This window comes from Hetaerina americana, unplaced genomic scaffold (assembly GCF_022747635.1).
Source record: "Hetaerina americana unplaced genomic scaffold, ioHetAmer1.1.p SCAF_24, whole genome shotgun sequence".
Classification (NCBI taxonomy): domain Eukaryota; kingdom Metazoa; phylum Arthropoda; class Insecta; order Odonata; family Calopterygidae; genus Hetaerina; species Hetaerina americana.
The window spans coordinates 6,492,422-6,613,967 of record NW_027286808.1 but is presented as its reverse complement, the minus strand read 5'-3'; the positions used below and the strand labels follow the sequence as shown (position 1 = coordinate 6,613,967).

Genomic DNA, 121,546 nt, shown 5'->3' with positions numbered 1-121,546 from the left:
ATGCAATGTTCAGGAATAATCATTATGGTAGCAGTAATTAGGTGAGATGACCTACAGCTGGTCATTTGTGCACACAGGGAGTGGTGGGTAATTTATTAGAGGCATGATTTTTGGAGAATGGTGGATATAAATCTAGCATGATCATTAACCTACATTTTATTGTGAGGTACCAAGGGTTCCACAGTTTACTGGTTCATCTGTAAGATGGCATACTTCAGTTGAAGTCCTTGTCTCATGTCACCCATGGTAAAGGGATTGGGATTACCTCAGCTAAATTCTGCTACTGCTGGGACTTGAACCCAGGCCTTTGACATGGGAAGCCATTGCATCAGCCACTGTAGCAACCCAATCCACAGAAAAAATTATTTCCTGGGAACAAAGCCCTCAGTCAGACACCAAAGGAGCATGCTCTTTTTCCATTGTAAACTTCTGGGAAAATAATATGAAGCCCAGACAGCTGAAACTTTTCAGCAGATGAGAGTATTGCACTTACTTCTCTTCAATCAGGAAATTAATAATTCAATCTGATCTTCATGCTCAAAAATCCAACTCTCAAATTCTGGAATTTCCAATGAAGGAAACAGAAAAATCTTGAAAAAGATATTTTTATTTGGCTTGAGAATATTCTTTTAGAAGAAGGGAAGGGTTAAGTGTTGGTAAAAAAAAAGGCTTCAGAGAATATCCTCATTAATAAAAATAAATTGCATTTTCTAATGGTAAAGAGAGAAAAATCCAGCACTGAAAAACTCATTAAGGGTTTTTTACCCAATAAAAGGAGGGGAATAATGAGATTGATGTTATTTACAAGAAAAGTTGATGAATTCGAGTTAAGTTCATGAATTAATTGAATGTATCTCATCACCGGCGAGGGACTAACTTTCCCCGTAAAACACCACACCAATCTCATTATTATCTTATGCAGTGGTTTAAAAAACCCTTTACTTGATCCAATGTTTGACCCCAGATTTTCTTGCAGTAGGAAAATTCTTTCAAAGTGCCAGAGGACGACGCCTCGATAGCACAACTGACTTAATGCACTCGGCATGACAGCGAGGAATCCTAGCTAACGCAAATGAGTTTTTCACTTTGAATTTGTTGCATTGTAACTCAGAGTTCCTCTTTTTTCCTGGTACCTAGTACGGATTAAGTAGTTATGTGTGCACAGATAAGATAGAAACCATGAATATTTAGTTATATGAGCGGCTCAGCTGAAAGGGAGAATGGGATTTGATTCAAAGGTACCTATTTTATTCTACTTATTCTAGTGGTCCCCCTTCAGGAACTCTCATTTAATGGTTTTAAAATTTAGGACGTGTCTTTATTGTATTTGCACTCCCGCTGTTTATTACGAAGGGTTTAATGGTTGTTGTACGACGTAATATCATCTTAAACATACGAAACTAAAATGAGAAATTTTTATCTCTAGGGAAAGGCCAATAGAAGTATGTGAAACACACGGATTTCAGAAGTTATTCTTTAGAGGAATGATGAAAGAAGACAATTTGCTTGACCACATTTTCAGCGTAATATTTTCAGGTAAAGTGTGATGCAAGATTTCTAATTTTACCTTAAGGCGTTGCGCGGTGAAGAAACCTATAACGTAAGAAAAATAATTTATTTGGAAAAGCAAAGTGTCTTCTTTCATCATGAAGGTTTTCCCCATTTTCCGCCTGACTCCGTGTTATTTGCTTGAATGGAATGCTTGAAAATGGCTTGAAATGAAGTCCCAACGGAGAGTGACTATATGAAGATCATTTGCAGCCAATTATCGCTTGACATTAACCTCTAGGCATGAAAGGAAATTTATCTTCCATGATCTGAAATCCACCTCGACTCTAAAACGATAATAATTTTCAACTGCTTTTTTCGGGCCTGGAACAATTAAAAATCCATTCACGTATAGAAATAATTTCGTTTAAAGCTCAGATTTAAATTTTTTGTTCTGTGATTTGGTCAGTGATTCAAATTAAAATGTAATCAATAATAATGCCACCTTTATGTACCTCCATTAACCAATCCACAAAACAATCGAAAATCGGGAGACGCTGCATTCGCCAGTTGTTTACAATCAGTGTTCGGTGAAATCTTCTGAGCACTTCAGGCAACGGGGAATATTGTGTCTACTCAAAAAGGATCCTTTGCAGCATTAATAAACTGCCTTCAATTATTTCTTATCTGTACTCTCGAGTTGTCTTTATGAGTTCATTTCAATGGATGTCAATGAAATCGAAAAGTTACTCTCCTGAGAAATTCATGATTTCTTCGCCGAAAAAGCAAAACCGAAGGATGTCCTCTCATCACGGTTCACCATATTCGTCTGGCTATATGCAAGACGAATATGATTTCGACGATGATAATAACGATGAGGACTACGAAGATGATCGGGATCATGAAGAACGTGACGAAAGTGATGAAGGTATGCATGGAGGCGGCTGACCAATAAGGTATTTGTCATTACAGGTAAACATTATTCTGTGTAAAATATTCTCTTCCTTTTTAGATACCGAAGAAGCGAGCGAAACGGATATGGGAAAATCGGAGGAGTACACGGAAATCAAAGACCAGTAAGTGTTTTTCCAGTCTGTGATTTACCTCGTTTGAATGTATTGAATGCAACGTTTTTTTTTTTAAATTTTAGAATGTACCAGGACAAGTTAGCCACCCTGAAAAAGCAGTTGCAACAGCTTAAAGATGGGACGCATACAGAGTACAACAGGAAACTGAAGAAACTGGATATTGCGTGCAAAGAAAGGTTAGTTTGAATAATAGTTACAATATGCACTAAAAACATTGCATTAGAATATTGAACCTGTCAATGAACCAATGATTTTTCAGGTTGCGGCTTAATGCTATTTGGAAAGAATACGAAATAGAATGCGTTGAAAGGGATTATGTTAACGAGAAGAAAGCGGCGGCAAAGGAATTTGAAGAGAAGAAAATTGAACTGCGAGAAAATCTTATATCAGATCTAGAAGAAAAGCGGAAAATAATTGAAGCTGAGCGGCATACGATGGAACTCACAGGAGATTCAATGGAGGTATGGCTGCTCATCCATCATTGGTGCCTAATTTATTTTTAATCTTATGGATCTAATTGTTTGATTGAGATAGTATGTTATGAATAGTACATATAAAATTGCTCTAATATCCAATAAAATGTATAGGATTCCCCAGACCTTGGCAGGCATTGTATGTATTGTACAAATATTTAAATACCCAATTGATCAAATTAATAACTCAATCATAATAACATGTCATCAAATAATTCACTGTATGAATAACTATTATTTGGGAAATTTGAACCATTTCACAGTATTATCTTTATACAGGAGTAGTATTCCTTTATTGGAAATGGAATAATCTTTTAATCTGTTGCACTGTGGTCTTGGACCTATGAATAGTAAACCTCTAATGAAGAGATATCATAAAAAACACTTAAGAATTTGAATTATATCAGTGTTAAGTGCTCAGAAAATTAATCTAGTCATAATAAAAGCTGATTGAGGAAAGCGACAGACTTCAAAATTTATGTTGACATATAAGGGGAGAGTGATTGACTACTGGTTTTAAGAGGTTGAAAGTATAAAACCATACTTTCAGGGTATGGCCTGTTCCATTCCTCATAGAATATGTGGTTCTCCAGAAAATCATATTGTTTAAGTTTAGCAAGAGAAGCCCAGAGGCATCACCCTCGGTTAGGATTCTTCCCCTCTCGCTAGCCCTTCAAAATAAAAACTACATGATTTGCCCTCAAATCCACCATGGTACCTTATTATTATATGCCTATGCCTAGTTACTAGTATGATGCTGTATTATTAGGCACCAGCACTCAAGGAGTGGTGCATACACTTAATCCATAAAACAAAAGTTTGCAATCCAGGGAAGTATTTTATCTATCCAAATGCATCAAACCAATCCCCTGTGATTGAGAAGCAAATATTTTTCTAAGCATAATATGGGTGGGGCAAAAAGTCATTTTCAGGGCTCATCTCTTATTGTGGCATGTCTTGGACAATTGGATTTCATTTCTCTTTGATGAAATTCTATTACTTTGTTCACTTTACTACCCCTGTAATAGAGAGGTGCGACTAAACACCAACCCTCCATGCCAGCATGTTTAGTAAGTGGAGGAATATAGAAAATGATGGAGGAAAAGGTAGACTTTAAAGAGGAATTCATAAACAATCCATTGAGGAAGTGACAACCATATTCTGAAATGGGAAGTTGTAAGCCAAACCATATTGAGGTTTGTGAAAAGCAAAGTGAAAATAGCCACCAGTTTAAATGAAATAAGCTTATTAAGTTATTCATTACTTATTGACTTAACCAGTGTTTTCTCATGCATCATTTAAATTCTGTTTCAAGTTCTTTTCTAGCATATTCTCATAGAAATAAATGACTGGATGTAATAACCTGATTTACCTTTGCAGAGCCCTTTGCTATTATCATTTTATCATTGTGCTAGTTTAAAATATTAGTTTTAATCAGAAAATAAAATAGTATACCTGATTTATCAGTATTTGAAAATGCCCTATCCAAAATTTGAAATTGGTGAAGAGCATTTTGTGGGCCCTCCTCATTGTCTTTCCATATCTGCAGAGCATTCTAGGAATAATGGTAGGGTTCCATTTTAATTTATCCATAAAATTCGATTCTTCACAAAATTTTATTTTGCAGGTTTTCCCTTTTCTGAATTCAATTTTGGAGAATACAGGTGTGTGCATCCATATTAGGGAGTTTTCTTTACCACCGAACAGTATTTCGAGAAAATAAACTTTAGAGATGGGTAAGAAAAGGAGAGGAAAACATTCCTTTTAACATGGCAGTGTTGGAATATCTATAGTCACTGACACATCCATTATTATTCAAATGACATCAACAGATGATGGCCCTCCCTTTTCAACATCCCACCAATGACCAATTCCCAAAGGACACCCTTTGAGTGCGTTGATGCCGGCTTTTCCTCAAGTACCTTGATTTCCCCATTAATTGTGTCAGCTCTCGACACCTTATTTATCTTCAATTCTTTCATTTCTCTATCAAATTTACTTCTTAGGACATAAGTGTAGCTCAATCATCTTTGTCCACCTTGCCCACATCTTTCATTGTATGAATTTTCAATGGTTTTGACCCTTGATATAGTTCTTCATTATACTCCTTCCATATACAGGGTTCGTCCGGAAAATAAGTGTACTGAGCTCAGGAAAAAAAATTTATTACACTTTTACATATCTTAAGCTAATATTCCTCAAAATAGGACCCTTGTGAGTCGATACACTTGTTCCAGCGGCGTTCCCATTCCTGGAACGCTCCCGCGAAGGCATCATCGGGAACCTCTCGAAGACTCGTCGTCGACCTCTTCTCTGCCCTCCACGAACATCTTGTGCCACCGAAAGATCATGTTTCTGGACATGGCTGACTCCCCGTAAGCCTGGTTAATCAATCACACCGACAGTTTCGGTAGACGATTTCCCAAGCTTTACCGCAAATTTGATGGAATAACGTTGCTTCGGCATCGCGTTCCATGACGTGGGTCGAGCGTGGAGGTTCGCGTTAACAGAGCTCCTCACTACACCACAGCTCAGAGCCAACTGCCTTTTTCAGCGTCGCTTGCCAACATACCCCCCTCCAATCACAGCCCGTCAGAGCGGTGCTGGGCACGCCTGGAGCGGCGTGCCCAGCCCAGGAGTCAGTACACTTATTTTCCGGACGAACCCTGTATCTCTACAGTTTCTGTATTTGGTTTCTCTCACTCCAAATTGACTTTCACTAACTTATGTGTGTATGCTCTTTTATTGTTTCTCGTTTTCATGTTATTGTGAGTTTCTTCATAGCAGTTTTCAATCCACTCCTTTGATTCTCAAATGACTTGGTTTCTGTAATATTTGTGTAGTGTCTTCTCACCTTGGTTTTTTTGGTTAATTTGTTTTCTTCTTTCTTCGATAAACTCCCATTTTCTCATTTAATCGAGGTTGTTAGGTTTTCCATACTCTTGTAAGCAAGTTGCTCTGCTACTACTTCTTCAATCGCCTTCTTCAGATCAAAATGAATCTTTCCCTTAATATATTTTTTTGCTTTAGGGTTTTTTGTATTTTATTACATTTTTTACCCTCTTTATCTTTTTATATTGCTTTCAATGCCAGGTAGGTTGTGGTCACTGTTTATATTTGGCCATGGTAGCACTTGTACTGTTTCAACCGATTCTTGAACATTTCTTTGACCAATATAAATTTGATTGGCTTTCAGGATCTGTCCCCAGGAATCTTACATGTATCATATTCACCTATTTCGTTCAAAGATTGTTTGCCACTAGCATGTTCGTCTTAACTCTGATAATTCCAAGAAACTGTGGGAGAAGCCTCTACAGTAACTTTTAACGGAGTCATCCACTAAATGTGCAATTCAGAGTGTAAAATTCATTCTCTTTGACCAGGATTTGAACCTGATTGATTCAAATGATTTTTACACCCTGAAATTGTTGCATTAACTCTTCTAGTTTCTCTCCTTTGGTATTTCATTTCCCTACCCTGAACTGCCCAATGCTGCTTCTGCCTTTGCACTCTACACAGAATTTCAATCACCCATTATGATTATGATGTTCTTTTCCTCTTTCTTTTTACTTTCTTGCATATACTTTATAAATTTCTTCTTCTGTGTGGCTGGTCATTGACATGTACACTGCACTATCCCTGTATTGATGGGATCTCCTTTTACCTCAACCATGAGGATCATCTCATTAAATTTCCAACATGCTTTTATACTTCTTCCCTATTCCTTTTTCAGTGTGAGGCCACTCTTGTCATCTTCTGAATATCTTCTAGATGTATGACTCTAGTTTTAATTGCTTCAGAAGTCATCTGCCCCAGCCTATTTAGTTTTTATAACACCTGATATGAATATCTTTATCTGTAGCTCAACCCTAGCCATCTCTATCTTCACATTTTCCTGTTCCAATTGATGTTTCCATCTCAGTAATCTCCACCCAGAGATCCGAGAAGGGGACTATTTTACCTCTGGAATATTTCACCGGGAGGAATTCCATCATATTATACTCTATGTAAGTTTGGATTGTCTAGGGAATCTTTTGTGGTGGTTTCCCATTGTCTTCCACATCATGGTGCCTCATATGGAATGAGTATAAAGTAGCTAGATGGTATATTTATTTTATCTGTAGTGCCAAAACTCCATTATTAGACCATATATTGTATTCTGTGAAAAATTATATGAAATGCAATGTCTTTTGATTTGGTATTGTTCTTATTTGATATCTTGTAGGTTAATTTTCTTGTTGTATTTTAGAGGAGCTGAGTAATTATATTTTTTTTCCAGGGCATCATAGAAATTGGCTCTAGCATGGGAGTAAAATAATTTTCTGGTTTCTATTCACAATAATTTAATATGGCTATTACAGTTATATCTTGTTATTTTCTTCTGTGGATTTGGAAGGAAAGGTGAAGCCCCCAATAACTTTCATTACCTGGAAGATATGAGGGGGGACCCAAAAGTAATTGGAATTGGGCTGCGGTGGGGGGAAGCCTTTGTTCGGCCGGTTGTACGTCAGGCTCATGCCTCCTGCCACAGTATGCGCAGCGCCATCGCTGTGACTGGATCAGTCCGTCCATGAGAGCTGTTTCAGAGAAACAACTTTTTTCATTTCAGCGAAAAACTTGATGGTTGATTATCAAGAGCAATGCACTGCAGTGCAATTTTGTTTCCTGTTGGGGAAATCAGCCGCGGAAACTGTTGTAATGCTCAAGACTGCTTTTGGGGAAGCTACCCTAAGCAAAACCAGAGTCTACGAGTGGTTTATACGTTTTAAAATAGGTGAAATGTCAATTGAAGACCAACCCTGTTCAGGCCACCCTTCAACATCAACAACTGACGAAAACATCAACAAAATCAATGCCCTCATTCGTGGAGACCATTGCAGAACCATTGATCAACTCTGTGAGATGTCTGGAGTGTCATGGAGTTCAATTCAGAGGATTCTATCTGAAAATTTGATTATGAAAAGGTTTGCAGTCAAATTTGTCCCTCACCATCTCACTAACGAGCAAAGGGAGCGTCGAGTTCAGCCATGTTTTGAGCTTCAAAATCAGCTCGAAGAGGACCCTGATTTTTTTCCAAGTTGATTAATGGTGATGAATCGTGGTGCTATGGATACAATCCTGAAACAAAACAGCAATCAATCCAATGGAAGACAGCTGGCTCTCCTCATCCAAAAAAAGCTCGCCAAGTGAAATCAAAAATCAAGACAATGCTCATTTGTTTCTTCGGTTGCAGAGGTATTGTGCACTTTTAGTCCGTTCCCCCGGGTCAGGCTGTCAACCAGAAGTTTTACCTGGAGGTTTTGAAGAGATTGAGGGAGAGTATCCGGAAGAAAAGAGCAGATCTTTGGCACACAGGCGACTGGTTCTTCCATCATGACAATGCGCCAGCTCAAACCGCCCCATCCATGATGCAGTTTTAAACAAAAAAAACGGCATGGCGTCAATTTTCCACCCCCCTACTCACCGGATTTAGCTCCCTGTGACTTCTTTTTGTTCCCCAGACTCATAAAGGACATGAAAGGAAAGCGTTTTGACACTGTGGATGAGGTAAAACAAAAATCGCTAGAAGGCCTAAAGGGCATCCCGATAAATGAATTTCAGAAATGTTTCGAACAATGGAAGCATCGTTTGAGGAAGTGCATTGTGGTCAATGGGGAATACTTTGAAGGCGAACAAAATTTAATGAAAATATATTGAGAACTAAATAATCGATAACAACATTCCTGTTATTTTTGGGTCCCCCCCATATTTTGCATGGTGTTGGTCACCTTCTTTTGCGGTCCTTTAATATCATTCCAGTCTTGGGGCAGGGAAAGTGACATCTAACCTAAACACCAAAAAGGAATGAATCGGACTGAAGTTTAGTCATGAAAGCCATCTTTAATGTGTGCCAAGTTGGAAACAGGCTTGATTATTATAATACTGAAAAGTTGAAGTTTTTGGTGATTCAATGACAAAAATATTTTATTAATCCAGCATGAACTTCAGAAGATATTAGATAGTACAAATATGTTGGATTTGGCCTTCTGGCCATTTGCATTTAAACTGGAGGATCTGAGCTCTTATTTAGTTTGTTATTTCAACGTACCTGACATTTATTTATTTTCTGCTAATCACTGCTTTTTCTTTTTCCTGCTGGCATATTGTACACAATGAGACTTTAAGTATGATAATTGATGTCTGAAGAGGCCCTGTTTTCACCATTAATAGCAGGTATAACAGTCTTCCTTTATAATTGTGTTCATCTGTGAGTTTCCCCATTTGATTCCAGGGTAATTTTCTGTGCTGTTGCTTTACTAAGGAATATAATCTTGATATTCATCTTGGTGGTTTGTAATTTAAAATACACTCGTTGAGTCAGCTTTGTGTTTATTTTAAAAGTCAATTTTTGTGTCTTAAACCCATATTAATGCTAACCTTCCAGCTCTGGGGGTATCTAAGAACTCTTTGATGTAGAAATTTCCTGTGTGATTTTTGGTGTAGGAGACTCCTTAGGACCTTCTAGACCTAGAAAATCACACAGGAAATTGTACCTTATAAGAACCTAATCTATTCATTTTTTATTTTATTGCATTTGCTGAGTGTTACTGGGAGCTAGAATTAAAATGTCTTAATTACTTAATTATTACAGCTAACTTGTTTCAGTGAAGTGTCAATGGACCCTCTCTGAATAGTTGTAAAAATCCAAAAGTCACGAGAATGATAGAAGTGATTTACCATGAATTTTGGTTTACCTCTTTGCTACTATCTCTATGTACTTATTTTTCTTTAGTATGTGTCTTTGATTGAAATTTTACTGTTATTTTTGTGTGACATGGTAGGTTAACAGGTATTTAAGATTGAATTTGTGAATTTTTTATTCAAGTTGTACCTTCTGTGGACTTGCATGCATGCAATTGTGGAAGAGAAGAGTTTTGATATTACTGTTTTGTTTAGAATATATCTATGAAAGTTTTTCTTGACTCTCCAGGCTCCTGGAAGTATTTTATGAGCCATGCAGTGATGATTCCATGTGTAATTTCTATCAAACACTGTGGATGGCATGGTTTTAATTCTTTTTAGTGTTATTATTGTTATGGTTGTTGTTGAGTGTTTTTAATGGTGAGAAGGAGGCTAAGCCATCAAAGCACCAAAAAGTTCATTGTGTTTGTGTGGAATATTCAAGTTAACATACAATACTTTTTGATTGTTGCTTCCTTGTAACAGTCCGTTTTAGTTCTTTACCGCATGAATTTTAATTTTTGTAAATAACAATATCTTTGGCAAATTATTTCAGACTTAGTGAATATTGGAACATGAAAGATTTACCTATGAATTAGTTTAAGAATCATAAAGAAATGACAAAGTAATTTAACTTTGTTTTACCATTGTCAGACTTTGTGTCCAGAGGAATTTTCACCTTAATTTTGCACCCCCAATTTTTATACCTCCAAATTTAATACATGCCAAATTCTTGTTTGGCCTAGTTGCAAAATCCTTTTACCTCCTCCTTTGCATTTTCTATGGGTTTTTCGGTGTATCTAGATTCCCTGCAGCAATTTTGTATTGTATTTTCTCTAATGCCCAGTCATAGTAAGGTATGCAGTATGGACAAGATCTTAAAAAGCTTACTCTTACTTCACAGCCATAACCTTCCCAATGACCATAGATATAATATTTAAGTTTGGATTCATACAAATTAGTCATTATTCCCAATCAGTCAAAACTCTCTTTGCTGATATGGCCAGAACAATGTTATATCAATAAAGTCCCTTAAAGATTTTGCCCAGTTGCAGCGACATTTTAAGTGGGATTGCCTAAAATGAGACTATGTTACCTTTGCTTTGTATTTGTATAAAGTAAAGAGTTCTGATCTACTGTGTAGTCCCACTGGTCACTATAGTTATAAATGTGATATTGTGTCATGCACAGCACAACAACTGGAGCTGGTGACAATAAATGAATTAGTGGACACTATGTGATCTGTTGTAGGCTTGTTTGCTTTTTAGTAGCTCATTATCTATTTTATGTATATATCTGCCCAATTATTCCAATATGACCCACCAACCTTGTTACTCAATTCCCCCAAGACCAAATAGGATTCACTCTTTTTGAGCCAACCAATAATAAACTTTGTCCCAGCTCAATTGACCACATTTATTCATTGCCTATTCTTGTACTTTTACATCAAGATGAAGATAATTTAGAAAATAAGATTTTTAATTCTCCTGAATTGAAAGTTTACTGAAAATACATGGATTTGTGTTGTTCATTTTCCTCTCTGTTAGCAGCAATTCCTGAACTGGTTTTAAAACATATAATTTTGATGCAAGATAATATACTTATCCCCTGATATTGATGATGATTACTCTCAAATTGGAGGAGCAAAGGCATCAGCAGTAGAAAATAGTTTTCCGCTATCTCTGAAGATCTTTTTCAGTGAATTAATGAGGATTAATTGATTGATTGATGAAATACATTGTAGTGTTCCCCTCAACATTCTCTTGAAAGAGGCCGATAGACAAACACATTGTGCAACATTCACGCCATTCTTTTTCTGTTCGTTTCTCTGTTTCTGATGGAACAACCAAATTCAACTGCATTATAGATGTAATAATTTTTGAACTGTTATTTGATACCTTTCATGACCGAGGCTGTATGCTTAGTTCTGCCTTTGCAGGAACAGGTCACTTAAAAATTCTGTGTCTATCATGCACCTGCATCTCATGTGTAAGCACATAATGTTTAGTCTAATCTCAGTATTGCTAATGGCCAGTCTTGTGTTTGCATTTATGTAGGTGAAACCAGTGATGACACGTAAGCTGAGGCGGCGTCCAAATGATCCCATACCAGTGCCTGAAAAAAGAAGGAAAGCTCCTCCTGCACAGCTGAATTACCTTTTGGATGAAAAGGAAATTGAAGGAGACTTGAAAATCATTAGTCGGGGAAAATTACCCTCATTTGGTGGTGTTGGCCAGGGAGGTGGCAATACAGGATCTCTTTCCAGTGGAGGGATAGGAAGTGTGGGATCCCTAAGAAGGCCAGGTTTGTCAAAGCTTAAATAAAATAATTAATTTTTTCCCCGTATAACTTCACAAATTTTAATAATTTTTAACTTGTCAACTGAAATTAGTCTTTGATGTAATATTCTGTATAAAATTGCATCTTTAGTCATCAAAGCTATTATATTTAACATTCAGAAAATATGGTTTGTAAAATGAAGGAAGGACTTTCTTCTTTTTGACAGGGGCCCTAAATTCTTGTGATAACTCAATTGCAGATACTAGGATTGAAGATGGAAAGTTGCTGTATGAAAGAAGATGGTGAGTTTATTTTATTGCTTTACACCCCTGAAGGGTGTTTGCAGTTTTTACATGACCTCCGTACCTGCAGCAGGACTCGAGAATGCAGCCATTGGGTTAGGGACATGGGTGAACTTTCTTCCTATTTTATCCAGCCTGATGATAGTTTTGATTTTTGGAATCCATCACTCACAGTAAATATTCTTGAAAAACTGCCACTATCACCAAAATAAGGTATAAGTATCTAAGTGTAAAAAGAGAAAACTCTCCTCCTCCTGACATATTTTAAGTCAACTTAGGAATATTTTTAGAATAGGAAAAGGATTTCAGTCGTGGAACTTATTTATTTATTGACTTCATAGATGACTGAGGAATGAGATGATCCAGTTAAGTTTAAGTATAGCTTCAGTTTAATTAAAAATAGCAATTTTCCACAAAAATGGAATTTTTGTGGAAAATTGCTATTTTTAATTAATCATGATATTCCACCATATCACGCCTGAAACGTCTCTTTTTATAGCTTCAGTGTAATTTTGAAAGCATACTTGGATCGCTACATGTTATACTCACGTTGCTACCTCAACAAATTCAGTGATTTGAAGTTAGACTTTGTGAAAATTCATGCTCACGAAATGGGTACACTTTGTATATTTCGATAATAAAATGTACTATCATACTATGCATCAAAACTGGTAGTGCCATGATAAATTTTAAGTGTGGATATGTACTATGTTTACTCATTCAGTGATGCATCCCCAACATATAATGTTGTGGGTTTAGTGAAGAGGTTTACTAATAGCATAGAAAATGCTAGATGCAACCTCACCTTTTTTCTGAGCATAATGTCTGTTTTACAATAATGTATGGATATTTGCCATGGAATATTTTAATGGAATTTATCGGAATTAAACTCTAAATTTCCTAATTTAAGATTTAAAAAAATGCTCAACAATTCTTCTTAATTCATGATGAATTTCATGCTAATCTATTCAGATAAAATGTAATAACTTGCACCTTTGTTATACAACTTAGCGTGTCATGCCTGATGACAGCTCTAAAAATTGTTGCTTAAATAGCTATGAATTATTACTCATAAGTATGGATCCCTTCCCTATAACAGCAAAGATTGTATGCTTTCATTAGGTTCATAGGTAAACTTTCAGTGAATGCAATGTGATGTAAGGACAGCTAAAAAGGGGGGAGTGTGGTGCTCCATAGTGCTCCACCCCAGTGATCGTATTCTCTGACCTTATTTCCCTTTGTTTGACCAGTAGTTGGTGTCAAGAGCAAAAAACTAGGTACCTGCACCTTAGGTATGAATGCTAGGTACTAGTACTTGATAAGTATAATAGTTTCAGGTTTAACTTTGTGGAATTCCTTCATTATGAGGGTAAAAAGAAACTTAACACTTCCACAATAAAGATTTAATATTTCACAACCATGGTTTCGGTGCTACGCATCATCACCAGGTAACATACATCAACATTTTTTCACCTTATATAGTCTGGCTCTGGGAGTAAGGGAGAGGAGAGGGGGTAAGTTGATTTTAGGTTCAGTAGCCTATTAACTCAACTTACCCCCTTTCCCTTACTCCCCCTACCTTAACCCCTCTGCTTTCCCTTACTCCCCTCATGGAGCCAGACTATATAAGTTGAAAAAATGTTGATGTATGTTACCTGGTGATGATGCGTAGCATCGACTATTGCCATCGGTACTATTTTCAATTAATCATGCATTCTTTTATAATTCCTTTTAATAAATACCATTTTTTCATGCTCTCAAATAAAGGTTTCACCGTGGACAACCAGTTTATGTGGAAGCAAAAGACGTATCTCGTTTTGCAGCTATAATATCTGCAATTGGTACCGAAGCTGTACGTACATTGATTTTTTTACTCCTGTTTGAGCTATTCATATATTTTATTAAATTATTGAAAACCAAAGTAGTAGGCTAGTTTGACCTGTAGTCCAAATGAATGGTCAATTGTCAATACAAAAGCGCATGGTTTTAGTGTTGTTCTTCTATAAATGTTAATGCATAGTATAGAATTTGTTCATAAATAAGTTATTTGTATTTATCCGTATTACTTTTTCAGATATGGGTCAAAAAAACATCTGATGGCAGCAAAGTTAGGATATATGTATCACAGTTGAGCCGTGGAAAATTTTCCATAAAACGGAGGGCATCATAGTTATTTAAATATGTCTAATTTGTTATATTTTGCATTTTTGTATAATATGAGTAAATTGTTTTTTTATATAGTCATGCCTTTTTATTGCTCTTACCTATTTACTTTCCAGACGTTCATTATAGTTGCCTCACAATATGTGGATGTTGGGTCTCAATTTTAACCAGGGATTATATGTTTTTTTTTCATTTTACATGCTTTAGAATCACCATTGGCAGGGATATTCATGGTGCGTTTCAGAAAACTGGTAAATAATAAATCGAGGAATACCTAATTGAAAAATTTTAAATTTGCTAGTGGTTCAAAATACAAGCATATTAGCACTACCCTCCTCTGTTGGTACCATTTCATTCCTAACATCTTTGCTATTGCAAAAATAAAGGTTTCTTTAAATCCTCCATTTTAAATTCTGCCACCTGTGATTTCCGACAGTTTTGCGCCGAGTTTTTCTGTTCCTGCTATTTAACTACTCTTTCTTTGATCAAAGTTTGTTCACTTTAAAAATGTTTAAGACTAAAAATATTTAGTCGTTGAGAATACATGGGTTTATCGTTGATAGAACATTGTTCAATGGCCTTGACCAGAATATCACTGACATATTAAAAAAATAATTTGTAACATAAGCTGTAACACATCAATCAATAAAATTGGGTAAAATTTGCAAAGGCATTGAGTTGTGTAATTAGGAATTCACTGTCACACAGAATCGGATTAGTGATAAAATTCTTCTACTCACATGTCTAATTTTAGTAGTTTCATTAATTAAGCTTTGTCATACTTCGGTGAAAAATAGCCTGTGATCTTTAAGTGAACTATGGCACATCGCGGATACTACGCAATTTTCTTAGCTATTTTACCATATGTTTGTTTGTTGGTCAATTCCTCTTCACTATAATGCATTTCTCTTAATTGTACACATAAGTATAACCATCATATGACATTTTTATAGGCTGCTGACCAAGTGAATACATTATTGTTACTATCCTAGCAAGTTCGTTCGCAAGTTGCAATCATCGGAAAATAGAAAAAGCGAAACTGAGAGTAAGCATTCTTTGACTGTGGCATACTCAAGGGACCACTCTTCCTTGGAACGTCTTTTGAAGGTAGCAATGTGAATGAACACCTTTCAACATAATGATCAACTACCATATCACGACAGCAAATTTTAGAATGGGTATTCCATGAAAATAATTCGAGGGTTGAGAAAACGCACTATTATTAACTCTATGGTCACCATGACTATGTACTGCTGCGATTGAATCTCTCACCAATAAATAATTAACTAAAAGACTTTTGCAGTGGTATCTCATGTCAATTTGTAGAATGATCCATGTACGCGTGAAATTGCAAACTTGACTCCACGCACAAGTGGGAGTATGAGAATTTTTAATGCAGCCAATAGGTGGGGGTGAAGTTTTACTTCACTATGCGCGATTCCATAAGAATATCTTGATGCCGTTAGAAAATGGGCTACTATTTTATTAGTCATTTGTTTTTCGTGCAGTTGTAATCTTGCAATCTTGTAGTGTTAGTCATACTACTTGTTATTTATTTCTCAGGATATATCTTTTTCACTGCAAAGAGCAAGTTTTAAATCATTATTGATTTATTTATCGACAAAAGTTACTTCATGAAAACACGAATAGCCTTCCATGCTAAAATTATCAGACTTCGGCAACGTTATATTATGATGGCGCCTTCATTTGACTAAAATTTGAGTTTTGCCGCCAACGGTTTGGGTGTGAGCGTGAGGTTGATGGTAACTGATTTCTTTGAAGTCATTTAACTTTGAAAGAGCGGTACGTTTTACGCACTGATAACTACCATTCTCCGAACCTTTTTCTTGTACGTTGCTCAATGTTGTTGCGCTAATATTAATTCATCAAACACAAGGATGTAAGGATTCATGTTATTAGGTTAAAATTATGAATGTTTAACTAATTGATTGAACTTCATCGTAGATTGAAATCAGCCCGAGAGAAAATGGATACCTTCAAAACTCCAAAAGCTAAACGGCCTCGAAAATCCCAGTTCACCCCTACTAAGGAGGGTGCTACACCTGTGAAAATTCCTGCTTCGCCGTTTATGGAAAAACTTGGTTGGGGAACTGGTAATTATAAATAATGTTAATTGACATCCGGAATGTTAGTGCCCCAGTGTTTCTAAACTTACAGTTTAGTGCTATCGTCTTTGAATTTTTCTTAGTGACCTGTGTTATTTTCTATTTATTGGTGTTCTTAATTTATCATCCATATAGTTTTATCTCATATCAAAGATTGCCATGTAAACTTATATGAGTTGCCCACTACGTAATCGTTTCATATGTAAGTGTACATAAGCTCTATTACCTTTTCAGCGGTTTCAGTCTACCGTATGGAACGATCACCTAAAGTAGGTTGCATCCGATCCCCCTGGGCAATAAAACGAGTTATCCATAGAAATTCGACGTCGAGGAAGTCAAGGGCTTCGTCTGGTAATGAGATATCAGGTCGTCTTTGTAAAGAAGCTGAGATTCTTAAATCTCTCGATCATCCGAATATAGTAGGGTTCCGTGCATTTACGAAATCAGTAGACGGTCGTTTTACATTGGCAATGGAAGACGGACAACGTTCACTCCTAAGTCTAATAGAGGAGAGGTTGGAAAAAGTGGAAACTAGTTTGCTGCCGGTGGGGTAAGCATTTAGAAGTCGAGGTGTCCAATGAAAAATTGCGTGAGACCATACTGTGCCTGCTGGATAGGAATTGATCGATAAAAAATGTTTTGTTTGCTTCTAGGTCCCATGACGACTCAGGCAATACCGGACAATTAGTACCAGATATGCCATTTCCAGCATGGGCTGTGCTACGTGTAGCTTCAGGGTTGGCCTCTGCTTTGCGCTACCTCCATGAAGAAGCATTGCTCATGCACGGTGACATGAAAAGTGACAACGTTCTAATAAAAGGAGATTTTGATGTAGTTAAGCTGTGTGACTTTGGTGTAAGTAAACTAACGAGTAATCGGATTAGCAACTTTTTGTTGTGTGATGATTTTCTGACGTTAAATTTCTCTCTTTAGGTAAGCTTGAAAGTTGATAAAAATGGGGAGGCTTTGGATGGAGAACAGTACATTGGAACGAGGCACTGGTTGCCTCCAGAGGTGATTTCTTTGGAAGATGAGGAGATAGAGTGGGAAGAAGGCGATGAACCGCTTCCAAAAGTCAATACACAGGCTGACATGTACTCCTATGCCCTTACTGCGTGGGAGATGCTGTCTCTGAAATTTCCTCACTGTCCCACCACTGAAGATGAGGAAGAGGAAAATGCGTCCAATAGCTTTGAAGAAAACCTTCTGTTAGGTGGGTACTTGTTTGTGAAACAGGCCCTTAATGACTCATCACTAAACTGCAGTCTTTGTTCTGTTAGTTATGCATAAGTATAGGTTTTCTGACTAGTGTACAGTATAGCTGCATGTTATATGTTTATAGCTGTGTAATAGTTCACTAAAATCAATGCCCCTCATCTTAAGTGATAATTTTTGTGTATTATTATTAGTTAATCAAATGCCAAATTAGAACTGCAGTGAATGCATTAACCTATTTATTTGTTAGAAAGTCATGGGTAAGAGTCTTTGATTTTACTAATGGTAATATTTTATAAGTTATGATGATGATTATTTAGTACATTATACAAAAATGTGGAGCTTTGTGATCAAGTCAGTCAAGGACTTGACTACTGATCTGGGGGCCATTTTTTGGGGGATGACTCTGGAGACCCTCATGCTCGCCCAAGCTACTTTTTGTGTGAAATATATTCTTGGAAATTCTCAGGTGGCACCGGGAAAGGAGCTGCCCCCAATACCCTGATGTTTGACTTTCACAATTTAGGGGGTAAGGGTGGTATTGTCGGATATCACAAAAGCCTGTGCCACTAGATGTTGAATATATCACAGTTTAGGACAAATTCTTACTAGTGGCCTTCGTCAGTCATCACTTATGGTGAATATCACCTTTGAACGATTATTAACTGTGTAGATATGAATGGAAAAGTCATCAATACCTAAAAAAAGATTCTTTGTCATTGTTCATTCTGATCTTCAGCAAGGGCATACTGAAATGTGACAACTGCTAGTGCAGCATTTAGTATTATTGAAGCTCTACCCTTGTCTATAAAACCGAACTGCAGGCTGATTATGCTGGGTTGCTTGTATTTTAAAATGCAAATTAGCTCATTTTCCATTTCTTCCTAAGAGTTGGTATATTAATTGCAAATGAAGGGTCTGCTTAGGGAGTATATTATGATATAGTACCCATAATTGCAATTGGTCTTTTACATTTTGGCTGGTCCTCTCCAATTGCAGTCAAAAGGTGGTTAAATTAACGAGCAGTGAATTAGACCTGATGTTACTAGAGGCATATGTCCTCATAGCCCAGAAAGATGTGGTAAGAGGCCTTAAAAGTTAAAGCGTTCATTGTATGTGCCTAATCATCACTCAGTACATGTTTTAATAAATTCCTTATTACTTTGAGAATATAGATGTTGGATTCAATTATTTTTCGTTTAGATAACTGATTTGTGCAACTCTTTTCTATTTAATGAAAGACATATATTGTGGAAATTCATGCATTCAGATTGGAAGGGGGTTGGAGGTCCTTTCCTTTTGCCACCTGTTTTTTTTTCAGAAATTACTCATATCCAGGGAATCGAATTGTTAATATTTAGCTGGTAGGTCATTGAAGAACCCTTTGAACACTTGGTTCTAGGATAAATATCCAAATGGCTTACTAATTAAGCTAACGCCACCATGACATGCTAGGTATTCCTAATAATGGGGCTGTTGAAATCATTTTGATTTTTATTGTCATTAGCCAGTCGGAAATGATTTGTTTGACGTTTCCAATTCACACTTGTTAACAATTTGGTCAGGTGAAGTTCATGGGGGCACTTATCAATCTCTTGGGCTTGTATTTTTGTGTTGCCAGTTGTTAAAGTAACAAGCCATGCTATGTTTTACCTCTTTTATAAAAAATGACTCCGTAAATTATAGTAATAGAAAGATGTTTGCTGAAATCTTTTCTTTTGTGCTCAAAATTGTGGGTTACAACTTAAAATGAAAAGCTTTTAAAAGGTTAGAGTTAACAGAATGTACCTAGAGTCATGGATGATATTTTACTGAGAGCATATATGTACCATAACAAGAGGGAAAATATAGTGCATGTGTAGTATCAAAATTATGAACACAGGTTAGCGCACATCTAGTATCTGATGCATCGTTAGGCTCTTGGAATGTATCACTACTAATGATAAGATAAATTCCTTTTATTCGACAACCCTCCTACCAGCGTCCTGCATATTTTTGACTCTATATCATTTTTCCTATATATTTCAGTTTCTTGATTTGTAGCATGCTAATACCTTTGAATTTTCCTAACATATTCCCCGCATAGATCCCTACATAATTGATTTCCATTTTTTTTAATCATGGAAGTGTGGTATTATGAATTACTCTTATGAATGAGTTTACAAATTATTGGCTTCATAATTAAATTTGTCTATATCTTGGAGTAAAATCAATTTATATTTCAAAATTAAGGTTTTTGGTCATGCATATTGGCTATTTAGTTGTAACTCATTAAGCCCTTCAAATTTTAGACTTATTTGCCAGATTATGACTTTGCTTCAAGATTTTGTCATTGATATACTCATTTTGATTGACCTTTGAGTTTTGCCTTTTTATACTTAAGTAAATGTATTCTTATCTTTGGTATTATAAGGTAATAAATTGTCTTACGAAATTTACTTCAAATCCTTGAGTATGTATACTTAACATCTGAAGCTATATAATTTTTATGATCAGTATGATAGATAAGATTATGTAAGTAGTGAGTAAAGGAATATTACATTGTAATTAAAAGTACAAAATTGTCCCGTAACAACACATTGCTTGCATAGGTACACATATATGGAAGCAAACTGATCCATCTTCTTGACTGGATGCATTGCATTTTACTGTGCCATTTTTAATTGTTTATTCTTGAAGAAATATTTGAGATTATTTCTTCATTTTAATTTAGTTTGTGCTTTGGTTCACTCGCAGGTACCAGGCCTCCCTTTCCAGAAGCATGCCTGAAAGATCCGTCCTACGTACCTGTTATTGAGTTAATTCATTGCTGCAGTGATGAAGATCCAGATAAACGACCAACTTCAGAGCAAGCGGTGGAATGGCTCAAATTAATTGAGGCCAGGTAATATTTATTTCTCTGTATTTTCACGGGAAAATCTGTCATTTATGCATCATAGTATGTTAACATTAAAATAGCTGGAAGCGCAAACTTCTCTACTTTGTTTAGAGAATTAAATAAGTTAGTAAGTAATGTAGTTGATGGCCATATTATAGTATGCATTGTGACCTGCATAGGTAGCCTTTTGGTTGCCCCTATAAACTAATGATTGCCCTTTCCTACTAGTTAACATAATTCAATAGGAAAGGTCTATCTGTGATGTTTGTGATATATATTCTGTTGAAAATAGGAAAGGGTTATGTTAAAAAACATCACGTGGTTGCATAAAGTGCTGCATTTTATTGATTAAATTGCAGGCCAAAGTATTGGCCAAGGAATTATAAAAGGTATTTTTTTACCTTTGGGTTTTTTTGTTGGTATTAATGATTTTTGGCTTGGGGGACCTTTGATAGGAGCCTTAGGACCCTTAATCCATTGTACTCACCCATGCTAAAACCTGCATGCTATCATGGAACAAGAAGACCACAGTAAAAGCATGGGGGTCACCCATTCAACCTCCATCCGGCTCCAATATTGCTCAACTTTGGAGATATAACAGGAATGAATGTGTCAATGACCCTCCACGTTTTGTTAGTGTACTGACAATGAGTGATTCAAAGCTGAATCTTAGGTTGACTTCTGTAAAATTCATTGTGACAGCAAGAATTTCGCAGCACTGGTAATGTATCTGTATTGCACCTTACAAAAAGGAATCTGACAGAATTCAAGAGCCGGGACTTGTTGAAAATTTGCAGCTGAGGTTATAATCTTAAAGAAGGTAAGAAAATGGCCTCATTAAAAAGCAGCAAATGTGATCATTTGAATAAAAAATTGAAAGTAAACTGTTTCGGACTCCACTTCATGAAAGTGTTAAGTATGAAAGTTATGATCAAGCCGGAAAATGTTCTGAAGAAAGTTAGCGTCAAAAGAGTCAAACTTTCAGAAGGAAACATCAGACTTTGTTGTCAAGGCTATAAAACTAAATTACAGCCCTTGTATCATGTAGAAGGCCTAGGTGTGGGAAGTGGTATTGCTAGTATATGCACAAATTGCTGGTGGAAGCGTAATTGCTGTAGGCAAGTTAAGGTAAGACAGAATGGACATAAATGCTTGGACACAAGGAATTGATATCAGTGAAAGGGGGAAATGCAGGTTAGAATTGGAAGAGGAAGTAGCCTTGACAGCAACAGGTCATAAATGGGTGTAAAGATGGTTTGGTTACAAGGTCCGTAGGAAGTAGTAGTGGGAGGAAAGTAACGTTTTACCTTATTTCATGAAGGATTGTTTTCCGAAAGAATAGTCGGGCTAGAAGGAATGGATCGATAAATAATTGTTCATTGCAGAGGTTGACATTAATCTGTCATTATTCCAGTTATTCTCCTGTGTCTGCTTTTAAACCATGTCTCTTGGGAACATATGGAACATTTTGAGTATAAATTCACTCGAGTGGTTACATTCCAACAGTTCTCTTGCTAAAAGAAGTGGGTTTTGCCACTTTTAAAACTCTGTAAGTGTTTGTGATGTTGTACCTATCTTAATGATCAATCTGGTCTACTCCACCTTCACCTGATTGCAGTCAAAAGCTCATGAATTTGAATGTATTAAATTATGTACTATTATATCATAACCCGCGGATATGTGAGGTATTTGGGACATATATTTTTTAATGTTAGCTTTTGCTGTTGGCATATCAAACAATCTAGCTACAGTTGCTGTCTATAGAAGTGACTATCTTTTGGCCATTCTTATGTACTAACCATTGTGTTGACTTTGGCCTCACACAAGAGAATATTTATAAATGCTTTGTGCCGGTTTATTCATGTTTTTAAATCTATGCATAGTTACAGATGTAAATCAGTGGCACATTATCGTATCTTCCCAAGTTTTCTCTTAGACACTTCTATTTCTCTGTTACTGTTTAAAGAATCCAATGCAAAATAATGGGGCCTATAAAATATTAACATTTTTAAGTTAAGCATACCAGAAAAATATGCAATGATAAATATGAAGACAGTATAAAAAAAATGTAGGCATCATACCGTTGTGGATCCCTGGATTCGTTTATAACTCTGTTTGCAAATATTTTATTTATCAGTCTGTCCTCTTATTTTAGAGTTTTGCTTATTAAGACATCTGTTACATGACTTTAGTTTTCTGTCTCTAATCAGTGTAGTTCTTTCTGTATTTCGGCTTTCTCTCTTTCCATACATAAATTTCTTGAACATACTCAGAAATGTGTCACCCACTTGGGAACACAGTAAAAGGTAAAATCATGTAGAAAATTTTAATTTTCATGGAATATGAAAACTGTGCAGTATTTTTCCCTTTGTCCGTTCCGGTACCATGTATTTATTTAGGTAATTGTATGGCACCAAATCCAAATGCGATCAATCTAGGTCTCTGTATATTATCATTCAGTTTTATGACCAAATTTTGTCTATGTACATATGCTGTAATGAGAGGGTATTTTATGCATTGTCACACTGCTGATTATACTATTCTTTGTCTTGTTTGTATTTTCAAAAAATGGAGTCAGATGAATAGAGTAAGCTTTGTAAGAAATTTATGATTAATTTCATCGATTTATTTTTCATTCTTTCCAAAACATAGCTTGAGTGTGGAAATATTGAAAACTTGACCAAGAAAGAAATCATGAAATTGATTTTCATTTGAGCATATTGCTACAATTTTGTGTGCAGTAATTGGGTACATGCAGTGTTGCATCCTCATGTTGTTTGAACTTAAGCACCAGTACAGTATTGTTTACAGTTCCGCATGAAGCATATGCCAGTATTCTTATTTATTTATTAGGTTGCTGAATAAACATTATTAATATCTGCTTGGGAAATTTTTAACATTTCTTTCAAGTGGACACATTAATCGTTGCGGTGCAAATAAATTTTATTTGCGAGGAAAGGCTTTGACATTAAAGTTTAGGTAAATATCTTCCTTCAGCTTCTTTAAGTTCATCATCCCGTTGAAGTCGAAATATTTCCTGTACGCTTGATACCTGTAGGAAAAAGTCAGTTGGCATTAAAACTTGAGTCATAACGTTTAGTTGACATCCAATTGGTCTTTCCTCTGTATTCTGTAGAACTCTCCTTTCTTAATTTAATTTCTGATATGCATAAATAAGAGACAACAAAGAGAGAGAATTCATACTGAATGCATGTGTGTTTACAAATTTAGAAAAAACGATTTGCAGTAGACAACCCAAAAGTTGTTCTAATAAGTGAGGATAGAGTCCACTTAATGCTAAGCCCTATGGCACAAGGCATTATCACATTCAGGGTAGGTGCTGTAATTACTTTCCTTCCACCTCCTATGGTTTCAAAGGAAGGGATGGTACCTTTATGTATCACCCGTTAAAATTGTAATGTGTGGAAAAGTTCAAATGGGCAGAAAGGAAAATAAATGAGGAAGCCTTGGGCATAATGGGTGAGGAGAGGGGGGGCTGTTATGTTGTGAGAGGGACAAACATGGAGGAGGCAGCAGGAAAGTCGGTTGTAGAGCATTTTGATTACTGGTAGGTTGTTGAAGACTGAGGTGGAAGGGGAGGATGTGGCACATGATCTCTGTGGAATTCCATTTTGTAAGGGGAAATAATCACTATTCAGGGATTAAAATATGACATTTAAGTCCCTTTAGCAGGCATGATGCAGCAAACTTCTATGTGGTAAGAGTTTTGCCATTTTCTTGCCCAGATAATCAGTGATGGATTAAAAAGGCATAATTATACGGAGTAAATTACCTAGTCTTTTTACAACTTGATAACATAATATGATGATTGCATGTGCAGGTTTTTCAAGCAGGCTGTGTGTAATAGAAATTTAAATTCACTCACCCCTTTTTCAATGCTGGTCAAATTTTGTTCTTTTGCAATTATTTTGCTAGTTTTCTGCATTGCCGTGACTGATGCTCGAAGGTTATGGTTTGCCCATATTACTGCTGAGATTCCAATTTCTCGAAAAAGACTTGTTGGTGTGGTGTAGTATTTAGTTGGTACAATGATCACTGGACCCTGTCAGAAAAGAGTTTTAATCAATCAGTTTTAGTTATTCATAGTATCGCGGAGAATGGCTGAATGGTCAAAAACAATAATAATGAGAAGTGCTGCAAAGGCTGTCTACTTTGGAAATGTTTAGATTTCCATTTAGAGGGAGGAAAGGTTCATGGACTAGCTATGTTTAAAAATCATGGCATCTTCCTGGAATGTAATCAGTTTAGCCAATGGGCAGAGTTAGCATTGCCTTGATATGGTGTTTAAAGTTCAATGAAATTCTTTGTACATTGCTGGTTTCAGATCCACAAGCATCTGCTTGCATCATGTGCTATGTTCTGGTTGGGATATCTACCTGGTGTTAATAATGTTAAAATCAGGTATTCAGACTCAATCCTGTAAACTGATGGTTGGGCATGGATAAATCCAACTTATTTGATGAAAGCAGCATAAACATAGGCTAGACCTTGTGTAAAACTCACCTTTTCTCCCCATTCCTTCATGAAAGCTTCAATTTCTGATGAATTTGTTTGCTTGCTATGCACAAGTATTGCATCTGCACCAGCTTTATAATAAGCTTCTGCTCTTAGCAGAGCCTCTTCTAATCCTCTGCCAGCTATGAAAGCTTCAAGTCTTGCCACAATGCAGAACTCATCATCTCTCTGATAATCTTTGCAGGCCTTAATGACAAAAGAATTCCATGGCATTGAATTAAAATGTGGGATACACCAATTACTTATCTGATTCCCAATGTTTGGAATGTAATAAAAACTACTTTTTTTAACCCAGCATGTAATGGAATGCTTTTGATTTGACGTGATAAGGAGGATATGATAGATTTGCTTTGCCCTTGTTCTTTTCATGCTTAAATAAGATGCACTAAGACAAGGAGTATTAGTTAAGGTAATACAAATTTAGGTATCTGCTTGATTGAATGAGATAGGACCAATAAATTTTTACCTTGATTTTCATGGCAAATTCTTCCATATTTGCCAGAGGTTGCTTTCTGCCATCAAGGAGGGAGTTAGTTTTTGGGAAGCATTTGTCTTCGATGCAGCACCCTTATTGTGGTAATGGTATTATTAATGTTAGCCACCTATTCATAGGATCATTGAGTGCAATTCTATGTCACCTGGAACTACTTTTCCATTAACTTTAGCTCACCTGCTATACCACGGTCTTCTAACTTTCGTACAAGCCTTCTAGCATTGTTGAAGTTTCCATACCCTGTATCAGCATCAAGGAGAATAGGGATGGTGGACGCATCAGCCATGAACTCAGCCACCTCCAGAACCTAAAGTATTTGCAATAATACTTGCATATTTGTAATTTATGAGAAATCTTTGGACCCAAGAGGTTTTGTTCCTGAAAACAGCAATCAAGCATTTTCCTTTTTGATCATGCAAGAGAAATCGAATAGCTCCTTTCAGTCTTACCTGAGTCCATGAGGCTTCATTGCTGTCTCTCACACCAAGTTGAGCTGAGATGCTTAAACCACTAGCCCATATCCCATGGAAACCTTGAATGGTCATTGATTAATTCGAGTAGTTAGCAAATCCAATTTGAATTTAATTTTAAAGACAGCAAAACTAAGATGAAATAAATAATGAAAATTAGCCAACATTGCACACTGCTAGTTCAAAGTAAATGTAATGTTAGTATCGATAATTATCCAATGGGTTTAATTCAAAAACTTACATAAGTGAGAAAACTCACATATTTCCATCGTATTACTTTGTATTCAATTACTAAGTGCGTTTATGTTCTATTTAAATAAAAAAAGTGGATTTTAGTTGCTGAAATTTTTTATTTTCATTGATACTTTTATATGATTGAGAAATAAATATCTCCTGCATTTATTTTTACCTATTGGGAGTTCTACTAGAGTCTCTTCATGTAAAGATAGGGTAAAAGTAGTTTTTTGTGCATTAAATTGGAAAATTCATCATGAACCAAATTTTCTGCTGTGAGTTAATTTGTTGCACAAATGTTAGTTTTATCTCTTTGATTCTTCTCCCGTTAAACCATCTGTATAAGGAGACTTAAGCAAATTTTCATGGGAAAACATTATTTTCATTTGTTTATGTTGGTTCTGAATCATTAAATTTTGGGTTAGCATTAGTAAGGATTGTACTGCGATGTTTGCCAGGATCTTACCCCTAAATGAAAAGAGCAAAATTTAATCTAGATTTGAACTTGCAGTCTTTGGGTTAATCGTTTTGGTTTCTAGCTGCCAGCGTATTTACTTCAAATTTAATTTTGCTATAGTCAGCAATTATGTTTGCAAATTTTGTCTTTGATTTTTAATGGCCATAATATTGATAAATACCTGCTTCCTCCACAATCCGTGCACTGAGTCCTGAATGGGCTTCCATCAAAAAAGACAAGGAATTCCTTTCCTTTAGCATGGTTTTTAGAATGGTTGTTTTTCGAAGATTTCCAGTTTCTTTGCTGCAATGATTTTTGCTATTTGAATGTGCATTTCTTGCATTAATTATTGTTTCCTTGCAATTATTGTTTGTTTTTTTACTCCAATGGAGTGCAGCTGCACAGAATGACTTGGCTTTTCCTGAATATGTAATTTAAAAAAAAGTAATTTAATATTATCCATTAATATGAGAATATTTTTCGTGCTTTTGAAATTTGGAAACATCACTGTAATATAGTCAGCAATAAAACTGATATTTAAACTGAAGTGATTAAATCACTTTATCAAGGGCCTGCATGGTACATGGAAAGGCCCAGAAGAACCCAGCCTGACCTAAAGATGGCGGTAGTTGTTTGAAAAACATCACTATAATAAAGTACGCAGGCTATAAAGCATAGTTTCAAGTTTGAAGATGCCGTTGTTTAGTATTTGTTTGGTAGCTATCAATAGTGAACGTTTTCAGTGAATTTGTGAAAAAGGAAAAAATTGGTCATCTTTATGTGGTTCAATAATTTTATATGAAAGGCTTCAGCCTAACCAATATAAAAGCTGAACTGGATTCTACTCTGGGTGAGTCTGCTCCTTCATTTACAACAGTAACATATTGGTTAGCAGAGTTCAAACGAGGCTGTATGAGCTTTCAAGATGAGTGTCGCTTTGGTTGACCAAATTAGGAGACAACTCAAGAAACGGTGAAGAAAATCCATGAAGTGATACTGGATGATCATCAACTAAATATGCACCAACTAGCAGACATAGTAGGCATTTCAAAGAGTGCGGGACATGGCATATTAATTGAATATTTGGACATGAGAAAGCTGTGTGCAAGATGGGTGCCTATACGTTGATATTTAATTGAGCAATCCCATTTTATGCACTATGGCAGTTGATTACAAATGTTTTGTTAAGTTTCTTCTAAAATTAGTTTTCCCTTATCCTTGAGTTAGGGGCCCTCGGCCATAATTGCCCACAAGTTCAGAGGGAACAAATTTATCCACCTGGTACCGAGGGACAGGAACCACCTGGCCAAGCCTTAATGCACCATATAATTATCAATGCTCTACCTTAGCCACTCATACTTTATATTCCTAGGGCGAAGGAATATTTATATAGATTAGAGACCTTGATTATAGAACCTCATTTACTACTAGTGCTCTAAGCCGTTTAGATCTGTGCTAAGGGGTTCAGAAACCCAAAGTTGAGAACCCCAGTTATTAGAGAGTAGAAGTCGCTCATTTATGGATAATGTGTACTTGTATTTTCAATTTTAACAAGCTCACCTTGAATTTCATATGGCGCCCACAAGTAGCTTGTTAACTTGGAATAAGGCTGCATAATTAGCCTGGAATTATTTAAAAAAATGTACTCATTAATCCTTCATTTTCTTAATGTTTAATTATGATGTCAAATATATATACACATGTATGTTATGCAGCAACAACTCTTCAACTTTACATTACTACTATCAACAGACTTAATTGCATTGGGTTTAAGAGAATGCTTACTTTAATTACCGTCCCCTCCAGTAAAGCTTGTTCAATACCATAATTATTTATGAAGAAGGCTTTCAATTTCCAGAATAGACATAATTTTTGTAGTTTTCAATCATTCAAAAGATAGATCATATAAAAAATGCTGTATGAAGTTGTTAGAAGAAGAGAGAAGTCATCAAGTAAAATGAAATAATTAAGTAGGAATGGGAATTTGAGTTATCTGTGCCGCAACTATCAAATTACTAGCATCATGAAAGTTAATGTTGTTTGTAATATCTTCAATCATTTTGGAGTAAATTACTCTGTTACATGTTTAAAACTGCAAATTTTCTTCTTATGAAGCTCACCACTCCATAAAATGTGTTAATTTGAATGGATATGTAATTGCTTGTTTGTATTTTGAATAATATTATACTTAAGATGTAGATATATAATTCCCCTTGTTGATCAGTTATTTAGGTTAAACTTTTGAAACCATTTTACTGTTTTATTGTGTTTTTAACAGTAAATTAACAGTAATTTTTCAATTTCAGTGGAGCAATGAAAAAGACTGTGGAGGAACAGGAAAATGTGATGCCAAATGCAAATGGGGTCCAAACCTCAGAATCACCAGCACCTTCTTAGGTATGTTCAACTTATTTTACATTTAGAAATTGTTTCATAAATGCCCTTCTGCACCACATCCACTTCAGAATTATAATGTACTATGAATATAATAATAAAAGTAATAGCTATGGTATTGACTTTGTAGGCAAAAAATAAGTTTTGCAAAAAGAAGCTTCAATCAGTTTAATGAACCTTCATAACTCCAGAGCGAAATGTGGATGCATTAAGTGAAGGTCAATGCGTTTGCATCTCTTTTCCACCACTTATGAATAAAGGAGCACTACAGCACATTCAATATTATAGCTCTATTGAATATTATACCTCTCTAGAAGTCATTGGGGGAGGGAGATTTTTAGAAAAAAAGGTTGTGAGACAACTCAGGTGGTCTAAGTAAGGCATTTTGTCCATCATTTGATCATATCCATAAGGCATTTTGTCTATCATTTCATCTTATCAATAATATACATGGCTTTTTTCATATAGCAGTATGTTGTAAAATAACAATTGTCATCCCTTTGCCCTGCCCTACAACCTACTTTCCTGAAACAAGACCACCTTAATCTCAATCGATCTTTTTCAGAATAGGGAGTTATGGAGGTGGATGTGTTGCGCCCTCTCTCTCTTTCTGGAACACCAACTTTACTTCTTAAAATTAAGTGCATTAATGGGGACACCCACTCTCCCTAAAACCCATTTTACTGTGATATGTCTCCTGGTAGTAGTTTTCATGGGAGACGATCGACAGCTGAGGTCATTTGCACCATTAGGGCCTTTATGCTGCTGAGAAGATCTTGAAATGGAAAAAGTTGGTTGAAGGGAAATCTCCGGGTTTATTTAGGTCCTTTTCGCCTTGAGGATATTGGAAGTTCAGCGTTTTTCGTGATGAGTTTATAGCTAATAGGGAAATAATTTTATTCCATTGAAGAATGGTGGGATAAAAAGATTCTGCCGATTGAGTGTTTGGGGATTCGTCATACTCCCAGTTGTTTGTCGTTGTGTGGTACAATTGGCAGTAAATACCTTAGTTTAGTTATCTATAAGATGTACTAGATCTATTTATCATTTTCTTAGGGACAAAAACTATATCACTCATCAGACTGGATGATAACTCAGTGAGGTGCAAACTCTTGGATGTGACCGTAATGTATCAGTCATTACGGTCTGTGAATTTTTTTGTGCATTACTATTCTTTCACAGTATTATTCCTAGCTCTATACATTAACTAGTGCTGACTTGAATAAGTTTGGGTTAAAGGGGAATAATTGAGAGCCTAAGGTTCTAGACGAAATAGTGTGCATTTGTGATTTTTTTCAGCATGGTATTAAAAAATTGTTTCTTTCCTTGATTTATTAAAAATGAGAATGACTCATGAATTTCATTTGAGATTAAATACCCTAGAGAGAAAGGCATCTTTGAAATTCATATTGGGCAATGGTGCACTATACATGAAGGTGGAAGTATGGTTTAGAAAGTAAGAAGGGAAAGTTAGTGCAAACAATCAAAGATGAATCAGGAAAATATTAATTGAACCGTAAAAGATTCAAGAGAATATGGAGAAGAGCAATATGGTAAGCTGATTCAGTTAGCAAATTTAGGTCTAGAAATAGAATACAATGTAGATAGGGATAGCATTGTCTGAGGCATACTTGATGGTGAGATAGGAAGTTCATTAGGGAATTAAAACCAATTGAGACCATGGGATAGGAAACATTCCCACAGAACTACTTAGAGGTTTAAGATAGAGCGGATGGAAGATCTTTTATATGTTATTGGGTAGCATTTATGAAAGAGAAATTTCATGAAATCAGAGTGAGTTCCTATTCCAAAAATGGGAAAGGCAGCCATACGTGAGGACTAAACAGCATTAGGTTTGATTTTATGTCTTGATGGAGTGGTACTCAGGACCATCAATAAAAGGATGGAGGGGCAAATGCATGCCATAACAAAAATAATTTCACAAATTGAAAGGAACATAAGGTATAATCATGATAAACTTGTTTCATGGATTTTAAGAAAGCATTTAATAGAGTAGTTTGGGTAGACTGAATGGAATGAATGAAAACTCTTTTAATTTTCAAAATTTGAGATTGGAAAAATTATTTTTTAAAACTAAAATCAGCCTTTGGACTATTTAAAAAAACCCTATAATTATGGAGTAATATGTTTGACCAACAAATGAGTGAGTAATTTAAGTAAACCAATTTCTTTCCTTTTGAAAATCTATGGATAGTAATTTTGTACTTAAAAGTTGCTACCCAAGATTATCAAGTAAGCCATTGTTTCATAAACTGTGTTTTATACCATGAACTTTATCGCGGATAGATCAAGTTTTGAAGAGGAATTATACTATTTTTTCACAATACATCGGAAAATATTTTTTTGCTTTAAAAAAGATCTTTTCGTGTGTTAGCGGGTTGATGAAACGTTGGAATTACAAAACCTGCCGCCCTGTCCTAAACCTTTCATGTTTCTAATACTGGACAGCCATTGTTTCTACCACAAAGCGAAATTTGAATGCACATTTTTGTTAACCTTGAACGCATCCACCTTATGTAGATAATAGAATGAAGTGATATATAATATTCCCGGAAGATGGTTATGAAAAAGCGTTAGGCTCCGATGCCAGGGATATTATCTCGCGGTTGCTCACCTTGTGAAGCATCGCATCGGAGGCATTCCCTAAAATTACCCAGGTCGAGATTCGAACATTAAAATATGCGGTCAGTGTTTTAGCACTGATCGCGTAATTGAATGCGCAGTTCGACTGACTAATTAAAAGTGCATAGAATATTTGTGACGTTCATTCTTGGCGTTTAACTTATTAAGAAGTACCTTCGCTTATGAAAGCTTTTCAGAATTTCCTCCGCCTGAACCGGTTGAACCAATCTTCCTTACTTCTTAGTCAGTCGAACCCGGCTTTTACGCTGCTGAGAAGATCTTGAAATGGAAAAAGTCGTTTGAAGGGAAATCTCCGGGGTTATCTAGCTCCTTGTCGCCTTGGGGTTATCGGAAGATTCAGCGTTTTTCGTGAGGAGTTCATAACTAATAGAGAAATAATTTTATACCATTAAAGAATGAAGTGATAAAAAGATTCTGCAGGTTACATGTTTTGGGATTCGTTATACCCCCTGGTGCGTTTGTCGTTGCGTGGTACAATTGCCAGCAAATATCTTAAGTGAGTTATCTCTAAGATATACCAGATCTATTCGTCGTTTTCTTCGGGAATAAAACTCTAGAACTCATCGTCCTTTTTCTTCCGAGCATCATGGAACGTTTTGCGATCACTTGAGTTCGCCTTCGTGGGCGAAATTGGGAACATTAGTCACTTAAATCTTATCGAAACTTTGAAATAAGCAGTGGATTACATTAAAACTGGAAGACCCAATATTTTTCATTGAATCAAGTGCGTTCAACTTTCCCGGCTACGTTCGAAAAATATGTCTGCGATTGCTTTTGTGTGCGGCTGATTCGTGTGCAAGAAGCTTTTTTCGTTCCACGAAGAATGGCAAGTAAATACGTTACACTATATCCAGTTGTTGAATTGTTCATTTTGCTGACTCAAATTTATGATGATAAGTTCGTTAACGATAAATGTGAGTTGAACGGCGGAACATTAATTGCTGACAGCTATTACATTTTAATTGGTTAGCCTTGAAAATTCCTTGGAGGGCTCCTTGTTCGGTGCATTAGAGTTTAAACTACATAACTGAATCCCAGTATAAATATTTCTGCCCTAAAAAAATGGAAACTGGCAAGATGTTATCACAAATTATGCGGTTGCGACTTCCTATTCCGAGAAAGTCACAGTTCCGAGATGTTTGTCACAAGATAAGTACTATCTTTAGTTTGGACCACCTCTCTATAGTCAACTCCAGTAACTGTTGCGGAGCCAGGACTTCCGATCCCCTTCACTGAATATATTTTCACAGCATTTATTTTGAATTATTATTTTTTTCTGTGACAGCACCGTGTGCCCACATTTTTGTCATTTTTTACATTCAAGTTTTTAAAGTTAAAAGCTGTAAGTACTTATTATTTAGGAGTTCCTTTGCTCGATTTATCATCCATCCTATATTTATTAGTTTGTGAACGTGAAAAAATATGTGAAATAATGGAAGCCGGATTCAAAAGTTCCAGCTCCATTTGCAAGTATCAATATGAAGTAAATATAGCAAAGAGCATTTTCAATCATATTTTGTGTGAAAAATACACGTTTTCGTGTTTTTGTCATTGTTTGTCTAATAATTATGTGCTAATGAAGTATAAGGGAAATTTTGATTCATAATTCGTCGAAACGAACTTATGATTTGCAGGTCTGGTTTGAATCCTTGATACGTCTTTTATTAACTTTACGCGTTCGGGAACTAAGGTGAACCTGATGTGTATATAATAGCAACAATGATGTTGTGCTGTTATGTTCCGAAAGTCATTATCGATATTTTTCTCTTATTAGTTTGAAAAAATTGGTCAGCAACTCAGAATATTGGGAAACAACTCGGGAAGAAATATATTCCAAGGCCCGCGAGGCGAAAGGTATTTCTCAAATTTGACGGAAACAAATACAAGATGCCCCATTTGAGAATTTTTATCTGCTCTCTTTGAGCCCATACGGAAGGGCTATATGTACATTGAAGGTGCCGAGTTAAATGCCTACATGACGAGCCCAACATTAAGTAAAGATACCAGATAAATTTAATGGAATTCATGGTTTGCCTTAACAGAAAACCTGCTTTCAGATGATGGATTTCAGGTTTTTCGCGAATATGTGGTTAAATTGCAGATGGTGTTTCTGTCCGGAGAAAAATACTTGCTAATGTTCGTTACCGTATGCTCTGTGTTAATAACACTCGTAGTTAATTTTCCACGGTTCATGTACGAACTTATTTCCTTCACCATTCCCATTATATTTTCGGTTGTAGTTATTTGGCAGCAGATAATATACTTGGTCTTAATAATTAATATATATATATATATATATATATATATATATATATATATATATATATATATATATATACAAGAGTACAGAATATATACTCACCTGTGGTATTTTCCTCTTCGGATGTATTTCTCTTCATGTGATTGCACATCTTACATGTCTACTCAGTGATGAAATGGTGCATATTTGGACAATTTCAGTACTATTAAAATATTGATGTCTGCACTCATATTTTTCATTTTAACAGTCTCCTCCTTGGTACCTCTGGCTTTATCAAGTCGTTAGTTTGTGTAAAAATGTGGTTAGTTGATCCGAATGATCTTTATCTGCCGATATATGCTGTGTATCCGGACAGTCAGATTTAGACCGTCATGCAGGTTTGATAATAAATGTGGGTATCAAGTAAAAAAAAATTGAATCACCGCTGTAAAAAACTGAACAGCGGGCGTGATTACGCTGTCTCGTAATTACGCTTTTGCGATTCATGCAAAACATAAGTTAGTGGTATCGGCTTGCGTCACGTCTTTATTTTCGCTTTGAAATTATTTATCACCTCATCATTTTAGACCTCCCATTTTCAGAAAAGAACGAACTTATGTAGTTTTAATATGTGCACACCATCCTTTGTATGATTCTTCATGGAATGGTAGCTATTCTATTAAAATTATTTGTTTCCTATAGTCTTTAGAAGAAGCGGCACTATTTTCATTCTAACGAAACAAACAAGATGAAAACCACTAATAAACAATTCAAAACAATAAGGTTTATCATTCTATGAAATGCAATTGGGTGGGATTCTTTCCTCCGTATTGGTGTGTATTTTACCATTAAGCTCTTTGCCCACGTGAACTCGTTTGCTTAACGTGAACGTTTACGTAAATTAAATCGTTAATTTCACAATGCCATTTCTACCATGAATCGCATGGAATATTGATCATTACTTCCCATGTGTAGGTTTATGAAAGACACAAGGAAATTTCCAGCGGTATTTGCTTTTGCAGTATTTTGGTATTGTTCAATATAGTAAAAAACACCTCCGATGTTGTCATCACTTCTGAACTTCCAGTATTTTTCTGCATCTTTGATGTTACTGGTTTTGTAATCATGATTTATCCGGAAGGTTATTTGTACCTCGTTTAATTTAAAGTGCCTTCTTCCGTGTAACTAATGTTTTGCGACAAATATTAATTGAAAGATTTTACTGAATCGTGTTTGAAGAATAAACTACCGCATTATTTCTGTGTAGAAAATAATGTTTTAGTGTTTGTTTTAAATACTTAAGAAACAAAATTTTAATTTTAAATTATTTTTTATATAAATAGATTGTTATTATTTATTCAGGTTCGCTCGTTTTGCAATTAAACTTGGAAATGAAAAATTCAGGCACCAGTATCGGTACAATCGGTTGAAATGATTCCAAATGCTGGCCAGTGGAACCTTGTTCAGTTATATATAGTGTCCAAATAACGATGTTTCTTCCCAAGACTTCCTAAAAAAATCATCTTCGTGTAATTTTACGCATATCCAACCATTACTGATATTTAATATTGGCCCCTTAGTTATTACCACTCTTGAATTAAAAAAAACGAATCATTATTCTTAATTTGACACTTTTACCCTTGCATTTTAGTATTTAAGTAACGCATCATCAGCATTAATGATGTAATATTCACTATTTATTAAGACGCCGCCGTCAATTTTTTCATTTCTTTCTCATCAATCTGTTGAATATCCATCGCCATATCGAAGGATTTTATATCGGATTCTGAATGAACGCCTGCCTGTTGATGCGTTTCACCACCCGGATTAGAGGGAGGATGCGAATGCGATCTGATGATCACCCCCGTTATAAAGGTAATGTCCCAGTCTCTATTTTACGGTGACTGCTGACCGTTGAGTGGTGGTCATGCCGTGTAGCCCCGGGTAGAGCGGCATTCCATGAAATATAAGTTTCAGGCTGTAGCTTCGCTCGTGACAAATAGCATCTATCGGTGATTTTTGTCCTCGCTGGTGTACGGTGAGCACCAACCAACGCGTTGCAACCGGAAGGCCGATCCTTGTGCAATCTTTGTGATGTTGATTTTCAGGGATAAGAAAGACCCATTTAAATGTATTCGCAGGTAATTAATGTAAATGGAATCCAAGGATTTAGTTAGAAAGACCGGACTAATCAAAACATTTTTATTTTTAGCATTTCATTTTTTTATAATTGTGTTAAAGCACAGAAAGTAAAAATCTTCAAATTTAGGCGCTGTATAATTATTTTAGGTAGTCATCATAGTTTATTTTCGTCTTGCTCGGGGTATATGACGAATCGATGTCCAGGTAGCGGCGGTAATCGAGTACGTTAAGTGGTTCTCAATCACCTTTGCCTTAAGTTTTCGTTGACCACAGTGATTTCTATTGTTGCTAGCCAATAATTGAGGAGCCATTAAGCCATGCTAGTAATTTCTCTTCATGAAATTTCATTTTACAGGAAATACTCCTTTTACACGTCATGAAGGACACAGATTGTGAATCTGACAAACATTTTGGTGAAAAATCTCGAATAGACCGATTTTTACTTTTAAAACCAACTTATGAATAGGATGTCTTCGGAAGAATGGCGTAGTATATACAGTATAGAACAGAAACTTCAAATAATCTTTGAAACAAACAAGCTCGTTGGCTTCGCAGGTATTTTGAGTTCAAGTGCCAATTTTCCTCGTACTAAAGGGTTTTTTTTGGATTATAAAATAACATTTTTAAATGTGTTTTTGCGTTTCGACACGACATTAAACTTTTTATAGTAATTTGTTTTCTGCTTCACAAGATTTCTTTAGTCAAAGACATGCAGGAAAAAATAGAGCATTTTTCACACTACTTATACCGTGCTATGGCAAGCTTTGCGAATTATTGACGTGTGCTTGTCCATATATTTTGATGTGCAATCGATTGCAAGAATAAAAGAAAAACATGCTCGGCTCTCATTTAGGAAGTTGTGTAGTCAAATAGGTAATATATTACAACACACTAAGCTCTGCAACTCATCTTCAGGCTCACGGGAACAGCAAGACGAATTTCGTAGGCACATGGAGTGCAGTATAGGTCCCAAGGTGATAAATGCTTTTCACTATTGTAGTACCAGTTAGTGCCAATGCGAGGATGCCTTCAGGGTTTGTCATTCATTTTGAAATTCTCATGATTTCTCCATAACTTCGCCCTCCCCAACATCGAGTTCTATGTTGTAATCATCTCCTTTATTGTTGGCGTGCACGTAATCAAATGCACTAATTATGACATCCATCATTAAAAAAACATGGTGCAAATGCCCAAGCCAGTTTTTAAGACTGAATAGTTCTGTGCACTTGATTTTTTGTGGTGCTTATTTTATTGGGACCGCAGTAAAATATATAATCAGTCCCAAAATAATGGCAGCAATAATTAATACGATGATGATGATGATTTTTTTCTGCAAGAAAGTGAAAAAAACGTCACATTTTTACTTTGTATTGCGTGTGGTTTTGTGCTTGATTGGTCATTGTTTCAAAAGTTTGGGATAATGGGAATCATTCGATTCGCCTTAATTACAAGGTATATTCGAAAAGTAAAGGCAGTTTGCTCATAAAAAAATATATTCTTAAGAAGAAGTTTTATTGGCAGGTTTCAGTTTCCTACAAACCTATCTCACTTTTCTACATAATTATGATTCACTTTTAAGTACTTTTCAAGCTGCACCTGCATACTTAATCCCCCAGCAAAGAAGTTCGACGCTTGGGAATGGAACCGGTTGACAATGGCTGTCTTGAGTTCCTTCTTGTCTTCAAAACGTTGTCCCAGAGTTTCAAGTGCAACAACGGGAAATGGTCGCTAGGTGCACGGTCAGGACTGTGCGGTGGGTGATTAAAAAGATCAAAAGCGATCCAAAAACGCTTGTCCTCTAAACATTCCTTACTCCTTGGGTTGATCGGTAAGCATTTTCGATACCCACCTGGCACACAATTTGTGATACCCGAGCTTTTCCGTAACAGTCGTGTAAATAGTGATGAGTCCAACAAGAAGAAATTCATCAGCCAGGGCACTAATGGTCGATTAGATCGCAGTTGTTCGTCCACTTGTTGGACGATTTCATCTGTCTGGATAGTGGCTCTGCCACTCCGCTCTACATCATGCACATTAGTCCGGCAATTTTTAAAGTCTTAACACCATTGTTTAACATTACCTTCACTCATTACTGCAGGTCCATAAGATAAGCATAACTCTCGATGAATTTAGGCAGCTTATGATCCTTCTGCACACAAAATTGGAATAATGACACGCTCTTCGCAACTGGTGGAAGCAACGATTTTCGCGGACATTTTTTCTACAGTCACCGACTTGGAAAAATACTACTGGATCAAAACAATAACTCCAGTGGCTACAGAAACAATCAATGGATGGCGCTTTGTGCGGACAACTTTTTTCTGACCCGCCAATATTTAGACGTGAGAAAATGGCCCTTACTTTTCGAATATGCCTCGTATTTTATTCGTGGTTTAGTGAAATTCGTGATTCAGGGTTGCTGAATCGCGACCACCCACTACCAAATGTCAGAAGGGGACCACATTTGGGAATGGCTCACCCAAAAAGGCAGCAATTCCATGAAAAAAATAACCCAAATTGTACATATGTACGTCGTGTGTCGCAGAAATTTGTCCACGCCCAAGATAGGATTCGATTCTAGGCCCCCGATATGGTGACCAGATTTTGATAGCTAATAATTTACCCGGTCAAACAAAATGATACATCTGCTCACGATCCTATAATACGAAGCTGAAGGCGTATCACTCGGAACTGAATTAATGGTTATTGAATTGGAAAATCTTACCTTCCTGACACCACTTTTCAGTTGTTTCGCTTGATAGATCTTTCTCTTGCCTTTCTCAGCATGCTCTGCGCTTTTGCCGACGTGGAACATTATGCTATCCACTTTTTCTCCCTTTTTATATTCCACCGAAGACGAGGATATTTCGTGTAAAAAAAGGAAGATCAATGTTTAGTGACATCGCAAGGGAAAAAACAGGTCAGCAAAAACAAAAGAGCAATAAGAGGGCCTCATGGAGACAGCAAGTTTGAACCAATCTCAAATTCAATTAATTAAATATTTTAAATGCTCCCAAGTCCCATTTTTATGGGAACTCACTCAGAATCTTCTCAAAGTTTAATGTGAAATTTAAAGTAAATTAAAAAGTTAAATTTTAATTGTGGTCTTTACATGCTTACTAAATGATCATTAATTTTAGTCATATTGTGCTTAGAACAAGCAAAATACCCCTATAAGCAAGTATTGATATCCTCAATCGTTTAAATATACGTATGATTCGGTACGCAGACCATTAGTAAAACATTTTACTCGCTTTGATCGTTCGAATTGTGAAGGTGTTTTCTATATTAATTTCTGTCGCAATACTTAACTTTCCTTGCTGCCTCAAATATTTTTTAGCTGCGAGTAATTTTTCGTCTAAATTATCTTTCCAAGTAAATACTCGATAGTCACGAGTCGACCCTCTGACTAAACATTATTAACAGTTTAAAGAGTTAACAACCAGGTCGACGAGTCAGCATTTTATCTGTGACCCAGTAATTCAGCGTATCCATCTAATTATTTGGCCAATAGAGAACAAAACAACTTGCAAGAGGATAGCTGACACCCATTGACCCTTTGGAAAGATTAAAAATGTTTACGAAGTTGCGGTCTTTGCCAAAATGGTCATTTGTCGGGGTGGTAACGTTCGTGTTTGCCTAATCGATTAGTCAGAGGTTGAGCGCTCACATGAAAGAGTTTGTATTGCTAATACTTGTTCATTTTATAAAAGCTTAGCAGTGGGCATTGTGGGAAGTATAGGGTTGCTAAGCGAAAGATCCCTTGTTCATTCCTTTAGATTCATCTGACACTCGCAGCCGAACCTAAGCGGTATGATTTTCTAAAAGAACTCTCTTGAAGTATAGAGAAATAAACTGATCCCCGCACCCGTCTTTCGGGTTGATAGCTGTGGGAATGTACTGGATTGAATGTATCGGGGCCGTCGTATTTTTCATTTAATGCCTTTCTAAGGCAGGTAGAACAGGTGGATTTTGATTAATTTCTCATGAGATCCCGACCGTGATTTACGCTGCTAATGAGACTAGATCGAAATCACGAAAATTGTCATTGTTGTTTTATTGGATCAATCATGGCTAAGCCATTCTTAGTATTCTTATTTCGTACATTTATACGTATTAACTGGTATATGTATATGCTGCGGGCATGTGAGAGCCTTTTAATCTCTTCGTCTTAAAGTATTTAGTTTTTTACAAGAATTCTCCCAATACGTAAAAAATCATCCTTTTTTCAATTATTTCGATGTTCATCCTCGCTATACAATCATCCTTCCGTGCTCCATCCCTAACTCTACTCCTTTCGTTTCGGACTCAAGTAACTGTTATTTTTATTCTCCCTGTTACCTTACTGAATTTCTCGAGGCCGCGACCTGCTGATATGGTGCATCATTGTTTTATTGAATGGTTCATCTTACACTGCCAAAGGATCGATGGTCGAACCGCTCATTTCCGCAATAGGGTTTCAGTTGAACGTATAGTATGTTTAAAAAGTGAGTTCTCTATGGAACCAATGTTTCTTGATCGTGTGGCTGTTGAGAATCTTTGATATGTGTACCACTTGGAGTTCATTCCAACTTACTTGACTTTCCACTAGTATGGCCATTTCCAGGAACATGTCTCTCAGTTCTCGAATCGACTTCTCGATTCGAAGTATTTCCTCGTGCCTCGCTTCGACATCTGCCAGGGCCTGCCTCGCTTCCTGAGTTTTCAATATGACCTGTTGAATGATACAAATGCGTATATGAAATAATGTAGCTGCTCCGTTGTGGAAATCGGGGTTAAGTCTTGCATTGCCAATTTATTCGGAAATGTGGGAGAATGCCAAATTTTTTGGGAAGTCTGGAATAATTATTAATGAGAATTGCCGACGGTCTTTTCAGTTTTGAGATCACTGAGTATTTTCCGTTGGCCATCGAGTGTGCAAGCACTGGCTGAAGCTATAGCAGGGCCGGCATGTCAATAAAAGTGGTGCATGAAGTGATAAGGGACGATCCAAGAAGAAATCTTAATCGGATACCAAGCACTCGGAAGATAAGTCGGGAAAGAGCCTTCTTGGGAATCCGTAATTTCCACTTGAAAAAAAAACTGTTTGTAACATTTCTAATAAGAATTATAGAATGAGTGACCATTCTTTTTACCCCAAAGTGTGATAAGAGTTGAGTCTTCACGGATGTTCCACCAGATCCCATTCATCTCCCCATTCTGGCACCTGATGTGGTGGAAGGCTTTCAAATAAATGTGGATTCGCAGTGACTCTGGAATGTGTATTTCGCTGTGTTTGCTATGATTTACGCATTGAAACCACCGCTTCACCTGAGTTTCCTAGGTAATTTACGCCGACAATTGGGAACTTTGCCGACTGAGAATATGATCTTATTCTATTTATGTACGTGTTTATTCGAACGTTTTGCGAATTCCACGTGGAAACAATAGCCCTTCTTGGAGTGAAGGCAGTCTTAAGTCCTAGTCCACCCACACCGTTAGACGTAATCTGCTAATCAGTAAAGGTTTAATTGAAAGTGCCACGCGACATTTCGATCGGCACTTAAAAAATAATAATAACTGTTAGAGTGGCACAGAAAGTAGTCGGACGCTTCACGAACATAAAATTTGATAATGAAAAGGGCATCAAAATTCTGTGGCAGACCAGGAATCATTGTCTCTCTAATCGCGTTATTACTCTGTGAAAATAACTTGGGCATAAATTAAGACGTTTGACCCTCATGACTGTACAATCCATGGCTGCACGAATCAAGTTGCCTCCTTGACATGCACTCACAAACTGCATGTATATGTCAAAAGTTTCGTGAACATCGATTTTGACCGAATTGTTGTTGTATATCTATTTTTCTAGGTAAGCATCATTAATGAATAAAGCCACTCGTGCATGTTTCTTGTAATTGTTCCTATCAAAGTCTGATTAATTTTCACACTTTCGACTTGTGATTAATTTGTACTCGGTACGAATATTCTATTCCTTTTTAAATTAATTTCTTAGGAAGTGGGGTTTGCTTGACATCTAGACGTTGTTGCCATTTACTTCGAAACCGAATCCTTGAACCAATTCGAAGGTGTCTCTCCAGCTTAATTCTTGTGTTCATACTACGGTAGGAGAGATCATGTCCTTAAAATTAGAGAAGTCAAGTGTAGAACAGATAGATGTATGATGTAATTTTCCACGAACGATAAGGGATCGAAAAAACATCGTCCGACCGCGGCATGGTCATATTATGGTCAAAATTAGTCCGGTATGTTTTCACCCCCTGCCACACACCCTAGCGGTTGCTTGCAGGGTACTACCGTATTTTGCGTAACTTCTTAGTTTTTAAGCGATTTAATTTTCTTTCGTTAGCCAAAACTGAGTGCAATTTCTTTTACTTACGTTATCTGTGAATATATTTACATCCCCTTTTTCCATGATATCTTCCAGCTCGTCTTCCGTCGGTTCGTGGCTCACTGGAAAGGAGATTTCAGACTCGGAGTGAGATTGTTAATTTCCAGTAAAAGGTTTTTGGCACTTGAATGACATATTATAATGTACTAATCAACCATAAATGGGTAAAGTGAAGGTAATTCGGCAATCAATCCAACTTCGTGAGTATCCCATATACTAACATCATATTCTAAATGAGGCCTAACCATCGAAAGATAACATTTCTCTTTGACCTTTTCATCACATATACCCAGTACTCTTTCTGGTAAATCCTAATTTTTTGTTAGCTTGTCCACACAATCCCCGAATGTTTCACCCAGGAGAGGTCGTTAGTGAGGGTAGCGCTTAGGTATATAATTGAGTCTACATATTCCATTTCGGTGCTCCCGATGCAATAAGCATTCTGGAGGGAGAAGCTTATTTTCCAAAAATTCATCACTACGCATTTTTTTAAGTTAAATTCTAATTTCCAAGTGTCTCACCGGCGTTGTATTATAGCATGTAGGTCATCTGGTAAAACTGCTGTGTCCTCAGGATTACGGATATCACGGTAAACCACTGCATTGTCGGCAAATAAACGTATCGTACAGAAGACTACGGAATCTTCTTTGAGCGGCTAATATTTGACATTCTTTTGAGTAGGTTTTCTTCGAGTTAGGGAGGACACTTCAATCAGTTATGGATTAATTATTACTTCTCAAACTGGCATTGTTCAAATGGGATCTTCTTTATATTGCGTTGTTGGTAAGTTCCCTTCAATTAAGGGTTATGTTTTTATATTAACTTGAATCCGTTAGTAGTAATGGATATGTTGCATTCATTTGGTTGGCATTAATCGTGCGCATTCTATAAACCACATTGAATGCTAAAAATATTAGTTTTAATGTAATATTTCGTTATAATTACTGCTTTTCCTTTTAATAAACGATATGTTATCATTATCTTGAGGATTTCGCCGCGGTAAAGAGTGCCACGAGGTTAGCTTGAGCGTTTATCCCCTTTCCTCGTGACTCACCCGGATTCGTCATATAAATCTGAAAACATTGACTTTTTCCTCCATAGGAAAGATTAGACTACCGGATTTCGAAATCTTGTCCCCGTTATCTGTTAGAACGGCCTTTTTGATTATTGATTTTGATGGTTTGTTCTCGATTCCCAGTGAATTTCAATGATAATCGTGTGAATACTTAGCTGTATGTAAAAATATCTGCCATAATCAAATTGTGGCGAATGTGTTTTTGTGATCAATTTTACTAAACATTCGTTTAAAGGAAACAAGTATGTCATTTTAAATGATATAACTGATATTTTGTCTACATTTAGATGCTATTCTCTTTTGGATCAAAAGATTTTTTTGCACTTATAAGGGTTGATGACTGCGTAATAGCACTAGCCGTTTAAAAATCTGACGAAATGTGGAATGCTGCGGAATGGCCTAACTGCTGTGTTTGTATAAACATCAGCACAGATAAAATCGAGAACAAAGATATTCAACAACACCATACCGCGGAAATCTTTGCACATTGGAACTTATTTTTGTGAAAGATCCATCACCGAGTCTTGTTTCTTAGTCACTGGTTAACTTAAAAGTAGTTTTGATTCTTTTTATTTACCATAGCTTCAATTACAACGGTTGTGAAAAATGCAAATAATGTGGTTTAGTAAGCTTTATGTTACTCTTGCTACGATTTTTAGGGGGCATGGAAATTGATTCATAGCCCAGAGAAACGGCTTCCAATTTTATCTTGTCTTCTGACGTGTAACCTTAATGACCGTATTGTCTTCTATCCAGAAAGGTCAAGATGCCCGTTAATGGACGCTACTGCTCAATTTAAAATCCCTCGGGAAACAATTGTGAATATAATTTAGAAGACAGCAAAGTACATCTCCGAATTATAGATTATTATCACAGATTTTCTGTCAACGGAAGGCAATGGAAACTACAATGATTTGAAAAGCGACTTTCGGAAGCAGGATACAGAGCTTGAAGAGCCCTTTTAGCTTCTAGATGCATTCAATTGAAAACTTGGTATCCGTGAGTTATTCTGATTTTTTTAATATTTCGTGAGTTACATTGATCTCATCACGCACACCACTCTTAATTAGAATTTCCTGAACCCTTCCCATTATGTGACTGAAAATCTCTAATCTTCGGATTTTTCGATATCATTGTTTACTCTCCATCGTTTTTCTACGAGACAATGTTAATCCTTATGTTATCCAAAATGGTCATTGCCGGACCATGATACTTAGCGAGATATTTAAAACCATATGTTCTACTTAATCGGCCCCAAACGATCACTGCCTTAGAAAGTACAAGAGGTACTGCTTTCTTCTATGTATTAAACTCTTTGTTGGGGTCTCAGTGACTGTATAAGATGAAAATAATTTTAATCGATTTTTAGCTCTTTTACGATAGCAATCAATAATTTGAAGCCTATCATGTTATGGCTGTACCAATTTTGTGTATCAAATGTACAACCCTTCGAGCCCTCGAGAAGTTCGGGAAAGAGGGAATTTGCTAACTGCATGGCGTCTTTCAGCCCAGAATAAAAAATATATCAATATCCCTTCATCAGACGCAGCACTCAACGTTGTACCCACCAATTCTTATCTGCCTTCTCAGCCACTCCTTGTGCCTCTCCATGTACTCCACTCGGATGTTGGCGAAGTCGTTGAGCGCCTCCGAGAATTGCCTGGCGAGCATGGCATATTGGGTCCTTCGTATTCTGAATTCGGCCTCCGTCCACATGTCTGACAGATTGGAGGTCTTCGTGCCCCCTCTCTGGGTGACCTCCTGTTCATCGATGATTTTTGTCATCCCTGAAACGCTTAGAATATCGATAGATTGTTCATGGTTTGAAAGAGAAAGGAAAGGTGGATTAAATTCAAACGGTGGTATTGGTACATACTTTGAAGTGTTTTGCGCACTCCCGTCGAAATCGACTTGATCGATGCCATTCGGTCGTCCAGCTCCATTTGTATGGCTGTGGGAGACGCGGACCGCATTAATATCCGTGGTCATCCTTTGTCACAGAAAATTTCACAACAGAAGACCCAAAAAAAGGCCAGTTCACACGAGAAGGTCTCGGGTAATAAGTAAAAAAACGGAATGTTTTTTTAATTTTAGTTAGGTGTGCAATATATGCCATAGAATGAATTCATAAAGAGATGCAATCATTTTGGTTTCTTACATAGCTTGCAAAAAGAAAAAGGGTAAAAACAGTAATTTTATAATATGCCATTTCTTTAATTGGCATGGCTGAATATATTTTGCGAGGCATGTTCAAAATTCGGAATTCTCGCCATGAAAAGAGGGCATCATGATCCACCCTGTCGCAATGCATTTAGTTCCTTGGAGGCATGCTTATTTCGGGGTGATCCCGTCTGTGCAGGGAACTCGTGAACCCATCCAATAATCGGACCGTCAGTTGTTTTGGCACTTACATGGCTCGGTCCTGGGTGATAATAAGATTTTACTGTGCAACTTCCTGATTTCGTCTGTGTGTTTCTCCATGCATTCGATCTTCTCCCGCGTGTCTTCAACCTGATGGGAAAAGAGGCCATCCAAATTGTTTGAAAAATATATCAATAGCCCAAAAAAATCGTAAATACGTTTAAGGAGTCCAGTAACTACATCACGCAATATTTACCTTAGCGTTTCTCAGTAAATCTAAATATACGCGAAAACTGTAATTTTGCAACTTGGTAGCACATGCAATCACACGCTAATTGATACTTTCGCAGAGGTTTCCCCTGGTTCTCCCAATGAAGTATGGCAGTTCATGTTGGATAGTTGGCGAATAATGAAGATGTTAAAAAATAAAGTGGAATTATACAGACAACTAAGAATATTCCTTTCCACTAATCTTAACTAAGTCTCCAAGAATCCAGCAGTAAAAATGAAGTTTTCGGTTGACTGAAAGTATTTAAAGAAATATGAATCTAATATCCGTGTTGCTATTTTTTTCAAATTTTGCCCCAAATATGGAGGATTTTTAAGATAAATTTTGTGATGTGCTGGATTTGCCCGAAAGACATACCTCTTGGAAGAATTCGACCATGAAGCTGTCCTCGACCGCCGTGAGGGTATTTCTCCTATCCATATACACCACAATGCTGCCCCTCCTCGGCGAAGTGTCCTCCTCCTCTGTGTCATTTTGGTTGTCCTGGCTGCTGCTGTGTTGGCTGGATTTCTGAAGAAGATGCTAGGGATCATCGTCAATATTGTAAAATTATCTAGTATGACAAATGCATTAAGGTATCAAATAAGAACGCGTACTTCGGTTGCCTTCACACCGACCCTTGATTTCTTCGACCTCTTGGCAAATGAAAAAATGCTTCAGCCATTAATATGCCACATGTATGTATTATTATCTGATATGTATGTGGAATGACAGCGGCGTTTCGACTGGGTACACCATATTATTTAACATTCAATTGTATTCATTTTGTTGTTTCTATAGTATTTATTGCCATTCATGACCTAAAAGTGATTCATTTTATTTTTAAATACTTTCAAATGTTGCTCTGTTGCTTCATAAACGGTTGCCAAAAACCTATGCCTAGTGATTCGGGAAATTCATCGTTTAAGCGTTGAAGTGAAAAATATCGTATTCCTCGAATTGGAAAACTGAGACGTCAACATTATTAATGCGTTGGGATTTTTCCTCTCTTGTTTATTAAATATCGCTTAATAGGAAGCTAAACCAGAATGTCCTGTGAAGACGGCCAGAGGTATATTGTTCGGTGGTAGCCAGTTGGAAGGCCTTGACGTGATTTCTCTTCAAAACGTTCTTCTCAGTATGAGACCTAAACTATGTGACTGCATATAAGTGGTAGTTACGGTGAGACTAAGGAAATGTTCAAAATAATTATGGCTAACAATTGTTAGCACTACATAGGAATTTTTATTTCTTCCCGTAGCTATAATAAAGGCTAATTACCGAGCATTTGTTGGTTTAAATGAAAGCAGTAGGCTACGATCAGTGGTCTTCTGTTGATTGCTTATTTGTTAGTGTGTTCTGTGTATTGGTGCCGAGCGCTGAGTTAAACTGTCACGAAACTATTAGGTCCTGCGATGTATCTAGTTGTTGTTGGTATTCCACCGGTTAATGTAGATTTCGTGGGACGCAACACACAAACAGCACAAGGAAACATTTTATTACCTCTCCTAACAAAGCACAACCAGACATCCGACTCTACAATAAACCCTTCTTCAATTCCTCATACTTCATTCCTCATTCATTCAGTCCAATATGCCTATCCTATTCCTAACCCTTCCTCGCTTGCCTAACGTTTTCCCCTCTATCACAGTCATCAACACCCCATTGCCAATCAAAATGCTTCGCATCCATTTTTCCTCTCCCCTTTGGATTTCTTCTTACAATCCTCTCTCCTCCCCTACGTAATCATTTGTTTTTATTACTGTCCACTTCACCTATACCATCCACTTCCACAACCACGTTTCCAAAGCTTCCAATCTACGCCTTGCTTCAGTGACCTGGTATCCGCGCCATGCCAAACCACGCTCCATATCAAATTTTTGATGAGTATTTTTCTTTACTTAACTCCACGTCCCTGTCATCAATTCGCTTCTCGTGAAAGCTTCTTTGTTTAATTTAAGTATTCTTGTATCGAGATATGTCTAGTTTCTGAATTACTATTTTAATATTTAATTTAACTTTCCTTTTTCTCGAAAATAATTTAATCTTTGTTTTGTTTACATTGGTCCACATCCTATACCTATCGCACGGAATTGCCAATGGGCTTAGTAATGCTTTTGTATCCCTTTGGGTGACTGGCTACTCAAGCTTGATCATCCGTAAACCCAACTGATTTTATGGGTTCTCCACCGACTTTCGTTCCTATATCCAGTTCTTCTCATGCCTCGTTAACTATTTCCTCCACATATACGTAGGTGATCAATAAATTGCAAAATAACGACCGCATTTGAAGAAGAAGAAAATGCTTTTCCATCAGGACCATGCGCCTACTTACATTTCGGCGGTCGCTATGGCTAAAATTCACCAGTTCTTGGAATTTGTTGACCACTCACCGTATTCACCATGTATGCGACCCACCCCCAGCGACTTTTTCATGCTCCCTAACCTTAAGTTTCGCTTGGGGGACAGATTCAAATCGGACGAGGTTATCGCATACGTAAACGCCAACTTTGCGGAGAAAGTCAGCCACCATTTGGAAGGGATAAAAAGTTAAGTTGAAAAGTGTATCAATTTAAAAGGAGAATATGTTGAACACATTTGCGGAAAAACATTCGTTTATGTGTTAGATCGGAAGCACCTAAGGCTCGCAATTGTGACACATGTACCGGATTCGGTATGGCAATTTCGAAACTTAAGCCCGTTCCCATAAGGTAAAATCCTTCAATGGGATGTCGGAAAGGGACATTATGGCATGCTGTTTGACCAACGCAACAATTCACAATTCAGTTGTCTCTTCTTGGCTGTATTTGATATTATTGTAATGCTGTGAGTGTAAGGATGCGTGGATGCATCCTGATCCTTAATATGACTCCCCGCCAGACAAGCAACCCTGCCCCTAATACTCATACCTTACGTTTGAGTCATTCAGGACCGACGGCAAAATCGCAGAATCCTCCCTGAGCCCACCCCCGCCCGGCACAGCTTTATCGCTTGCCTTTCCGATGGAATGGGCGCGAGAGCCAGCCTAGATAGGGCCTTATTCCTCCCGTCCATACCCTGGGCAGATCCTTTCGTAGGACTCAGATTCTCCCTGACCCTTCCGTAGGGCGCACATCCTATCCGAAGCAGATCCCATCGCCGGGCGTCTGATTCCCGGTCCTCCCTCGGCTGCGTAGCGGGTATTCCCACGGCGGTCCCCGTGTTGAAGCACCGAATGAAGTACCCCTCCGAGCAAGTGAGAGCCCGAGGGCATCGGCCATAATGTGTTTGTGGGACATGAGCGCGGCGTCTGCCTTTAAGGTAATTAACTTCCCTGTTGGACTGAACCACGAGGTTTCATTCCAAAGCGCCAACCGCTTCCTGAATTGTCGCATTAGGATTTTAAGGCGCAGCACTACAACAATATTTTATCTATTTTATAAGCTACGTTGCTTCAACGTTTACAGTTGTAGGAGTGAAAGTATTATCAGTGTTGGACGAGTAAACGCAGGTGTTTATCGACCTATGGGTCTAATAGCAGAACCTGGACGTTCCATTGCCCTTTATGTTCTATATGTGTGATGATGTCGCCCTTACCTCTTTCAGCTCAACGAGACGGTCACGCATCTTGCACGGAACTTATTGACTCTCTCTTTCAGGCATTGGGCTGACTGCAGACGTTCTTCCTGCTGTCTTCCTGCAACCTCGGAAACCAAAATGAATCGTCCCCATCGGTTTATCCAGTCTTATCAGCGGCGACTGATATCAGTTCACTGATTATCGCCTTATTCCTTGAAAGTCTTTTGTAACCAGACATGTCACAAATGTATTTCATGTGCAGATGGTCTTTCTTCGTATTCTTCAACTTCTATGTATTATTATCAAAAGTTTGATGTTTTATGGTGTGGGAGTTCCTTTTTAAGCGGTTATTTCCAAACAAATATTTAGTATATATTTTTTCATTTTGTGCTTCATGTATCCTTAGTAAAAAATCTTTTGATATATTTGTTTTTACTGTGGTTCAATATGTATATTTGACTTTGCACCTGAGGCGAATAAAGTATTAGAGGTTTTAACAATTCTTGTGTGCTTAATTATCGGTTGGTTACGAATACGGGAAACGTTTATTATGTATTAATTTTGCTGCTACACCTATTCTCCTCTCTTTCATACTTCTTTGACGAATTTCAGGACGCAGGGTGGTTGGTCACGTTTAAAATAGCTTATGCGTCTTCATAATATGTATATAGTCGAATATTCTTGAACACGCAACGGTATATCGATTCCGTGCTATTCCTTGCCTAATTCTGCTAGGGATTACCGTGCAGTTACCCACTCGTGACAGCATATTTTGCGCAGTCATAGCTATACAGGTATATATATATACAGTATAGTGCGATATGGGCGCTTACTTTCAGCTATATCCTTTCGATGTTTAATCCTTTCTACCATTAACTTTGCAGAAACCGGTGACAGGACTTCTAAATTTTTTCCTGCCCTCAAATATTCAAGTGTTTTCTAACTCATTTGCATATGAATTTTTCTCATTTTGTATATGTATGGCAAGCATAGCTGACTTATTGGAACAGGCTGGATACAAACTCTTTTAATAGTGTTTTCTAAATTAATTTGTTTTTTTTAATTCTGAAAATTGAAATTCATGAGTATATCGCATGTTGAGGAGTGAGCACGCGGCAGTCCAAGCAAAGTTTACGCCGAGCTTAATTATTCATTTTTCTGATGGATTCGCACCTCCCGTCCTCTCTTCCACTCCCTCGCTTGATAATAGAGAAAGGGTAGGTTCACCGTCTGCAGGAATAGTTGTATGACCTATACCTATGACTCCCCGGTAAGGCTAACCTATCAGAACTCTCGCATGTAATGAGAGGAGAGACGTTGAATGTAAAGGGAAGAAAAATACATATTTATCCCCATTCTCTTACGTGCAAATTTTACTGGACGACAAAGATGACTAAATATTAGAACTAGACCAACAAATGAAACGTTTCTCATCCCAAAGCAACGGTCGTGACCTTATGATCGGCGGAGATTTTCAAATCCCATCTGTTAATTGGAGCACTCACAGTTTTAAATCAGGGTTAAGAGAAAGATACATGCCAGTCTATTACATTATTTGACGTCGAACTCCATACATCAACTTGTCACTTTATTTAAGGGCGATAATATTCTTGATTTTCTTATCAACGAGCCCACCCGAAAAACTCGTAACTATAGAAGCTATTCAAGGAATTAGTGACAGCAGAACAGTAAATGCAATAAGCAGGAGTAAAAATAAGTGTTCACTGAATGTGGTCAGAAATAAGATACCCTAAAGGAAAATGTACTAGTTAAAAAACCATTTAGAATTCAAATGCTATGATGGTGAAGTCATGCCAAGATGAAAAATATAGGGAACGATATCGCAGCGACTAATGGAATGAGATTACATGATTATAAGATATCTATGACGAATTCCAAGAAGGAATTCCGGAAAGCGTATACATCGGATTCTCACGAAGTTGGGTTGATTGCCGTATTGGATCGCGTGCAGCGTAGCGGAGGTGGTTTAGTGCAACCTAATTGTGATGACAGACTTAGTAGTGTATTCAAAGTATTAGAGCAGCTAGTCTGGGAATCACTCACGGATTAAAGGTTAAATAACAGATTAAATCTCTTCATATAATAGGACGACATCTCTTTGGCGGTGATGTTGAAAATGTATTATTACCCCCATCGTACTACGGTAGGAGAGATCATGTTAATAAAATAAGAGATTAAGTGTAGAACAGATAGATTTAAGATGAAATTTCTTCCACGAACGATAAGGGATCAGAATAACATCCCGACCGCGTTAGGGTCATATTCGGGTAAAATTAGTCATAATGGTTCCAGGCTTAAATAGGTGGAATTCCTTCATGATAAGGGTAGAGGCGACACGAAACAAATATTTGCTCTTCTGTATGAGACGGTTTGGGGTGTTGCGCGGCCGTGGTTTCGGCGAGGGGTATTGGATCTTTTTGTGTGGAATGGCGGGGTTTTTTTCTCTGCCCTTATTAAAATGTCTGGTATGTATTCACCCCCTGCCCTAGCGGTGGTTTGCAGGGCACTAAAATAAAATTGAATTTTTTTACGATGGAATAGGGCGTTTGCTAATAAATATCAACCCTAACAAGTCCATGTGGCGCATGCAACTCTTCGAAGAACATACAAAGGATACTGAAACGTTTTAATTTTTTATTTAACTATGTACAAATATATACTAACTTATTCATAACTTAACATTGGAATGAAATCATAATTAATAAAATACACAAATTACAGAATAATACATTGAAACACAAAACCGTGCATAATTTTAGTTTTATTGTCTTTTAACGGATGAAGCATTCCAGCCCAAGAGTTGGTAAAACTTCATTAAAAGAAAGGATTAAATTAAAAAGGAAATAAAAGTCAAACTCCAGAAAATTGAGAATGCAGCCATCTCCACCTGAATGGCGTGAGATCATATTGTTATCAACAAATAGTTCAATATTCGTAGTAGGATTAAAAATAGTAGTAGTAGTATTTAGGGGAGGCGATTGGCTGCTGAGGTCATTTGCGCCATAGGGGATGGACAGGAAAGGATGAAGAGTAAAGAGAAGCCCGGCGTCGGCATTAGCCTACTACTAGGATTAAAAATAATTACAACCTCTTGGTTAAAAAGGAACTAAAATAAATGGGCATAGAATATTATTTACCAGTTTCCACACATGAATGTACAACTATTTCAGCCGCAAATTTACTCAGGGTTCTAGTCATTTTACAGATCCATCGAACTATGTATGTTTGTTCACTCCAAGTCCAATATAATGGTCTCATACTATCTATTCTCTGGTATTTTTTTAATCGCCCTAGTGTAGTATTGCCCAGTAATTGTTTGAACATTGGAAAGGTAATCTATCAACAGATTCCCTTTGGCAACCCAGAAAACTGAAGCCATCACCTTTCCAGCCTACTGTTTTGCTTTTTTAGTGGTCGTGAATCAACATGGTTCCACTGACTTGACTGCTGCTTTGACTCTGAGGTATGGTAATGGACCTGACTTCATCTGTTGTGACAAAACGAACTCTGCTTTGGAATAGCTTCAATTGCTAAAATCAGGTATGAAAGAAAACAATTGAAATAGTTGGTTCACAAGCAAAGTGAATCCCAATCCTATCTTTTAACCTCAATTCCATTCTTTTGCATGATTTAATCCCACAAGCACTACTAAGAAGAGCGATTTAATGTTTTAAGGTAAAGTTATCCTATCAAGTAAAACATTATCAAAGGTATTTCACACAGGAGGAACAGTGAATCACTTATAGCTGAACTGTAAATATTTTATCCAAGTCTAACAAATGTAAGCATACCTTAAATGCTCTCCTAAATGATTAGAATGAAGTACTTGCCCATTAACTATTTTGAGCTTTGTCGAAAAAAAGCTTCAATGATCATTCAAAAGTTAAACCAAGGTAAAATGAATTGAAAGCCGTAAGCCTTTATCGATTCAACAATTTTGTTAAAAGTAACATTGTGGATGTACATAGTATTAATTAAAAGGCACCAAGGGAAAGGTGACATAGAAGGAAAAAAGCTTAGTCGAGCCACCATGGATGCATAAGCACCACTATACTACAGACGTAACCATTTGCGAGCCAGAGAAAACAAAATATTTCCATATTTTCTGAGTTGGACTAACTTTCTTGGCTAAAAAATTTTCTACTGTTATGACAGGTCGGAATGAGTTGACTAATTAAGTAAAAGCGAGATATCTAAATGTACAATCAATGAGGAATACAGAGATAGTAACAGGAAATCCAAGAAATTGAACAGATATATTAGATGTTGCCATAAATAGAAAATACATCTAGAAGAAATAGTGGTATATTTAATGTTCAAAACAAATTACGATAAGACATTAGGAAGAATTATAATTACATTCTTCGTCAGACCAAAATTTACTGAAATATAACATTGGTGAAAGTCCTAATGAGTGCTTATTAATGCTTGAACAAATAACCGCAGACGTAACAAACCCACTAAAATGTTGAATAATTTATTATAATTTTCTGAATACCATGGAATCCTCTAGTTTCAATTATGGAGCATGAAAATCTCTTAAGAACTGCTTTTTTTCAGGTCTTATTTCCCAGTTAATCCGGTTCCCAAGATATAGTCAAGTGTATCAAATCAGTAAGACTGGTGACTGACCATTTTGAGAGAATGGGAGAGGGGCAATTACCAAAAAGATCAATGATTAAAGTAAAATATGCTAAGGGAAGATGTAAGAAGATAAGGATTGATGACACAATAGAAGATTTAAGACAATAAGAGTACAATTATAAAAGAGGATAGCAAGTAATGAAAGAGAATGGACGCAGATGCTAAATATGTATGAGAAATTTTCTAAAATAATAAAAAATTAGCTGAAGAAAATAGTGAGCTTAGCCAGAAAGGTTAACTCTGGAGGAGTGATTTAGTCCAAAATAAAATCATCTATCAACTAATTTTATTTGTGTAAAAAAACAGACTTCATTTGCTGCTTTTTTTATTTTTTGTTAACAAATCTGAGTTCAAGCATTGATAGAAAATGAGTTATTTGAGGTAACTGATCTGTGTATTCTATTTATAGACTAAAAAGGTGATTGAAAATCCTTAGAAAGCCAATTCCCTCTCCCTTCAAAGACAAGAGGTGTACACCTGTATGTCTTACCAAGGGATCCTTGACCAATTGCTTGGTTACAAAGCTAATTTACAGAATTACAATGAAATGACTTATTCATTAGATTAACAAATGCATCTAAAAGTAAAACAATAAGAAAAAATTATAAGACCTTAGTCTCATTTGTAGAGTACATATGGAGCTAAGTTTAAATGCCTATAATACAAAGGCAGAAGTCATTATCATGTAATTTTACCCCATTCCCTAACTCAGCCACAGACCACAAGCTAATTACACTAAATTTTTATTTCAGCCTTTCTGTTCATCATATTGATCTCATTTTTGTATCTTTGAGTGGTAAGTCTGCAACTTCTGATTTGTAAATCATTATTATACCTTGAATACTGGTTATGATCATTAGGTATGCCAAAGTTTTCATGTGGAGCTGTAACTGGACTACTTGAAGATGAAATTACTTATCTCAGAAAATTTTCCAGAGAAATAACTCAAATGGCATGAAGGATTATCTAAGGCAAACAAAAGTTTTTTTTATGCACAATTTTTTTAAGTATCAGTACAATTTTTTCTTACACAATACATAATATCCAAGTTGGTTGAATCAAACTAAAAAATGAGGTTTTTAGTTCATGTTAAAACAATCTCAAGGCAAGCATATTAGGCATAAATTATGCCTACCACCAAAAAACAAATCTGACTAGAACACAAAGGCTACATGCAAGTGCTAACCTTGCCTAGTAACCCCATAAATCACATCAGTAATGTGTCTGAAAGTAATGCAATTCTGAAAAGTGACTGAAAATCGACTCATCCACCCAAGTGAGTTCTGCCATGGTCTCAGACTCTAATTGCGTGGTCTTCAAACTACCATCTCATGAGTATCTCCTCAAAACATTTCTATACATTTTTAAAAATCATTTTTTAGCAGTAGTAGTATTTAGGGGAAGCAACCGAAAGCTAAGGTCATTTTCACCATAGGGATGAACAGGAAAGGATATAGGGTGGAGAGAAACCCAGCATCGGCATTCGCCTACTCTTAATGAAAGGCGCTAAGGGATCCGCAGCTTAACATCCCATCCGATGGACAGTGTACTCACTCTAAGTGCCCTCCTAAAAGCGCCTTAAGTAGGGATCAAGATACCTCTGAAAAATATTCGACAACGCTGGGATTTGTACCCGGACCCTCTGAATCATTTGGTCAATATTAATTTTCACCTGGGGGTAACTGAATGGAGCATATTTGTCATTGGGTGTACATATTGGGCTTTTAGTTGTCACTTAATGAATTATATTAATAAAGTTAGACATATTCTGCAGCACTTGATGTGGCAAAGAAAATTCTGTAGTAAAGGAATACCACTGAATCAAGATTTTATATGCAGAATAGATGCTGTACCTAGAAAACACAAGAGGAATGTAATGCCATGGCTAGTGTATACATTCATGTGATCATCACGCCAGGAATCTGTTGCTGAAGCACCTTAATAGTTTACTGTTGCCCTTCAATATTAAGATTAAAGCAAGTTCTACCTACTTCTCTCGCCAATCTCAAAGTGATGGTTAAGATTAGTAAGACATCATTAGCCAAACCTTTATCACCGGTCAGGTCATTTACCATCTGAATACATTTTTCAGTCATAACTAGCCAATGTTGTAAGGATCATAAATCTTCTGAAACACCATCATTCTATTAACCATTTTCTTCTTTAGCAAAGAATTACCCGCATCAACTTAATTACCATTATGTAACTTGAAAAACAAGGCATGATGATAATCTTTTATAGTGCTTTATACAATCACTGTAAGTGTGTATCAACACTGATTTGTTCTTTCTTCAACCACAATTTGAAAATTTTTCAGGCCTCACTTTTTCTAAAACCTTTGACTACCATTTTTTATGGATCTCTGTTAACTTCCACCATGTTCCCCATGTCAGAGACACGGCTGAAATAACTTCCAAATGTAAAGCTACCATCTAAATACAAGTATGCTATCTATTTAAATTGGCTCTCAATCTAATTTGCTCTAAAGCTTACCCTGTGAGTTACCACGGTTTCGGGAAGCAAGGGATGTTGAGTCAGCAGCAAGTCAGGTGATTAACTACACTTGGGAAGTTCACGATATATTTCCTACGGCTATGGTGTTGAATAGGGTGAGGGAATAATGATTCCAAGAAACTGCGAGAGATGCCGCGACAGTGAACTCTAGCGGAGTCGTCCACTAAATGTGCATTACAATGCAAAAATTACAGAGTATAAAAATTATTTGCCTTGACCAAGATTCAAACACGGATACCTCGATTTCCAGCCAAATGCGCAGCAAGTTAAGCTACCGAGGCGTCCTCTTACACCCCAAAATTTAGGGTACTAAAGCACAAAGGCGACAAGGGGTGTTCGAACCACAGACTCACTTTAAGTGCTCTCCACAAAGCACCTCAAGTAGGAATATCACCGAAAAAGATGACGCCTCCAGGATGCGAGCCTGGGTCTTCTGATTGGGAATCCAATACACTAGCCACCAATCCGATCCCCAGTAGTCAGTCTTTCTCCCTAACGTTTACTCCAATTTTCTCCATACATTTCAAAAGCTTCCAATCTATGCTTAGCTTCTTATCTCGAAGCCCTGAGGTTTTGAATCCAGTTAACACTGCGCTTGAGTTTTTTTTCAAAATAAAATGAAGTCAGCACATTTAAATATAACATTTAATGGACCTAAAAAGTTCCAAGGCTCGAAAATTTGGATCCACACAAAATTTCATATACAATATAAAAAATTACATGAGAATTCACAGGAACCACTGCTTTCATTCCCTTCTCCATGACATTACAAATTCACTCCTACCATCTCGATTCAAACACAAACCTGCTTCGGGTTAAGACATTAAAAACTGAAATAATGAAGTGAAAAGGTCTTTTTAAGGATAAGAATGAAAGCAAAAGTTATCACATAAAAATAATACTGCAAAGTATAATAATCTAGCTCTATTGACAAACCGAAATAAAAACATAATGCCTACAGCGCATTCAATAGATAAAATATTTAATGCAACATCGAAATATTATATAATGGGTAATGAGCTACAGTATTTCAATTCTAAAGAAGCCCGTAAAATTACCAGGCTTTTGTCGTCTAAATAGGAGTGACATTTCGTTTTCTACCATTACAAAATGCACTTACAGCAAACGTTTTCTGTTATGAATTTATCACACTATCGTCAAAGCGATATGCTCAAAAATCAAATATATTATTGTCACGATGAGTATAAAATTACTTGTTCCTGTCTCGGAAGCTTTGAACTCAAATCATAAATAAAGGCCTTATGAAATATTATACAGTGGAATGTGACCAAATTGCAAGACAGGTTTAATAGGCAACTAGACTATACTAACATGTTTTTATCCTGCAAATAAAATGCAACCCCCATAATCTTAATACTAAATAATTGTTCAATGAATATAAACATTTACCCTACAGCCTACAGAAGGTTTAACTCGCAAGTGAAAGTTAAAAAGAAGGATACTATTTCTCGTCTTCCATTTAAGCGGAAAATATTACACAAACACCATCAGTGAAATTTCCCACTATTCTTAGCGTCTTTTTTTCTTGTCTTGCTTCCTTCGATGATATATGTGAGGTCTCCTGGGTGTTGTATGGGGACTACTGTGATCAGAAACATCATCTTCGCTCTGTTCTCCGTCCTGGAAAAATAAGAAACTGGTTAGTAAACACAAATAAATGAAAAGCTTATCGCGGTTGAACATACTACATACCTTGCTGGTGTTATCACCAGCCTGCTCTGGTACAATTACAACAGCAGCAATACATATTAGTTGGAATAAGGCACCCAAATATAAACCGCAACGAAGGACGGTGTCGAATAAACTTTCTGTCATTATTTCAAAATCATTCTGCAATTGCACGTACATTGGAACTAGTAATTACGTTTCAATCTTGCTTTAAAACAGGCCAAAACAATTTATACACATTTAAAAAGCTGATACCATTCACAGTATTTTTTCTAAACAATATGCACACAAGGTTAAAAAACACTTATGCTTTCTACAGCCTCAGTTCGTCAGTTGTTTCACGAAGAAACAAAAATAACCGATTTCAAAATGAAAACAAGTTATTGAAACCGTAAAGGCGCAAGATGACTTGAAGGGAGTTGTCGTCAATTCTCCGATATTTTGGCATCTAATATATATATATTTTTAAATTGGTGCAATTTCCTTTAATTTTGAGAAATTTAGCTAGAATAATTTTTGGCCGAACAAGTTTCACATATAGTTGGATTCAAAGTTAAATCCAATGCTTGGTTAAAGAGAATTTCGGTGTGTTCATCTTCCGAGCCTCTTCTGGGCTTAGTAATCCTTTTCTGTAATGTGTCAACGTTATGACATTCGGGAGGGCGTCAGTTGAAAAGAGCGTTAAAATAATTTTAATGCTCATCAAAGCTTTTAATAATGAAGCTGGTGGTGAGGTTTGTAATGCTGAGTAGTGTACTGGTAGGATATTTTATAATCAGCAAATATGTCATGTATGGAAACGAAGAAAATGTAAATCTCATCGATAAAAGACATCAGGAAACCTCTAATTCACCTGCAGCAGATAGTGAAAATGCGGAAGAAGGTCGACACTACCACATAAACATAGAAAATAATCTACACTTGTACACGAGTCCAAAGATTAAACAGTGAGTTGTAAATTTTTATGTATTCAACGAACGTGCTATTTGTAGCGGAAAAGTTGTGATTGATTTTTCTTTGTTTTGGAGGTTGAAAGAAATAGCTGTTGCTGTCGTCGCTTGCGGGGATAGACTTGACGAAACTCTAGTAATGCTAAAGTCTGCGTTGATATTTTCTCAAGTACACTTAAGAATAATTGTCATTGCAGATGACAATTTGATTCCTAGTTTCAGAGAAAAGGTAATTTTATTTTTTCACTTACTTTTAACAGTCGTTTACATTTATTCTAAGACTATCTCACTACATTACAGCTTAAAGAATGGACATATATATTGCCGGACAGATTTGTTTTTGAAGTGCATCCGATCAAATTTCCATTACAAGGCAATACAGAAGAGTGGAGAAAACTTTTTAAGCCATGTGCTGCGCAGAGACTGTTTCTTCCTGTAAGTAAATATATTTTAATTTATCAATACTATTTTACACTTCCATGTTATTAGGTACTGTCATCAGTCTTACCATTTTGAATAATGTATACTGAAATGTAAACTTTTTGAGTTTTGTGAATGTATTATTAAGTGGTTTCAAAGTTTTAATATACCATTCAAAAGGTAAGTTTGAGAACACCAATGGCGATAATTTTATGTACCCTAACTTAAAGTGCACTTTTAATTTGGCATAAAACTAATTTTGCTGGAAAATTTCAGCAAAAATACTTATCTTATTCTCTGCCCATTCGAAGTAGTGGTGGTTAATCCTTTTATACTTATTCAGAATAGGTTTTGAACAGTGTATCATTTTTGTTGTTCTGAAATAAATTTACTCATTAGTCAGAAAAGAGGTAAGTTCCTTGTAAAATTTTCTTAATTAATGTGAAATCCTGATACTTTCTTCGGATATTCAGTAATCTGAAATACATATTATTTTCATCTGAACTTACTTAATATTGTCATATAATACCATATTTTTCATGGAACCACTTCCCTCCCAGGACTACTTTTATTCCAACTTGGAATGTGGTATAGCCCATAAAACAAAGCAAACAAAAACTCATGACACTTCCTCATTATGGAAGTTACCAAATTCACTGGAAAGGATGGTTTGTGTGTTTGAACCCATTCTTGGGAAAGGTATCCTCGAGCCAATTTGAAAGTGCTGTTTAGCTTGATATGAGTTAGAGGTACTGACCATCAGGAGAATATGGCAGGTATAAGAATCCAGGATGTGAGAAGTGAATGAGTATGTGCTTCAGCAAGGGTTTTTCTAGTTGGCACCTATACCACTCACTTTCCCTGACACCTCCACAAGTCCCTTTTCCACCCCTTCCAAGCCCACTCTTCCCATTACCAATTGCATCTGAGTGCCGCGACCTTTAGTTTTCTATGGCTCCCTTATCATTATCATTGTTAATCTATTAATCAAAAGTACTTTTTATTGATCCAACATGTCACATGGGGTTTTGATTGTATTTCATGTATTATTTCCTTCTTCATCTTTTCATACTTTCTACCTGCTTTCATCCCTTCCAAAAAACTTTTTCTCTTCCATCCCCTTTTCCATTTACCTAACATTCTCCCATCTATGATTGCCTTTTACATTCATTCTCTCTAACTTTCTCCATTTCCATCAGCCATTTTTTTCTCCTTGAAATGCCATCTAGGAACTTTCTCTCTTCTACCATATTTAAAACCTTGGTCATTATTCTTCTTTTCGATTCCCCTTAATTTTCTCTAAATTTATAGAACCACAGGAATCACTATGACCGTTGCTTTAAAAGAGTCATTCACTAATGTGTACAGAAATGCAGCATATTTGCACCAGATATTTTACATGTCTACTCAAGTTCTCTTAAACTAAGCTAAAGCTTAAAGCTACCACGGCATCCTGTGACGCTGTGAATTTCTAGGGGCTTTAAAGTAACAAGGTGTAATAAACTTCTGTGGGTACAATGCCAAATAATAATCAGCCTCCTGCCTCAAAGAACAGTTTACAGATTCATGTAGCTCGACATTCCACATCAAAGTCATGACTATTCTTTTGTTTATGTATTTACTTATTGTACTTGCCATTAGTTCCCTTCTTCTTTCAAGTAATTCTTTGGCCAATGCAAATGCATTCCCCTAATACTACATCCCTCTTTCTCCAAAATATTTCCAAATAGATAAACTGTTAATCCCCTCCTACTTTAATGTTAAATTATCATTGCTATTTCTGTAATTTCTCACTCCTCTAGTCTTTCAGTAATTAACCTTCATTCCACACTCTTTACATTGACTCTGTAAAGCATTTAAAAACAATAGTAATTGGTCTAAAAGAACTCAAAACTTTGTTAATTCCACTCAAAAATATATGTAAATAAATATTTTAATGTGGAATAATCAAAGTTTTGAGTTCTTTTAGATCATGGAGCCTTTCCACTAAGTCACCTCTGAAGAAATTTCCCATAAAAATTTTAATTCCTTGGCTGGGTAATTATTTCTTTGTTATCTGCTAACCCAGCTGAATTAATCACCTTGCCACCCACTTTTATTTCTAAATTTAGACCTTCCCTTGCAGCCATAGTATTTCCTCAGCATGTAATGTAAAAGTGCCAGTGGTAATAGACATGCTTGTGTTACTCCCCTGCTTATCCCAATTCTCCCTCATTTATCTTCTTCGAGAGCTACGAAGTGAGTTGTGGTTATTTCACCTTATCTTCAATGCATAATGATGCTGTGATTAGCAACCCTTTTCATTGTCAGTGTTACCTAAAAGCACAGAATCTTCAGCATCAGAACCGCATCTTCCATTATTGATAAAATACCCAGCACTGAAATACTATCATTTGCACATACTCATCAATCTGGACTTGTCTTATCTACTCTTTTACTTGAATTTTTAACGTTATAAACTGTGGCATTTGTTTCTTATGTAGCATTCAGCATTGATAGCTCCTGCCTGAAACTTCTTTGACATTCCTGCCTGGTTCACCATGCAGCTGCCAACTTGCTCAGAGCCTGATATACCTATTTGGCAATTCCATTTTGTTGCTGTCAGTAGGATGCCGTCTTCCCAGGAGTGGTGTCATTTTTGCTCGCATACCCCTAAAATCATTACAGATATTGTCTCTGTTTTGAATGAATTGCTTTAAGTTTCACATCCAGCATGTTTTCTTCTCAGTTATTGATCTCTTTACTCTTTCTTGTCAAGATTCTCATAATTAAATACTTTGAATAGTCATATGTGATGGTGCATATTGAGCTGCTCTAATTAATGTTGGCTGAATCTTTTCCGTTCCATCACTGTACTAACTCCAATGGCTGATGTGTCTGGACAAAAACTGGGCAAGATGAAATTCTTTTGTCGAGTCTCTCACCATTAGGCCTTTGTAGTTCTGGTTTCCTTTGCATGGCCTCCTTGTTAAGGTGATCAACCCATTGGGGCCCAATTACATCTGCATTATTACAATAGGATTAAGTAGGTTCAGTTAAGTTTTATCTGTATGAAAACCATCGTGTACAATCATGTCTGAAACACCATTTAACCAATTTCAATACCTTTAGCAGTGATTGTTAAAAAATGTAATATGAACACCCAGGCATTATAATCGTCACACAGAAATAAGGTTTTATTTTAGATTAGGTACATATAAGTCATGGGTCGTGGTAGTCCAGGGGTAGAGCGTTGGACCACTGACTGGAGGGCCAGGGTTCGATTCCTGGGCAAGCCTCTCTGGGCACCTACAGCTCCACCAAAGCTATGTGATTTTTTGGGTAACAGATCTTCCTAGGAAGCCATAACCGGCACAGGGAAAGGAACTGGCCCCCCTACCCTGATGTATGAATTTCTCATGCTGTTGGGCTGAGTACTGGGTGAACTCTATCATCACTTACGGACCGACCTTCGGGTTGATTACTATGTTTATGGTTTTTTTTAACATAGAATGCATCATGCAGCTGGAATTTAAAACAACCACATTTATTGATTAACTTTAAAGGCATAGTTTATGTAACCATAACCTTAAATCTGCCTTTCCTTGACATAGTACTGCCTGTCAGTTTCTGGAAATTACTGATAATATCCAATTTGATATCATGTAGTCTGTGGCATCAGAATCTTGTTACCAAATACATGAAGCAGTTACTTATCCAGAATAATTATAGGTGTGGCACAAAGAAGTATACTAGGTCCTATACTTTACTTAATTTATATTAATAATTTAACAACATATGTAAAGAGTGACAAAATAATTCTTTATGCAGATGAATTAATCTAATCTAATTAATTTAATCTAATGCTAAGTAACCAGAACAACTCATTATTGGAGCAATGTTAATTTTACTTTTGTTTTCTGTTTTTTTAAATGTTATATTTTACTTTTGTAAAATAACAACATGAAAATAAATAATAAACAGCTAAGCCTAATATATACAAGTCCCATAGCCCTCACATTACTCCTGAATTCCTCCTCTTTGAGTTCATTGTGTTTCTTATTCTTCTAGACGGTGCTTGGATCTGTGGATGCATTGTTGTACGTGGACACTGATACCCTATTTCTGGCACCTTTGGAAGAAATCTGGGAGCACTTCAGTAAGATGAATTCAAGTCAGATGGCTGCGCTAACTCCAGAGCATGAGGATCATGCCACTGGGTGGTACAATCGCTTTGCACGCCATCCATACTATGGACCATTGGGTGAGTACATCGCAGTGTACGCACATCTTTTGATAGCAATTGATATATCCTTACAATTACACAATTATACTCATTCATTGGTCTTTGGGATACATATGTACATAATATTCATGTGCAACTACAGTGAAACCTGTTTCAAGTAGCCCCTGGTGGGTCCAACATATAATGGATGCTTAATATAATATTCTTACCAGTGTGAGTCTAGTTAATAAGTTAGGGAGAACTATTAGTTTGTTCTGTTCTACAATTAATTCATTGCAATCCATAGTTGTAAGAACCATCCTTTTAGTTAGAATATTGGACAATGTATTTGAAAAAATGCTGTATTTAAGGCATTACTCAGAAAATTCTGTTATTAGGTAAAAATACTGTACTCTTTTCTCTTTAATATTTTAATAATAGTAAAATTCTAATAATTAATTTTTGATTAATTATTTTTCTAAGGCTAATTTTTCAGTGTTAGCATAGAGTAAACAAATACAGGAAAAATTCTTTTGTCAATGGTGTTTGAAAACTGAATTTTTTATTGAAAAAATGAAGTGGATTGCCTATGCATTGTCATGACTTCTAGTTTCCTTTTGAATAATCTAAAGAGTCAATATTTTCCAATTCCTAAGCAAAGTAGCCAGTGTATTTACACATCTTAGTGTAGTAGTATTAGTACTCAGCCCCAGTCATTCCTTCCTGACCTATCTATTGCCCCCTAGTTCCCTCCTACTCATCTTGTCCATCCACATTTGTCATTCCATCTTGCCTTCCAGCAACTTTGATGAACCTCTGCCAATCTTCTCGTGTATTGAAGTTGGTTGCCATCACTGTCTATCGCTACCTAATAACCTGTGATAATATTAGTAATATTACAATAATAATGGCTGCAATATCCACATTATGTACATTTCTTCAGCAACTTACATAAGGAATTAACAAATGTGTGGTATCAAAAATAATACCTAATTATAAAAAAATGGGGGTTGTGGTAGTCCAGGGGGTAGAGCGTTGGACTACTGACCGGAGGGCCTGGGTTCGATTCCCGGACAAGCCACTCTGGGCACCTGTAGCTCCACCCAAGCTAAAGTGATTTTTCGGGTACCAGATCTTCCTGGGAAACCATAACCGGCTCAGGGAAAGGAACTGGCCCCGCTATCCTGATGTGTGAATTTCACACGCCATCGGGCTTAGTACTGGGTGAGCTCTACTATCACCTACCAAACCGACCTTCGGGTTGATTACTGTGTTTATGGTTTCTTTTATTAACAAATATTTATCATATTCCTCAACCAGTATTTCTGATTACAATCTTAGGGTAAGGGCCTAATAAAGTTGTTTGTGAACGGTTCACGTTTTAAAAGAAATAATGAAATTGTTATCATTATGAAAGTATGTATTATGATAATTTAAGTGTGTCGATAAAATGATGAAATCATAGTATTAACTCATGTAGAATCGCAAGATTTGTATGATCATCTATTACAAGTTTTTGCCGATTTTGCTATCAGTCAGTGATTAAAACAATTTTTCCTTTAAATTAAAAAAATTTAGTATGAGTTTTTTAATTTAAAAATTTAGTAAATCCAGTTGTCTGCATTTCATATCAGGAAATAACACAGGTATATATGGGCCTTCTTGAAAGGCAGGTTAAGTAAATTTTTCTCCTTGTGAAAAGTGTTCATTTATAGAAAAGTCGTTTTAAGGGAGTTATTGGTGGGTGTAAGTGGTCATTGAGGCAAGTTTCACTGTAATACAAGTTATCCATCCAAGAAAATTTCATAATCAAAGCAAAATTTAAGTAAATGGAAAGCAAAAACTAGATTGAATTATCTAAAAAATTAGTTAAAAAATCTTCAATTTTCCTTTAAGAGCAATGTTTATTACAGTTGTACGACTTTATTTTTCAGGTGTGAACTCAGGTGTAATGCTAATGAACTTGACTCGTATGCGCCATTTTAGTTGGAATGAATATGTTGTTCCTATCTACAAAGAGTACAAGTTGAAAATCACTTGGGGCGACCAGGATATAATTAATATCATATTCCATTTCCACCCAGGTATGCATTTTCTCATGAATTCAATTAATTATGTATATTCTGACTATTAAAATGTTCACCTTTCAAAATTTCATTGCTACAATTTATGTTGTTTGTTATAGCTATGGGTGACTCAATAGCTTTTGCCTTAATTCATTCTAGTTTAATATGAGTGCAAGAATAATGTTGAAAAAAATGATTAAGCAGTTGCTGACCATAGTAAAAACTATGCATTCAGCCAATAGTAGCTGAATAATACATCTACTTGAAAATCCAAAGTTTGTTTGTTGTTCCCGACTTAGTCATGGGTGATCTGTAAACCAAAACAATATGTAATCGGTTCACGGAATATCCACATCATATGTGTAAAATGCACCATTTTATAAAAATATATCAGTTCTTACAAATGCTTGCTGTCATTGACCTCAACATGATACTTGAGCATCACATCACAAAATCCTATGCATAGTGAAAGGAAAATGGTATACATCTTAATTGAAAATAAAATATTTATTCATACACAAGTAAGCATGCACATATTAATGCACGAATAAGTATTTATACGTGCATGAAAGAGGCTCGTCATTGGAAATTATAGAGTTATTTCTCTGGGAAAGCTTTTTTTGAGTCAAGTGGGATCTTTCAAGTTCTTGTTTTACCTTTCTGATTTACTCTACTCAACTGTTTTTATTTCAGACAAACTTTACATTTACCCATGCCGGTATAATTTCCGTCCTGACCATTGTATGTACATGAGTGTCTGTGCAAGTGCTGAGGAAGAAGGTGTGGCTGTCTTACATGGAAATCGTGGTAGTTTTCACTCAGAGAAGCACATGGCATTTAGAGCTGTATATCGAGCTATGGAAGAGGTTAGTAGAATGATTTTCAGGTATGATGGCTGAACAATATCATACAATTTACTTCAGAGGCATCAGGTATAAGGAAATTGGACGTTAGTCATAATTTGAGAAATGGTAAAATTAATTTTACAATATGTGCAAGTGTGGATAAGGTTATGGTTCTCTAAAATAAAGGGGGGACAAAGAGCAAGAGCCTTGAATTAAATGCATGCATGGATTTTTGGGTTTTAAAGTGTGCAACTACCACTAGATGAATTTTAAGCTTTAAGCAAAAACATTTTTTACTGACTGTGCAAGGATGTGAATGCTACAGTCCATAATTTCACTCAGGCCCTTTCTTTAAGCTCTCTACTCTTCCTGAGACTACTCCTATATTTGTCAACCTTAACAATTCCTTCAGTGGCCTTCTCCATCACTTCATGAAGAATTATCTCAGTAGGTGTTCTGGAGTTAAATCCTTCTTACTGTATATTGTTGATTGTTAAAATAGTCATGACTGATGCTGATATTTTGTTTTATAATGAAATATGCAATTTATTTATATTTTCCCGTCATTAGCAGAATGTGAAGTAATGGAAGCATCCTCTTATTTTTCTATTAAGCTAGGCATGTCAGTGAAGTTTTAGGAAAAAGTGGCCCATGCTCTAGGGAACTATTTCTCAAAATTCTGAATCAGTTTATAAATTTGCAGTCTGAAGAACTAGAATGTTTTAATGGCAACAAATATCATCCTGCATTGTAACACCTACAAATATACATATCAAGGGATGTGATATAGAATGTTTTACATTTTGTTTACAAATTTTTTAGATAAACTGTTAAGTGCCATATACTTTTGAGAAATGGAACCCCAATTTTGATCCTACCATATTGTTAATACAATTGATTTTCCCCTACTTCTTTGCAGTATCAACTTGGTACTGATCCCTACATGAACCTACTCGTTGTCATGAGAAAGTACTTGGAGGAAACAACAAGTTCAAATTGCGGTAAAGTAAATCATATATTTACCAAAGCGGCTGAAAAATTTATAAGGGAGGGTGACTTCATTGAAGAGGAAGAGCAAGAAGAGGGAGAGTAAATGAATTCCCAGAAGTTATAGCTGCATTTCTCATTTTCCCCACAAAGAGGAGGTAGGTCCAAGTCACAAGTTTCTGCCTCGTGTAGTCAGGATCGGGATTCATTAGTAGAAGATCATATTCCAAAACATCTCTTTGTCTCCCCCACCCTTGAACTGTGCATATGCTAGATTTTCCTGCTTGGGAAATAAACCTCTACTATGAACAACAAAGAGTTGAATCCCAAAGTCTTCTTTATCTGTTGATACCAAGGGTGTAAGGGTGGCAGGTGGGAAGTGAAAAATGATACAGCCACCAGAGGAAAGGGAACATGCTTCGGCTACTTTGTTTAGAGAAATCTTTGTGAAAAATTTCTCGCCTTGTTGATCAGTATTGTTTATTGTTTGTTAGTTTATGCCCTTTAAGCTTTCAAAATATGTGTACCAAGAGAAAGTACTGAATTTTATTCATTTGGTTGCCATGGTTCTCTAGTGAATGTGTAAAAGTGCTATTTGCACATATTTGTTACCTAGAATACTAACATGAGTACAAAACATTTAAATGGGAGAAGTGACATAATGTGGTGCCCATTATTTGATAGCCCAGTTAAGGCAGCTACAGATTCTTAAATTATTTAAAGCAAACCAGGTCATCTACAGGTTTATTCTTGCCTTGCTAGCTTTTTTACGATAACATGATTCGTGATAAACGTCTAATCCCTTTCACCGAAAACATCTGCATGTCATTTCCTGTGAAAACTTTTATTGTTGCTCTTATAATCACTTGAGCTTGCCAGTGCATTTTATAGTTCTATGTACAGGTTATTGATGTCACTTATAAACCACTGAATATTTTTCTACGAAATAATTGTGATTTTTACAATTCAGATACCCTTTGCAAATAAATGATAAGTTTTGTATATAAAATTTAATTATGTAGGCCATATTAGTTTTAGAAGTTTCCATTGATTTTCACAGCAAAAAACTTAATTTTAATGTTAACCTTGTTTGTGAATAGTGTTGGGAAAGTGTACATATACAGAAAATTGAGTGGACATTTTTAAGTGTAAAATTGTTCTACACTTGGACCAAAATGATTTTTTTAAAGTAGTTGTTGATCGTTTTGGCTGTGGCATATAGAAAATTTGAGTTCCTGGGGCAAGCTGAAATTTGTTTATTTTCTTTACCCAAAGCTCAGGTGGGTTAATCAGTACCTGGCCAAGGTTTATGTGGGTAATGAGGAATTACATTTTTGAAGTGACTTAGTAAAATGAAAGAGCAGATATCTACTTCCAGGTTTCAATTTATGATTTCCTAGTATGTTCTAGTCATTGTCAGACTCATTACGAAGTACCTAGCTCCAAATTTTCATGTTTATCAAAATTAAAGATCATATTTCTGAACTCCAACATCGCATCCCCTCTCAGGTACTGTCTAATTTACAGCAACTCATGTCTGTGGGTCGGCTATGATTCAGGAAAAAGCCAATGTCAGCATTTTTTTTGTCCTTAAATGAGCAGATTTATTACTAAATTCTAATTCTTAAATAAGCATGGCTGCCTTTACAATGTAACTAAATTAAGTTCTTCTTAACATTGACTATAGTTAATAATGGTTTTCACAGCATTATTCATATTTTCTGTATGTTTCAAATTAGCATAAATATTGTCATAGGCCTTACAGAACTTGTGCTATAGACTTTGCAACTCTACCCAAACTTTAATTTACTGAGATTTCTAAGAAATACATTGGAAGAATGCTTATAAAAAGTTGTGGTTTAAGGTTCAGAAATGTGAAAGTAATTTTTCTCTTTGATGTTAAAGATCCTAACTTTATGCAATGCAAAGTTTTACTGGAAATTTTGCTACGGTAGCAGGATTATATAGTTATACAGTATCAAATTTTGAGAGAGCCTTGGTCAACTTTATTGCCCACTTGAAGCTTGTTGACAGCTATCCATCTGAGCTTACCCAAAGTTCAAAATATGCTACCTGCAACAAATGACAAAAACTCTTGTGCATATGATGGATAATACCTAATGAAATTTTCCCATAATAAGAAGAATGAGAGATTAGATTCACCATACTACTGCTATTATTTTTAAAATCAGGTCTTGCTAACTTAAACTGTTATATATGTGAAAAATTTTCAGTGATTGAAATTGGTACTAAATCAGTTTATGATAGTGAAATTGATAGAACAAGACAAATGTTTAAAACATTTTAAAAATAAATCATGCAGTTGTCGCTTTGAGCTATCTAAATGGATGTTTGTAGTACATACATGGAAAAAGTGCACAACATTCTTTTTTTTTATCGTCAATGTTTGCTTGTGAATGTAAACTGATTGTTGTTAAATTTGCTAAAACTAATTTACAGCTTATTAGGCAGGTCAGCACATTAACTGAGGAATTTAGCACTTTGGTGTGAAAATAGTTGCTGTGCACAAAACAATTACTTTTCTTACATTGATAAATCTTATCATTATGGTAATGACCAGGGAGTAATAGATTTTAAGCATAAGTAGACAATATTTTTGGATCTTACTTCTTAAAATATTGTAATGAAAATTAACTGTGAAGGCTTACCATCCTCTCTTCAGAAAGGGTAAAACACGATTGTCAGTGAAGTGATGGCAATGATCCATATCATGTCAGTTGGTAGGGATGCCAATCATGGGATGAAATAGTATGCATCAAATTCATTCTGTATATTTTATGAAGTAATCTGTATAAGTTTTATGAATAGATATCTGATAAATGGTAGCTTCATCAGTTGTTTATTCATAAGATTATACCCAGGCCAAATTTAATTTTGTAAAATGATCATTTGTGAAGAAGTGATGCGGTAAGATTTGAAAGGGAAAATGCATTCCCACGTTCATTTTACCTCTAGTCTGTAGCTAAGAGTGTGTGAAGTTGTACTAATGGTCTAAATAATTGTCAATTACATTTCTTAAATGCAATGTTAAAAGGGGAGTCCTTGATTATTGTTGCTCTCTACTCACAGTGGGTAACTTTTATTTGTTCATTTTGTTGATGTTGAAATGTTTTTATTTTCAAGCTCTATTTGTTATGTAGAAATATTTTTCATGACATCATTTCGGCTCATTATTATTAACAGTAGTCAATGGGGTTAGGGTAGACTTTTGATGAACTCTAGCCCTACATAATACTACACCTGTAAGCCCTAACTAGAATGATGCAAAATTCACTCAAACCTCATGTTTTGTATTACAATAACTCATGCTATCTACCTCAATTAATTCCATCCATAATTACTATTCTGTTCCTCCCTCCACCTCATTGTCCTGACATTCTCCATTCTACTACCGTTTTTGGCATTTCCTGGTCACTTACAAGTTTCTCCTGTCCTTTATAATAGAGACAAAAACTCTAGCAATTTTTCACTTAATAATACTTATTATGTGGAAAATTGCAAGAGTTTTTGTCTCTGTTGTGTGGAATGGTTCCACCACATCACACCTGAATCTGTAATTTATATATCCTGTCCGTTGTTCTTATCATGTCTTCTTTGAATTTTTCCCAACAGCAGACTCTTTGCTGCTACCATGTCTAGAACATATACAGGGTCGCACCCAAAAGTGGTAGGACTGATTTTTTTACAAGAATTTTATTGACGATATACTTATATCGACTTAATAATCTTCAAAGTATGCTCCTTGAGCTGCTACACACTTAGTATAACGTTGCTCCCATTCCCCGTACGCCTGCTGGAAATTTTCTATGGGTATGCCATTGATGACCCTCGTCAAAGCCTCTTGAACGGCCTTTATCGAGTCAAAACGTGGTCCCTTGAGCTGTCTTTTCATCAGGGGGAAGAAGAAGTCCGGTGGTGCCAGATCGGCAGAATAGGGCGGGTGCGGCAACGTGGCAAAGCCGTATTTGGCCAGGAGCTGTCTGACGACGAGCGCACCATGGCAGAATTTTCGGCACCATCTTGGCGCACACCTTGCGCATGGCTAAATCCTGTAAAATAATGCGTTGGACGTTGGATGCAGGCAGACCCAACTGGTCTGCAATTTCTTTACTGGTTAAGCGTCGGTCTGTGTTCAGCAGTGTCATCACTCGGTCCACATTCGTGTCGGTTCTTGCTGTCGACGGCCGTCCGGAGCGATGGTCGTCTTCAACGAGCTCCCTAACCTCTTTAAACAACTTGTGTCACTCAAATACTGTGGAACGGTTTAAGGCAGTGTCCCCATAAGCCTGCTTGATCATATCGAGGGTCTCAGTTGCCGTCTGCCCGAGTTTCGCACAAAACTTCACGGAATAACGTTGCTCTAAATTCAGATTCATTTTGTTTTTCGACGCGGACAAAAAACTTGCTTCACTAAAAACGGTGTCCTCACTCAACGACAGCCCGCAGGCGACTGAGGTCGGTGTCGGTCTGTTGCTAAGAGCCCCCTCCACCTTACCCTGCCAGGCAGACCCCCCTCCACCGCTCCGTTCAGGCCAGAGAAAATCAGTCCTACCACTTTTGGGTGCGACCCTGTATATCATGCACCCTTGAAGGTTTGTCTCAATTCTTAAAGCATGTATATAATGCCAAAGTGAATATCTTCGTATCAACAAATTGGGCAGATTCCCAATAAAAAGTACCGGAAATTTTTAACTTAAAGTGCCCCAATTCTGTTGGACATTTGCCATCCACAGTGATCCCTGACCCTGATAGTGCCTTTTTGTAGTGCTAAGAGGCACTTAAAACCAGAGAATTCAACCTCTGTGATGTTATGTATTCCACTTGGGTCATGTGAAAATTATGTGTTCACAGTTCATGAAATGGTCTGTGAATACACTGGCTCAATTTCCAAACCCATACAGCGCAGGGGTGCCACTCACAATCTATAGCTCCTCTCCAATCCACAGAAGGGTCTCCATCAATGTTTGGAATAATAGTGGATGGCTAAGGGTCAATGCAGTTCAGCCTTGAAAGTGAAAGGAATTGTGCTGATGTAAGTTATGTTTTCTTTAATGCTTTAATGACGTCTCTCCATCTGCATATTTGTCTGTATCAAGTTAAACGTTTTCCTGTTTGAGAATTTCACATTTGTCTCTTCCATGTGTTTAATAGTATTTTTTTCTGTGTTAAAGGCAATTTAATGTGCTAATGCTCCAAGGTATAGCTTTAGTTAATGATGACTTTGTAAACATATGAGGATGTTACTCCAGGAATGTGATCAAACAGTACAATTGATATACCATATTTCCCAGCCCATTAGGTGCACCTTTTTACTCTAAAATCAACGTGCGTCTTATGGGCATAACTTCGGCCTATAAGCACAAGCCAATTAGCTGGAAAAATACTTACTTTCAGGAATTTTTTCCCACATCAAGCATAGAAAATGGTTGTCTTGATTACAAATATCGGTAATATCACTCTTAAGTCAGTGGTAAGCAACAGAGTTTGAGTATATTGTTGAAAGTACTTCCTAAAAAGACAAATCGTAAACATATACAGTGTGGCCTGTTTAGTTTCATTTCATATGTGGTGCTGCCACTCAACTTAATATATGCAGGGCTAACGGGGATGTTGCCCCTTTGCTCATGCATACACACATTATATCACTCCTGATAAACTCGGAGTCTACAGGTACTCAATCTTAAGAAGGACCCGATAAGAGTCATAAATGCATATCAAATGGTTGCTAATAATGCAAATTTGATAATATGAATCTAATAACAGAAACTAAGTATTGCATAAAAGTTAAAATGATAATAACATCATGGGGTCTTAATAGAGAAGATTGTCATAAAGTATTGCAGTTGTATTTGAATTCATGAATAATGCCCCAGAGCATGGAAACAAGGCAGCTTGGGATTGGGATGGTGAGGTGGTTAATGTACTTGCTTCCCACCCAGAGGCCTGGGTTCGAATTCTGGAGGCGACATCTTTTTCGGCCATATCCCAATCCCTACTTGAGGTACTTAGTGGAGAGTACTTTGCGTGAGTATGTCATTCGTCCGATGGGACGTTAAGCTGCAGACCCTTTGGCACCTTTTCGTTAAAGTAGGCTAATGCCAAAGTCAGGTTTCTTTTCATCCTTACTCCTTTCCCATCCATCTCTAATGGCATAAATGACCTCAGCTGTCGGTCAGCTCCCTTAATCTACTACTTATACAAGGCAGCTTAAAGGCATTTTGACCTATTGATGTCAAATTCCTGGAATTCTACGATGAACGAACATTGATGTACTTTTACCTGCTCATTTTTCAATTTAACAATTCAAATTTCTTCATACATAAGTGCAACATTAAAATACTTTGATCCTTTTCTGCCCAATCCAAATATTTTTCCTATTTCTAATGTTAAAACTCAGGGTGCATTTTATGGGCCAGGATGTATGGTATTTTTCGATATTTGGCCATAATTCATTCCGTTGAGAAAAGTTACCTGGTATTAATTTTCAAGGTTTATACTGACTAAAGATTTCATATATGATTCTTCCATAGAAATAAAAATAAGTGTTTTTCTTTTACCCTTTGTTCTCAATCACCTCCAAAGTCTGTATAATTCTATTGCTTTTTTAAAATCAGTACCTATGTTGCCATTTTCCAAGGTATGCCAACATTTATTTATTATCCTTTTAACCCAACTTACTCTAAAAATGTAGTTAATGCATGGGTGCTGAACAGCAGCACAGAATTATAATGCACATTGCCTTGCATCCTTACTCTACAAGTTTTAATGGCTATTCCTCAAAAATTTTCCAAATGAGTTACTGTCTGCATACAAATGATCTAAATGACCTTTAATTATATAGTTATGCAATGTAGTGATCAGATGTGTGGAACTGCCCATGGTTAGCATGGAACTTAAAAGTGGCCATATTAAGATACTGAGACACACATGATGGAATTCCCAAAGTTACACTAATTGCATAAATTTTTACTTCCAAAAACAATTTAGTGCCATACCTGGCAAATCAGTATGAAAACATATTTTTCTCGATTGTTTTGTTTAGTGTAAGGAAAAATTTCCATTAGCATCAATTGGATCACAGTACCTAACACACACCCACCTTTTTTATTCATGGAAGAATGTTTACCTTTTCATCCACCTGAACAATCTGAAAGCCTCTCTTTTTATTAACCCTCCTGTCTACATAGTTTTAGTCGTAAAATTTTCACTCAATGAAGTATTAGGCATATTTATCATTTATAGTATTACATTTTCTTACATTACTTTCAGAAATAATATTTAAGTGGCACCTCTTGTATCAGTTGTTTACATAGCATTAGGTAGCCATGAATGAGAAGTGTGTTTGCTCAGACTCTTCTATTGTCCTTCATCACTGTGTTCAAGAGGACTGTCACTCACTTTGAGATTATTGAAAATAAGAAAGTCAAATTAGTAGATACACATTTCGAGATAAACCCACTATTTTTGTGATCAACCTCTAGTGCATTAGATATTTTTTGTTTTTAGTTTCAAAGCTGGTGTTGTTCTCTCGAAAAGATGTAGCATAATTACATTGGATTTTTAAGGAGAAGTTTATCTGTTTAACAGTTTTTGTAAATTTTATAGTAACTGCAAATGAAGGACTCCCTTTTTGTTGATTGCAGATACTGCTTTATAAGTGTATGGTATATATCTTTTAAACCTATAAATGTGTTCTTTGGGAAAGTTTTTTTTGTGATTTTAGGAGTAATTATTGATTTTGTATGGGTGTATAATGTTAAACTGATAGCATTACTGAATCATTGATTTGGTCACTATGTCTCAAAAATCAAAGATATAATTTTTATTCTTGTGAAATTATTCATAATTTTTTCTTGATTTAGTTTGTATGGTTGTGGCAATCATAAGAGTTACTCAAATAATTATGCAAGTGACTCCTGTTATGCCAGTTGACGTGCAAACATAATATTGGCCTTAAACGCATCCGAAAGGTCAACAAGATGCCGTCATCTCTTGATGCCACAGCTTATTCTTTTCTCTTTACGCCATTGTAATTTCAATTATTTAGGCTGTTAAAATTTAGTCTATTTTGGAGTGGTGGTTATTTATATTTAATTTGCTTGCAAAAACTTGGGATGCCGAAAAAATGGGCTCTTAATCATCTCATGCTGAGTTTTTGTGACTTTACAGCCCAGGTAAATTGCACCTGTTGTAAAGCACTATGCTGGAGAGTTAAAAATTCAAGCCAAAATGATCAAGTGGCATATGGGGCCCATTGAGCCACTGTTCACGAAATTCCTAAATTTACTTCAGATCTGCTTGAATTTTTTGTTGGTGTAAAATATTCCTGTGAGCAGTTCTCAATTCCTATCTTCATTTTAAGGATTAAGTTCTTGAATCTCAGTTGGAACATGCTTTCCCTCAATATTCTCATGATTGGGTACTATTTACCACCCAATGGCCTTTTTTTCTGAATTAGTGGAAATTGCTTATTGTTTGAAACTTTTTTCTCTCCCTGGATATAGGTTATTTGCAAATTTGGAATAATCTAGAATTCCAAGCAAAACATAGGTTTCAAATAAGATTTATTGTCTGTTATTTACTTTTCTTGGATGTTTAATATGGAGTCATATCATAATGATATCCACTTGTAACATTGCTAACAAAAGCATAAGCTGTTGTACTTATTTCTAGATTTTAAATGAAACAGGGACCAGCTTCTCATTTTCAAGAGGAATTGCCGTTGCAGTGGCAGTTGGTGATAGCACATTAAGAACTCCCAAACTTTAAAAGTGGGTTAATTGTTAATCGAATGCAGAGATGGATTTCATTTTAATACTGCCATTAAATTACCAAAAAATGAACAATAGGTGTTACATAAAAATACACTTCTGCTGACATTAGTTATATGTGTAGTGGTATTGAAAAACTTAATTTCTGTAATAGGTACCTAGAGGAATGGAGTAGATCTTTGGGTTTGACCTTAGAATTCATACTGTAATGAATAAATTGCTCTCTTTCGAGTTTTTTAGTATTTTTTATCAGAAATGCAACTGTTTTAATTGGTACATACATATTTGAAAAGTTTTAGTTTCAATTTAGAACTATTATATTATTTTGAAGAGAATCAATGGAGAGGGTATGTGTTACGATAAGTATTAAATCCTTATTAAATATTTATCTGGAGACAACATCTTTCTTTTGTTTCAATTTATGTCCATTCCATTAGATTGGTACCCCATGGGAGATACATTCCCTTTTAACAATGAGCTTACCTGGAAAGCGTAAGCTATTTAGCAGTCTACCTCTTCACATTGGAAACATTGAAAATCAAATATTATTTTCTATAACTTGCTGTGTGATTATGGTAGGTTTGCATGTGAAGTGATAATCATTGAATCGATTAGGTGATTTCATCAAATTTTAATGTTGGCAGAGCACATAACTAGGTTTTGCATTGTGTTAGGCTACTTTAAAGATGCAGTTTTATTGTAACTACCTCGACCTTCGGTGAAACCTCTGGATTGAATAAGGCTCTTGATGTTTAGATATGTAGTGGTTCTTGGAATCAGCTTGATGATGATTTGTTAACTTTATACTGCAATAATTCTTTTTGTAAGATCACTACAAAAATGTTTGCTACAAGAGTGTGTGATACTTGGCCTATTGGCTTGAGTGATCTCTTATTTAGTTTATATTAAAATTTATTCTAACTATTTTCCGGGTAAATTCTTGTGAAATATCAAACCTATGTCTTTGGATTGACCTTTATACATGGAGGAATATTTGTACATTTTTATTTAGTCAATAAAATCTTTATAGAAGTTTTTAATTGTTTTGGAAATCAGTTCCTTGGTAATGTTTAACCTTCTTAAATTAAGTTTTTAGAGGAGTTGTTTTGTTTGAATTTTTTAATTCTCTTTTGACTTCACCATTCATCCCGTCACTTGTGCTTAACTTTTCACAGGAAACCTAGCAAAACATATGCCAAATAAAATAGGGATAATAAATATTTGCTCTTGAAATTATTATGATTGCTTATAAATGGTATGTAATTCCCAAGGGTAAAATTTTACTAATATTTTGAGAGGATACCCACCAAAATATTTGATGGATATTTACCATTGGAATGAAAATTTCTTATTCCTTAACCATTTGGTCCTGTGGTGCGACCTTTGAGTTGAATGTAGTTAGTTTTTTTTAAACGTGTTAGAATTAATAGTGTTAATGTTAAAAGGAAATCTCTCCTATGGACTTATGGAGTGGGGTGTTTGGAAATGAAATATTTGATGGATGAGAGACCTTCATAGGGGATTTAGACACAATTATGGCGACCTCAATGGTCGCCATAATTGTGTCTAGCAGAGATTGAGGGGTTGGGGACGATGGTCAACTAATGCCGAGATGAGTTTTTCGGAGAAACATTGGTTAGGCCTGGATTGTTGAATTTATGAATTTTTGGAGGAGTGTAGAACCAAGGGGTTCTAGAATTTGGTGGGGAAAGAGTTGGGATGTCTTTGTTGGATAAAACTTCAAAGGGACCTCTTGTCTCTAAGGAAGGATATGCTTTTCATGAAAGTTAGGGTTTGGACTAGTCAGGGTGGCCTGAGTATGTTGTAAGGCTTACTGAAAGAAGCATGGTAGCGAGACTGATATGGAAAAAATTTGCAGATGAGGTGATTCTTATTTTGCAATTATTAAGGAGCATGATTCATTATTAAACATAGGAAGAAGAGAATTAGCTATTCAGTGGGTAAATTGCATATAATGCCAGAAAAGTGTGAGGAAATAGAGTGGGACAGGAGAGAATTGGTGAGTTGTAAAGGGGGAATGAGTAATGAAGATTGGATAGGTTTTGCATCTGAGTTGATTGTAGCATTTCTGCATGGGTTTGTGAGTAGTTGAGGATATAGATAGGGGTTTAATGCTTTAGAAATGCAGATAGATCAGCAGGTCATTTCACAATTTATGGTTCTTCAATGTCAGCAAAATCATGTTAGAAAAATAATTTTTACTATGTGGCTTATTTTAAAATCTCCAACTAAAATAGCCACTATGCCTGTTAGCTAAAAAAGGAAATCATGGAAGGTAGATAGTAATCTTTGTCTTAAACTAGTTCAATCATTGCCTGCAATTTTACATGGCCATTTTATATTTACTTTATAAAAAATCAATTCTAAAAATGAATGATATATTACACTATTATTACTACTATTGAATTGATTATGATAACCTTTTTAACTTAATAAAAAGGGGCTAACTTAATCCGTTTCATTTTTGCATATAATATTACGAATCGTTGTCCTGCATGTTTGGATAATATTGGTAGGTGTTCAGGAAATATCTCAAATATCCATTCAAGCCAAATTTTAAGAATCCGACAAATGAAAGTAACTATCAAAAGCAGTAATTATAATGTGCAAGAATAGTGTATACATTAAAAAATAAAAGAAAGTGTCATCAGTGTGGTGAAATGATGATTGGTCTCTTTGATTGTGAATTATTGATTTCTTTGACGCGTTTAACTTCCCCGCTACTTACATTTTGTAATCATCGTTGGTAGATGTCCTTTCGAGTGCCGACGAATAAACAAACGAGTGTTAATAAAACAAGCCACTGTAGCAAAAAAGTGGCAAGTGCGCATTCTGATATTGTTCGAGGAGCTCCTAAGCGAAATAAAATTATGGTAAATGATTACTCCTGGCTTGACCGTCATGAGATATTCTGGTAAGCAGTAGTGTAGTTTAAATTTTATTTTAAAAGGGAGTGTAAAGAGGAACATTCTCTAGACTGTGAATAAACGCACACCGCTAACAAGTGTAAGTTTTCTTGCAATCGTTCTTACAGAATTATTATAGTTGTTTACGTTCTGGTTGATTGTATGGTGTGTATGAACCAAACCTATGCCGACAGAAGAGTAAAATGGAATACACTGACTTGGAGACTTGTGAGAAAGACTGGGCAGATTTAGGCATAGAGTTCAAAGCTCTTGAGGTGAGTTTAAGTTGAACCTTGACCCTCTTACTCGACTAGGTGTTTCATAACGCCGTTTTCACGATAAAAGCTTAAAACGGTCATGTTAGCATGTGTGAAATATTTTTTCATTATAGACACTGAACAAAGAATACATTGCAAAATTAGAGGAAGTCGGTGAATTGCAGGCAAAATGTTTGAAGGAATTAAATCATCAGAGGTATAGGTTAAGTGTTATAAAACGCTCTTTGAAGAGGTGAGTGGTTAACTTTATAGTGGGTTATCTCTTTTAAATTTTGTGTTAGGTTATAAATGTCTGTATGGTGCATTTTCAGGGTCCGAAATGCAGATCAGGAGAAAGTGGATACTCTGGAGAAGGATTTTATGAGGAGAAAAGCTCAGTTATATGAAATGGAACAGTCTCTTCCCAAACAAAATGGCACATACTTAAAAATTATCCTCGGGAATGTTAACGTGTCCATTCTCAATAAAAATGATAAGTACGTTCGCTATGATATTGTAAAAGTTAGTGACGTTTTAATATGTAAGACAAGTCCGTTGTTATCCGTCGACCGTGGTCTTCTCGCGGAACGCCTTGTATTAATAAACTTTTTTCCTTTATCAGTTACCTACCTTCTAATGTTGGTGCTGCCTTTATTTGGCCTTAGAAGATTTGATACATTTACATAGACTCTTGTCATGAAACAATTTATTTTTTCCAAAGCACAGGGTGTGAAAAAAGTTTGAGTATAATAAGAGTATTTTCTTTTCAGGTTTAAATACAAAGATGAGTACGAGAAGTTCAAATTAATTTTGAGTGTGATTGGATTCGTTCTAGCAGTAATAAACCTTGTAGTTAATGTTAGGTAAGTATTTAACCTTCATGTACCACTCTATTAATATTTCGCTTAAAAAAACTTGACACCTGCTTAATGAGGTTTCTCGGTGCATTCATTGTTTTATTAGGACGATTTGCGTGAAATGGGCTCGTGTATAAATACCCAATTCCACCAAGCTAGTATTCGGTATGGTAAATTTTGCCGTTCAATATTCATATAAGACCTGTCTTATGGGTAATTTATTAAATTTATTTAACGACACTTGGGGCGAGATTGAGACTTTGAAGTAGCTTCTTACGCATACATCTTAAAGTTACGTTTCACACTTAACAAGCATCCAAGCCCTATTTGGAAGGAAATCGACCTAGGCGGGATCGCACCCGTAACCTCTTGGTTGGCAGTGGAGGACGTTACTCCGCCGCCACCGGGGTCGGCAAAATATTGGGTATTAACGAATATATTTACTTACCTGTTGCATAGCAGAGCTAATAGAAGTTCAGCTATTAACTCCACTTCAATTGCCATGTCATCTGTTTGGAATGACTTCATGTTAGTAGTGTGTACTCATTCTTCTGATATGTCTGCTTCACCTCACCAAATAAAACTTATGGGTGAATAATTTAATGATGGTTGACAGCATTTATATTTTAAACTTAAATTTTATGCATGGGTTATTGAGAAAGCTTATTGTATTCCATTGTGAATTGTGTTACTGATTTGTGTGTCTCTCCTTGTCTTTCACTTACACTCAAGCAAGAGATTTTGAGATTTCTATTGCCGTTTGGCAAATGCAGCTTTACAAATGGTGAAGCGCTGTAGTTGGTGGAATAAGTTAGCATAAAGTGTTTAGGTGATGTTCAAAGTGGTGGCCAAATTCAAAAAGTGTTGTTTCTCTTCTCTCTAGAACATTATTGTGCCCTTGATTTTTATTGTAGGTGTTTAATATAGTTGCCCAAGCTTTTGTGCCATGTCTGCACCAAAAGAAAACGGCATGAAGGGCATACATGTGTAATGTAGAAAATATATATGCCTGTAGATGTGAATGTATTTATCCGCCTAAGATATTTAATAATATCCTAGTTATGGTGTAAGTCGATGACAAAGGCTAAGCAAAAGTTAGTTCCACAATTCACAATGAAATTGAGTGAATAATGATGTGTTCAAAAAATAAATGGGTAGCGAATAAATTAGTATCTTTGTCAGCTCTTGATGAGTATCAATGAAACCTTTAAAACCCATTACATTATTTAATCAAAATTATGAATTTTACTTTTGAAGTTTTCCTCAAATCCTGGAAAAGTCTTTAATGTTAAGACTGTCATATGTTGCAGATTTGCGTTAATTGGTTGTGAAATTCAAAGAGAAATAATTTCTCCCCAGGGCACTGGAGTTGGCATTTATGTTTCTGCTAGTTTGGTACTACTGCACCCTTACTATCCGAGAAAGTATTTTAAAAGTAAATGGCTCCCGCATTAAGGGCTGGTGGAGGTTGCATCACTTCATCTCAACTGTTCTTGCTGGCGTTTTACTCATTTGGCCTAATACCAAAGCTTGGTATGAGTTTCGGACGCAGTTCATGTGGTTCAATGTTTACATCAGTAAGTATTTTATTCTTTTCTAACATTCCCCGTCAACTACCACTGGCCTTAGTGTTGATGGGGTATATCCTTATCTGAAAATACTGAGGTCCCACGTTTAATTCCCACTTGCTACCAGTTTCAAAATGACCGTGTGAAATGGAAGCATTTGACTGTGGCTGACATAGGGCTGATTCATGACAGCTAACTTCAACATATATATGATGACTAATGAAATGCTCCCATTCCTATCACCTCATTTGAATGTTGCTGTTTTTGGCGTGATATGGGAAGTTAAAAACTACTTCAAATAGAATACTTGGTACACTTTTATTCACTATTACACCAATAAATTTTGTAACTTATTATGCTACTGTGAGAAGCATCAAAGTTTAACAGACTGAGAACATTGATACAGATTTTTAAATGCATTAATATATCTCAAAGGAATCAATATTTATTCATCATTCAAACACTGGCATTGATGGTACAGTTTTCTTTATTAATCATATAGTTTATGAGCATTAGCATTCAAAGCTTTTAATTAATGGTTGCTGAAAGTTGACCAAACACATTTTGCTTGGTTTTCTCTTGCCTCTCTTACAGCTAGTGAAGTGAAGTTTACATAATTCATTTTGTGGATGGTATTTAGTGTGCATTTGAAGGTTTCAGAGTCTATTAATGCTTTCCCCTAAGACAAAGGGGACCGGAGTAGTACACTGTCCATAGCCCCTATTTTTATAATTTTGAGTCCAACATAGGTAGATTTCCTTCCACCTAAGCCTTGGGTTTTTGTATTTTCCTCGATTTTATTGTCCTTGTTGTTATTTCATGTTTAAACATCCCTAATAGAAGGCCAAAGCTTGTCCTCTTTTGGATTAATCTTAAAGAAACTTCCCATATAAATTTATGTATCTTAATAAAATATAAATCTGAAAATTAATTTGTTTGTTTAAGGACGCATCATGTATAGACGGTATGGAGTAATGGCTTCTAATTTTAATTTCATAAACACTGTAAAATTGCATGTAATAACTTGGGCTAGTTCCAATGTGGTTATATTATCTGGAAATTTTTGAAACCAAAAAAATTATTTACCTAAATGAAGAATACAATGTATCCTTCCACTGTTCTTTTGAAGGGAGATACATTGTATGAAATGAATATACATTGTATTCTTCATTTAAAATAAATGAATTTCCACAAGGTTGAGCCGGGAATAATTGAAAATTATTTACATTCAGATGGCAACACATGTTTGATTCAGAATTAAGATTTCAATTCATTTGCTTCAATGAGGAGGGACAAACTATTATATTCCTTCTCCCTCTTTTATATCTTTAATAAACGTATTTTATGATTTATACAGACAGCTGAGCGGATGCTTTGTAGAATTCGTAAACAGCTGCTGCAAAATTGGATGGAATCGGATCATTTCTTTAAAAGTGCATAATTTTATCAGTTAACTGCTGCTGTGGTATTCAATGGTCTCAATTTATTTCTATAAATATGTTATGGTATAAATGCATCAGTTAAGTGCTCATGCTTGGTAAAATCAAATTACATCTCTCCAAATCATTTGCAAATTGAATGCCCACACACAGCACCATGATGAAGAAACTGCCCATGTACAGGGTCCGTACAATAAGTATGGTGACTGGTTCGCTGTAGCCTCAATGTAACGGTGGCTGGGGATCCAACCGGTTGGCTCAGTAGAGGGGTCCCCCACCTCTCAGGCTCACTTGAGTTCAGTTGCCTCTGGGCATGCGTTGAGACAGTAGGTGGATTTTTGTGACGCACGATTGTTTGTGGTGTCGTCGCGCCTGCATGGAGCACACCATCGAGCATTGCTATGCTATGATGTTTTGCGTTAAACTTGGGAAATCCGTGTCAGAGACCCTTGAACTCATTAAACAGGCTTATGGGGATGATGTCTTAAGCTACACGAGAGTTTTTGAGGGGCACAAAATGTTTAAGGAAGGCCGGGAGCTCGTTAAAGGTGAGTGCCACATCGAACACCTGACGACCTCTCAAACCGATGCTCAGGTGGCCAAAGTGAAAAAAGTTTTGGACTCTGATAGGCGTTTAACCATGGCCCTTATCAGTGAGGAGACTGGCCTTTCAGTCAGAACTGTCCACACCATTGTAGCAGAGGATCTTGCGATGAGGAAAGTGTGCGCGAAGCTGATACCGAAAGTCTGGAGCGAGGAACAAAAACTGTCACGGGTGGAAATTTTGCAAGAAATTTTTTACTGCATCCAGGAAGATGAAGATTTTCTTGAAAATGTTATTACGTCAAAGGATAGCTAAAAAGGACCTCAAAGGATATTGGTTTCGACTCCATCGAGGCGGTTCAAGCGGCGACAACAAAGGCTCTCAACAGTATTCTGGAAACTGACTTCCAGCGGGCTTTTGGCAAGTAGCAGATGCACCGAACTATGCCTGTATTGATGCAGGAGGAATGTGTTTTGAAGATTATTAAGTAATTGTAATGATAATTGCAATAAATTTTAATTTTTGGAACCAGTCCCGATACTTAATGTACAGACCCTGTATGCTCATAAAAATGCCTATAATAGGCACTAAATCCAGTTACGGCTGTGTGAATATCTTGGTGTGGCAAAACGGGGCAAATCCACTAGTAATAATGAAAAAATGATTATGCTTTCCACTAAATGTTGATTTAGAAACAGTACCTGTTTCCATGTACTTCATCATCCTCAGGCATGAACTGCAGTCGAATGCCATGAACTGCAGTCGAATGCCATCTTATACATTTTTTACTGTGGCAGAAGGGGAGGGAAATATGTGGTAGGAAGGGGGAGGGAGCATGTGGCTTGAATGTAATAAATGGCTATCGTACTGGTTTCCCACCAAGAGGGCCCAGGTTTGAATCCCTGCGGCATCAAATATTTTTGTGTTATCTCAATCCCTACCTGAGGTGCTTTGTGAAGGGCACTTTGAGTGAGTACGTCATCCATCGAATGGGACATTAAGCTGTGGACCCCTTGGCACCTTTTGTTAAGAGTAGGCTAATGCCGATGCCGGGTTTCTCTCCACCTTTCATCCTTTTCCTGTCCATCCCTAATGGCACAAATTACCTTAGCTGTTGATCGCCTCCCCTAAATACTACTAATACCTGAATTGAAGAAAGGAAAATAAGGGAAGGGTTAGCAGAGGGTAGCACAATACAATGTTAAAAACATGTTACACAAAGAGGAAAGTCTGCTTACCATTTTGGTGACTAAGCAGTCATATCAGTAGCAGGAAACTGGATCTAAAGAGCAAGGGGTAGTAGTTGGTGATCACCAGGCTTAGGGGATTAAGGTCCATGGAGTGTTGGGAAGAGCAAATGGTTCAATACACTTGGCACACACCGGGGGGGCTGGGATGGGGAAAGATGGGAGCACTCGGGGAGAGTGTTTCATGTTCAGCTTCATGTCCTAAGGGAAGTTGATGGAAAGAAGGGGGGAGATGGAGGTTAACTCTGGGTCTTTAAAGAGAGAGGGATTGCTCTTCTTGATCCATTGGACAATTTCTAATTGTTCCTGTCTATTTAACTTTTCCATTATTTAATATATATAATACTTGCAAATTAAGATGACAGGCATGGTTAATCTCACATACATGTATGTACTTGGCAATCATCAATGTGATTTTGCCTAGGATCGTGCACTTTTAGTGTTCTTTGATATGGGTGGAAAATTTTTTCTCTCTCTGGCTTATGTATATAGCTTCACAGTCACATGGTATTTCATACACCCCACTTTTTTGTATTGTTATTGCTGGCATCTTTATCTTTTACGAATCAGTTTTGACAAGTTAAAACGGGTGTAATAAGAGACTGGATTTATCCTTTGGAATTGCCTTGGCTATCTTGCATAATTTGTTATTAATGAAGGGGATTTTACACCATTTTTGGATTTTCATGGTCTGTTGTGGGTGAATAGACATGCTTGTGTTGGTGGCCGGCTTAGTCTATATCTTCTGAAGCAGACTGTTGATCAGATCCTCACTGAAGCCATGGCTCATGGTAATACGTTTCATTGTTTTAAGTTCATGGTCAAACTTTGATTTGGGCATAGGGGTATTAATAAGTCTTTGTTTATCATCACGTGAAAACCAGATAGTTTATGGGTAATCAGGTGGCAAAAGTACGAGGGAATCACTAAACTGTAAATGAAGGCTTAATGTAGATATCAAAAATATGTTTTACCTCGCCAAAATTGTTGGTGAAGTTGAGAAAATTTATTTTGCCATCAACACCCTGCGAAAATGACCATGGAGAAACTTATAGAATTATGCATCGAGTTTTAAATTATCTAAAAAACTTTCCTAGCTCTTTAGTTGCCATTTTCTGCTGCTGATATGTTGCACTGAGTTGACTGCTTAATCACTGAAGTGGGATCCAGACTTTCTCTTTTGTGTTAACTGTTTTTAACCTTATCTCCCATAATCTGAGGTTTTCTGACTAGATCTATGGAATCATTCTGAATGCATATAAACTCAGAATGCATGGAGAATATTACCTTTAACCTGTATTGAGGGTCATAAATTTGGTTAGTATTCAATATTTATGTCTTTCGAAAGAAATTAAACCATGACTTATAATTTATTTCTCTTTGGTTTTTCCGGTTTTTTTAGTGCGGAACCGTGGAAAAATTCTACAATTCATCTTGCATTATATACAGAGAGATCTGATGTGCATGTTTTTGCAGTTAAATTGATATTAAGTTTATGTCCTTTTAAGTATAAATATTAAACACATTCCTGTGAATAATTGACCTTCACCTCCAGGTAATCCACTCTCCCAGTATAACCATTTCTGAATTTCACTGTAGATTTTTCAAGGATATAAAACTAATGAGGAGTGTGTTCAGAATCGTTATCCCTTCAGATCAGTATCAAAATCTTGAAATTTATGTGTGTGAAGAACGCCAAGCCGTTTTGGAGAAAGGATCAAAAAAGTTGTGTGCGTAATATTATTTTTTTGGCATTTATTTTTTCACAAACCCATAAAATGTCTATGGAATGGCTTTATTGAAAAGCCGATCAAAATTTAATTTTATAACAGCCATCAAAACTGTTTATATCAGCAACCCCAGCTGGTGTCATTTTTTTTGCTCATGCTGATAGATTGTAAAAGCAGTGCTCAGGAAGGGTTAGTATGTACTTAATAGGATATTTCATTTGATGTTTTTTTTACAGGTCTTGTCCAGTACCTTCAGTTTAGGTATCAGCAAGGTGTCCTGTACAGGTTAAAAGCACTAGGGGAAAGGCACAATATGGATATCACCATTGAAGGTTTTCATTCTTGGATGTGGCGTGGTCTGAGCTTCCTACTTCCATTCCTGTACATGGGTTACCTCTATCAGTTATATAATGCATATGCATTGTATCACCTGTGCTATCATCCTGAAGCTACATGGCAGGTGTGTATCAATTTCAATGACCCCAATGGCTGCAGTACTTCTATCTAATATCTGCACATTAGTGTGACTTTAATTTTGGATTTACCATTTCATTTTTCACACTGTTGCATTATTTTAAGGTAGAAATTACTCATCAATGTAAGATGTGGGATGTTTTCTCAATGAAAAATGGCTCTCATCTCAAGTGAGAGAGGTTTATATTATGGAGATACCTTGGCATGTCGATAATGAGCATTCTAAATTTCAGGTTCCTTTTTAGTAATTAATAAGAACTAATCAGGAATTTATTTGACATTTTTTCAGTGAAGGATCATTAGTCAAAACTTACTGACAGTTATATAATCTTCATGCATTGTGCACCAATATCACCCCTTTTCAGTAAACTTCCCATATCCTCACACAGCATTTTCCACCATGCTTCTTTTGCCCTATTTATTGTGCCTTAGTTTGTTATTGAACTCTTTATACTTTGCTATACCTAACTTTGTGTTTATATTATTCTATTTTTTTCTAATCATCTCTTCCATAATCCATGGTTTCCATGACCATGTGTACCTATGCCTTTGGTGGTGTCTAAACCAAATTTGGTGATGATTAACCCTATCTCCTGCCGAATTCTATTGCTTTTTCCCTGTGGTCATTCCTTGTTCCTAAACTGTAGTCCCATACCTTATTACCATCTACCCCTGTGCCCACCATTGAATTCCGATCCTACGCAACTATCAAATGAAACATTAAGGAACATCCTTCAGGAACACCTGTAATTATATTCTCTAACTGATCAATACCCTATCTACTTCTTCTCTATGGATGCCTGTTGGCCTGTAGACTTGAACAATGACCAATTTCGTTCCACTTATACTCAATCTAAGGATATTCTAGCTGTCACTTGATCTGTGCTTAATACAATTTTACCATCTTAAAATTCAATGTTATTGCCTCCCCTCAATGGCTCTTTTCCGCTCCTCTGTTTTATTTGGTTGTCTTCCATGTTGCTACTGTTGCTTTTTTTTACAAGGAGTTTGTAAGATGACAATCACAGAAGCCTTGCCTCCCCTTCTGCCAGGCATGGCTCAAAGCCAAAGGGGTCAAGTTGTAGCCAGGGCTAATTTTCATTATAGCATCATACTTATGAGTCTTGGGATAAATAATTGGGGTGGTTTTCATATTCTTCGTCAATAGAGTTTTTAATGCTACACCATCTCTCAATGGCCACCCCACTGGGGTCAGATGCCTTTGCAGGCACCTCACTGAGGAAAAGGTGCTGTGCAAATTTCTTTTTGTCTGTATCCAGCCTTTTGATCTATCTGACATAGATGACCCTATTGGGAGCAAATATCATTGATACCACCAGCACAGCTCTAGGGGTCATCGGAATGCACAAGCCCATCCACCATCTCAAGGTTGTAGTCCTTAGAGAGGGGTATTGCCATTGTGAAATGAAATATCTGTTCTTAAGTTTTGGTATGGACTAAAATCTTGCTTAGGTGTCTAATAATTCCCCATTCTACCCTAAAACCAGAAGTAATACTTTGTTAAAATTTGATTATTTTGTAAAAATGATTATTCCTTCATTTTTTTAAAGTTTGTTCATTTTCATATTTTGTTGGGTGTTAACTGTCATCTTTCTCTTTAAATGTTAATGCGTATGTCATTGGCCTACATGGAGATTGTATAAGAAAGGTGAATGTTAACCTTCTCTCCTGGGTTATGTTCATAAAATTACATTTTGTATAAGTAAAGTTAGTATTCATGATGTAATGGAAAGTGATAAAAAAATGAAAGAAAGAAAGTTACTTGTTATGGAATCAAAACCTCAATCCACTAATTATGAACTGATGATTTTAACCATTAATTCTGTCATCGAGGGTGGGCCCCATCTAAAAGGTTACTCAAAAATCAAATATTTAAAGTTCAGTTTTGCTTAAACTCTTGGTTTCATTGGGCTTAAAATATTGGGGAGTCTTATAAATAATTTTGCAATACTATTTACTACCATAAATATTTTGCCGGTGTAATCAACAGCACTTAACGATTCAACATCCATTTAGCATCTGGGTCTTAAAAAATGTTGAATGATGCCCAAATGCATTGGCTCAGTTAAACTGTATGCTTAGAGAATAACATACACTAGCATAAGTTTCTGCATTTGTTAAAAAAGTTGTTTCATTTAGTGAATGGATATGGAGGCATGTTTGACTCACTATTTTGTCTCCTTCCAGGTTCCGGTTCTGAGCATACTTTTCCTAGCTTTGTTCCTTGGAAATACAGTCACAACATCAATGGTAATACCTCAAAAGCTCCGGGAAAAGGTTAAACTCAATGTTAGGTTCACACGGCAAGACAAAGGTAGCAGGAACAGCAGCAATATGGGATCCAGGCAAAGTTCTGTACCTACTGCCATCAGCTCTAAAGGCAATGCCCCTTCTCCAACTAGTGAATCTGCATCCTCTAAGGAGAGAAATGAGCCCAGCTGTGAGGCTTCTGATGGTGGATTAGTAATGCCAGAAAAAAACTTGGGTAGGCGTACTACAGCAGTTTCAGCACAGTCTGATCAGCCAAGTAGTGAAGTTGACAGCGATGAAAATAAGGGCTTTATTTCAGCACCAGAAAAAAATCCAGTCGGTGATGGAAATAAGAAATTGTTGTAATTTATGGGGTTCAGGTAATTTGTTGTTGGCGAGTAATATATGCATTAAGCATTTTCATAGCTTTGTGGAGCTATTTTCTTGCTTTTAATTACACTCTGGTGTTGCTTTCATTTTCCCATAGTGGTCCTCTTCTCATCAAGGGATATGATTATTTAGTACCTGTTTAACAGTGTAATGAAGAGACTTATTCCCAAGTCAATGTTTATTATTTGAAATGCTGGTAAAGTTGGTGTTTAAACATTGCATACTTTCCTGTTATGGATGTCATAGACTGATGGAAAAGCTTCATGCTCTCTGTTTTTGTTCATTTGATTTTTGAATACACAAGGTCTGCAATTCATGTTATGAGAAAGTAATGGTTTTTTATATTAATTATGTAGTCATTTGCGCACATTTTGTTTTGATTTAATTACAATCCTATCTTACATAAAGTGACAACCAAATTCCTTTTTCCCATCACAATTAAAATTTGCATTTTTCTTTTTCAAATTCAATCCATTGTGACAATAAATTGCATTATATCTCTCTGTTGGCATATCTAGCTTTTTTATTATAATGGTAGTAATAAGTTTATGCACTATTTGATTTTTAACAGATAGATTTATGAATCGACTTACTCGATCATTTTATATTGATATCCTTATTCCACACATCATACCATTTAATATCATCAAATTTGAAACAATTTCATGAATTGGTATGAAGTTTTTTGTTAGCTGTTCCAAGGTACATAAAAGTTTGTAGAGGAAAATCTTGTGTGTATTCATTTGTGGTGTAAGCATTGCACCAGAGTTAGTCAAGTACACATCTGTGATGTTAGCAATATCTATGTTAATAGTAATTTAATAGAGCCTAAGGGTTTCTGTGTAATTTAGGGTGTTATGTATTGGTGTAATTTGCTGATTTTGGGTCCCATCCTGTATGATCCTGGGCTTTCCGGAAATAGTTTCTAGCATCCAAGTTAATGGGGTACACTGGAATATGAAATACCTTAAATTGTCTTTTTGAGGGTATACTCCTGGGAGGGCCAAATGTTCCATCTAAGTTGAGAAAGTTCCAACTTGTTCCCAAAAATTTATAGTTCATACTTTCCATTAGTATTGATCAGAGTATATTCCTTGTTGTTTTTTATAAACTTATTTTACCGCAATTAATGATGTTTTCTTATGACTGAAGTTTTATGACCTATTGTGTGTGAATAATGTATTTACTTGCAACAAGCTGTCCACTGCTTTGAATGTGCCGTATGCAAGGTAATGAAGGTGTCATGAATGAAAATGTTTATTGCAAAGTCTTTGGTTGATCCATTTTTTATCGTTGCCATCACATTGGTATTTGTAAAGGAACCATGTTAAAAAATGATTTAGTGGGTCTATTTTAAAAGATTTTATTACAGAAATACATGGTGGGGGGTTAGTATTTCAAGCTGCCTCAATGGGCATTGTCAATGTTTTACATTTAGCATTTTTGCAGAGACACTTACATGGTGTATTTAGTTTCAAAGTGGAAGCAAACAAAATAAGACATTCTGCTCTTTAATGACTATTGTATTTTTTGACTTTTTAAATCATCTCCTCTGATGAAAATTGTGTTCAGAAAAGTATTTTCTTGTACTCAGTGTAATGTGCTGATTGCATTCTTGTCAATGGGAAATATGATATTTAAGTGGACCAACTATCTAATTTAGATCTCTTTACTCAATTGATGTATTGCTCATTGCCCTGGACTCTGGCTCTAACCACTTAACCTCTTTGTGTATAATCCTCCCATTGTGAAGAATGTACAAAACCTGATGCACATCTTCAGCTAGTCCTCAATTTTCATGTACTTGTACATATCCTGATATCTAGTCGTGTGATAAAGCTTGAATAATTGTGTAATTCCTTTGAGAGGCAATAGCAGGTGGGGTCATCTTTTATGGTATCTTGTAGAGTTAATTAGGTAATTTTATTCCTGGGGAATCCATTTTCTGTGTAAAAATCGACTGGATTTAGGAAGTTTTTTCTATTGGTGTATTGGGTTTGTTATGGAAATGACATGGAAACTGTTGCTAATAGGAAAAAAGATAATTATTTTTTAATCCTGGATGCAATACTTAGTGTAACATTGGAAAGGTCATTTTATGGATGCTACCAGGCAGCTCTGTCATTCCTTTGATCGTGCCAATGATTGCATGTCACCATAAGGTGAGATGTAAAAAAAATATTATTTTTTTGTAGCAGTCAGTATTTTGCAATGTTAAGAAATAGAATGCCTTTTGTATAAATCAAAAGAATAAAATTATTGTAGTGTGAAATATTGCTATTGATTCGCTTTGTAAATGGTGATCATGCCATTACTGTGGCCTGGTGTTTAAACTATTTATATCTACATTTAAAACTTTTAATAATGTGTGCCTTATAATTAGTATTGATATAAATACAACTAAAGTCTTTAAACAAGAATTGTCTTTTTCATTGTTTTTTGCCTAATGTAAAATGCTGTGTATTATTAAGGAAATTGGTCAATTTTGGGGTTGGGAAACAATTTTATCTAGGGATATATTCAAGATTATTAACGGCAGGACCTATACATCTCTCACCGGGAAAACTGCATTTTATGTTAACACATTCTTTTACCATCTGCTAACATGATATATTGACAATATAAGCTTGTCACTCTTAAAGATTTAAGAACTTTTGTATGCTTCTAATGGTGTGGATTCCCAAAAATATATCAACACATATGGATTGGGTACAAAATAATGCACATCTAGTGTTGGGAGCTGAAGACAGTAATGATCTACCTTTTTCCTTAAAAAGTATGATTATGAGTTGGTTGACAAAAAAATGTTTTAATCCTGACCCTTATTTTACCCAAATGCTACAGATGATATGTAGGTCAACATTTATGATCATATTTCTACCTCACCCTATAAAATTCCACAAACTAAAGCTGCCAAGCATAATTTCAGGACAATTAAGCATTCCACACCTCCCACTTATTTTTACATAGGTAGTCTAATAATTAGAGGTAGATTTGTATAAGCCCTGATATCTAAGACAGGACTCTTACTAAGCATGTCCATATGCAATAAATTCGCCATATCTTTCTTCCACTAATTGAACATTCTGGTCCCTCTCCCTTCCCTTGGTACAATATAAATGGTAGGTTTATTCTTTTTATCACTTTCGTTATGTGTACTCTTCCCTTCTGTCAGCCTTCACCATCCCTTTACCAATCTTCCAAATGCCCTGTCTGTCACTTCAGTCTACTGCATTACTTCTATGAATTAATGTAAATGTATTTAGAGAGACCCCATGTTATGATCTTCCTCATTAAGATCATTGTGTTTTGAAGTGTCTGATAGATTAATCTCTTGAGATTAAAGAAGTTGAAAATGTTTTATTCATTTAATGGATGCACTTCTTACTATACATCATAATTCCTTCTAAGGTTAAATGCATATGACTTGTAACAGTTAAATCACTTCCCTTTAGCCCATTATTATTGTAGGTCTCTCTTACATCATTGTTGAATTTACCAATGGTGAATGAAGTTTATCACATTGGGACCTAATTGGAACAGGCTGATCGGCCACTCTCAGAGTATGTATTTCCCCAGTTTCCTTGAGCTGACTGTGACAATGAGACTACTCTATCAGGGTCCTTCCATTCTTGCATACAAACAATGAAAATTCTTTGAATTTATGTAAGCATATAGTCTTCTTAGGCAAAGCTAAGAAATGTCAGTCTGTCCATCCAAAACATAAAATTAGTGGACTACTGCATAACTTTTCTGCATTAAATGAAGTTGAAAATGTATGTGTTGTTGAAATTATTATGTAATTGATTCTGAAATGATTGAGATGTTTTCCTGGGTTCATTAAATCTATTCAGTCTAATACAGAAAGGACAAGAAAACTAAATTTCACATCAGGCTTATCATTCAGGAGATGACCAGTGCACTTGTACAGACTCATAATGAAATTATAAAACTTGTAAGTTGGCATCAGTCAAAATATTGTTTTTTTTTATTTTGGGAGTGTTTTGATGTCCCAAATTAGAGAAATACGGGAATTGTGTTGCAAAATCTCTTCAGAGCATGTTGCTATCTGACGATTCACATTGCAACTGAATTCATGAGCTGTCAGGTTTAAATATGCAACGCTTACATGGAAAGTAATAATGTATGTGTTGTTACCTCCAAGGAACTTGTCATTGAAGGAAAAAAATTGTTAGATTTATTAGTGCATTAACTTATATGTAATGCAAAACACATTAGAACTTATTTGTCATATCCATTACTATGTAGATACAATAATTAAAATTGTTTTAAATTTCTTCATGTTGGCATAAATAATTTTTATATTGACTTATGTGAGTAACTCACATAAATGAGCTAAGGCTTGTTTTTTAACTTCCTTTTAGTTAAAATATGGCATTTTATTATTATTGTAGAAACTATTACCACTTCAAAAAAATCCAACGATTCACTTACACATTCTATTATAGCACTTCAGCTAATAGCTAAGCTTAAAAATCTATAAAATGTATCCATGAGACGGTGTCTGTGGTTCCATTTTTAAGCAAGGATGGGGTGAGCTGGGGAACTGAGAAAATCCATTTTACATTGAAATTTTCATTAACAAGCACAAAGGCTGTCTCGACATTAGCACTTTTAGATATTTGCTTCAAGAATTGTCAAGTAAAATGAATTAATCTATGAAAGAATATTCCCTCCAAAGACTTCCTTGTCTAAATAATTATGGTTAAGTGTTATACATTTGGCTGGAGCTTAAGAAGTGAAGTATCCTACTGAAAAGAACCATGACATGATCCACAGCTGAGCAATTTGAAAATACATGGAACAGAGGGACGAAATATATATACACAGATTGTAATGTTAGATACATTAATTTATTGTGATCTCTGAATTGACATCTATTTCAAAATACTTTTTAATTACAATATTGTGACTTACACATTGTGACAACATAGGCATAGGTGAAATAGTGCAACTCTTTGGCTGGCAGCAGCCAATCACAGATTTCATTAGCAACAGAGGAATCAAAATTGAGAACAATTATTTTACACCCTCCATGACAATGTGAAGTTACTGTCAGAAATGAGTTCCATTAATTTATTTGCAGTGCTTCTCATTACATTGTTATAACATGGATTATACATTTTTAACATTTATTTCCATTTTATTAAAATCTTCATATGACTTGTGGTCCTTGGAGAAATAGATGAGGCTTATTTTCCTTCACTATATTATTTTTTGTTTCAGTGCTCATGGCAGGTGTCATGCTTATTACATATTTGTCTTAGCTGCACTTAAAATTACCAAGACAAATAACATTAAACTTTGAAAACATGAATACTTCATTTTCTATAATATTTATATATTGGTACAAAGAATTCATAAAAAATACAGACAGCCCACGATGACTCAAAGCAATGACATTCATCAGGGAAGTTAAGCATATATTTTAAAATACAATAATTGACTTACTACAGTTTTCATTTCAAGTGTGCTTGCAAGGACCATTTAGTTAAAGCCTTCAACTTTCAATGAGGGTTTCCGAAGGCCTTTATGCAACTGTGATAATGTGCTGACATCACCTTTCATATTAGAAAAGCTTGAATGCCTCCCTGATGAACAAGGAATGAATTTGTGCATATCACATTCCAGTTTGGTTTTTTCATGAGACTGAGAAAGAGGGGGAAGAGTTGCTACTACAGCTCTGTAATCAGATGGTAGTATTGGAATATCACCCGTGTAAATTGGAGGTGCACTATTCTTTTTTCGATTTCGTTTGTCTCTCTTCCCTTTCTTCGGAACATTATTATGTTCAGATGAAATATTATTCATTTTGTCCAAAGGGCTAGTAGCAGAGGATGCTGTGGCAGATTTTGCCTTTGGAGTCTTCACCTCTGGAAGGAATGGGCAATTTAAGATTTTTTCATTGTTTCCTATGTCATTCTTTAAAAGTTACTGATTTTCTCTTACCTTGACAGGGAGCTCTTTCCACTGCACGATTGAAAGAGTTACCACTTTCATTTGTAGAAGCATTTGCGGATTTCTTTTTCCTTCTTTTGTGTATTTTTTCCGTTTGGGTTTCTTTTCTAGTTTTCTCATCTTTCTCCGATATAATATCGGGTTCATTTCGCGATCCATTACGCTCTGATATGATTTCTCTTAGACTTTTTATGGTATTCTTTTGTTCTTCAATTTGCTTCAACAAATTTATTTCTTTTTCCTGACTTCTTGCCTGAACAATGCTTAGATTCTCCTTTTGCGAATCTATCTCTTTATTTTTCTCGTTTATGGAAGATTGCAATTGCTTTATTTTATCTTCAAGCAATAGAGTTTCCAAAGATTTGTTAGACCTTATAGTGTAGTCGAAGGCCAATTCTAATGAACGTAGAATAACAAAAGATTAAACTAATACAAAGATATCTCTATTAAATATCAACCACGGTGCACACCCAATCCAAACCTGAATATTTTCTTTGCAACTTTTCTATTTCTTCGTGTAAGCCTTTAATGAGTTTGGAGTGCTCTCTCTGTTGAAAGAAATAATTACTTTCTAACACCTTAATTTTAGCAGTTAAAGCCTCCTCCATTGCTTCGCTGATTGCAAATATAGACTTGATCACTCAGCTAGTTCAACTTTTGAAATTAGTATTCGCATTATAATTTTACACAAACAATGGCCAATAATATAGTTTTAGTGGTTTTGGTATTACTATTTAAACATGACACCGGCGTTCTGCTAGATGTCACACTGACATAATGGTTACGCCCCTTAAGAATTAGCATAAAAAGTACTAAAAATGTTATTTAAGTTTTTAAAAATTTTTAATTAAAATATAACAATGATTTTTATTTATATTCGCCATAAGTAATTACATTCCAGTGCAAGGTAATTGATAGAAATTACATCTTTCGATTGGGATAGCCAACATAAGAATAATCGCCCGAATCAATATCAATCAATTCCTTTTTCATGAAGACTCCTCCTTTCGTGCATGATAATTTTGTAACAAAATTAATTAAGTTGGGCACTGATGACCATTAATGTTGTAATAGGTCCAAAAAATCGGGCAAGGTATTTTTATAAGAAGAACTATGATAGACGCGAACAAAATGCACATAATCATCATAGATAGTCAATTTTTTCAGATAAATTAAAAAAATGTGTAGTTTTTTAATCCTCCCAAATAATTTTTCGTTGAAATTGTTTCACAGGTGTCTGCATAAAGGGATAGCGTAAAAATGACCATTGCATAAATTTTTACGTTGGCAATTATAATCAGACCGCATTTCGGATGTACGTTGTCGAAAAAAACACTCCACCAACATCGGACAACGCCTGAGGAAACGACATCAGTAAGAATTTCATGCCGTTTTAATTACCTAGTATGTGTGTAAAAGTTCATTTTATGTGTGTGAGGATGATCAATGTTATAGTTGATATAATTCCTCTTCCAGAAAGTTAAGCTCAACTACCTCTGGTTTTGAAAAATGAGAAAAACTTTTGAGTCGGCATATAGCCTATCAATCTCTCTGCATCTCCACAAAATTTCTCAATGAACGAAGGATAAAGGCTGTAGATTAACAATGTCACTACATGCTGTCGTTGTTTGGGAGTGGGAGAACCGACAAGGGAGATGGAGACCTTACAGTCCGGACGTAGCACAGCTGTTAGAAAGAGCATTTGCCAAAAAGTTAACAAGAGTAATATTGAAGGATGCAGACCCTCTGCTTGACAAATATTATGTAAATCTTCGAACCCAAACACAATGCTCAGAAGATGCGGGTATGTAACGTTTCTTATTGTAATTTACCAGGCCTAGCTAGTTGAATGTTGTATCTAATTTTTAGTGAGTCAAGTGAATCTTTATTCAAGGCAATTGTCCATGAATTTTACTTAAGATTTCTTAGCAGTAATTAGCCAACAGTTTACCCCTTTAGAAGCTTGTTTTTTATCAGCATTTGGTTTTGTCTAGTAAGGTTTAAAAAAAATTAATGTCATGCAGTATTTGTAAGAGCCTTGTAGCGTATCTCATTCACAATGAGAAAACGTGTTATAAGAATCAAGGTACTTGGTAAGGTCTTAGTATCAGTGGGTTGACTGTCCAAATGGAGTCGGTGAAAATGTCATAATCGTCATTCTTCATTTTAGATAATCATCGTGAAATCACTGTCATTTCCTCACAAATTAGATGCCAAGCGTCAAATTCCCTTACTGTCGTTATAACTCCTCTGTTCTTTGTTGCTTGACAATATCTTAAAGTCCATCTATCCCATTCACCTCAAAAACCTCATCTATCCCCAGCTTCAACTTAATCAACTTCATGATGTCCTAAAAATGATAATAATAATAATGCTTTATTCATTTAAAAAAATTGTACAACCATATTAAATGTCGTCAATGTAAATATTATTTAACATATAAACATAAGTTCTTAAATGCGAAAGAGATTATCACAAAAGAATTCATTCAATGAGAAAAGTGGGTGAGCAAGTAGCCAGGTATATGCCCTATTCTTGAAACTCTGGATACCATCAGATTTCAAACGAGTGGGCAGATAGTTATACAGTCGTGATGATCTAATACTTAAGATCGAATACTTCTATAAATCACATTGAGTTTAGTTCTTGGGGATAGAGATGGTGCGGGGGCTAATGTACTGGCTTCCCACCCTGAGGTCGCGGGTTCAAATCCCGGCGGTGTTGAATATTTTTCAGAGGTATCTCGATCCCTACTTGAGGTGCTTTGTGGAGGGCACTTTGAGTGAGTACGCCGTCCGTCGGATGGGACGTTAAACTGCGGACCCCTTGGCGCCTTTCGTAAAGAGTAGACTAACGCCGACGCCGGATTTCTCTCCACCCTTCATCCTTTCCTGTCCATCCCCTATGGCGCAAATGACCTTAGCTGTCGGTCGCCCTAAAAACTACTACGAGTTTAGCTCTTTCCACCCACAAATATGGGTAGGGAAAAAAACTTGGGTGTTTGTTAGGATACACCAACTAACTGTCAAGGTAATGAAGGGATTATGAACATATTTCATCTCTCGAAAACCGTGCAAAGCAAAACCAACAGCAGCAGGACAGAAGATGCAAAAGAAGATGACCAAATTAGTTGGAATTGGAACTTGGAATGTTAGGATAATGTTGAGGACAGGGAAATTGGAGAACATTAAGCGAGAGATGGAAAAGGGAAATATAGATATTTTAGGTCTATGCGAGGTGAGATGGAAGGATAGCGGGGATTACTGGTGTGATAATTATAGACTAATATACAGTGGTGGGGACGAGAGCCAACAAGGGGTTGCCATAATATTAAATAAAAAGGTAGGAAGAAGCGTAGTCAACATAGAACAAGCAGCGGATAGAATATTACTAGTAGGCATAAAAGCAGAACCGACAAACATGGTTATTCTTAAGGTATACATGCCACCAAGCAATCATATGGAGGAAGAGTTCGATAGAATATACGATCAGTTAGAGGACATAATCGAGTGTGTTGCTACAGGAAAACATTTGATAGTGATGGGGATTGGAATGCGACGGTAGGTGAAGGAAGGGATGGTGATGAGGTGTGGGACTGGGGCCGTGGGCGTGGATAACATTCCTACAGAGATACTAAAAGGTTTAGGAAAATGTGGGAGGAAGAGGCTATACGGGCTGATTCGTAGTATCTATGAGGAAGCCTCCTTCTGGCCTGAAGACTTTGTGAGATCAGTGTTAGTTCCTATTCCGAAAAAGGTAAAAACTATATCATGTGAGGACTACAGGACAATGAGTTTGATAACCCACGCAGCTAAAAGTGTTCTCAGGATCATCAACAAAAGAATGGAGAGCAGGGCAAATGATTACCTAGAGGATGATCAGTTAGGGTTTAGGAAGGGGAGAGGCACACGTGATGCCATTGCAGTAATGAAGTCACCAATTGAGAGGAGCCTAGAATACAATTAGGACTTATTTGTCTGTTTCATAGATTTTGAAAAGGCATTTGATAGGGTGAATTCGGAAAAACTAATGAGTATACTGCAGAAAATAGGAATAGATTGGAGAGATAGGAGGCTAATCGGCAACCTGTACATGTCGAAGACTGCTTAGGTGCGATTGGGGAACGGAGAGTCCGAATGGGAAGTGTTAGGAAGAGGTGTAACGTTGTCCATTATCACCAGTGCTGTTCAATGTGTATGTGGAGGAAATAATTAAAGAGGCATGGGAAGAACTGGCGGTAGGAATGAAAGTCGGCGGAGAATTCGCAAAATCAGTTAGGTTTGCTGATGACCTAGCTTTAGTTTGTCAGTCAGCTTTCAAAAAGTCAAGTCAGACTTTCAAAAAGGGGAGGGAATTGATGACAGGGATGTTGAGTAAGAATATTAGGAAAAGACTCCTAAAACTTTGATATGGAGCTTAGTTATGTATGGCCCCGAAACGTGGTCATTGAAGCAGGAGAATAGAAGTAGATTGAAGGCTTTTGAAATGTGGGTGTGGAGAAGGATAAAGGAGGTTAAATGGACGGGAAGGAAAACAAATGAGGAAGTGCTAGGGGATTGTTTGAAGAAATCTTAATGAGAAATGGATGAAGGGCATATTTATCGGCAGCGGTATGTTAAAGGATGTAATAGAGGGGAGAATGTTAGGCAAATGAGGAAAGGCCAGGAACAGGATGGGGATGTTGAATGGGATGAAGGGAGGAAGGAAGTACATAGAGATGAATAGGGACCTGATTGCTGGAATGTGTTTCTTTTAGGAGTTCCAAATTATTATTTGGTAGTTTTGTCCATCTAAAACCTACCTTAACCGATAGATTATTTAATAAATCATATATATCATTAGTATTTAATTTTTTGGACTTTTTAAATTAAAAAAATTGTTTCAATCACAAGCAATTATTATCAACTTCATTCCCAAATAGGAGATTCACAAAATTTTAAAGATCCTTCCCTCGATTCAATCTCCTAGTATATTTTATTAATGACTTATAAAGGAAAAAATTATTCATTTTAGGAGTGCCGTACAATGTTCGTAGAAAGTGTTATCTCCAAGAATCACCTGCTGGTAAAGGTGCGAAGTGGGAATGGGCTGGAGATGGGCCAAGTGAATGGCACACATATGACATGGAAGTTCAATGCCTAATTGAGGAATCCTGGGCCAGGGTAAGCCATTGTTGAGAAATTTGGTCGGGGGCACTGGTTTATCAAAAAAATGTTTGATTAGCCATTGTTCTTGAGATGTTGTGTATGATGTATCTTTAGTTTTAAATCGACCTTTGCTTTTGTCTCTAATTTCAGGGTGACCAAACTGTTGATGTGAGCAAGTTTTTTCCTTCATTTCCTTACATCATCAACTTTTGCAATTTGACTCAAGTCCGAAATAATACAGGGTATGTTCGTGGCATAAGGAGAGTTCACCAAGCACCATACCCTCTTGTGAAAGTAAAACCTGAAGAAATTTGCCATGTTGTTGGTAAGTTTTCTAAAGTGTGGTGAAATGAAAAGTAAGGAGTGTTAAATGGAGTGTTTGTTTGGAATGATGATACAATAGGTAGAGCTCTTGTAGAGAATTGTATTTTGTAAACATGAAAAAGCTTTGAGGTAAGTAACTCTCAAATTGAGAAAAAATTGAGGTTTTAAATTTCATCAGAAAAGCTATAATAATTTGGAGACGTGGCGTTTAAGTTTAGAACATGATGTATATGCCAGTGTGGACTATTGTGTGCAATTTTCATGAGAGCTGAACACTTACGGAAGCTTAAACAAAGTGGCAAGAGGAGGTTTCTTAAGATGAATTACAGAAAGAATGGGATGTATGGTTATATTTACCTGTTCAATAAGTAGACTGTGATTTGTATATATGTGGCCATTATTTGAATATCTGATATTGGAGCTCATGTTTCTTGGTTGATGGTTTAATTATAATATGGACTCCAGTACTGCTCTGATGGAACTTCCATAGATAGCTAATATCGATGGTGCATTGATTTAGTGGAATAAGTTATAAAGTTGGATATAAACCATAAAAACCATAAACAAAGTAATCAACCCAAAGGTGGGTTTAGTAGTGGATATATGTAATAAAATAATAATTATAGTTTCATAAGTTATCAATGTTAATCGACACTCTTCTTCGATCATACAATTCTTTTGTTTTTGATTGATTGTGTTTCTGATATACCTGGGGACACATTTATTCCTAGCTTGGATGTTTTGTTTTCACAGAGGGTATTTTATATGAAATCGGCTAGACACTCACTTTATGACCAACTTAACGTTTCCAATGGTGTTGATGTGTAATTTGTCAATGTGAATGTTTATATGTCTGTCCACTGCAAAAATCTCGGAACAATGCCTTCAAATGAATTCATGTTTGATTTGACTATCCCTGAAAGATTTTGTCCCCCGCTGTGTTCTCTTTATCCCCCTTTGATTCTTGTGCTGATAGCCTGGCCTTTTCCATTCCGCATTCATTAGGTCGAAGGGCACACCCTCAGGCAGCAAAGCCTTTACCAAAGCCATGTGCAACAAAAGAAGATCCCAAGTGGAATTCCAAGAAGCAAGGCAAAAAGGTGTCAAAGAAGGGAAAAAATGTCCCCTCTGCCAGTTCATCATCGACAGAAGAGAAGGGGGCAGGTGTTATTGCTCGAAACATACTCAGCAACCTGGGACTCTTTGGTTCTCGGGGAAATGGGGCTGCCAGCAGCAATGGAGCTGTCACCAGCAGTGTGGTGGGGGTAGAAGGAACAAAGGGCCAGGAGGAGTTGGTTGGGAGGAGGCGGTCATGCAGGTCTGTTTGCTGCCGAAAGGAGGTGAGGGAAGCTCCTGTGTTAGCTCCTGCTGAGGTTGGTTCCATAGCTCCAGTGGTGAAGGAGCGGGAAAATGGGAATGTGCTTGATGCTGACAGCAGCAGCACAAAAAGTGGCCGTAGACCCAGTGTGGACACTGTTTCAACGTACCTGAGCCAGGAGATGGAGGTTGCTGGTGATTTTAGTGGTAACATGAGGAGGACCTCCTCACGTGGCACATTCTGTGAAGAGGGCGACTGCGATGTGTTTGGCCCACCACCCCCACTCCCCCCTCCACCCCCACCACCTAAGTCGAGGAATCTCAGGAGTTGCCATTCTGCCTTAGCATCACCTTCATCTGCCATGCCCATGAGGGCAAGACACTGGGCTGGCCAAGGTGGATCTGTTGTGGGTGAGTTAGAGCAATTGCTCATTTTTGTATGTTTTCCTAACAGTTGTCACAATGGCTTGACATGCTATAAGGGCAGAAGGAGAAGGTGGTTTAGAGAGGGTTGAAAAGAGTAGAAATTAGGGTGTGATCAGAGTGATTAAAATTTATTCCACTTAACAATATTATTTTAAAGTGTATTTTCATTATTATTATATTATCTGCTATTCCCATGCATTCTCAAAATACTAGTGCATGCCTTCTCAAATATAATTATATATGCTAAAGACAGTGTTTACAGTTGTGAAGGCTTCATCAAATTAGGTAGGATTCAATACATTTCGTGTAGTTTCAAATGCAATTTATTAATTCACCCACATAATTATAACCTTATCAATTTAAAAAAATAATTCAATACTTTCGAAAAATTAGAACTATCATATGAAATATTTTCTGTGCCTCTGCTATCTATATCTTCACAGAAACTTGTATTCATTTTCAATTAGCTATGAAACCATAATTATAATATAATTGTCACAGGAATATAGATACTCTCTCCATAATGCCCAGGTAAACATATCCTTGATAGTAGATAATATAAGGGGATTGGGATGTTGTGGTGGCTAATGTACAAGCTTCCCACCATGAGGGCCCGGGTTCGAATCCTGGTGGCAGCAGATTTTTTTCAGTGGTATCCAGATCCCTACTTGAGGTGCTTTGTGGAGAGCACTTTGAGTGAGTATGACGTCTGTTGGATGGGACGTTAAATTGCTTGGTGCCTCTCGACCAGAGTAGGCCAATGCTGATGCCGGGTTTCTCTCCACCCTTCCTTTCCCATCGATCCCTAATGGCGCAAATGACCTTAGCTGTTGGTCGCCTCCCCTAAAACTATTACTAGATGATATAAAATGTCCTAAATACATGTCCATTTATTTTATCACCCTATTGAAGAAATTCACTATCTCATTGAATTCTTCACAGGAATTCTTGGGAAAATTGTTCATTTTTGCCTGTAGTTCAAACTTCTTAACTTTAGCCATATTGTCATGACATCCATATGATCTTTCTTCTCTTACGTGGCTGCTCTCTCTTTTCACTGAAACACCGTACACTTGAGGAAACAAAAAACATTTCATGGGCATAACATGAATTAGTTTTTAGTTGGTTTCCTACACTTGTAAGATACATTATTTAACTTGAATACTTTGCACATGAACATAATGTGCTGTGTAAACATTTGAGGTAACAGCTTAATAAAAAGATTACTCCTGTCTAGCAACTTTCACAGTTCAATGCTGTACTATTCAAACATGGCAAAATATAATATGTATTTTATTGTGTAATTTGAATTTAAATTAAGTGTTTTTTTATTTAAAGTATTTTTCGGTTTATGTTTGGATTTGTTGAAAGTCAATAGTTTGAACTTTCAAAATTATTGTTTTACTCATTGTTTCATAGTTACATTACTCTGTGGCTTTTGTTTTAATAATTATTTTCACTTGATAAAATTTAGTCAGTGGTCAAAACTTATTTTTTTGAACGTGACTCATCCAAGGGAAACTTCCTTTTATTGACAACTGAATTTATGTACTATGAACTCATTGAAATATTAAAATTATTTTTAAGTTTGAGTAATTAATTTAATACAAGATTTTATCCATAGTGATAAATCATATAAATGCACATAATTCCTGGTATTATCATTGGTGGCAGTTAATGTTTCATGTTTACCGGAAATAATTGAGGGTCGGTTTGGTAGACGGTTAGCAAAAAGAGAAACATTATGATTATGAGCTCAAACTAAAACCAAAGATAACTCTGTTGTTTTTAAAATAATTTTAGAGATTGCCCAAACCTTATTTTCTGCTGCATTTTACGTATTGTTTTCTAGACATTTAAATGTACGAGGGTCATCCGGAAAGTAGTACCCGTTCGTGAAATAAAGACACAAAAGTAAATATTAACAAACATAAAAAATTTTATTTGAAAGAGGATACTTTAAACTACTTCTCAACATAATCTCCAAGCAAATTAAGGCATTTGTCATAACGTGTGACAAGTTTCTGTATTCCTGCTGCATAGTCCTTCGCCGCCAGCTCATTGAGATACGCGAGGGACCCATCTTGCACAAATTTTTGCATAATGCAGATGGTGTTTAACAATTTCATGAACAATTGTTCGAGAAACATTGGGAAAATGCTCACAGATGTCATCAATTGTGACGCGCCGATCGTTCCTCACGAATTCGTCAACTGAGCTCACCAGTTGGTCTGTAATGACAGACGGTCTCCCCGAACGCTCATCGTCGTGTGTGTTCCCCCTCCCCATGTTGAAGTTGCGACACCACCGCCGAACAGACGACTCGTCCATTACATTGTCTCCATACACCTCCTTTAAATGGCGATGAATATCACATGGGCGAACGTTTCTTGCATTGAGGAATTTAATCACTGCCCTCACTTCACAACTGGCGGCGTTCTCAATTTTTTTAAACATTGTAAACAATCACAGAAACAACACAGGCAATGCTAGCGTCACGCAACTTGGCTCAGAGAAGGCAGACAAGCCACTGAAGCTATCTGACCTCGTCCAGCGGCTACTCGCGTCGTCAGCACTTCATGCGGCACGAACGGGTACTACTTTCCGGATGACCCTCGTAGTTAAGTTTAGTCGTGCAGCTGTGGTGTATACATCTTGTATATATATTCTTGGTGGCATAAATGGGAGATTTATTTCATTTTCGTTGGTACAAGTGTTTACAATTTGTAATTGATATATCTAGGTATTCCATTACACAAATTTGGCTTGGGTCAGCCCCTTTCCCTATTTATTCTGTACATTTAATTTAGGACTCTCTGCTATTCATAAAAAACTGTGCCTTGACAACATTGTTGATTTCCTCTGTATGTGAAGTTGACTACCATTAAATTTCTGGTTTTCTTCCCCTCTTTGGTTGAAAACAAATTTTCCTAATCTGTAATTACATTTTGCTGAATATTTTTGCAGGGCTTGATCCAGGAAGTGAAATGTTATCAAAGTTTGTGCGTGTTATTAACCACCCTCCCATGGATTATCAGTGCCCGGTATGCCTCTGCTCTGTGGGCTCTGGTAATGAAAGTGTCCATGATATCTCAAGAGGATGCATCAGCAATGAAATAATTGTTTCCTTGACACTATGTGAACATATGTTGCACCTTTCTTGCCTCAACTCAATGCTTCAGAGTATTTCCAATCATGCAAAGGTAAGAACATCAACTTGTAAAGAGATGAAATATTACCATAAATTATGTACATATTTAAAAATTTAAATTGCATGACATTTGTGGCTTAATCTAGGTTTTTTTAAGACTAACAATATTCATGATGACTTTCAATTAACATAATTTCATATTGGATTATCTTCTTGTGAGCACTGTAGTGTTCACATATGGACTGAATGAATGGACTGGGGTAAGACTGAACTGGGGAAAAATAGAGGAAATGGCTTTGTTGGCTGGGGAAATAACATTCTCAGACTAGGAATTATTTTTTAACTCTCAATTCATTTTAAAAATAGCAAGGTTTAAATAATGTTTTATTTGAATTATTTTTTTTTTCCTTCTTTGGAATAATTATTTGCCTATTTTGTATGCTTTTCTTTCAAGAAAAATATTCAATGGAGAGTAATCATTCATTTTCAATTTACATAATTATTGTGCTAAATTTTTTGCAGTTCTCCTGCGGCCATAATAGATATTACTATACATTGAAGTTTTGAATTTGCCTGAAGAATTTATCAACCAAGGCCTATGTAATGCTGCAGGAGTCTAGTGTAGAGTGTTCTTCCATGTGGGACAGCTAAATGATGGTTTTAAATGTTTAAAGTTGGGAAACAATTTCAAAGAAGGCTAGACCTTAAGAGTACTGTTAGAAATATTGAAAATTTTATTGGGTGCCACAAACTGCTGGCAACAGGAAAATTGTACTAGAGGTTTGCTTGTGTGAATTCCTATCCTGCTTATATCTGAACAATAGTGCATTCATTTGCAGATTTCTTTGCGGTTGAAGTGGATATTAAGGGGAGATGAGGATTGTCTTTCGAAGGTCATTACTGCATATGTATTTTGGCTACCTTTTTTTTTGATCCTAAGAATACAGGGCAGAGCTCTGTATAAAAATCTCTTTTATCACCAATACCATAAAAAGCCATAAGTTTTGGCTTTTGCTGAGAATGTTATATTATGGTCGTAGTAGTAGTAGTTTTTAGGGGAGGCGACCGACAGCTAAGGTCATTTGCGCCATAGGGGATGGACAGGAAAGGATGAAGGGTGGAGAGAAACCCGGCGTCGGCATTAGCCTACTCTTTACGAAAGACGCCAAGGGGTCCGCAGCTTAACGTCCCATCCGACGGACGCCGTACTCACTCAAAGTGCCCTCCACAAAGCACCTCAAGTAGGGATCGAGATACCTCTGAAAAATATTCAACACCGCCGGGATTTGAACCCGCGCCCTCAGGGTGGGAAGCCAGTACGTTAGCCCCCGCACCATCTCGATCCCCCATTATGGTCGTATAATACTAAATTTCAGTATTCGGGGAATGGCATCACATTTTTCAGTATCAGGGTGTCACATGCAACTGTAGAGGTAGCATTCTATAGGGAGGTACTGAAAATTCTCATGGCTTTATTTTTCAATCAGCTGAAGTAGGCATAAGCAAATTGAACAGGTTTCATTTTGCAACAATTTGATGCTATCCAGATTACATTTTTTCTGTTTTAAACATGTCACCAGTGTTAAATGATGAATTTAACTATTTCATATAAACCAATTTATCACCCTAAAGTTGACCATAATATCACTGTTTCACAGTGCATCTTAAAATCTTGTCATTTTATCTTTGCTTATTGACTTTTAGATTTTTATTGAGAGGATATCATATTGGAAGTTCATCATGAAAAGTGCTCTATCAAAGTTGAGCGCACCTTTATATGATTCAAGGTTGAAGATTTGTACTCTTACTTGTTAGAGAAATAGTTATGTCACTTAGAAACCATTGATATAGTTGAATGTGGGGTGCATTTTTAACCTAATAATAGTAGTTTTTAGAGGAGGTAACCTACAGCTAAGGTCATTTGTACCATTGGGGATGGATGGGAAAGGAAGGGTGGAGAGGAACCCGGCATCGGCATTAGCCTACTCTTGTTGAAAGGCACCAAGGGGACCGCAGTTAAACATCCCATCCGACGCACATCGTACTTATCAAAGTGCTCTCCATAAGGAACCTCAAGTAGGGATCGGGATACCACTGAAAAATATTTGTCTTTGGAATTTGAACCCAGGCCCTCTCAGTGGGAAGCTTGTACGTTAGCCACTGCACCATCACGATTCCCATTTTTAACCTCAAAGAAACTTTTTAACCTCTTGTTATTGAAATTAAACTGAAGGAAAAATGTTACAATCTACTTTCCACACATAGTCATTAAGTGAGTGCTATGATAAATTTAAATCATGATGACTGTTCACTTTAATGACATGGCCTTAATGTAAACATAAAATGTGATTAACTGAGCACCATATATTGGTATTCTATAAACTGTGTAGGATAAGCCAGCAGTTTAATTAAAGCCTGTTGTTACTTTCAGTGTGACAGCAGAGTACAATGTGTGTTCAGTGTATTTTTTTATATTATGCTAACTATGATCCTTAAGCAGTTGTAGTTCACTCAAATAAATTGCCATTCCTGAATTTTTCTTTGGAAAATGAATATTAGGTCAGATTAAGGGAATTTGTCATAATTTTAGAACTCTGTTTGTTGCTTTAATTTTGTGATTTCATTTTTTTCAGACCCTTTACATTCAGTGCCCCTTGTGCATGCGGATTTATGGCACTAAAACAGGAAATCAACCTCCTGGAACAATGGATCTGGCCATTATCAATAGTTCTCTTCCTGGTCATCCTGGAGCCTGTACCATTCAAATTACTTATAAGTAAGTATTTCTGTAATATCCACAAGTACACATCTCTTCCTATCTCCAGTTAGAAATTTCTTATTTTTTAATTCATAATCTGTGGATAATACCCGGTGTGAATGAAATAATATTTTTATTTTTATTAAAATTTAAACCTTCATTTTGAAACTTGTTTTTTTTTGTGTTCTGGTCATCAAATTTGAGGGCAGGCTAAACTGATCATAAAAATTTAATTGCTACTCTCATTCTTTTATTTTTACATAATATATAGTTTTGGCACAAAACTCTGACGTAAATCAGGAACTTAATGTATTAACTTTTTGTTGTCACAGCACTTTGTCTTCTTTCAGTTTATCATATGTTATTCATCTCATTCTCTCCAGTATTTTGGATTTGGCAAGGTCAAATTATCATCATGGTGCAGCTTGACTGTCATCAAAATCAAGAAAAATTACTTAAGTGTACACCTCAATAAATTCAAGGAATAAAGCAAAATTTGTAATATGTATATATATATATATATATATATATATATATATATATATATATATATATATATATATATATATACATATCTGTGTATATATATATATACATATCTCTATGTTTCTATGTGGGAGGTAGGGAGGAGGGTTCAGACAAAATTTTACTTGCATTTTACTATTCCCTTATTACAAACATTGTTTATGAAGAAATAATTTGAATTATCCTTGAATACCAAAGAAGTCATCATGTAATTACTCACTAAAGAAACTCACTTCATATTTATGTATGCGATTATCAGCCTAGTAAAAGTTATGAAATGTTTGTTTAATTTCATTGTCTCTTTAAATGTCAAAAAAATTATGTAATAAATATATTATTATATATTAAATGTCTTTTGTGAAGCGCACTTTTTCAGTACAAAAACATGATTGAATAGAACTGTAATCAATGCAACAATTTCAGAGTGTTAAAATCATTCGCCTTGACTGGGATTCGAACCCAGATCCCTCAATATCCGGTCGAGTGCTTTAGCCACTTAAGCTACCGAGGTGTCCTCTTAAACTCTGAAATTTTGGGGCTTTTAAAGGAACTAGATGTTGTGACGAAATGCCGCACATACAATGTCACAGGCATTCGTATTCCTGCGTGACACGCCACAGTCCACGAGGTTAAAGCCAACTTTAAACACTTATGGTGTTTATACTTTGACAAATTCCAAAGAAACTGCGGGAGATGCCGCAACAGTAACTTTTAACGGAGTCATCCGCTAATGTGCATTTCAATGCAACAATTTCAGAGTAATCAGAGTGAAATATACTTTCATCAAATACAAATGTGCTCTTTTTTCCTATTTTTAGAAGAAAATGCCTGCTTGATATTTATAATAGCGCCAATAGCCTTAGGCAGCCTCTAGAAGTTGTGCATTCTATTTCTATGGTGATGTTTTTGAGATTATTCATACTTCTGATACGCTTTTGACCTGATTTTAAATCCTAAAATCCTCTACAATTCTGTGAACTCTGGGAAATTGTTGGAGATGAAATAATTGGTTTTGACAGAAAACTGTACTCTAATTATTATCTTGGGGCAGTAATCAAAATTTTCAAATTATGTTTAGTCTTTCATTCACCACTGCTAGTATGCCTATTTAATCAGTGTGATAGAGAATTGGTTGTGTGTAAATTCTCTCTTCTTTTCCTACTTCTTTGAATATACTAACATTTATTTTGAATTCCACAGTATTTCATCAGGTATTCAAGGCCCTGAACATCCTAATCCAGGAAGGCCATTTTATGCTGTAGGATTCCCCAGAGTATGTTTCTTGCCAGACATTCCAAAAGGAAGAAAGGTGAGTTCTTGTTTATAGAGGAGACAAGTTCTTATTGAAATGAAATGAGTAACTTCATAATTTCACACACATTTTAGTTAGAACGCGACCAAGGTTTTGACGTTGGACACCATCAGACCTGATGATGACATCCAATATCAAAGCCTAGGTCATGGTCTAAATAAAGTGTTTGTGGAATTACATAGTGACTCATTTCATAACAATTTGTTTTGTAAATTCCGTTAAGTTACACCAGAGACAGAATTTCAGACAAGTACGTAATTAATTTGACAGGAAACAATGATTAAGATTAAAGGTCATTCAGTGATGGAAGGTAGTAAAGAATTATACTAATGCAGCTGTAAGTTTTATTTGTGTATTTATAGAGTGAGAACCCTTTTGTTGTTTCAATTTGGAAAGTCAAAGGACCAAAAACAAGGGACTTGAAAATGTAAGAGCTCAAAACATATACATGTATAAATAGCCTTCACCTTGTTCTTTGGAGTATGGCCTCTAAAGGAAACCTTGGAATAAAAATATGGAAGGTTACTTTCACTCACTAATTTCTTCCATATTAACCTCTTGTTGTATGAATATTTTGCTGCTGTTCTTTCATATTTTTTCTTTTCTTCCTGAAACTTTGAATACTCCTAGCCCAGAGAGTCACTTCGACCCATTCAACCCTTAACTCAATTGGTCCACCCCTTCACATTAAGCCATTTACTCTTCTCCTTTATAGTAATAGGATTATGTAGTGATTTTTTCAACATTTCATCACCTATACATGGAATTCATTCGGTTATAACATACGGTTACACTGAAATGAGTCAGTTTTTCTGTGATTGTTTCGCTGGTGGTAACTTGAAGGTGTCATTGCCTCTTGATAAACTAACCTAGGCACTCTTTCAATAATGTGAGGCAAGTCATCATTGCAATAGAAAAGTGAAATCTGAATGGCTGCTCTCCATATTATCATCACCTGACTCATCTGTAACAACTCTTGAGCTCTGCCTGTGGATATGCAAATGGTAATACTGTAAACTGTTGCTAATCCAGTCTATATGGGGCCAGAGATTGTCCAGATTAAGCAAAAACCTAGATTAATGATGCATTTTACAGTCTAGTGTGGCCTTAATCACCGATGACTTAAAATGATTTTATATGGTTAGCAGGTAGTCTCAAGTGTAAAAAAACTTATATAAAGTTGATGATATCATATTTGAATAAAATACATCACAAACTGCCCTCTGAAATCAGCTTGGTTATTCATAAGTAACTTTAACTGAAAATGATGTGTTATTAGCTACTTAAACAATGATATCATCCCATTTATTTTATCAATTTCAACATACATTTAATAAATCAATCAGATTTTCACTTAATAAATTCCCAGAAAATCGACAAAAAAAATATTTGCGTATAGCTTATGCATCCTGCTGAAATATTTAAGCATATTTCAGCTAATGGTTTTTGATGTGACAGCAAGAAATTGGTTAATAGATATTAAATTCCACTGCAGTTTATTGAAGGTAGCAGGATTCTACATACAAATGAAGATGACTATGGGCATAGCTGGTAACAAATGGATGCTGCTCTCAGAGCATTTGTGTTCATTCACATGATCATTAAGGTGGACATTGGTTGTTAACAATGCCATGCTGTTAAAGTAATCCATTCTTACAACACTGAAATATTGTTAAGATGATGATGCAATGATGATGAGTGATGAGCAGTCTCTTCTTTATTTGTCCATGGTGGTTGTATTCATTTAAATTTCATTGGGTTTTGTCCAGCAAACAAACTTATAGTCATTGGTAGAATACTGATGGAGTATTATTCATAGTCATTGATGGATTATCTAGATGACTATTTCATCCAAATTTAAAAGCTAGCTACTTATTTCAGTTTAAGAATTGATTTTAATATGAATAAACAACATTTTTCAGTAAATTTATAGTTTTATCTAAATTTAGGACTCTTTTGTAATCAACTTGAGGCATATTGAAAATATTAATAGGATTACGATTACACCTGGAAAATATATGCACGCTCTGGCAATGTTAATTTTCTCTGATGTTTCAGTGGCATACTTAAGAATAATATATAGATGAAGAATGTCATGTTATAGTGAGTGAGAAAACTGAATTTATTAGTTTTTGTGGTTTTTTAATCTGGAAGTTTTCTCTCACCCTTATTCTAGGTCCTTCGACTCCTGCAAATAGCCTTCGAGCGACGTTTGGTTTTCACTGTGGGTCGCTCTGTGACAACCGGTAGAGAAGATGTCGTCACATGGAACGAAATCCATCACAAGACAGACCCTGGGCCAATCATGAGATGGGGATGGACTAATGACATGATGGCTTCAATGGGACACATCAATCTGTCGGGTCATGGCTACCCAGATCCTGGCTACCTGGACAATGTGCTCCACGAGTTGGCAGCCCATGGAGTTTACAGCAACGATGCAGTTGATGATGAGAGCGGCCCAAGCAGGAGGGAAAGAGAGGAAGGGGACGATGGTGATGAAGATGAGGAGGAGGATGAGGAAGAGGAGGGTGAAGAAGAAGGAGATGACAGGAGTAGTCACTGGGCCCATGATGGTGTTCTGTATCAGGAGGTTTGCTAATTAGATCATTGCCAAGCTTGCCTTGCCTATCTTGCCACTTAAACCTTCAATTGTACTCCTGTTGTGCCAAGAATACTACAAGAATTTTATTATTCAAAAGAGGATAGAAATGTTTGCTGAGTGAAAGTGGTTGGCATAAAATTACTTTAATTGCCAGATAAGTCCCTCCGTATTTTCCCTGTTTGCAACCCGTTGGCCAATCAGCTGGGAAACTATCTTCTTTGTATTAGCATGCTGGGGAAGAATCGTGATAAGGAGAATGGAAATTGAGTGAGCAGTCTCTTCTTTATTTGTCCATGGTGGTTGTATTCATTTAAATTTCATTGGGTTTTGTCTAGCAAACAAACTTATAGTCATCGGTAGAATACTGATGGAGTATTATTCATAGTCAGCTACTGAAACCCAGTGGTACAAGCCAAGAAGTGGAAGGTTTATTTAAAATGTCTAATTTTATGGTTAGCTTTAACAACTGCAATAGAATCTCAAAAACTTGACATCGAAAGGGAAGCATGCTTGAGCTTTCCGAGAGTGCACAGGCTTTTTTCTTAGGGGAATCTATATTTTTTAAATTGAACTGTTAAGCTAAAAGTACTATATGCACCAGTATCCATCTATGTAAAAGATTAAATCCAAGTTTTCTTAATTAGTAATTCTAATAGTGGCGTGTGATTCCTTCATCCTGTGTCTGCTTTAGAATTTTCACTGTCAGTAACTTTGGCGTGCTGTAACTGTGTGCATTTATCTGTCTGAAATTTTGCTCTAGTTGTAGGGTTTCTCATTCGGTTGTTGGGTTTCAGTCATTCCTTTTCATCTTTTTTCTACACATTTGTGGAACCTTGATTACCTGGTATTTGTTGATATTGATGCTCTAAATAATAGTAATAGTAAGAGATGCTCTAAATCATACTAATCACTTCGTTCATCTTTGTTCTTGAATGGGGATTGTGATGGTGTGGTAGCTAATGTGCTGGCTTCCCATCCAGATGGCCCGGGTTCGAATCACAGAGGGGGCGGATATTTTTAGTGGCATCCTGATCCAACTTGAGGTGCTTTGTGGAGAGCATTTTTAGTGAGCACGCCATCTGATGGATGGAACATCAAGCTGCGGACCCCTTGGCACTTTTATTAAGAGTAGGCCAATGCCGATGCCAGGGTTTTCTCCATCCTTCCCTATCCATCCCTAATGGTATGAATGACCTTAGCTGTCAGTAGCCTCCCCTTAAAAAAAATGCTACTTGTTCAAGAATCAAACAATAGGGTGTAACATGTATATTAAACAGGATCTTTTTTCCTCACAAAATTTGCAAATAACTGCAGACTTTTTCATTCTATATTCGTGTAAGTATATACATTCTAATCAGTTGTAAAGAGCGACTAGGGTATTGTTGGCCAAAAAGAAAGAAAATAACTTGAAAACTTCATTATAATTACCAAGAAAGGTTAGGAAATTGGGAAATGAAATGCAAATTTAAATGATCAATCAATAAAATGTTTCTGCAATAAGTCTCTTCAACATTTTAATGCTATTTCATTGAATTGTGTTCATATTTGAATTTCATTCCCTTGCTAGATGAAATGGCTGTATCTCTGTAAATAGTCAGTAATCAACAAAAATCCATATTAAATTTCAAGTTTTACTTTTTTAACATAACTTTTAGAAAAGAGAAATCACAAATATTTTTAAAATGTAATTCGTGAAAATTCATGCTAGTGAAACAAAAGTGCAATGCAGAAAATTAGGCTATTAATTTTTTGTCTTTGAAAAAATTTCAGGCTAACAGGCAGAGGGTTCGGTTTTCTTATTTCTAGCATTACAAGTATATTTTTGCATGAAAAGTAAAATCCGTACTTTGTAAAATTATCTACTTATTTAAAATTGCGGCCTAAAAGTGAGGTTGGAGTTCTTGTGTGAAAAATGTGAAATGTCGTAAATATCTGAGCACCAATAAATTAAACAAAATGCCTTATTATGCTCATGTTTTTTCCTTGAACTTTGATGTTTCTGTATGTTGAACTTAAATAATTCTTACAATATTTCATACATAGCTCTTTTATTCCAGCTGATTTTTACTTTCTTATTTACTCATGCATTCTAATGCAGAGCTGTCATCTGAGCAGTACTTATTACTTGAATTTCAATTGAAAGTAATTTTGTATACCATGGAGTGCAACCATCCAGCATCCCATTATCTAATGGTTTATTGCCTACTAGAGGAAGTCCCTTTCCTTCAACATTGTCTTATGGCTGAAGATGTCCTATCTACTGGAAATATTTTTCCTTCCTCATTCAAATTTTTCACTCAAGTCAATCATAAGCATATGATAACACTGTGACGAGTCTTCTAAAAAATTGCTGCAAAGAAGTGCTTACCCAGACAGCATTTTTACATTCATTTGACCTAATGTTTGAGCATTCTTATTTATGGTTCTGTCAGACTGATTTAAAAAGAGGGAGAGTTGGCAGTACAGTAATTTCTCTTTCGTTTTATTAGCACTTCCTGCTAGTCATATGCAAAAGCTTGAGGAGGAGAATAGGCTCAATTCTTTCAATCGACTAAATTACATCCACACAAACCTTCACTGTTGACTTTTCTGCTTTATGTTGAGGTATAAAACCAGTAATCGATTAGTAGTAATTTTAGTTGTGTCCTTTTCTTGGAAAGGTGAATGGATAGTAAATAAGTAGTCAGATGAAGAATATTACAGTGGAACCATGCTTAATGAGCATCTGATAAAGCAGGTAATTTGCATCACGAGCAAAAATTTTGTACCCGAAAATGACTTGCTCCACGAGAGATTTTTGCATGACAAGTGATGAGGAGGGGAATTCCGGGAATGATTGCTTGCATGCTACTTCAGTTTGTGTTAAGCTCATGTTCCGCTATCATCCTAGTGTCATCAGTGAGCACACATTTTTGCAAACTTGTTTTCAGGCGTTTTATTTTTGATTTTTTTTGTATAAATTTTAATAGGATTTTAGGCGTAATTTTTAAAATGCTCCAAGCACAAATCCACGAGAAGACAGCCATAAGAGAATAAAAATAACTGTAGAAATTGAAAGTAAAATCATTGAAACTTGGGAACAAGGTGTGAGCATGCCTGATCTAGCACTCACATAAACAATCGTTCAACATCAACAATTTGCATTTTCTTCAAGATCAAGGACCAGACTAAGCATATTAGTGCTTCAAAGAGAGTGACTAGAATATCTACGCTATGGTTACGTATTCTCAATGATGCTGAAAGGTTGCTTCGGTTTTGAGTTTGAATTCCTGGTTGTTTCATTATGTGATAGAAGAAAAAATGAACATGGTCCATGATCCTAAACAATTTTTTATACAATATCCTTTGAATGAACTTTTTACATAGTTTATTTTTTTACATGGAACACGTTATTATATTTTACATTAATTCATCTGCAGGAATTTATTTCACTTTACGATAGTCTTGTAGTAAGAGGTTCCACTGTGCAAAGAAAAACAAAAAGAATTCTCTAAAAGATAGTTTAGGCTTTTAATTTATAGTGACAAGACTTTTTATAATGAGCCACTGAAAATAAGGCCATAATAGAATGTCAGCACCTTCCCCCTCAAGTGCCTCAATAAATAAATGCATCACTGTAATTTGATTTTGTAATTGCATACACACTTGATGAAAATTCATAATTATAAATAAATGATAGTCTTCCAGTTAATCTACGTTTGGATGGATGCTATGACTAGCCATCACTACATTTCCAAGCCTTTCCTGATGCAACGCAGCATGACAATGTACACTATAATAAACCATATTAAAAGAACTTGGTACTTTTCCACAGATTTTTATTATAAGGTACAACGCGTTTCACCGACTTGCGGCATCATCAGGTACAAATATACTTAACAACAGTGCGAGAATATATATGCTCAGGACAGAGTGGGGATGGGGAGGGAAGGAGGGTCTGAGAGGGGAGGGGGCGATTGGGTGCGTTGAGGGGTTGGTTTGACCAATTCCAGTCTAGTTTCTCAGAAAGGAGTGGGGAGGGGGACGGGAACAGTTGCTCATTACAAAGTATCAGGCTACGAGCCAAGGAACATGCAAGGTGTCTCAAAAATAAGAATACCAACACTCTGTTTGCTAAGCACCTACTAGAATTTGACCCCAGCAGTGACTTTGTCCCAGGAATATTGCATATTCTCCCAAAAGGATTAAAAATGGATGCTCTCGAGCAAAGTGGAGATACGGAGGCACCTAGCAAAGTTATTCTCCATAATAGTTATCCCTGATGAAAGTTCATATGGCACAATTAATATTATTGTAAATCTACTCTATTTTAAGAAACATGATCTTGCAAAAAAAACTGCTAAATTAATATTTCCCATTCTTTTTGACATTGTTTTTTTATTTCTGAAAGAGCATTCATGTCTTATTAATATTCTTTGTTCTATATCATCAATAATATTCCACTCATAGAAGCGAGGTAATCAAGGTTTCCTCTTCAAAATGTAACGTCTAAACTACCTCTCTAGCAAAAGCTTTAAAACTCCAATGTCCATATTCAAGGATTTGATGGCATGTTATTCGCAGTTCAATGGTGTTGCTCAGACATTTAGAAGCTGTCAGTAACATTCCTAAATAAACCCTGAAAGTGGCTGCTTTTGTCTATAACTGAAGTGTGAATGCGCCATACATATGCATATATTTTTGTGTCAAATTGGTGGTGGACTAGGGATAAACATATTGTTCAGATAATGAAAGCATATGTAGGTTATATCAACTTCATTCGTCTATTTTATGGAATGCAAATAATTTCCATTCAGTTATAGTATTACTTTTTATTGTATAGAATTTTTATTTTTTTTTAATGTTTGTGCCATTGCTGCAAACTGATTTATCATTTGATTTAATCAAAGTGCTCCTGGTGGAATATAATTTTTAAAATTTGTTTCACTATTGTTTTTATATTTTTATTCTAATTCTCAGAATTCTCATTATTTCCATCTGTTTTCACACTAGCATATCAGTTTCCTCAAATTTTATGTTAAAATACCACATAATAGTACCTATAATTGTCACTTGAAATGGAATTAATTTTTCATCCTTGTCTGTTGGCTGTGATCCCAATTTCTCCCGTGTTATAGTTCAATAGTCCCAACTGTTACAAACCTTAATTAGCCCATGGCTCAGGTTACTCAAGGAACTGAAAATTATTAGGGAGATCCCTATTGTTATGCTAGCTAATATGATATATAATGAATTAAATGCAACTTTTGAGCACTTGTTTTACTGGAATTAATACCAATTCTCACATTACCATTTTCAGTCATAAATCAAAGTGTGTGAACCAATTTTGATGTACGTTAATGTGAAATTTAAAAAGGAAACAGTTTTAGTGAATATAGTGGAAAAGGTCTTGTACAGTATATTTTCCCTTTGACATGAATGAAAGTCTAAAAATTGTTTATTTTAAAAAAATTGTAGTCACAAGCATAAGCATTGTGTTATCTAAAGGAGTGTGCTTCAGCATATGCCTTCCCTCTCCCCTACTCTGTTAGCCTTTGTTCGCTCCTCCCACCTGCTAATGTAAATAAAGGGCTAAATGTTTGAAAACTCAATGTGCAGTCCGCACATTGATATGCATTAAATTGCACATTGCATGTGATAATATTTTATTGAAATCAAATTGAGTGAAATCTTCTGAATGGATTTGATATGAATTTATGCTGAAGCATGCAGGCTGTCCTAAAAGTGAAATTTAAATGTTTAAACTCTATGTGCAATATTTTCATTTAATATTACTTTCAGTAAACTGACCCATTATCCTGGGGTACACCGAAAATATGATAATGTGTCAAAATGCATTATGCTCTCAAAAATTTGAAGTTCAGTTTCATTTGATCCTTTACACATCACAACCTCTTTTTTCATGACTCTCTAACTAGTGTTCTAACTACTGTTCATAACTTTCAAATGGAGTGTTTTGAAAGGATATATTTTTTACTTTATGCCCTTTTCATGTTTTTGTGGGAAATCTTCGCCTTCCCTAAATTGTGTTAGTCTAACCAAAAGTAGGTCTAAAAATTTTACTCTTCCCAAAACTTGTTTTTTTTACCTCATTGTGAACACTAAGCTCTCAGTTATCTTTTAGAAGTTGTGTTTTTCTTGTAATTTTTATATTTCAGTGTGATTATTCATGTGGTACATAGAAGCCATGGCATTAGCTGTGTTATAAAAGAGACCCATCTCATGACCTTTGAAATTATTTCAGTTTGGCCACCAGTGTTGGGTGACAAATCATATTCAGTTGTCTTCTCATAATTTATCTCCTTCCTCTTTAACTGCAGCAATTTAATTTGATGATAGGTAACATGTGTGCCCTGTATTAATGTTGTATTAATAAAAACTATCAATATTTAGAACTCATGTGACCATTGCCAAAATGTCACTCTAATCGTATGAAGGTGTCCATCGGGTTCTCCATCCGCGTTGGTTGTTTTTTGGTGAAGACAGTTTTGCTGGCTATCCTGCCTGCGTCTTCAAATCACTAAGATGAAACTGTCTTCACCAAAAGACAACCAACACGAATGGAGAACCAGGAAATGCAGAGGCAAGTTGTCACTCTATTGTTGAATGGTGATATTTACTCAATTCTAGAATGAGTTCCCATGCAATGGCATTGGTAATAAATTACTCTGGTGGAAATTTTAATTATGCCATGAAGCCCCATTCTTGTAAATGTACTTCACTTCTTAATGGATAGAAGTTCATTTATATGATAATTTCACTTTCTCACTGCTCATGTGTAGAAGCTAGAATCTAATTTTTTGGAATAATTTTGATTACATAATTATCTTTTTCTCCTATATTTTGAATATACATGCCCATTTTCAATCCATTAGGTCGGGTAATTGAGAGTTTACTGTCATATTTCAGGAATGTAAATCCCTTGGAGACATCATATGTAACCAGAATCCACTCAAAGTATTTCTTTATACAGTTTTATGTACTATGAATTATGCAGTTGTAGGTAGTCTCTCTCACATTCACACATTGTTATCAGGAGATGTAGCTACCTAAGAATGCATGCAATTTCATTTAAATGAATTATTTTGAATAATATTTTCATATGCAGTATGTTTTCACCCCTCAACTTGTAGTGTTTATGTTGCAATTGT

At 36.1% G+C, this 121,546-nt stretch overlaps 9 protein-coding genes across 12 annotated transcripts; 5 read left to right on the top strand and 4 right to left on the bottom strand.

Moving 5' to 3' along the window:
• The first annotated feature begins 2,066 nt into the window (after positions 1-2,066).
• On the top strand, positions 2,067-14,591 carry LOC139689485 (sin3 histone deacetylase corepressor complex component SDS3). Of its 2 annotated transcripts, none has more exons than XM_071586638.1 (8): positions 2,067-2,416; positions 2,501-2,564; positions 2,639-2,752; positions 2,836-3,037; positions 11,827-12,073; positions 12,309-12,351; positions 14,119-14,203; positions 14,426-14,591. In XM_071586638.1, exons 1-8 carry the CDS (start codon positions 2,197-2,199, stop codon positions 14,519-14,521), a joined length of 1,071 nt encoding a protein of 356 aa, XP_071442739.1. In that variant the 5' UTR covers positions 2,067-2,196; the 3' UTR covers positions 14,522-14,591. The 2 variants fall into 2 exon arrangements, with proteins under 2 accessions (XP_071442739.1, XP_071442738.1); XM_071586637.1 differs by having other exon boundaries at positions 12,276-12,351.
• Positions 14,592-16,137: 1,546 nt separating this feature from the next.
• On the top strand, positions 16,138-50,484 carry LOC139689479 (lymphokine-activated killer T-cell-originated protein kinase). Of its 3 annotated transcripts, none has more exons than XM_071586623.1 (8): positions 16,138-16,317; positions 16,480-16,628; positions 16,875-17,190; positions 17,294-17,495; positions 17,574-17,853; positions 20,592-20,739; positions 29,230-29,320; positions 42,790-42,800. In XM_071586623.1, exons 2-7 carry the CDS (start codon positions 16,502-16,504, stop codon positions 29,318-29,320), a joined length of 1,164 nt encoding a protein of 387 aa, XP_071442724.1. In that variant the 5' UTR covers positions 16,138-16,317; positions 16,480-16,501; the 3' UTR covers positions 42,790-42,800. The 3 variants fall into 3 exon arrangements, with proteins under 3 accessions (XP_071442724.1, XP_071442722.1, XP_071442723.1); XM_071586621.1 differs by lacking the exon at positions 42,790-42,800 and adding an exon at positions 50,096-50,484 and having other exon boundaries at positions 16,139-16,317; XM_071586622.1 differs by lacking the exon at positions 42,790-42,800 and adding an exon at positions 50,096-50,484 and having other exon boundaries at positions 16,312-16,363.
• On the bottom strand, positions 23,392-32,265 carry LOC139689481 (phosphoenolpyruvate phosphomutase-like). The gene is made up of 9 exons (XM_071586624.1): positions 32,135-32,265; positions 28,484-28,545; positions 27,105-27,344; positions 26,212-26,294; positions 25,940-26,069; positions 25,736-25,836; positions 25,258-25,455; positions 24,620-24,796; positions 23,392-23,785 (listed from the first exon to the last, which is right to left on the bottom strand). The coding sequence occupies exons 2-9, from the start codon at positions 28,536-28,538 to the stop codon at positions 23,702-23,704; spliced, it is 1,068 nt and encodes a 355-aa protein (XP_071442725.1). The 5' UTR covers positions 28,539-28,545; positions 32,135-32,265; the 3' UTR covers positions 23,392-23,701.
• On the bottom strand, positions 40,110-50,108 carry LOC139689529 (syntaxin-1A-like). The gene is made up of 7 exons (XM_071586702.1): positions 50,034-50,108; positions 46,836-47,000; positions 46,240-46,339; positions 45,705-45,779; positions 42,742-42,815; positions 40,939-41,076; positions 40,110-40,166 (listed from the first exon to the last, which is right to left on the bottom strand). Exons 1-7 carry the CDS (start codon positions 50,061-50,063, stop codon positions 40,110-40,112), a joined length of 639 nt encoding a protein of 212 aa, XP_071442803.1. The 5' UTR covers positions 50,064-50,108.
• Positions 50,485-57,822: 7,338 nt separating the features above from the next.
• Positions 57,823-59,204, bottom strand: LOC139689489 (protein anon-73B1). The gene is made up of 2 exons (XM_071586643.1): positions 58,908-59,204; positions 57,823-58,835 (listed from the first exon to the last, which is right to left on the bottom strand). The coding sequence occupies exons 1-2, from the start codon at positions 59,061-59,063 to the stop codon at positions 58,725-58,727; spliced, it is 267 nt and encodes an 88-aa protein (XP_071442744.1). The 5' UTR covers positions 59,064-59,204; the 3' UTR covers positions 57,823-58,724.
• Positions 59,205-59,333: 129 nt separating this feature from the next.
• LOC139689487 (glucoside xylosyltransferase 1-like) lies at positions 59,334-71,277 on the top strand. The gene is made up of 7 exons (XM_071586640.1): positions 59,334-59,830; positions 59,912-60,062; positions 60,134-60,268; positions 64,304-64,496; positions 66,392-66,541; positions 67,217-67,389; positions 68,288-71,277. Exons 1-7 carry the CDS (start codon positions 59,601-59,603, stop codon positions 68,459-68,461), a joined length of 1,206 nt encoding a protein of 401 aa, XP_071442741.1. The 5' UTR covers positions 59,334-59,600; the 3' UTR covers positions 68,462-71,277.
• Positions 71,278-79,988: 8,711 nt separating this feature from the next.
• Positions 79,989-93,251, top strand: LOC139689498 (transmembrane protein 120 homolog). Its single transcript, XM_071586654.1, has 8 exons — positions 79,989-80,082; positions 80,203-80,349; positions 80,466-80,584; positions 80,664-80,828; positions 81,102-81,194; positions 82,548-82,765; positions 87,953-88,176; positions 90,399-93,251. Exons 2-8 carry the CDS (start codon positions 80,278-80,280, stop codon positions 90,825-90,827), a joined length of 1,320 nt encoding a protein of 439 aa, XP_071442755.1. The 5' UTR covers positions 79,989-80,082; positions 80,203-80,277; the 3' UTR covers positions 90,828-93,251.
• A 2,458-nt stretch (positions 93,252-95,709) lies between these two features.
• LOC139689476 (coiled-coil domain-containing protein 92-like) lies at positions 95,710-97,681 on the bottom strand. Its single transcript, XM_071586616.1, has 3 exons — positions 97,312-97,681; positions 96,822-97,226; positions 95,710-96,745 (listed from the first exon to the last, which is right to left on the bottom strand). Exons 1-3 carry the CDS (start codon positions 97,436-97,438, stop codon positions 96,360-96,362), a joined length of 918 nt encoding a protein of 305 aa, XP_071442717.1. The 5' UTR covers positions 97,439-97,681; the 3' UTR covers positions 95,710-96,359.
• Positions 97,682-98,152: 471 nt separating this feature from the next.
• On the top strand, positions 98,153-118,318 carry dx (deltex E3 ubiquitin ligase). The gene is made up of 9 exons (XM_071586662.1): positions 98,153-98,204; positions 98,307-98,634; positions 101,844-101,992; positions 102,128-102,302; positions 103,307-104,029; positions 107,012-107,247; positions 109,829-109,971; positions 111,679-111,787; positions 113,967-118,318. The coding sequence occupies exons 2-9, from the start codon at positions 98,436-98,438 to the stop codon at positions 114,390-114,392; spliced, it is 2,160 nt and encodes a 719-aa protein (XP_071442763.1). The 5' UTR covers positions 98,153-98,204; positions 98,307-98,435; the 3' UTR covers positions 114,393-118,318.
• Positions 118,319-121,546: the final 3,228 nt, after the last annotated feature.

Excerpts from the sequence above, each read along its gene's own strand:
- LOC139689485 (XM_071586637.1), top strand. The coding sequence starts at position 2,197 with ATGAGTTCATTTCAATGGATGTCAATGAAATCGAAAAGTTACTCTCCT. Across the intron at positions 2,417-2,500 it reads ACGTGACGAAAGTGATGAAG|ATACCGAAGAAGCGAGCGAA; the intron begins GTATGCATGGAG and ends CTTCCTTTTTAG. Across the intron at positions 2,565-2,638 it reads TACACGGAAATCAAAGACCA|AATGTACCAGGACAAGTTAG; the intron begins GTAAGTGTTTTT and ends TTTAAATTTTAG.
- LOC139689479 (XM_071586621.1), top strand. The coding sequence starts at position 16,502 with ATGGATACCTTCAAAACTCCAAAAGCTAAACGGCCTCGAAAATCCCAG. Across the intron at positions 17,496-17,573 it reads TTAAGCTGTGTGACTTTGGT|GTAAGCTTGAAAGTTGATAA; the intron begins GTAAGTAAACTA and ends TTCTCTCTTTAG. Across the intron at positions 17,854-20,591 it reads TGAAGAAAACCTTCTGTTAG|GTACCAGGCCTCCCTTTCCA; the intron begins GTGGGTACTTGT and ends GTTCACTCGCAG.
- LOC139689481 (XM_071586624.1), bottom strand. The coding sequence starts at position 28,538 with ATGCAGCCTTATTCCAAGTTAACAAGCTACTTGTGGGCGCCATATGAA. Across the intron at positions 27,345-28,483 it reads GGCGCCATATGAAATTCAAG|GAAAAGCCAAGTCATTCTGT; the intron begins GTGAGCTTGTTA and ends TTACATATTCAG. Across the intron at positions 23,786-24,619 it reads TGACCAGCATTGAAAAAGGG|GTATCAAGCGTACAGGAAAT; the intron begins GTGAGTGAATTT and ends TTTTTCCTACAG.
- LOC139689529 (XM_071586702.1), bottom strand. The coding sequence starts at position 50,063 with ATGCGTGACCGTCTCGTTGAGCTGAAAGAG. Across the intron at positions 42,816-45,704 it reads AGTGCGCAAAACACTTCAAA|TGAGCCACGAACCGACGGAA; the intron begins GTATGTACCAAT and ends TCTCCTTTCCAG. Across the intron at positions 41,077-42,741 it reads TAAATATATTCACAGATAAC|GTCATATTGAAAACTCAGGA; the intron begins GTAAGTAAAAGA and ends ATCATTCAACAG.
- LOC139689489 (XM_071586643.1), bottom strand. The coding sequence starts at position 59,063 with ATGTACGTGCAATTGCAGAATGATTTTGAAATAATGACAGAAAGTTTA. Across the intron at positions 58,836-58,907 it reads CTGGTGATAACACCAGCAAG|GACGGAGAACAGAGCGAAGA; the intron begins GTATGTAGTATG and ends TTATTTTTCCAG.
- LOC139689487 (XM_071586640.1), top strand. The coding sequence starts at position 59,601 with ATGAAGCTGGTGGTGAGGTTTGTAATGCTGAGTAGTGTACTGGTAGGA. Across the intron at positions 66,542-67,216 it reads CATATTCCATTTCCACCCAG|ACAAACTTTACATTTACCCA; the intron begins GTATGCATTTTC and ends TTTTTATTTCAG. Across the intron at positions 67,390-68,287 it reads TATATCGAGCTATGGAAGAG|TATCAACTTGGTACTGATCC; the intron begins GTTAGTAGAATG and ends ACTTCTTTGCAG.
- LOC139689498 (XM_071586654.1), top strand. The coding sequence starts at position 80,278 with ATGGAATACACTGACTTGGAGACTTGTGAGAAAGACTGGGCAGATTTA. Across the intron at positions 80,585-80,663 it reads ATAAAACGCTCTTTGAAGAG|GGTCCGAAATGCAGATCAGG; the intron begins GTGAGTGGTTAA and ends GTGCATTTTCAG. Across the intron at positions 81,195-82,547 it reads AACCTTGTAGTTAATGTTAG|GGCACTGGAGTTGGCATTTA; the intron begins GTAAGTATTTAA and ends ATTTCTCCCCAG.
- LOC139689476 (XM_071586616.1), bottom strand. The coding sequence starts at position 97,438 with ATGGAGGAGGCTTTAACTGCTAAAATTAAGGTGTTAGAAAGTAATTAT. Across the intron at positions 97,227-97,311 it reads GTTGCAAAGAAAATATTCAG|AATTGGCCTTCGACTACACT; the intron begins GTTTGGATTGGG and ends TACGTTCATTAG. Across the intron at positions 96,746-96,821 it reads GGAAAGAGCTCCCTGTCAAG|AGGTGAAGACTCCAAAGGCA; the intron begins GTAAGAGAAAAT and ends CATTCCTTCCAG.
- dx (XM_071586662.1), top strand. The coding sequence starts at position 98,436 with ATGTCACTACATGCTGTCGTTGTTTGGGAGTGGGAGAACCGACAAGGG. Across the intron at positions 98,635-101,843 it reads ACAATGCTCAGAAGATGCGG|GAGTGCCGTACAATGTTCGT; the intron begins GTATGTAACGTT and ends TATTCATTTTAG. Across the intron at positions 109,972-111,678 it reads ACCATTCAAATTACTTATAA|TATTTCATCAGGTATTCAAG; the intron begins GTAAGTATTTCT and ends TGAATTCCACAG.